The sequence below is a fragment of the Mustela lutreola genome, chromosome 9 (genome assembly GCF_030435805.1).
Source record: "Mustela lutreola isolate mMusLut2 chromosome 9, mMusLut2.pri, whole genome shotgun sequence".
NCBI lineage: Eukaryota > Metazoa > Chordata > Mammalia > Carnivora > Mustelidae > Mustela > Mustela lutreola.
Window position 1 is genome coordinate 23,127,689 of NC_081298.1, and position 127,840 is coordinate 23,255,528.

Sequence of the window (127,840 nt, forward strand, 5' to 3'; positions counted from 1 at the left end):
GGGAAACCGAGTATTGTGAATGTGGGCAATTGGGGGTGGGGGAGAGTAATGAATTCAGCTCTTTCTTTAAGCTGCCCCAAAGAATGTCTGATGGTGCTTTGGTCCTCTGAGATGGGGAGTTGGAGCTCTACAGGGTATGAGGGCCCAGGAGCACACAGAAAGCTTGAAATGGCCAAGTTATGCTGCTGTGCTCTGAAGGTCAGTGAGGATCCAGGAGCATCATTATGAAAAGGCTGGTCAAGCACCTGGACACTCTAGCCCTGTCTCAACCTTCATTCATCAAACACTCGCTGAGTTTCTACTCTGTGCCAGATCATGCTGAGAAACCAATCTGGTGACCTTAGAGTGAGAACAGATCCCCATTAAGCAGGCTCAAAGGATCTCAGATTAAGAGGGAAGCTTTCCTGATTACTCCTTCTACGCTGCTTCCTACAGTGTGACAAGTGTCATGGCGACAGGTACAAGAAGGGGTAGTTTGTCCTATCTGGGGATCAGGGAGGGCTTCCCAGAGGAGGTGGATTTTCAGCTGAAGCTCTCAGGATGAGGAGGACTTCCTCCAGTTGTGGGAGCTGATATTTTAGGTGAAGGGAACAGCTTCTCCCCAGGAGTCCTGCTGAAACTCTGACTTTTTCCAAAGCTACCTGAAAAACATCAAGGGGGATGTCATTTTTCCAGTGTCCTGCAGGGGCCGCTGCTGCCCTAGGCTGAGGCTGCAGCCTCTGGGCTCAGCCAGTCCTTCCCAACAGAACTCAGGCGTCTGTCTTGGCTGGGGTGGTAGTGAGGTACACCCCAGACCTGCCCCCATCGAAGGAATGGGCTCGGGGGTGGCAGTGCCCCCTGAAGCCTGAAGAAATCATCTGAACTCCATCAGTGGCACTCGAGGGGAGGGGTGCAGTGGGGACAGACATTTTTTTGTCTCTGGGTCACCACAAGTTTATTAAAATAAAAGCAACTGTGGGTAAATGCTGCCATCTGTGCTGCCCCCCCAACAACAAATCAGGCCCCAGACTAGACGCAGGGGTTGAAACTGCTTTAAAACACCCCAAGGACTTAACTGAAAACCCACACTCCCCATGCTTCTGGGGCTTAAGATCTTGAGCTCATTCCTTAGTATCTCTCCTCAGGAAGGTGGGGTGGGCTGCCCCTGGAGGTGGAGGTGAAGACCCCCTGAGTCTGCTCCATGGGCTGAGAGGCCCCCTAAGCCTAGAGCCCTGCCGCGGGGCTCTGTGCCAAGAGCCCCCCGTGAGCCATGGCCTCGAAAGGGCAGCGGTGGTTTTTTTCACATAAATATATCGCACTTAAATGAGTTTAGACAGCATGACATCAGAGAGTAATTAAATTGGTTTGGGTTGGAATTCCGTTTCCAATTCCTGAGTTCAGGTTTGTAAAAGATTTTTCTGAGCACCTGCAGGCATGTGTGTGTGTGTGTGTGTGTGTGTGTGTGCGTGTGTGTGTGTGTGTGTGAAGTATTTTCACTGGAAAGGATTCAAAACTTAAAAAAAAAAAAAAAAACTGGAGCACACAGGCAGCATTACGCCATTCTTCCTTCTTGGAAAAATCCCTCAGCCTTATACAAGCCTCCTTCAAGCCCTCAGTCAGTTGTGCAGGAGAAAGGGGGCGGTCGGCTTTCTCCTTTCAAGAACGAGTTATTTTCAGCTGCTGACTGGAGACGGTGCACGTCTGGATACGAGAGCATTTCCACTATGGGACTGGATACAAACACACGCCCGGCAGACTTAAAGAGTCTCAGACTGAGGAGAAAGCCTTTCCTTCTGCTGCTCCCGCTGCTGCCGCTGCTTTTGAGGGTCCACTCCGTTCATGGTTTTTCCTGCCAGACCAGAGTCACCTTCGCTGCTGCCGTCCTTCTCTCTGGTGTCATTCAGAGGCTGGCCAGAGGATGAGACTCCCCAAACTCCTCACTTTCTTGCTTTGGCAGCTGGCTTGGCTGGACCTGGAAATCATCTGCACTGTGTTGGGTGCCCCTGACTTGGGCCAGAGACCCCAGGGGGCCAGGCCAGGCTTGGCCAAAGCAGAAGCCAAGGAGAGGCCCCCTCTGGCCCGGAGCATCTTTAGGCCAGGGGGTCACAGCTATGGTGGGGGGGCCGCCGCCAATGCCAGGGCAAAGGGGGGCACCGGGCAGACAGGAGGCCTGACACAGCCCAAGAAGGATGAACCCAAAAAGCTGCCCCCAAGATCGGGCGGCCCTGAACCCAAGCCAGGACACCCTCCCCAGACAAGGCAGGCGGCAACGCGGACGGTGACCCCAAAAGGACAGCTTCCTGGGGGTAAGGCACCTCCAAAGGCAGGATCTGTCCCCAGCCCCTTCCTGCTGAAGAAGGCCAGGGAGACCAGGCCCCCTCAAGAGCCCGAGGAGCCGTTCCGCCCGCCCCCCATCACGCCCCACGAGTACATGCTCTCGCTGTACAGGACACTGTCTGATGCTGACAGAAAGGGAGGCAACAGCAGCGTGAAGTTGGAGGCTGGCCTGGCCAACACCATCACCAGCTTTATTGACAAAGGGCAAGGTGAGGGGGTGGGGTGGCAGGGGCTCGGCTGAGAGGGAGGGGCATCTGCATGTGTGGAGGGGCCTTTCAGAGCCCCGACTCTGCTGCACCGGTGGGAGAGACTGTGTGCATCGGCCTGGGGTGGTGTCTGGGACTTACCTCCCACATGCCCGGTCCCAGGCCGGGTCAGAGCCAATGCCTGCAAGGTGCAGAGGGGGTTATTGAAGCCCGGACAGGAGACAAGACCTGCCAGTTGGTGGCAGAGTTGGGGACCACACTTTAAGACTCCTACCAGGCCATGCTCTGTTCCGAGGTGGGTTGGCCAGACTTTCCAGGCTCCAGAGGTTTGTAGGTTTTCCCAGATGGCAGGGAGAGAAGTTACTCTCCAGTTACCCGTGGTTCTGCAAATTTGCCTTCAGGTTAGGGGACAGAGGAGGTGGGATGGGTGAAGGCAGTAAATGGGACATCTTGGAATCATGGAATGACATTTAAATATATGGTGTGGGGTGTGGCAGACTTAGGGTCTAACTTGCAATGTGACCTTGAGAGAGTTCTTTTTCCCTTTGAGGCCTCGGTTTCCCCATCTGCACAACTCGATGGTGGGGATGGACTGGGTGATTTCTGAGATTCCTTCAAAAATGAACACTTTATGTCCTGTCCTAAACACAGATCATTTTTATCGTCAACCCGGGAGGGTATCCATTCCCCTCACCTCACTCTATGTTCACCTAGCATTACTGTTTTGGCTTTTCCCTCTCCACTTGCTGTGTGATCTCAGCAAGACTCTTCCCTTCTCAGGGCCTCAGTTTCCCTGTAAGTGTGAAGAGGGAGATGGATTACTCATTGCCAGGGTTGCTCATAGCTCTTATGCTCTGGTTCTGGGAGGCTTAGGACTTCGGCTGGCAGGGTGGGGGAGGGGCCAGAGATGGGGAGAGGCTCCTCATTAGAGCTGGCCTGTGGGGGAATGACAGGGTGGGAGGAAGCGGGAGGCAGCAGGTCTGGCTGGGGTGGGGGAGGTAGCCTGGCTGCCTGCCCAGCAAGGGAAAGCTGTGACCCCTTGGGGGCTCATAAAATAAGTCCTTGTGCCCCCCAGCTCTAAGGGAGCTTGCAGAGGGGGAGATGGGGAGTTTAAAGGCCTAATTAGTCACCTTCTAGAGCAATGTATGAATGCTTCCCAATGGCAAATTGGTATTTAGGAAGGAGGGCATGCTGATTTGGACACACTACAGAGTTTTTCTCTCTCTCTCTCTCTCTCTCTCACACACACACACACACACACATACAGCCTTGTATTTATACATATATGCTGAATAACACACATGTACACATGTAAAACACACCTTCTTACATGTACATACAGCATCATCTTACACACACACACATATATATACATATCCTTCAAATATTCACACAAGCACAATCATACACACTCGTCACTCACTATACTTTACCTTTCATATTCACATTTAAGCCCAATTGTATGCTCACACACACACACACACACACACACACACACCCCAGCTGTCACACACACGCTCATACACCCAGCAGGGTAAGACATGCACACAACAAGATCATTAGACTAGGAAGCCGGGGAAATTGGATTGTCACTTGCCCTCCTGTGCCGCATCTGTAGAATGAGAACACCAAGATCTTCCTTAAGGTGTAGTGGGAGTAGCTCAGGGTTGGGTATAAAAAGTTCTAGACTATAGTTCCAATTCTGTTTTTTCCTAGCTGGGTGATCTGAGGCAAGTTACCTAACTCCTCTCAGACTTCGGTTCTTCTCTGGAAAAAATAGGGCTCATTATAATACCCATCTATCTCTCCTATGAGATATCATATAAGATAAAAAAGAGATGGGGAGGGAGATGAAGCAGCAGTTCTAAGGCTGAGGCATGTCTGATATGCATTGTCCTTGACACAAACACCCAGAACTGCTCAAATCACCACAGTCACATCTATGGAGCAACAACCCTACTTGCTCTGCCGTTTAGGAAGCTCCCTTATTTTGAAAAAGGCTCTCAGTGGTTTGGGTCTTGGCCTCTGTCAGAGTAGGGGAGAGGTTAAAGAAAGCTGTCTCCAGAGCAGAGAGAGCTGTGGCCCTCCCCTGAGGCCCCAAGGTGGCTGGCTTTCTTGGTGAGGTTGCAGGGAATGACTTCTGGGTGTTCTCTCTAGATGACCGAGGTCCTGTGGTCAGAAAGCAGAGGTACGTGTTTGACATTAGTGCCCTGGAGAAGGATGGGCTGCTAGGGGCCGAGCTGCGGATCTTGCGGAAGAAGCCCTCGGACACGGCCAAGCCAGTGGCCCCCGGCATCGGGCGGGCTGCCCAGCTGAAGCTGTCCAGCTGCCCCAGCGGCCGGCAGCCGGCAGCCTTGCTGGATGTGCGCTCCGTGCCAGGCCTGGACGGATCTGGCTGGGAGGTGTTCGACATCTGGAAGCTCTTCCGAAACTTTAAGAACTCGGCCCAGCTGTGCCTGGAGCTGGAGGCCTGGGAACGGGGCCGGGCCGTGGACCTCCGTGGCCTGGGCTTTGACCGGGCTGCCAGGCAGGTCCACGAGAAGGCCCTGTTCCTGGTATTTGGCCGCACCAAGAAACGGGACCTGTTCTTTAATGAGATTAAGGCCCGCTCGGGTCAAGATGATAAGACTGTGTATGAGTACCTGTTCAGCCAGCGGCGAAAAAGGCGGGCCCCGCTGGCCACGCGCCAGGGCAAACGGCCCAGCAAGAACCCCAAGGCCCGCTGCAGTCGGAAGGCGCTGCATGTCAACTTCAAGGACATGGGCTGGGATGACTGGATCATCGCACCGCTTGAGTACGAGGCCTTCCACTGCGAGGGGCTATGTGAGTTCCCCTTGCGCTCCCACCTGGAGCCCACGAACCATGCGGTCATCCAGACCCTGATGAACTCCATGGACCCCGAGTCTACACCGCCAACCTGCTGTGTGCCCACACGACTGAGTCCCATCAGCATCCTCTTCATTGACTCTGCCAACAACGTGGTCTATAAGCAGTATGAGGACATGGTCGTGGAGTCTTGTGGCTGCAGGTAGCAGCACTGGCCCGCTGTCTTCCTGGGTGGCATGTCCCAGAATGCTGGTCACAAAAGCCCGTCCCTGCACTCCTGGAATCAGAGAACCTGGGAAGCAGCAGCCAGAAGCTTCTACACCGTCTGCATGATAGGGGGTTCCCAACAGCCTTGCTCTTACTCTCTGAGTGGGACTGGGTTCAAGGTTCCCTTCTAGCTCCAAGTCCCCTTGTCTGAGGATTTCTGCCCTTCTGCTGCTCTGACTGGCAGGGACAGACCCAGGGAGACAGACTCTGAATGGGACTGAGACCCAGGAGACCTTGCTTTCCAATGAGACTCAGCCCTCAACCTCTCCTTACCTGGGCCTTTCTGGTTTCCAGACTTTCCAGGGAGGGCTCCTCCTGGGAGGGCCCACAGGTGCCGCCCTCTCTTTTGAATCACCATTGTGCCTGGTGACTTCCTGCCGCTGGGGCAAATGAGATGCTGATTGGGCAGGGGTGGGCAGGAGGGGGTAAGGGCTTGGGCCGGGGTGAGGAGTGTGAGGCTGTTAGACTGTTAGATGAAAATGTACATTGACGAGATAAAAAGCAAAACTGTTACTAAAACTGTGGCAAATTTCTTGCTTACTCCAGGGGACCCGGTGACCCCTCAAAGAATGACTGACCCAGGGAAGGGAGGTGCATTGCCTGAAGCAAAATGGGAGGGTACAGGCTGAGTAGGGCCAATGGCTACCTCTAACCCCATTCCGGTTTCTTCCAAAGACCCGTTGGTCTGGAGCTCTTGTCTGCTCCTCTGGGGCCTGGCAACAGATTTGACATTCCTTAGTCGAGCTTGTTGCCTACATGGATTCCTACATGGGAGGGAAATTGGGAAATTCATTTCCTCTAAAATCATCCCCACTTCATTCACCTATTTGCACCCCACTCCCCCACATATTCACCATTTAGAGAGCCCTCTACCTTTCAGTGGGGAACTTGGGCTGCCAGGGATCTCTTCCTCCCCGTTGGGGCATCTTCTTTTTGCCACTGACCACTTCCTTGAACCATCTTGTCTGTGGCCCTGCTACCCTCCAGTTTGACAGCTTTAACAGTCCTCCTGCTCATCGATCACCTCCTACCCATCACTCCACCTCTAGAAACAGCTGCAGTCCCTCCCTTTCACATTATATGTTATACATATACCTAATCATATATTACATAAGTAACCTCCCCACTAACCTTAGACAGACCAATGCCAGACACATCCTGACAATGTTTCCAGCTTGGCCCAGAGGAGATGCCCACTTCCCTTTAACCACTAGAATCCATAGGGGGCATGAGGCATGAACGCTTGGGAGGGGAACAGAGCCCTTTGGTTGGTTGGGAAATTTGGGCATGCAAATCTTTGTTCTAAGGGCTCTGGACCAGACTCTGCCTGGCTGAAGAGAGGGAGGACCAGGGGAAGGGAGTCTAGGCCTCTGCTTCCCACCCAGAGGGCCTCAACATTTTCCCCACCTCTCTCCAGCTGGGTCTTGGATTCCCAGGGCTCCTAGCCAAAGCTGTTTCAACAGTAGGGATTCCTGCCCAGCTATGGGCAGATCTTGTGTCCCTTCCCTCTAGGCCTGAAACCTGGGCTGTCAGGACCTGAAACAAGAGCCCAGCGCAGGGGGCAGCCTACCTTTGAGCTCCCTCCCTGGCTTGGAGGCCATTACCTGTCCCTGAGGGGCCAGTCTGCACCTGGAGCCTAGCCCTCCCTGGCCAGGCTTCGTTGTGTTTGGCTGATGGCAGGCCTGCGAGCTCCGGCAGTAAACAAAGGAGCTGCCACAGCAGACAGAGTTCTGGTGTGAGGGGAGAGCAGGTCTGGAGGCGATGCAGGGGAAGCCAACCAGGGGTCTGTGGACACAGGGAGAGCAGTGTAGAAGCAGGCGGGCTGGAAATTCAGGGGAGAGAAGGAGAGATGCAGGACGAGAAGGTTACAGGTGGGGCTGGCTCCTAGAGGCGCTGATTTTCTGGTCTGTGTGTCCTTGATTTCTTGGAAAGTCTGACAGCCTGGAGCGGCACCCTGCCTGAGCCCTGTCAGAGGGGGCTTCTTGTCGTCTCAGCCCCTGTGCTCGTCCTGTCCTGCCGCAGTCCCGAGCACTGCGTTGACTGTTGTGGTCTGGCATGGAGCTTCCTCTCCCACCTCAACCTGCCCTGGAACTTGCTTTCGCAAAAGAGCCACTCAGACTGTGTGCCCTCCCCTTTATCCTCCTCAGACTATGGGAATCCAATCAGACCAGTGTGGGAAACAGTCCTTCTATCCTAACTATCTGATCAGCTTCCTCCCTGGACAACGATATCTACCTGAGAATCCACCTCCAGTCCCCATCGAAACAAGCTACGGACTTGTAGGGAACACTTGTGGGCCAGAGGGCACCAAGCATGTATCATTCTTGGGGTTCACAAACAGGCTCTCTGCTGAGGTTCACAAACATGCTCATGGCTCTGAAGGGCTCAAAAGGCAGCCCAGTTTCAAATTTCGGATCTGTCACTTAGAGTTAAAGGCCTTGGGCAGGTAACTTAATTCCATGAACCTTGGTTTCCTCATTTGTCGGGGTTGGGGTGGGGGTGGAAGTCAGGAGTGGGTGGGCTACCTGTGTGGATATGAAAGACACTCAACACAATGACCAGCCCAGTGGTGGCACTCAATAAATATTAGCTGTTATCATTATTGTGTCTCCAACAGTCCTGTGAAGCAGGTAGGGAAAGGACTATTACTCTCCACTGCCCACCCCCATTTTTATAGATGAGGAAGCTAACATCCAGAGAGGTGACACAGGCCTCCTATGGGTCTTAGCATTCTTTGTACCATTACTACTCCTCTGGGCCCCCCATGCCACTGACTCCAGTCCTGGCATAGACCTTGCCTTCCTGTTCCTAAAAGTTTCTCCTTGGGGATACACAATATGTTAGCTTCTGGGGACAAATAGCTAAGCATGTAGGTTAGGACAGGGAATATGAGAGGCCCATAGGGGTGGAAAGAAGTAAGGCTCCTAGTGCTCTGATGTCATCTCTTAGCCCTTTCTACATCCCTATGTCCCAGGGCCATACATGGGAGGGGGACTCGGCTTTTCTAGGGTTTGGAAACACAACTCTGGAACACCTCTTGGACTTCACTCTGACTCCACAACTAGTTCTTTGGTTCTGTGTACACTTGTAAGGAAACAGAGTAAGGAAGGGTGAGTCCCATATGCTTGGGAGTCAGGCTGATCTGCGTTCCAGTTCTGGTTTCATCACTTTCCAGCTGAAACTCTCTAAGCCTCAGTTTCTCTGTCTGTAAAAGAGGGATAATAATATCAAATTTAATGGGACTGGGATTTGGAAGAGGGGATATTTATTCATTCCAACAAACTTTGATCCATTCATTCATTTGTTAATCAATAAGATTTTATTGAGGGCTTGCTATGGCTCAGACTCTGTGCTGAGGGTTGGGATAATAATAACAATCACAATTGTAAATGTTTATCTAGGGCCTATTATGTGCCAGAATACTGTGCTTAGCACTCTACCTGACTTCTCTTACCTGGCAATGACCAGGCCCTCAAGTTCCATGCATGAATGAAAGAGAAAATAAAGACCCTAAAGAATGCTAGGATGATGATATAAGAGGCTGAATCAAAAGAGATGAAATAAAGGAGAAATTTTGAATTGTCCATCAGAATGCACAAAACTGACCATACAAGTACAGCATGTAAAACAATGGGATTTCACAACTTCAGATGGGAAAGAGATTGTATTCTAGGCAACTGCGAACTGGATTGAATCAACGAATATAATGTGGGTGCCTAAGTGCAAATATTAAGTGTGGGCTTCATTCACAGACAGGTAGTGTATAAACCCAAGGAAGTTGTCATTTGCTGTTAGGCAGGACTTGAGGAGTGTTGAGATGGACAGAGTAAGGGAGAAGCAAAGTCAAGCGTGAATCCTGTGGGGTCTTTTCGCTTGGGCAACTGGGTGGAAGGTATGCCATTCAAGAACAACAATGAAAGAGAACACAAAAGGAGGAACACATTTTTGAGAGGAAGATGATGTGATCCGATTTGGACATGTCAAGTTTGGAGAACTCTTGTTTAAGATTTTATTTATTTATTTGACAGAGAGAGAGAGAGAGAGCGAGAGCGAGCACAAGCAGTGGGAGTGGTAGGCAGAGGCAGGAGATGCAGGCTTCTCGCTGAGCAAGGAGCTAGATGTGGGGCTCGATCCCAGGACCCTGGGATCATGACCTGAGCTGAAGGCAGACGTTTAACTGATTGAGCCACCTAGGCACCCTGAAGAACTCTTAAGAGATTGAATTTAAATAGGAAAAGCAGGGGCGCCTGGGTGGCTTAGTGGGTTAAAGCCTCTGCCTTCTGCTCAGGTCATGATCCCAGAATCCTAGAATCAAGCCCCTCATTGGACTCTCTGCTCATCGGGGAGCCTGCTTCCCTTCCTCTCTCTGCCTGCCTCTCTGCCTACTTGTGATCTCTGTCTGTCAAATAAACAAATAAAAAATCTTAAAAAAAATAGGAAAAGCAGCAATTCTTTAATGAAATGATAAGAAGAAGGGATACACTCATATGATAAAAGCAGGTTTGTTGGTTGTGAGGTGGGAAGTCAAGTTTCATTCTGATGGTTTCTAATTTCTATTTTCTCTGCGAAGTAGGAGTTGAGGCTGTCTGTTCAGAGACAGTAAGAAGGGGTCAGAATCAAGGTTTGAGGAATGTGGAAAAGGCTCCTGTTATGGGTTTAACTATGTCCTTCAAAAAAATATGTTTAAGCCCTAACCCTCATATCTGTGAATATGACTGTATTTAGCAAAAAGATCTTCGCAGATGTAATCAAGTTAAGATGAGGTCATTAGGCTGTGTCCTCATGCAATATGACTGGAGTCCTTAGAAAAGAAGAGATGCACAAACAGGCAGATAAGAAGAAGATCATGGGGGTGCCTGGGTGGCTCAGTGGGTTAAAGCCTCTGCCTTCAGCTCAGGTCATGACCCCAGGATCCTGGGATCAAGCCCCACATTGGACTTTCTGCTCAGCAGGGAGCCTGCCTCCCCCTTTCTCTCTGCCTGCCTCTCTGTCTATTTGTGATCTCCGTTTGTCAAATAAATAAATAAAATCTTATTTAAAAAAAAGATCATGAAATGACAGATGAAAAAGTTGGAATTATACAGTGGTAAACTAAGAAACACCAAGGATTGTTGGCACCTGCCAGAGCTAGGAAAAAACAAGAAAAGATCCTTCCCTTCAGAGAGAGCATGGTCCTGCCAACACCTTGATTTTGGACTTCTAGCCAAAACAATACGTTTTCATTGTTTTAAACCACCTGGTTTGTGTTTTACTGTTGTTGTTGTTGTTGTTATGGTAGCCCTATGAAATTAATGCCGTTATGAATCGCAATCCTAGAGAAAGCAAGCCAAGTTGAGCATAATAGAAGTGGATAACCATATTTGGTGGTACTTGTATGATTTTCTTGAATAATACTCAATAATCTGGATGCAGGCATGGAATGCATGAACAATTACAGCGTTGGAGTCTTTCTAGGTGGACAAGATAGATGTTTGAGTAAGAGAGTTAATATTGGTATGAGAACAATTGGAGTGATAGACCATATGATCTGAGCTCCATAGGAGTATAGCGAGGAGAGGGTTGACAGAGTATAAAGAGAAGAGATAAAAGGTCTGGAGGTCTCCATGGGGTAGAATGACAGGTGTACTAGAAGTAATAAACAAAAGCTGAAAGAATAGGATGGTTAAGAACACAGAATGGGGGCGCCTGGGTGGCTCAGTGGGTTAAGCCGCTGCCTTCGGCTCAGGTCATGATCTCAGGGTCCTGGGATTGAGTCCCGCATCGGGCTCTCTGCTCAGCAGGGAGCCTGCTTCCTCCTCTCTCTCTCTGCCTGCCTCTCTGCCTACTTGTAATCTCTCTCTGTCAAATAAATAAATAAAATCTTAAAAAAAAAAAAAGAACACAGAATGGCATAAATTGAAAATTTCAGAATTAAAACAATTCCAGTAATAAAGTCCAGGAATTGGCCATGGAAGGGGGTGACTGAACACTTCAGAGAAATTGAACCATAATCATACAATATGTAGCCTCTTGTGACTGACTTCTTTCACTTAGCCTGTTCTCCGGGGTCATCTGTATTGTAGCTCTTATCAGTAGTTCATTCCTGTTTATTGCTGAATAACAATCCATTTTCTCAAAAGACCACATTTTATTTATCCATTCATCAGTTGATGAACATTCGGGTTGTTTTCACCTTTTTATGCTATTTTGAATAATGCAGTGACTAACATTTATATACAAGTTTTTGTGTGGACATATGTTTTAACTTTGACCCAGGAATGGAGTTAGTGGGTCATATGGTAATTCTGTGTTTTCATTCTGAGGAACAGCCAGACTCTTTTCAGAACAGCTGTGCCATTTTACATTTCCATCACTAATGTATGAGGGATCAAGTTTTTCCACATCCTTGCTAGCACTTTGTATTGTACGTCTGCCTGCTTATAGCCATCTAGTGGTTGTGTGACATGGTATCTCATTGCGGGTGCATGTGTGTGTATGTGTATGTATGTGTGTTTGTAGTTCCCTAAGGACTATTGATGTTGATAATCTTTTTATTAGCTTATTGGCCATTTGTAGATCTTCTCTAGAGAAATTTCTATTCAAATCATTTGCCCATTTTTAATCGGGCATTTGTTTTTTTATTATTGAGTTGTAGAGTTCTTTGTATATTCTGGGTACAAGTCCCTTATCTGATACCTAATTTGCAAATATTTTCTTCCATTCTGTATCTTTTTACTTTCCTGATGGTATTTTTTGAAACACAAAAGTTTAAATTTTTATGTGTTCCAACTTATTTTTTCTTTTGTCATCTGTGCTTTAGGTGTTACATTTAAGGTTTTATCTAACACGAGGTCATAAAGGTTTACTCTTATGTTTTTTTTCCCTAAGAGTTTTATTGTTCAGTTTAGGTCTATGATCTATTTTGGGGTAATTATCCATATGGTGTGAGAGAGGAGTCCAACTTCATACTTCTGCATTTAAAAAAAAATTGTGAATATGTATTATACCTACCCACCCCACCACTCCTAACTGTAATATCCTTGAGGGCAAGGACCAAGTTCTAGTTCTTTGTATTTTCCATAAAACCAATGAGGAAAATTTTTTTTTTTTTAGGATAGGATTTGAAGAGTAACATGAATGTTTTTATTTCAATTTTATTTTATTTTTAAGATTTATTTATTGGGGTGCAAAAGCCTCTGGCTTTGGCTCCAGTCATGACCCCAGGGTCCTGGGATTGAGCCCCACATCAGGCTCTCTGCTCAGCAGGGAACCTGCTTCCCCCTCTTTCTCTGTCTGCCTCTCTCTCTCTGCCTACTTGTGATCTCTGTCTGTCAAATAAATAAATAAAATCTTTAAAAAAAAGATTTATTTATTTACTTTAAAAGAGAAAGAGTATGCGGGCAAGTGGGGGGAGGGGCAGAAGGAGAGAATCCTCAACTCCCAGCTGAGTGTGGAGCCCCAGTATGGAGTTCGATTTCACCACCCTCATGACCTGAGCCAATGTCAAGAGCTGGATGTTCAACCAACTGAGCCACCCAGGCGCCCTTCTTTTATTTATTTATTTGTTAAAGATGTATTTATCATTTTAGAGAAAGAGGGAGAGAGTGAGAGTGGGAGGAGGAGGGACAGAAAGAGAGAGAGGGAGAGAGAGAATATTTTCTTAAAAAATATTTTATTTATTTGTTTTTATGAGGGAGAGAGAGAGTAAGAGAGAGTGCAAACAAAGGGAGTGGCAGGCAGAGGGAGAGGGAGAAGCGGACTCGCTGTTGAGCAGGGAGCCCAAGTTAGGGCTTGAGCCCTCGTGACCTGAACCAAATCCAAGAGTCAGATGCTTAGCCAACTGAGCCACCTAAGCACCCCTATTTTATTTTATTATTAAACATTTTCGTTTTAAGTAATCTCTACACCCAGTATGGGACTCTAACTCACAACCCTGAGATCAAGAGTCATATGTTCCTCCCACTGAGCCAACCAGGTGCCCCTATTTCAGTTTTAAAGGTAGTTACATAGATATGGTCAAACTTCAAATAAGACAAAAGGATACAGAGTGAAAAATGTGTCTACTCTTCATACCTAACCTCCTAGTCCTCCAGTCTTCTTTCTCACAATCAACAACCATGATCAATTTCTTGTCTATCTTTTCAATGATTTTTTATACCTATACTAGCACACACTTGGAATAGAATCCAAAGTTTTTACCATGGCCTATAAAGTCCCCCAGGATCTGGCCTCTATTGCCACCTTATCAACCCCATCCCCTCCCAACTCCATATCCTACTTTTCCTTATTCATTTGGCTCAAGCCATAATAATCCTTTGGTTCTTCCTTGGAAACACCAAACATTCTTCCACATTGGGATCTTTGCACTTTTCCTCTCTGCCCAACATGCTCTTTTTTGAGATAGTTACATGGATCTCGCTCTCATTTCATTCACATTCCTGAACAAATTCAGTGAGGTCCTGCTTGACCATCCAAGCTAAAATAACTATCTGCTCTATTACTTTTTATTCTTGTTCTGCTTAGCACTTACCAATACTTGGCATTAGATTATATCTATTTATTTGCCCGTTTGTCTCCTTTCACTGGACTATAAACTCCATGAGAGTAGGAACATTTATTTTCTTTTTTTTTTTTTAAAGATTTTATTTATTTATTTGACAGAGAGAAATCACAAGTAGATGGAGAGGCAGGCAGAGAGAGAGAGAGGGAAGCAGGCTCCCCGCTGAGCAGAGAGCCCGATGCGGGACTCAATCCCAGGACCCTGAGATCATGACCTGAGCCGAAGGCAGCGGCTTAACCCACTGAGCCACCCAGGCGCCCAGGAACATTTATTTTCTATTGTATTGTCAGCATCTAGATCTGAACTTGCATCATGGTAAATGCTCAGCAAATATATTTCTTTAATGAATGACTGAATTTCAATGTGGAGCCTCTATGTGGAGGTGTGGGAATCCTGAGGGGTAGAGGCAGTGTGGAGAAAGATGAAACATAGAGAGAGGGAGCTTTGGGAGAACAATGGAGATTGCTGGGACACAAGTTGTTGACAAGCTCTGATGGTGGAGAGAAGTTGAGCAGCCTGGAGAGTTGAGACCAAGGAGCAGGGGGAGGAGCACCGTGAAGGGCATCATGGAACCTGCCATCTCCATGGGTTTCAAGAAAGATAAACTTGTTTATACTTTCAGCCTGTTCACAGAAATTTCCTTCTACTTTCTGTCTTAACTGAAACCTGGCCTTCCTCTTTGAATAGTATTTCTATTATTTCCCTGCAGCCTTTCTTCTCTGGGATGGTGCTTGTCATTATTCTACACCCTTCAAGTGTTAAGATGGGCAGTTAAGAAGTCTTCATCTGCTTGGTCTCCAGTAATTACCCCTCTTCCTGCTGCTCCTTCATGGCTCATGCTCTACGTTCATGTTGCTTCCAAACTCAGACACTCTCTTAGACTTTGGCATCAGAATATGCCTCTTCATTCCAAATCCAGCCACCATCTGAGATAACCTAAATGTCTATATAGATGACTCTCCTGAAACGTGGGCCCTCAATTCTTTGAAGACTTCTTCCCCAGGGATTTCTACCTCTCCTTTACTTAGGCCACTTTCTTAACAGCTTCTTCCTTTCTTTAAGTGTTTTACCATTCAGATTTCCTGGCCTACCCCTTGAACCTCTTTCTTAATAATATTATCACTTTCTTTTTGCTGAGGACATCCATTCCATGACCTGGAAAACCATAATCCTTTAATAAATGCAACTATCAGCTCTCTCCTCTGCTAATTCCAAGCTGGCAAATGATTTTGAAGAAAAAAAGAGGTAATTGGTGCTATTAAAAGTTTTGGTCTTAAATGCACAAGAATATTCATGGAAACACTGGTCATAGAAACAATGAGAACAAAAAGGAAACAAACGTCTGTCAACCATATTATATGATAGAACAGCTATTAGAAAGACCTGAACTGGATCTATAGAGAGCAACAAACACAGAATAAAAAAACTGTTGAGTGAAAAAAAGGAAGAAGCAAAATAAAACATAAGAATGTTGTCAATTAATTAAAAAAAAAAAGAAGGAAAGAAGAAAAAAAACCCCACACCAGCCAGAGTGATATATTTTCTGAAGGAATATGTATATATATGTGAAAACAATACAAAATATCTAGAAGGAAATTCGATTTTAGAGAGGGTGGAAAGAATTGGGATGCAAGGCACAGGTAAATGGAACTTTAGATTTATCTGTAACATGTTAAGTTTTATTTTTTATTTTTTTAAAGATTTTTAAAAAATTTATTTATTTGACAGAGAGAGAGATCACAGGGAGGCAGAGAAGCAGGCAGAGGAGGAAGCAGGCTCCCCACTGAGCAGAGAGCCTGATGCGGGGCTCGAACCCAGGACTCTGGTATCATGACCTGAGTTGAAGGCAGAGGCTTTAACCCACTGAGCCACCCAGGCACCCTAACATGCTAAGCTTTAGAAGAGAATGTGATCATGCATCACCTTTTAATTTAAAATTAATTAATAAATTAAAATTAATAAAATGAAGATTTACCAACTTCAACTAGATCCTCCATGTTTCAACTGGCCCCTTTTTCTTTTGTTCTCTATTGAACTTTAAACTCTCTCCACTTTTCCATAGTCTCCGTGCCATCTGCATTCCTCTGAGTGGGAAATCTCTCCCCCTTAGTTCACAGAGAAAATAGAAATCATCAGAAAGGAAATTAAGTATCAATCTTTTTTTTTCCTCTTGTGCCCAACATCTTAGGTAATCATTTTTTGTGTGAATTATTTATTGGTCTATTTGGAAAGCTTTTGTATTACATTTTTAAAAAGATTTTATTTATTTATTTGAGAGAAGGAGAGAATGAGGAATGGGGAGGGGTAGAAGGAGATGGAGAAACAGAGAAGCAGACCTCCTGCTGAGAAAGAAGCCTGATGCAGGGCTAGATCTGAGCACCCCAAGATCATGAGCTGAGCAAAAGGCAGATGCTCAGCCAACTGAGCCACCCAGGCACCTCTTTTTTTTTTTTTTTAAGTTTATTTATTTATTTTAGTAACTTCTACACCCAAAGTGGGGCTGAAACTCAACCCTGGGATCAAGAGTCATATATTCTTCTGATTGAGCCAACCAGGTGCCCCTAACATTTGCTTCTTGAATCTGATTAACAAGAATGTCTCTATTATCTCTCTCTTTTTTTTAAATTTATTTATTTGACAGACAGAGATCACAAGTAGGCAGAGAGGCAGGCAGAGAGAGAGGACAGGAAGCAGGCTCCCAGCTGAGCAGAGAGCCCGATGCGGGCCTTGATCCCAGGACCCTGGGATCGTGACCTGAGCTGAAGGCAGAGGATTAACCCACTGAGCCACCCAGGCGCCCTCTCTTATCTCTCTCTCTCTTTTTTTTAAAGATTTATTTATTTATTTATTTATTTGACACAGAGAGAGAGAGAGATCACAAGTAGGCAGAGAGGCAGGCAGAGAGAGAGGAAGGGAAGCAGGCTCCCCGCTGAGCAGAGAGCCCGATGCGGGACTCGATCCCAGGACCCTGAGATCATGACCTGAGCCGAAGGCAGCGGCTTAACCCACTGAGCCACCCAGGCGCCCCTCTTATCTCTTTTTTAAAAAAAGATTTTATTTATTTATTTGAGAGAGAGCATGTGCACACACTTGCAGAAGTGAGTGGGAGGAGGTATAGAGGGATAGGGAGAGAGAATCTCAAGCAGACTCCTCACTGACCATGGAGCCCAATGTGGGATTCAATCTCACAACCTTGAGATCATGATCTGAGCTGAAATCAAAAGTAGGTTGCTTATTCGACTGAACCACCCAGGTGTCCCTCTTGTCTCTTTTTAATATGTGATATCACATGTCCTAAGGTACATGTAGGAGCACTATACCATTGTTTTTCAATAATACATATATAAGCTACAGACTGGAAATCAGAAAGCATCTTCACTTTGGCTTATAAAATCCTTCATATGGAAGACTGATGAGGGAAATCTTTCTATTCTGTATAAAAACAAAACTAAATTCACGTACGAAAATCATTAGTGTTTGAATACTATTAGCCTACTAACTGGTCTTCCATTTTCATATTTAACTCTCTGATCCATCTATGTCAACATCAGCTTCTTTTTTTTTTTTTTAAAGATTTTATTTGACAGAGAGAGATCACAAGTAGGCAGAGAAGCAGGCAGAGAGAGAGGAAGGGAAGTAGGCTCCTTGTCAAACAGAGAGCCCGATGCGGGGCTGGATCCCAGGACCCTGAGACCATGAACTGAGCTGAAGGCAGAGGCCCAACCCACTGAGCCACACAGGCACCCCTTAACATCAGCTTCTTAAACATGGGCCAGTTAGTTGTCCCCTGCTTAATATCCTCTAATGGCTTCCAACTATACTTAGAATAAAATATAGACTTCATCTAGTAGTCCTTGCATATGTTAGCTTCTGCCCATCTTTTTTTTTTTTTTAAGATTTTATTTCACAGACAGAGATCACAAGTAGGCAGAGAGGCAGGCAGAGAGAGGAGGGGGAAGCAGGCTCCCTGCTAGATCCCAGGACTCTGGGATCATGACCTGAGCTGAAGGCAGAGGCTTTAACCCACTGAGCCACCCAGGCGCCCAAGCTTCTGCCTATCTTAATTATCTCTTTAAATTAATTCAAATTAATTTCAATGCCACACTGGTTTTCTTTTTCTTTTTTAAAGATTTTATTTATTTATTTGACAGAGATCACAAGTAGGCAGAGAGGCAGGCAGAGAGAGAGAGGAGGAAGCAGGCTCCCTGCAGAGCAGAGAGCCCGACATGGGGCTCGATCCCAGGACCCTGGGATCATGACCTGAGCCGAAGGCAGAGGCTTTAACCCACTGAGCCACCCAGGCGCCCCTTTCTTTAAAAAAAAAAAAAAAAAAAGACTTTGTTTATTTATTTGACAGAGATCACAAGTAGGCAGAGAGAGAAGAAGGGAAGCAGGCTCCACAGTGAACAGAGTGCCATATGCGGGGCTTGATCCCATGATCCTGAGATCACAACCTGCACTGAGCCACCCAGGGGTCCCGCCACACTGGTTTTCTTTGGGTTCTTTTTTTTTTTTTCCCAGTTTAAGTATAGTTGACACACACTGTTCTATTGGTTTCAGGTATACAGCATAGTGATTTGGCAACTCTATGCATTACTCAGAACTTACCATGATCAGTGTAGTTACCATCTGTCACCACACAAAGTTATTACAATAGTATTAAATCTCTATGCTGTACTTTTCATCTCTGTGAATTATTTAATAACTCGGAGTTTGTACCTGTTAATTCCCTTCACCTATTTTATCCATCTTCCCACCCCCTCCCCTCTGGCAACTACCAGTTTTCTGTATTTATGAGACTGTTTCTGCTTTTTTATTTATTTGTTTTGTTTTTAGATTCCACATATAAGTGAAATTATATGGTATTTGTTTTTCTCTGTCAGACTTTTTTCACTTTTCATGATACTTCCTAATTCTATCCATGTGGTCAAAAATGGCAAGATTTCATTCTTTTTTATGGCTGAGTAACATATTATTGTGTATATATATATATATATATATATATATACACACACACACCACATTTTCTTTATCCATTCACCTATGGATAGCCACTTAGGTGGCTTCCATATGCTGGCTACTGTAAATAATGTTGCAAGAAACTAAGGGGTGGATATGCCTTTTTGAATTAGTGTTTTTGTTTTTTGGGTATAAATACCCAATTCTTTGGATGCTTTAAATAAACTCTTATTCTTTCCCATTTCAGAACTCTCCTCGAATCTTCTTTACCTTTCTCATCCCCCAAGACTTGCTGAGAAAATAGCATATTCAAAGTGACTTGCCATGGCCAGCTTCTTTTCATCCTTTGGGTCTCAGCTTACATGCCATCTCCTCAGAGAGGCCTTACCTGGTCATACTAGCTAAAGTATAATTTCCCATGTTATTCTCAAGGTTAGTTTGGTTGTTTCCCTCAAAGCACTTACCATAATTGTTAAATAAGTCTTAATTACTTTATTTTTTCATTGGTTTACTAGACTTTTGCCTTGCCTCCCCAGCAGTCTAGGAGCTGCACAAAGCCATTATCCACACCTGTCTTGTAGCCAGCACATAGTGAACATTCATCTTTGCTAACTGAATGACAAGAAGGAAGTCCTTGGACATCCTGTCCCTCTGCTCTCAGTCAAACCCGGGGAGCTTCCACCCCCACCTTTCCTCCTCTACTGCTCTTGGATACAATGGAAGGGGTCCTCCAGCCAAGGCCATTCTCTCCCACCTCCTCAAGAAGCTCCTTGCATCCTTGATTTTTTCTTCTGTATCTTCACCTTTACAATAATTTCCTATCAATAGGTAAAAGATATTCTCATGAAACCACCCACCCGTCAGAAACCCCAAAAGTTCTCTTCAGGCCTCAGGTCAGCCCATGACCACCCTCTTGCCCTGACTTTCAGGATTCAGCTTAACACTCTTCTGTGTTCCTCTACAACTCTTTCTCAGGCTCTTTTTTTTTTTTTTCGGGAGCCCTTATAATGTTGGGATCTCCCAAAGTCTTTCCCCCCCTCACCCCCCAACTCCCCCACTGACAAGGGGAGGGATTCCCACGGGGGTAGAGTCTGGAAAAGTTCGGACAACGGGGCGCTGAGGAATGAGGCTGGGTGAAGCAGAGCAGACAAGGAGAGAGCTGAGAAAAGCCCTAGGCCACTGGTCAAGGAGGACAGGTGCTGCGGAGAGGACTTGAGCCTCTGTGACGTGTCTTTGGGGTGAAGACTGGAGAGACCGGGAGGCGCGCGCCCGGAGAGGCAGCCTCGCGCTCAGCTAAGAAAAGCGCGCGCTCGTGAGCGCGGCGGCCTCTGTACGCTTGCGCCGGCGTTGCCGGGCACCCGCCGGCAAAAGAACGACATTGGCAAGGGGTGGGGGCCGCGGGGACTCCGGAAGGCCACCCTTTACCCGGAAATGGTTGTACAGGAACATGGCGTTGCTGGTGCGAGTCCTTGTGAGTGAAGGAGTAATTTGCTGCGGTCGCCCGCTGGGCCCCAGGGTTGGAGTCGGAGAGGGCAGGGCGGGAGAAACTGGAGGAAAGTGCAGGAGGGGAGTTTGTGCGGCAGCGAGGCTACGCGGCCGCCTTCTCAGTGGGGAGACTGAGGCAGCGTCCTACTTCCCCCTACCCTCTGTTTGGCTGTGACGTCCCCCTCTTTGGAGGTGGAAGAGAATGACATAGGACCTAAATTTGGCGAAGTTGGCTTTTTTAGTCACCTCATGCGACCGCTTTCCCGCCGGGAGAGGCAGCACGTGGGGGCACTGATTGGAGTGTCTTGAGACCTGGGTTCTAGTTTCTGTTCTGTCACTGATGCCCAGTGTGACCTTGGGCGAGTCACTTTCGGGTCTCGGTGTCCCGATGGGAAAAATGAGGTCAGTCTGCAGTCCTTTTGGTTTTTGAGGTTCTCTGGGTTTTGTCTCCGAGATAGTAAGACGATTTATAACTGTACAGTTAAGTGGAATACTATTTTAGGTTGTTAGGTTGAGAGCTGCACGAAACTGGGCTCATATCTGTCGTTCTGACTGCCCAGCACAGTGCATGGCACATCATAGGTGTTCAAGAAATATTTGTTGAAGGAAGGAAGGATTACTAGGCTTTTTAGCAGTATTTTTTTTTTTTAAAGATTTTTATTTTATTTATTTGACCGAAAGAGAGACAGAGAGGGATTACAAGCCAGGGGAGTGGGAGAGGGAGAAGCGGACTTCCCTCAGAGCAGGGAGCCCGATAGGCGCTCGATCCCAGGACTCTGGGATCATGACCTGAGCCGAAGGCAGCCGCTTAACAATTGAGCCACCTAGGCGCCCCTAGACTTAGCACCCTTATGGGAAACTACTGCCCTGTGATTCAGTCCTTATTCTTCTAGCATACTCTGACATCTGGGAATTCAAGGAGAAAGAACGTGGTTGCAGGAAAAGGTTAGGAAGATACAGAGCTTAGTTACTAATCATTGAGGGATGGGAGGGTTTATAATTTTAGGGAATCTTCCAAAAATTGTTTTTTAGAGCAGACACTTTCTGCTCTAAGAAAAAAATCTGTTTTTTAGAGTAGACACTTTCCATTCCTGCCTCGGGCTGTCTTGTGAGTTGCTATTTACACCTAACTTTTAAATCTTATATATGGTTTGCAAGGACTGCAGTTATACCTCTTGTATTTCTTGTCAGCCTAGCAAAGTGCAGTACTCTCTATTGCTGATCAGTAAGTCTTTGAAGAATCATAGCTCATTTAACTTACAGAAAGATTCATTTGGTGAAGTAATTGTTGATGCAGGACAGAGATTGATTCAGATTTGAGAACTGTTGGAAATGGCAACTAGGATGTCCTTACTTAGTTTTCAAGGTGGATATGTCAGGAAAAAGATGAAAAGTTTATTGAGCTGTACATCTGAAATGAACACCTTGATTTGTCTTGGAAGTTATTGGCTGCCCCAGATATATTAAATATTCTTGTCCCTGAGTTTGTGGACTGTTGCAGGTTTATTCTTAGGTGGTAGCATCCATTGAAACTGCCTAACTGGCCTCTGTTAGTCATATTTTTTTCTATGTATTCCTTTCTGTTCATCTTTTTAGATAAAAAGTTTAGGTAAGGAAGGTCCTTTCACTTTTTTAGGGTTTAAAATCACTTTCACTTTATACTGTGATTGTTTATAAAGTCCTCTTATATGATACAATGTGCTGCATGACAAAGCCATGGACTAGTTGAAAGTGGCAGTAAACATGAAAGCAGCAGATATTTATTGATAACCTATTCCGAAGAAGCATCTTGGTTAGGTACTGAGGAATTCATAAATACAGGAAATCTACCTGTCCAGGAGTCTGAAGAGCCTCGGTCGAAAGCTTGGCTCCATTACTTACTATGAGTGTGACCTTGAGCAAGTCATCTAATTTCTCTGAGCCTCAGATTTTCTTAAAATTTTGATAGGATTGATCAGAAAATCAGTTGATACAGGTGACATTTAAGTGCTTTTCTTCCCTTCCTTTTACTTTAGCAACTGTTTTTAGAGTTTACTACATTTTAGGGACTATCCAAGGGACTGAGGATGAAAAACATAAACCTTTCTCTGAAGTGTATAATCTAATTAGGAGAGGCAAAAAAGAGAACAACTAATATAGTACTTGAAATGCTGTGAGAGAAGACTGTACCAGGTGCTACAGGAGCAGAGTAAGAGACACCTAACCCAGCTTGAGGATAAGCATCCGTTGGGGAGAGATGCCTGAACTAAATGAGAGTATTGGAGAATGGGAGAAAGAGCACAGAAAAGAAGCATTAGCTTATTCTACTAATGCCAGACAACCAAGAACTGTACATGAATCTTTGGCTTGACTAAGGGGTACTTATGGGGAAATGGCAGGAGAGGAGTCAGGGTCTTGTGTTTCAAGGTTAGGATTAGAGTTTTATCCTGAGGCAGAGGAGAACCTTTGAAATATTTTAAGGGAAAATTCATTTTTAATAGGGTTTTTTCCAAATATTATTTATTCATTTTTCAAATAGTTTTCAAGTTGAAAACATCCTGATCTTCATTCTCAAGTTGTTCTTAACACCTATAATATAATCCACTAAGGTACTTCTATAGGGTGAGACCCTGAGTCTTGCAAGTGGGCTAAGGAAGGAGATTTTTGGTGGGTAGGGGGTAGGTAAGCTGCACATGCGCACTGAGGGGTGTTTGAATGGTGTGCAACCTAATGTGAACTGATAGCAGGCCAGGGTGTGGGCCGATTTCCTGTGGTCCCCAGTTTGTGTTGGGCCCGGGTTGAGACTGGGTTCTAGGACAAGGTTACCCTCTCCCTGATCTTTTGTGACTTGTGCTGGAGATACACAGGTAGTCTGTGATAGTGATGTATATATATTACTTGGCATCATCTCTCATGCTTTGGATGGCATCTATGTCAACGCTTCTGTTTTTAGGGTGAAAATGTTTATTTTTAAAGGTTTTTTGATACATTTTTTTTTTTACTTAAATTTTTAAAGTTAATAATTGACATACAGTAAGTTGTACTTCTTTATTTATACAATTTGATAACTGTTAACATACATAGACACTTGAGAAGCTATCACCACAGTAAAAAAAATGAACATGTTTCTCCCTCCCCAAAATTTCTTTGTGCTCTTTTGCAGTCTTTTCTCCTGTTGTTCTCCCCCTGCAACCACAACTGATCAGGGGAACACTTGAGTTTCTTCTCTCATTTTCTGTTTTTATTTTTGAAATTTTTATTTATTTTTTTAAAGCTGTGGTCTTTTTAATTTTTTTTTTTTTTTTTTTTTAAAGTAAGCTCTAGACCCAATGTGGATCTTGAGCTCATGACCCTGAGATGAGGAGTTGAGTGCTCTACCAACTGAGCCAGCCAGGTGCCTCTCTTCTCTCATTTTTTAATTGAAATTTTAAAATTGTATCTTGAAAATATAAAAAAGTAAAAAAAAAACCCCTCATCTTAGTGAACTCTCACACCTGCTGTTAGATTTTTGCTTTAATAGATCCCTGTAGCAGTTGTGGATGGATCAAAGGGCTGAGGTTCAAGTCCTGAAGTCGGTCAGAAGCTACTCAAGTAATCCTGCAAGAAGTGAGGAAGGCCTATAGTAAGAGGGGAAGTGTGGTTAAAGAGGAAGGGATGATTTTAGCAGGTATTGAGGAAACTGTCTGCAGGGATGGGGAAAGGTTAGATATTGAGGGTGAGGAAATGGGATGTCTAACAGTGAGTCCCAGGTCTGCCTTGGATGACTGAGTTCATAGAGCAGTGTCCTTTACTGAACGTATCCAGCTGGAGAGGGTGGTGTTTTGCTGTTAGTGTTTGTTTGTAAGTAGCTGGAGAGTTGGTGTTCAGGAGAGCGTAAGCAAGCTGAGATAAAAGACTGTAGTTGAAATAAGATGTTGAGACTTCCATGGCAAGAATATGGATAGTTAACATTTTTAGGGCATTTATCAAGGTGCCCTGGGTAGCTTGGTGGGTGCTGTGCTGGACTCTTGATTTCAGCTCAGGTCATGATCTCAGGATCCTGAGATTGAGCCCCACGTAGGGCTCTGCACTCAGTGGGAAGTCTGCCTGAGATTGTCACTCTCCCTCTCCCTCTGCCCTCCTCGCAGCCCCGTGCATGTACGTATTCTCTCTCTCCCTCCCTCCCGCTCTAAAAACAAAAAAAGTTTGACATTTATAGGGCGTTTATCATGTGGTAAGCACTCTTAAATACTTTATATATGTGAATTTACTTAATCCTGAAAATAGCCCCCTGAAAAGGTAGACACTGTTGTTTTCTCCATTTTAAGATAAGAAATTTGAACCCCAGAGAAGTAGTATTCCTACAACTTTCTCATTCGTTTCTCCTTAGTTTTTCTCTTCTTTCTCTTCTGCAGCAGTGGGTTTAGGAAGTTCAAACACTGCAGTTGCTGAGTAGCTCTAGCAGAGGAACTGGACACTTGAGCAGTGCAGGGCAGTGGGACTCGTTTATGGTTTTATCTAATAGTTACCTTTATCACCACTGGGCATAGGTGATCATTTTTACTTTCTTTGACAGTAGTAGAAATTGCAGAAAGCCACTCTGTACTTAAAAAAAAAAAAAGATTTATTTATTTATTTGAGAGAAAGAGAGAGTGTGTGTGTGGGGCAGGGTGGGGAGCAGAGGGAGAGAGAAATTCAAACAGGCTCTGTGCTGAGCACAGACTTGGATTCAGGGCTTGATCTCACGATGCTGAGATCACAACTTGAGCCAAAACTAAGAGTTGGACACTTAAGTGACTGGGCTACCCAGGTGCCCAGTACTTATATTATATTTTGTACTTATATTTTTTAATTGTAGTAAAATATACATAAAATGTACCATTTTAATAATTTTTAATTTTACAGTTCAGTAGCATTAAATACATTCACATTGTTGTGCTGCCATCACAGCCATCAATCACAGAACCCTTTTTATCTTGCAGAACTGAAATTCTACCAATTAAATGATAAATTACCATGTCCCCCTCTCCTTACCCACTATTCTTTCTGTCTTTATGATTTTGAATATTCTAGGTACTTCATATTAGTGGAGTCATATGGTGGTTATTCTTTTGTTACTGGTGTATTTTACTTAGTATAATGTCTTCAGGGTTCTTCTATGTTGTAGCATATGTCAGAATTTTCTTCCTTTTTTTTTAAAGATTTTTTTTTATTAGAGAGAAAGAGAGGGAGAGCAAGCGAGCCTGAGAGAGGAGAAGGCTAGAGGGAGAAGCAGACTCCCCACGGAGTTGGGAGCCTGATGTGGGATTCAATCCCGGGACTCCGGGATCATGGCCTGAGCTGAAGGCAGTTGCCCAACCAACTGAGCCACCCAGGCATCCAGAATTGCCTTCTTTTTTTTTTTTTTAAGGCTGAATAGTATTCCATTGTATGTATAGACCACAGTCTGTTTATCCATTTGTCTGAGGACAGACACTTGGGTTGCTTCCATCTTTTGGCTATTCTGAAATAGTGCTGCCATGAATATGTATATCTCTTCAGGTCCCTTTTTTCACTTCTTTTGGGTATGTATTCAAAAGTAGATGGGGCGCCTGGGTGGCTCAGTGGTTGAAAGGCTCTATCTTTGGCTCAGATCGTGTTCCTGGATTCCTGGGATCGTGTTCCTGGATTCCTGGGATCGAGCCCCACATCGGGCTTTCTGCTCAGCGGGGAGTCTGCTTCCCCCACTCTCTTTCTGCCTGCCTCTCTGCCTACTTGTGATTTCTCTCTCTGTGAAAAAAAAAAAAAAAAAGATCTTCAAAAGTAGAATTATTGGATTTTATGGTAATTCTGTGTTTAATTTTTTGAGAATTTGCCATTTTATATTCTGCAGTAGCTGCAATGTTTACATTCCCGTCAGGAAAGCATAAGGCCTCTAGTTTCTCCACATCTTTGCTAGTGCTTATTTTTCCTTCTTTCCTTCCTTCCTTCCATAGCGACCATTTTTTTTTTTTTTTTTTAAGGAGTGCATAGGAGTGGGGTGGGTGAGGAGGGGCAGAGGAGGAGGTAGAGAGAGAATCTTGAGCAGTCTCCATGCCCAGTACAGAGCTTGATAATAGGGCTTGATCTCCCAACCCTGAGATCTTGACCTGAATAAAAATTGAGAGTTGGACACTTAACCGACTAAGCCACCCAAGCACCCCCTTAGTGGCAATCTTAATGGGTGTGAGGTGATGTCCCATTGTAGTTTTGGTTTACATTTCTCTAATGATGAGTGATGTGGAACATATTTTATATGCAAGCTGGTCATTTGTGTAAATGTCTGTGTGACTCCTTTGCCTGTTTTTTAATTGAGTTTTTCTTTTTTTTTTTTAAGATTTTATTTATTTATTTGTCAGAGAGAGAGAGAGAGAGAACCCAAGCAGGCGGAGCGGCAGGCAGAGGCTGAGAGAGAAGCAGGCTCCCCGCTGAGCAAGGAGCCCGATGTAGGCCTTGATCCCAGGACCCTGGGTTCATGACCTGAGCCGAAGGCAGTGGCTTAACCAACTGAGCCACCCAGGCATCCCTCTTTTTTCTTTTTCTTTGTTAAAATTTTATTTATTTATTTGTCAGAGAGAGGGAGAGCACAAGCAGGGGAGCAGAAGGCAGAGCAGCAGGCTCTCTGCTGAGCAAGGAGCATAATGTGGGAACTTGATCCCAGGACCATGGTCATGACTTGAGCTGAAGGCAGATGCTTAGCCAGCTGGGCCACCTAGGGATCCCAGTTTTTTTCTTTTTAATATATTCTGGATTCAGTCCCTTATCAGATACATGATTTGCAAATACTTTATCCCATACCATGGGTTGTCTTTTTACCTTACTGATAGTATTTTTTGATGCACAAAAGTTTCTAATTTTGATGAAGTCCAACTTAATTATTTTTTCTCTTATTGCCTGGGCTTTGGTGTCATATCCAAGAAATCCTTGTCAAATCCATTGTCATCATCTATATTTTCTTGAAGAGCTTCATAGTTCTAGGTCTTAAGTTTAGGTCTTTGATCAATTTTGAGTTAATTTTTGTATGTGTTAAGGTTTTACTGTGGTTTTTGTTATTTTCTTTGTGTTTGCCATGGGAATTACAATTAACATCTTGATTTATAACAATCTAGTTTGAATTAATATCAATTTGATTTCAATAATATATAAAAACTTTTATTCCATTTAGTGCCATTCCTTCCTGAGTCCCTCATGCCCTGTCATCAAATTATATATTTATACATCGTGTGCCCATCAGCATAGATTTACAATTACTCTTTAAGCAGTTCCCTTTTAAATTAAAAATAAAAATGGAAATAAAAATAATTATAAACAAAATATATTTATGATGTATTTTTTATTTTTCTAAATAGTTAATCTTTATCAATGTCCTTTATTTCTTCATGTGGATTTGAGTTTACTGTCATGTCAGAAGTCTCATTTCAGCCTGGTGTTTTCCCTTTAATATTTGCTATAGAGCAGGTCTGCTGTTGACAGATTTTCTTAGTTTTTTTTAAATCTAGAAAATCTTTATTTTTCATCCCACTGCCTCCTGACTTCCGTGGTTTCTGAGAAGAAATCAGCTGTTAATGTTATCAAGGCTTTCTTACACATGTTGAATGGCATTCCTACTTTCAGGATTCTGTGTTTTTGTCTTTCAGCAGCTTGATTATGATATGTCCATTTACAGATCTCTCTGAATTTATGCTACTTGAGTTAGTTGAGCTTCTTGGACTTCTAGATTGATGTTTTTCATCAAATCTTGGGATTTTTTGGCCAGTATTTCTTCAGATATTTTTCTCTTGTCCTTCCATTATACATATGTTGGTACATTTGATGGTATCCCATAGCTCTCTGAGGCTCTGTGAAATTTTTTCATTCTTTTTTCTTTCTGTTCCTTAGTCTGGATAATCTCAGTTGGCCTATTTTCATGGGCACTGATTTTCTCTTCTTCAAATCTTATGTTTAACCCCTTTAGTGAAATGTTCATTTTATTCTTTCAACACAAGAATTTATATTGTTTATTTAATTTATTTGACAGAGAGAGAGAGAGAGAGAAAATGCACAAGTAGGGGAAATTGCAGGCAGAGGGAGAGGGAAAAACAGGCTTCTTTCTGAGCAAAGAGCCTGACGGCTCAGTCACGGGATCCTGGGATCATGACCTGAGCTGAAGGCAGTTGCTTAACTGACTGAGCCTTCCAGGTGCACCAAGAATTTTTTTTTTTTTAAAGATTTTATTTATTTATTTGAGAGAGAGAGAGGGATGGGGGTCACAAGTAGGCAGAGAGAGAGAGAGAGGGAAGCAGGCTCCCCGTCGAGCAGAGAGCCTGATGCGGGGCTTGATCCTAGGACCCTGAGATCATGACCTGAGCTGAAAGCAGAGGCTTTAACCCACTGAGCCACCCAGGCGCCCCAAGAATTTCCATTTTTTAAAAAAATAATCTCTGTTGATATTCTCTATTTGGTGAGATAGCATTCTTATACTCTGCTGTAGTTCCTTAGACATGGTTTCTTTTAGATTTTAAACATTTAAAATAGCAGGCTCCAAGTCTTTGTCTAGATTGTCTAACATCTGAGCTTCCTCAGGGACAGTTTTCTTTTATTTTCTTCTTCAGGGACAGTTTCTTTTTTTTTTTTTTTTTTTCTTTTCCCAAAGATTTTATTTACTTATTTGACACAGAGAGAGATCACAAGTAGGCAGAGAGGCAGGCAGAGAGAGGGGGAAGCAGGCTCCCTGCCGAGCAGAGAGCCCGACGCGGGGCTTCATCTCAGGACCCTGAGATCATGATCTGAGCTGAAGGCCGAGGCTTAACCCACTGAGCCACCCAGGTGCCCTGCCCCAGGGACAGTTTTTACCATTTTTTCCCCCTTCTGTTTCTTTACATGTTTCATACTTTTTTTTTTTTTTTTGTATGTTTGTTTTTTGTTAAAACCTGGACATTTAAAATAATATAGTATGGCAGCTTTGGAAATCAGATCTGTCCTTTCTCAGAGTTTGTTTATTTTTTTTCTGTTTAGTGACCTTTCTGTATTAATTCTGAAACGTCTGTATTCTTTGTTGTGTGGTCTCTGCTTGGTTAGCTTAGTGGTCAGATAATGATTGGAGACTTCCTTAAATACTTGGAACCAGTACGTCTCCTGGTTTTTGCTGAGGGACTCTGTGCACATGTTGGGGCACGCTGTTCTGCCAGTCATTTAATATCTCTGTCTTAAACTTCACTTTCTTCTTGTGCGGAGCCTCAAGTTCAACCAGAGTTCTCAGGTCTTCACCTGTTCATGTATACAGCTCTGTGCATATGCATGGCCTTCAGATTCCCAGGAATATGTCAGACGTTTTCAAAGCCCTGATGAGCTCATTCTCTTGCTTTTCCTTTTAAGCTTTTTTATTAGCCTTTTGTTTTCCCCAAGTAGTATCCACTACCTCAGGCAGCCATGAAGTTAAACAGTTGCCTCTATTTGTTTTCAACCAATACTCCTGGGGAAACGTTTTCATATTGGAAGAGTTCCAGGGCACCCTTGCAAATGAAGTCTTACAAAGAACTACTAACAGATCAAATATCGCTAGTGCTTTGCAAATAAGGCTTTAAGCAGGGCACTTGGGTGGCTTAGTGGGTTAAGCCTCTGCCTTCAGCTCAGGTCGTGATCTCAGGGTTCTGAGATCGAGTTCTGCATTGGGTTCTTTGCTCAGCTGAGAGCCTGCTTCCCCCTCTCTATCTGCCTGCCTCTCTGCCTACTTGTAATTTCTCTCTCTCTGTGTCAAATAAATAAATAAAATCTTTAAAAAAAAAAAAAAGGCTTTAAGGAGCATCAGCCCCATTCAGAAGTCAACTTTTCTCCAGAGAAGATTAGTTCTTTTTAGTGAATATTGCTATTTAGAAGCCAAACCTGGATGCTAGATGTAGTCTGCTTCCAGGACCTATTAAGACAAGGTTAAGAAGTGTATGTAAGTACATACATATACATAAACACACATCTGTTTCTCTATTTATATATACATAACAAAAACCCATACTAATTACTCTAAAGCCATACTAGTACCATAGGGTTTATTGTACTCTTCGTCTTTTCATATTTGTTAACTCCTTTCTTTAATAGATAACCCTTAATATATATAATAATTAATATATGTTAATTATTTGCTCAATCTTAGTACATTTACTGATTTGCTCAAATCTTTCCTGGACTTAATCTTTTAAATCTAAGATTGGACACCCCCAACAAAGTGGGAGAAGCAGAGTATTCAGTAAGTATGGACATTCTCTGCTCCTTCTGTCTGAGTAAATACCCTTTTATAACATGCCACTTTGTAACTTGTAGGACAGTTTGCTCAGGTAGTGTTTATCTTTGAGATTATGGAATTGAATTAGTTTCCATGCTATTGGGAGTACAGGAGCCAGTGGACATTTGCAGAGTGGATTTGGTGACTGTGGTTGATCTTCATTATTCACAGATTCTATATTTTTGAATTCATCATGCTTGCTAAAATTTATTTGTGATCCCAAAATCAATACTCATGGTACTTTTGTGGTCATTTACGGATTTGTGCAGAGGAGTTAAAAATTTGAGCTGTCACATCCAAGTTCCTAGCTGAGACAGATACTCTAACTTCTTATTTTAGCTCTTTTTTTTTTTAAAAGATTTTATTTATTTATTTGACAGGGATCATAAGTAGGCAGAGAGGCAGGTAGAGAGAAAGAGGGGGAAACAGGCTCCCCGCCAAGCAGTGAGCCCAATGTGGGGCTCAGTCCCAGGACCCTGGGATCATGACCCGAGCCGAAGGCAGAGGCTTTAACCTGCTGAGCCACCCAGGCACCCCCTTATTTTAGCTCTTATAGTGTAAACAAGTACCCTCTTCCAGGTTACTTAATGGCATGTGTTTTTGCATTTTTGTGCTTTGTTGGTGATTTCCCTGTTGTTGTTGTTTAATATTTTCTTTATTTATTTGACAGAGACACAGCGACAAAGGGAACATAAACAAGGGGAGGGGGAGAGGGAGAAGCAGGCACCGGGCCAAGCAGGGAGCCCCATGCGGGGCTCAATCCCAGGACCTTGGGATCATGACCCAAGCTGAAGGCAGATGCCTTATGACTGAGCCACCCAGGCTCCCCTGTGATTTCCCTGTTCTTTTTTTTTAACTATAAATCTTTATTTTTATTTTTTTTTATATTTTACCTATTTATTTGATAGACAGAGATCACAAGTAGGCCGAGAGGCAGGCAGAGAGAGAGGAGGAAGCAGGCTCCCTGCCGAGCAGAGAGCCCGATGTGGGGCTCGATCCCGGGACCCCGAGATCATGACCTGAGCCGAAGGCAGCGGCCTAAACCACTGAGCCACCCAGGCACCCATGTGATTTCCCTGTTTAATATGGCTGCCAAATGTTAGTGCCATCTAGTGCTGTCTGGTATTGCTAAGTGCAAAAAGACCGTGATGTTCCTTACAGAGAAAATTTATGTGTTGGATATATTTTGTTCAGGAGTGAGTTACAGTGCTATTGGCTATGGGTTCAATTTAATGAATCAACTACATATACATATATATAAAATAAGCTGTCTCTAAGTAGAAGCACACAAGGTTATATATTGATTGGTTGATGGAAATGGGACCAGAGGCTTGTAGGAACCTAAGCCTGTATTTACCGAAGGAGTGATGGTTCAGTATTGACTAAGTGTTTGTGTGCACTTGACAAAACAAAACTATGGGGAATAGGAAAATGGATGCCATGTAAAGCCTTTTCTAGCTCATGAGTAAGCTGAGGAAAATACTGTGTATCTTAAATACCACATGGAGCAAGAGGCTGGTCAGCAACAGACTGATTATAGTTGAAAAATTAGTCTGTCCAAGTATTTTGAAATACAAATGTAAAATCACCTGCAATTTTCAATACTCACAGAAAATAAAAACGTGGAACCCGTCTAAAATTTTGGTTTTTGAAGCATTGATGAGGCAAAAGACAATAAAACTGGTTCCCATTTAGTTGTGGTGTATATATTATCCTAGGTTAAAGCAGTAATTTTAACCATTGGAAATGGCTACAAATGTTTTCCTAAACTTGGGAGTTGAGGTTTGCTAATTGTTATAAGCCTGATATCAGTATCTGTAAGTGGGAGAGAAGTACTTTCACAGTTTTATATTTATAAATGAAGAACTGGGAGAGGTATGGAGGAAAATGGACCGAGTAGAGTCAGTAGAACCAGTACTTGGAATCTGGGGATACTGCTTGAAGCTAATGAACTCATGGGTTGGGTAAGAGGGAAGAAGAGGAACTGACCAGAAGGGGATTAGGTTGTGTGGGGAGGAGCACTAATTCCCAAACCTGGGAATCTGAGTCAGGTTTTGGAGCTGCTGAATGGAGAATACAAGGCAGGGTATTTAAATATAAAGTTGAGTCTACAGGGGTCCAGTTGGTAAAGATCAGGTAATCAAGTTTGACTAAAAGGGCACTTGGAGGCACTGAGAGCTTTTGAGAAAGGGAATAGCAGATTCAGAACAGTATTTTAAGAAAATGGTTCTTGTTGCTGTGACAGTTTGCTATGGAAGGAGAAGCTTCTGCACATAATTCAGTAACAGTTGTTAAAATGATGCTTTTGTGTGTGTTTTAGAGTTCTTGAGGTGCTTTTACAAATGATCCTTGGAACACGCCTTTGGGGTAGCTTTTATTATTCCCACTTTACATTAGGGAAAATAGAGGTCCAGAATGTTGAGTAACTAGTTCAGGGTCACACAGCTATTTAATAACCATCTTGGAATTCATATACCCTTCCTGCTGTACCTCAGTTTCAATTAAGGGTTTGAACAAGAATTATTGTTGTAGGATTGGAAAAGGAAAGAACAGAGCTGATTGCGTCTTTCTTCTAATAAGAACTGATTTAAAGTGTTGGCATAAAACCAAGTAGAACCAAAATTAAAGAGAAAAGTTTTGTTGACGTGGGAAAAAATATGATGAAATTCTTCAGAAAATCTTTCAGAGTTTTTATTGTTCCTACATGTAACTTCCCTTTACTTTTCTTCCCCTGCTCTGGACTTAAATCTGCAGAAGTTTATCCCATATTTACATTTTTAGGAAAGGAAGATCTAACATTGAGTGATTCTGGCAAATGATTGTTAGTAAACAAAAAGCCAGTAACTGTGTCTTATTTAAATATTATCCCAGCAGATCAAATCTCAGCTGAAATAAAATATTAGAAGCTTTACTTTTCATTCAAAACATAAGGGGTTGTGAGTGGTCTATTAAAAATAGTTATACAGGGATGCCTGGGTGACTCAGTGGGTTAAGCCTCTGCCTTTGGCTTGGGTCATTATCTCAGGGTCCTAGGATCCAGCCCTGCATCGGGGCTTCCCCCTCTCTCTCTGCCTGCCTCTCTGCCTAATTGTGATCTCTGTCTGTCAAATAAATAAATAAAATCTTAAAAAAAGTTTTAAAACTATGAGACACTTTAGAAAGCATCTCTAGGTTTAAAATTCCTATACGTTTTTCTACATCTTACCCCTTCCTGCCTACTCGGGAGGAAATGGAGATTCACATTCAACTTACTGTTTATTTGGACATGCTGCAAGGTACATTTGTTGATTTTTCTGAAGTTCTGAGAAGTAGGGAGTCCAAGTACATGGCTCTTTCCACAGTACGATACTGTGTTTTATTGTTTCAAGACTAGATTATAGAGTGTTAGGGGAGACTTTGGAGATACTCCCTTTACCCTTTCATCCCATAAATGAGCTTGGATTCTGGAGTTGGGCTACCTGGGTTCAAATCTTAACCCTATCATTATAGTAACTGTTTATCTTTTAGAGAGAGGGCGTGTGCACGTGTGTGTGTGTGTGTGTGTGTGTGTGTGTATGAGTGGGGGCGGGAGACAGAGGGAGAGGGAGAGAATCTTAAGCAGGTTCCATGTTCAGCATGGAGCCTGAGGTGGGGCTCGATCTCATGAACCTGAGATCATGACCTGAGCCGAAGGCATGGTCATAGTGATCCCACACTGCTTACTGTAAAGGGATTCTGTGAAGATCAGACAAGTCAGTGTTTATGAAAAGGCATTGTAAACGCTTATTTAAATGATAATCTAATTGTGAAATGCCTGAAGTCTGCTTATTTTGTTACATTCCTGAGAGGGAACTCATGTATCCTGGCTTGAGTCAGCCATTACTAGAGTTGTTTTGGTTCATAGATCTGGAATAGGTAGGGGTATATCTTCCTTAGAGAGATAAGCATGCGGAGTTTTAGTCTTGTCTTATTTTGGAAGTTCTCTTTTCTTTTTTTTTTCTTTTTAGAGATTTGTATTTATTCATTAGAGAGAGAAAGAAGAGAAGGAGAGAGCGTGAATGGAGAGAGGGACAAAGGGAGAGGGAGAGGGAGACGCAGACTCCCTGCTGAGCAGGGAGGCCTGCATGGGGCTCTATTCCAGAACCCCGAGATCATGACCTGAGCTGAAGGCAGAGGCTTAACTGCTTGAGTCACCCAGGGACCCCGGAAGTTCACTTTTCATGTACCCTGTTCTGGGAGGATTTTTAAACTTCTATACATGGAGTGGGATAGAATTCTTGACATTTTTTTCTCTCTCTAGAAGAACCGGATTAACATTTCCCCATGGGTTCCAGTATGCAGCCGATTGGTACCTATGTTGTCTACACAGGGACAGTGGGGCAGGGCTCTGTCTGGTACTTTCCAGGTAAGGTTTGTTGTTTCTTTGCTTGGTATGAAAACCTTAGTGTTTATTTGCAAATGTCATATATTTATAGATTAGCCAAACAAATTGTGTGATGGAAAAACCTCATGAGACCACTTCTGGGTCTCTGTGGTGCCAGCTCAGGACTGATTCCTACAGTATGGTGTCTAGGGCGTTGCTTCTAAATACCCCAGCAGTGGAACTTAGCCTAGGATACCATGCTACAGTCTGATGATTTTTACTGTTGGGAATGTTTCCAGATATTCACCTCAGAGTTAACTTCAGTTTTCTCTTTGCAGCCACATTGTGCCACTTTTATTTGGGGTAACAAATGTTTCTTTTCTTTTCTCTTTTCTTTTCTTTTCATGAACACAAAATCCAAGGAACAATTATTTGAGGCCTTAGTTTACCATTGACCACATGATTCATTACCTTAGACCCTCTTTGAGAGGTTTTTCTCCTGATTTTTGTTAATTATACAAATAATTTAGTAATAAGGGAAATAAAAATCATCCATGACCTCAAACTTGAAAACATCTGGTTTTTTTCCAGTCCTTATGTGTGCGTGTGTGCTAATTTTTTCCTTAGATACCTTAACAAATAACCACAGAATTTTATTTTCTGGTGCCCTTTCACTTATTAGAGCAGACATTATTCATGTTAGGTAGATTGCATAATTAAATTTTTTAATGGCTACGTGTTATTCTACTTACTTAGGCCGTGTTTGATATTAAAATCACTTCCAATTTTTTTTCCATTATAGGCTTAATATAGTTACCATTTTCTTGATATATAGTTTTTAAAATTTTTAATTATTTATTAAATATAAGTTACTAGGAGGGTGTACCCTGGGTTGATGAGTATGAGCTGTTTCTTTCTCCATAAGGTTGTTTTAATTTATAGTGCCATCAGCAATGTATATATAGGTAGTCTTTCATTATTACCACCTCTGAATTGGGTGTTTTAAAAAAATTTAAACTAACTGGGTAGAAAATATTGTCTTGTTTTGTTTTGTATTTCTTTATTTATCTGTCGGGGCTAAACATTTTTCTGTGTTTACCAGTTGTAGTCTAGTTTTTAAAAATCATATGCTTGTATCATTTCTCCATTTATCTATGGGAATTTATTTTTCTTACTAGTCTATGTGAATTCCTTCTGTAGCCACTAACTTCTTCATATTTGATGTAATTAAAAATATTTTTGATAAAAAATTGTGTTATGTAATTTATTTATGTAAATATGCTAAAACAATTTAAAATAGTATAATTCCCTCTAACTAGTGTGTAAGCTTTTCCCTTCTGAGGACACATTTTGTTTGTGCCTGTACTTCCTGGGCTTCTTACTCACTTTGGCACAGAGTAGGCGCTAAATATATGTTGAATGAATAAAGAATATGTCTGTACAGAGGAGGCATTCTACTTTATGTAGTCATGGAGCTATTTCTTTTCAGAGTTGAGGTATGTTCTGTTACTCTTCGTGCATTGGAAAATTTTAATGAAATTTATCATGGAGTTCTAAGTCATTTGTTTTTGTGTGTATATGGGTGGGGGGAACTCATCATGTGAATCTCAGACTTATGTCTCATTCTTTGAATCAATAAACATTTCTTGAGTACCTAGTATGTACCAGGTACTGTATTAGGTTCCGAGACAGCATTATAGCAATCATCCATGAAATAACTTAGGGTGGTTTATCTCATGCTGACAAGAGGTAATTTCAGCCAGTATAAATAAACTGAACATTTTGTTGTGCCTCATTGGCACATTTTCCCACTTTGAGGACCCCTGGTTGGAAAAATCTGGTTTTCTTCAGGTACATGTCTGACAGGGAGACAGATTTAGCTCAGAATGGAGAAGAACTTTGTGTTAATTAGAATTGTGGGGTCATGGAATATGTGGGCTACATTTTGACATAGTAAGTTTCCCGTTACTGGAAATATTCAGGCAACGGTTAGAAGACTTATGTGTTAAGAGCATGACATAAAAGAATTCATTGGTTGAATGATAGTATCAAATGATCTCTAAGGTAATGTCCAATGCTGTAATCCTGTTAATATTTTCAAAAAGTTAGGGACATTATATTCTTATCTCTGTCATGCTTTGATGAGTCTACTTAAAAAACATTTTTTTAGGGGGGACTGGGTGTAGGTTAAGAGTCTGCCTTTGGTACAGGTTGTTATCCTGGGGTCCTAGGATTGAGCCCTGAGTTGGGCTCCCTCCTTCTCTTCTCTCTCTGCCTCTGCCCCCCACTCACGTTCTCACTCACTTTGCTCTCTCTCTCTCCCCAGTAAATAAATAAATCTTAACAAAAAAAAAAACCATAAAAAATCTTTTCTAAAATTTGAAATAAATTTACAGAACAGTTGCAAAGATAGTATGCTTATATTCCCTTCGCCTAGCTTTCTCTAATGTTAGTATCTCCTGTAACAATCGTGCACTTATTGAAATTAGGAAATTAACATTGATATTATACTATCAACTAATCTGTGTAACTTTTACCAGTCTTTTTTCCACTAATGTCCTTTCTTTGCTTCTTTAATTTCAGTTTGTCTAATATTTTCTTGTAATTAGGTCATACATTTTTGGCAAAAGTGATGTTCCCTTCTCAGTGCATGATTACAGGGGATATATGATGCCAATATGTCTTGTTACTGATGATGCTAACTTTGATCACTTGATTATTTAATTGGTGTCTGTCAGGTTTCCCTACTATGAAGTTACTATTTTCCCCTTCATAATTAATAAGTACCTTGTGAGAAGATATGAGGCTATGCAGATACCCTGTTTCTCAGCATACTTGTCTTCACTACTTTTAACATCTATCAGTGTTTCTTTTTGTAAGATATATAATATCAATTAATTAATTATTTTAAAAGTTGTGGTTCAAAAAACACATAGCATTAAATTTACTGTGTTAACCATTTTTAAGGATATACTTTAGTGTAGTGTAAAGTATATTCACATTGTTGTATGATGGATCTCTAGAACTTTTTCATCTTGCTAAACTGTAATTCTATACCCATTAAACACTAATTCATCCCACCCCACCCTTGGCAACCACATTTGTACTTTCTGTTTATGATTTAGACTATTTTGGATATATGTTTAAGTGGAATCATATAGTATTTGTCCTTTTGTGACTTAATGTTGCTTAGTATAATGTTCTTTTTAAGGTTTTACTTTATTTTTTTTTAATTTATTTGACAGAGAGAGATCACAAGGAGGCAGAGAGGCAGGCAGAGAGAGCAGGGGAAGCAGACTCCCCACTGAGCAGAGAGCCCAATGTGGGGCTCGATCCCAGGACCCTGGGATCATGACCCAAGCCGAAGGCAGAGGCTCAATCCACTGAGCCACCCAGGTGCCCCGCTTAGTATAATGTTCTTAAGGTTCATCCGTGTTGCAGCATGTGACAGGATTTCACTTTATAAAGGTTGCATAATTTTCCATTATGTGTATATACCACATTTGCTTTATCCATTTTGATGGGACATTTGGGTTGCTTCCACATCTTGGCTACTGTGACTAATGCTACACTGATGTAGTGTGCAAATATCTCTTCAGGGTCCTGCTTTGGATTCTTTGGGATGTATACTCAGAAGTGAGATTACTGCTTTATGTGACTGCTGTAATCGTTCCTGTGATGTTCGTGTAATGGTGATTTTCTGTTTCCATCATGATTACTATATTTATTGTTTGGAATTCTACTGTTTAAGGAAGAGCTGTTACTTCTCTATTTATTTATTCAGTTATTTATATCAGTATGATCTCATGGATGTTTATTTCCCTCTGAGTTGTAATTTGTCTCGCTTATTATTATTTTTGTTTATCAAATTGTCCAGGTTTGGCTCTTAGGGACTCCATCTTTTCTGTGAGCTTTCATCATTTTTGAACATTCTTTATTTCCTAGCACAAGATATTTCAAGTTCATGTTGTATTTTCTTTGCTTTAGCCCTGGATTCAGCAATTTCTTTAAGGAGCCCTGGTTCCTTTAACTGGAGAATAGTATTTGGAATGTTTGGAAACTCAGAGATTTGTGCTCAGTGCACAGAGCATGTGTCATTGACCTCTACTTAGGTTTTTTTTTTTTTTTTTTTTTAAAGATTTTATTTATTTATTTGCCAGAGAGAGAAATCACAAGTAGATGGAGAGGCAGGCAGAGAGAGAGAGAGGGAAGCAGGCTCCCTGCTGAGCAGAGAGCCCGATGTGGGACTCGATCCCAGGACCCTGAGATCATGACCTGAGCCGAAGGCAGCGGCTTAACCCACTGAGCCACCCAGGCGCCCTCTACTTAGGTTTTTGAAAGCAGCTTGATACAGGGGAAGGAAGATAGCTCTGAATATATGTCTAATCCTTTAATGAATTTTTCTTCTTTGGACCTTATTGTCCTCATTTCTAAAGTGGGAGAAAATTGTATCAACTTTGCAAAGTTGTGAGATAATTTGAGTAAAAAACATCAAGCATATAGGTGTGAGGCATATAGGAGATCTTCAGTAAATTGTAATTGCTGTTTTTGTTGCTATATGTATGTTGATGCTACTTGGGTAAATTTTATCCTCACTATATAAATTGAAACTTTAAAAAAAAATTGTCCTAAACTACCTCAAGTTGCAAGCTTTCCCTGGGTCTTAGTTTTCTCGTCTGTGAAATGAAAAGGTTGGACTTAGATCTTTGAGATTTCTTCCAGCTCAAGTGTTGTTATTCTGAGTTACTCCTTAGTTCTTCAGTTGCTTTTTCTCCAAGCTAAACAACCTCAATTCATTTTAACCTTTCCACTAGGACCTTTTATTCATCTCTTTGATCATTCCTGTGGTTCTTTTCTGGATCTTCTCCAGATTGTCCTTCTATTAAAAAAAACAAAACAAACAAAAAAAAAACACCTAAGTTTTATTGAGTGCCAACTCCATGCCCAGAATGATATTGAGCAATGGGACAGTATAAGAGGGACCGTTCGCTGGTAGAGCTTACAGTTTTGCTAAAGGGACCAGTTACGCATACCATGGTAGTCCAGAATTGCTGGAGTCCTTCCTTCCTTTCCTTTTTTTCCCCTCCTTTCTCTTCCGTCCCTCAGACCGTCCCTTCCTTCCTTCCTCCCTCTTTCAGGTCAGGAAGGTCTCTTTACTTTCAGAACCTTCCTGAAAGGGGGGAAAAAAAAAGGTAAAATCTTACATTTATTTTAATAAGGACTGCCTGTTTAAGAGTTTATCATTGGAGTTGTCTGGAACAGGTTCTGTTTCTTATGTAGTGAGTCTTTCTGTTCTCCATAAGACTATGAGCTGCTTGAGGATAGGGATTGTTTGTATCCTAAAACCTCACACAAAGACTAGCATATTGTGGGCATTTAATTAAGGTTGGGTGAATGAAGAATGTATACATAGCATAGATAAAGACAAGAAGGAAATAATAAATAACCATGTAAATGGTTGGGTTTGTTCATTCAACAAATATTTGAATGTTTCCCATATCCAACACCCTGTATTTCATTCTGGTAATATGTCTAGTTTCTACCCTCATGGATCTTTTCCGTAGTGGTGATAGGAAATAAGCAGGTTTTAGAGGTACATACTTGTACATTATAATGAGTACTGTGAATGAAATGAACAGGCTACTGCTAGAATAGAGAATGATGGGATTATAAGAAACTATTTTAGATAAAATGGTCAGAGAAGTCCTCTTTGAAAAAGTGACATTTGAGTATTTCAGGGTATTTTTTTTTTCTTTAACAAGAAGTTGTTTATTGGTATTTTTTCAGATTAAAGAAAGGAAAAATTGATGTCTTTAAAGGTCAAGGGAATCTTTTTTGGGGGGCAAGAACAACAAATTGTAAATGTGTGTATTTATAAATATGTGTAGGTATGCGGAAATTAGGTGTTGTTCTTGGTACTAATACTTAGGTACTTCAGTAGTTCAAGTAGTGTTAAATGTTAGCTCATGAATAATGGTTAGAACAGAAATAGAGCAGTTGGTGAGACAGTCACACAGGAATCCACTGCTTACTCCTAGAGCTATGGGAGAAGAGAAGGATCATGTAATCTAGTTAAAGAGAATTTGCCCCAAAGCCCAGCTAGTTGAAATTGTTGTCAGTTGTTTTTTTGTTTTGTTTTTTTTTTTTTAATATTTTATTTATTTATTTATTTGACAGAGAGAAATCACAAGTAGATGGAGAGGCAGACAGAGAGAGACAGAGGGAAGCAGGCTCCACGCTGAGCAGAGAGCCCGATGCGGGACTCGATCCCAGCACCCTGAGATCATGACCTGAGCCGAAGGCAGCGGCTTAAACCACTGAGCCACCCAGGCGCCCCATGTTGTCAGTTGTTTTTTGAACCTGTTTGAGTGCTTTGTGTTCTAGATAAACTATTATATTGGTGTATGTAATGTAATGGGAGGTGTTCTGTGATTGTTCTGTTTTATAAAGCCTGCTTAATACCTATGAATTAAAAGCACAAGTGTCCTTGGGACTGACTGGGAAAATCCTAATATTTTAATATCCTTATTTGAAAAGAAAAGTACATAATAACTCAATTAGAAATTCTGTTTTTCCCTCATTAGAATTAAAGAAAAAATCATTTCATTTCATGTTTTCCCTCTTTCCTTGGAATAAACCACTTCTGCTTCCTCACCCTTGTTTTGGTAAAGGTAATAAAACATTACTGAGAATTTGGAAACTGTTCCTAAATTCATCCATAATTCTATTAACTTAACAAAGTAACTCTTTAATTTCTATATGTTTCTTTCTAGAGATGCCCATATACATTCATGTGTCTACCTATAATCTTATACATATAAGTGTTTTCATGTTGCTAGCAATAATGAGCTTTAATGTAAACTCTGGACTTTGAGTGATAACGATGTGTCAGGGTAGGTTCATCTGTCATAAGAAATGTCCTGTGTTGCTGGGGGATGCTGGTAGTGGAGGATGTGAGTATACGAAGAAGGGGTTTATGGGAGTTCTCTGTACTTCTGCTCAGTGTTGCTGTGAACCTAAAAATGTTTTAGAACATAAAGTGTATTTAACAAATCTCAATGATTACCTGATTTTCTATTGAGTGACTTTACTGTAATTTAATTAACCATCTTATTGGACTCCCCCTCTTCCCCCACCAAGTTTTCACTCTTGTGAATAATGCTACACTGAGGCTCTCTTACATGAAGCTTTTTCCCCTTGGGAATTTATTTTCAAAACTGTATTTATTGGTCTTGATTTTATTTCCAACCTAATAGCGTTAATGGTGACTATTAAAGAAGCAATATATGTTAAGGCACTTAGCATTGTACCTGGCATATGATAATTGTAAATAGTGGCTATTTTATTGCCCAAGTGCATTTAAGTGCAATGAGAACATAAAAGGAAAGCAGTTCTGATCTGAACAACAATGATGTTGGTGATGATGGAAGCTTCTATTTATTGAGTATTTTGTGAAAGGTACTTTACATGTGTTATCTTCTTCAGTCCTCCCTACAACTGAGATTCAGTAAGTCGCTCATGGCCACCCAGCTTATACGTGGCAGAAGCAGGCTTTATTTATTTATTTTTTAAAAAGATTTTATTTATTTATTTGAAAGAGAGAGAATGAGAGAGAGAGAGATCATGAGAAGGGAAAGGGTCAGAGGGAGAAGCAGACTCCCCGCCTAGCAGGCAGCCTGATAAGGGACTCGATCCAGGGATTTCAGGATCATGACCTGAGCCGAAAGCAGTCGCTTAACCAACTGAGCCACCCAGGCGCCCCAGAAGCAGGCTTTAAACTTAAAATTGACTGTTAAGGGGCGCCTGGGTGGCTTGGTGGGTTGGGCCTCTGCCTTTGGCTCGGGTTATGATCTCAGGGTCCTGGAATTGAGTCCTGCGTCGGGGGGTGAGGGGGAGGTCTCTCCTCCACGGGGAGCCTGCTTCCTCTCTCTCTCTCCCTGCCTCTCTGCCTACTTGTGATCTGTCAAATAAATAAATTTTAAAAATCTGTTTAAAAAAAAATATTGACTGTTAAGAGTCTTTTCCCCCCCATCTACCACACTGCTGCCAATGTTTAGGTAGGTCTTTATTACAATTCTAGTTCCTAGAGTTGCCCCAGATTTATTTAGTTCCAGGTTTCCAGGGCCAAATCCTTTTATTTATTCAGGTATCCAACAGATGTTTATTGAGTACCTACTGCATACCAGACACAATCTTAGGTGCCCATCTCGGATTCTTTTCGTGATCAGATCACCAGGACCTAGGTTGGAAGGATTCTATGATCTTTACTTTGAAGCAACTCTTCTCAGAGTAACCATCCAAGTGAATGCTCTCTGTTGCTTACATCTATTTTTTTTTTTTTTTTTAAAATCTCCCAGTGGCCTCAAATGAGCCAGTCCCTGGAATGTGGTGGATCAGAACAGATTCCTGGGATAGATGTTCAGTGGAGTAGGAAGTATCACACCACAAATAAGGTGAGAATTATTAGTATTTTCTACATTTATAGACTGCTTTCACACAGGTATTCTTATTTGAACTTTAGCAGAATTTTTAGCTGGATGAGGCAAGGAATTTTATTGAATACAGAAGGTGAGTCACATGGAAATGAAGTGACCTGCCCAAGGTCACAAGGATAAGTGACAGACCAACTGAATATTTGAACCTAAGGCTTTTGATCCTGTATCCTGTATTTCTTCTGTTGTACTTTCTTGCTTGGAAAACACTGTAGAGAAAAAGTTGTTACAGATTTTTCATATGTTAAAAGTAAAAGTAAATATTTTTATATGTTAAAACATACGTTATCTGTTTAAAGTATTTAACTTGGAGAATTTCTTATAGCCTGCCTTCATGTAGAGAGCTTAGCATTAGAATAGGTTTTTCTGGGGTGCCTGGGTGGCTCAGCGGGTTAAAGACTCTGCCTTCAGCTCGGGTTATGATCCTGGGGCCCTGGGATAGAGCCCCACATCGAGCTCTCTGCTCAGCAGGGTGCCTGCTTCCCCCCCACCTCTCTGCCTACTTGTGATCTCTGTCTGTCAAATAAAAACATAAAATCTTAAAAAAAAAAAAAAAAGAATAGGTTTTTCTTGGAGTTTATTTGCAAACTACAAGACTCATAAAATATGGTATACTAAAAATACAAGTTTAGGAACATTTATTCACTGCTTGCTTTGGTTGGTTATGATTCTGAATGACTTTTGACTGCTTTCAGACAGTAATCTTCTTTCCTTTTCCTGTTATTTTAAAACAGAACATGCTTCTCAGATTTCTTCTCTGGGAGATAAAGGCCAAGATTTCCTTTAAAAAGTACTCTTTTCCATAGAAGTTTTATTCTCATAGCCCACATCTGTCATTTACTAGACATGGGTCCATAGGTGTATAGTCAGTGAGGTGGCTCTGAAATTTGAAGGACACCTATTAGAGTTCCAGATGTGTTTGTACTGAGTGATAAGATGCCCAGAAAAAGAAGAATTAAAAATTCTAGGTGGAAAAAAAAAATCTAAGCAATAAAAAATACCCTTATATCTAATAAGAAACAAAAGCATTATTTTTTGGATAATTATTTTGGGGGGCGCCTGTGTGGTACAGTCTGTTAAGTGTTTGACTCTTGGTTTTGGCTCAGGTTGTGATCCTCAGGGTGGTGAGATCGAGCCCCACATCAGTGCTCAGCAAGGAGTCTGCTTAAGACTTTCCCTTTGGGGGCACTTGGGTGGCTCAGTTTGTTAAGCATCTGTCTTTGGTTCAGGTCATGATTCTAGGGTTCTGGGATTGAGCCCTGCATGGGGCTCCTTGCTCAGTGGGGAGTCTGCTTCTCCCTCTTCCTCTGCTCTGCCCCTCCCCCTGCTCATGCTCTCGCTCTCAAAAACAAAACAAAGCAACAAAAAATACTTTTCTTCCTCTCCCCTCAAAATAGATAAATCTTAAATTTTTTTTTTTTTTTTGTAACTAATTTTGTCCCTTTCTTTTTGATGAAATAGCTTTCTACTACCAAGGATTCCCCACAGCCTGTTGAGGAGAAGGTCGGTGCCTTCACAAAGATAATAGAAGCTATGGGATTTACAGGACCTTTGAAATACAGTAAATGGGTAAATTCTTTTTAAATTCTTCTCATTTTCTTTTTGGGCTTTATGCCTTCTGCTCCTTATAGATTTTTTTTTTTTTAAAGCTTCTGCTTTGCTTTTGTGAAATTCATGCATTATTTTGAGAGCTTCAGAATGTGTTGTGTCCCCCCCCACCCCATTCCGAGTCAGATCTTTGTAATGTGTGGGTCTGGAGTATTCTCTCTGTTCCCTTAACCTGATTCCATAAAAGTATTTCAGTAAAAGCTAAGCCAATAAAACTGGGCTTTCCAGGTTCTTGCTATGTGATATGCCATACAAATGAGTTCTAATGAAGTGGATGGGCAAAATGTTCTGATGGATAGCATTCCTAAGGAAATACTACTCTCTGATGAATCCATATTCATAAGTGATTTTTTTCACTAGGTCATTGTAGTGACTTCTGTTAAAATTTTACTAATCATTTTTAAATTTATCAATTTTAAGATTTATTACAATTCTTACAATGGAGGGAGATTTGCTAGCTATGTCATTCCTAGTCAAGTCTTGGCCTAGCATGTTATTTGCTTTATAGTTGTTGCTATAAATGAATGAATGTCTTCTGTGCATCAGGTACGTATTGCCCCTGGGTTTTATAAGTGCCTCTAACCAATTAAAGTAATAAAATATTAGCCCAGTGTGTCTCCTGGTGCTAGCGTTTCTCTAACTTTATAGCAGAAGTGCCTTTTAATGTTTTTCAAGGTTGCTAGAATGTTGGATAAGACTAATCAGTCATACGTTATATAGCCATCAAAACAAGTCAACACAAAGCAGTAGGGAGGACTTTTCTAGAAAACTTCGTAGCTTTGCTGCAAATGATCAAATAATTCCAATTATGCCATTTTAACAGGATGGATTAAAATTAGAATTTCAGTTTTGTTGCAGACTTTACTTGTAGTTTCTCTTTGCAATGTCTGGTTCTCTTCCTAACAATTCTCACTGCAGTAAGTGTAGGCTTCTCTCTATAATCTCTTTTTTACATAAATTCTGAAAAGCTAATGGTGATTCCACAAACATTTTGTTTTTAAGGGGCTTTAGAAAGTATGGAAGATAACACATACACAGGTAATGATGTTCTTGAGACTAAGATTATAAAGTGCCTTCTTAATTGTCAGTGAAATATTAGTTATATTCATCAAAGTTATCTTTTTTACATCTTAATCTTTCGGCAAATGATAATCTGATATATTTGGTAATGTTTTTAACAAGAATCGTTTTTCTTATAGAAGAAGGTTTGTGATTATGGCATTTAAAACTTAAAATACGTGTTTGAAAGTTAGAAATTAAGAGAAAAGAGAAATGAGAGCAGAAAGAAAAAAAGGGAAAAATTTACTGTTTTATTCATTTCTTGAGGTTGAGTTCCACTTTGTTGCTACCATTGCTTTGTCTAGTCTGTTTTTTTATGATTCCAGAGGGAAAGTTGGCTACCATTTGGAGGATTACTAAATCATCAGGAAAATTTCTTCACTGTTGTAGTTTAAGTTAGCCTTTGATTTTTCTTGGTTCCTTTGCGACCTCAACTAAGTACTTAATATTTGCATTTTAAAAGGCTTTATGATGTGCAGTGTCTACTTTTGTAACCTTTATCTTTAAATTTCTGACATCAAAACATCAAACATGACATTCTAGTATAATTTCGGTGGGAAACATAGGTATAACTTTACTTCTGGAAAGACTACAAGCCCTGGGTGCCTGGGGGGCTCAGTTGGTTAAGTGTCTGCCTTCGGCTTGGGTCATGATCCAGGGGTCCTGGGATTGAGTCCCGCATTGGGCTCTCTGCTCAGTGGAGAGTTTCCTCTCCCTCTGCTGCCTGCTCTCTCTTCCTCTCTCTTTTAAATAAATAAATAGAAAGAAAGATCTATTGATTGCAAGCCCTTTTCGGTAAATTTGACTTAGATATCTCATCAGGCTCTTGGATTGTACTGGAAAGATCTTTAAGTTTTGCGTTTTTACATGTCTTTCCTTAGGGAGTAAAATATGTGCTTGACATCAGCAGTATCAACCATCTTTCCCCCATTTTTTTCTGTAACATTTTCATATGTAGTTTAATTTTTCTTTTAGATTCATATTTAGGAATTTAAATGTAGCTTTTCCTTACCTGTTTGTCTTGAAATAACCAGTCTTTTCCATTATCTTTATGTAGCAATATCAGGCAAGACAAGGACATTTCCCATGTTCAATTGCATGTCAAATAGGCAGTTTCCAGATTAGCATAAAGCCAAGAATTGATTTCTGTTCTGAAGGACACTGACAAACTGGAATGCATTCAGAGTGGGCAGTGGAGGGTGCCTGGGTTGCTTAGTGGGTTGGGGCCCCTCTGCCTTCGGCTCAGGTCATGATCCTGGGGTCCTGGGATTGAGCCCCGCATCCGGCTCTCTGCTCAGCGGGGAGCCTGCTTCCTCCTCTCTCTCTGCCTACTTGTGATTTCTGTCAAATAAATAGATAAAATCTTTAAAAAAGAAAAGAAAAGTGGGCAGTGAGCCTTGTGAAGGGTTTAGGAACCGTGTTGAATGAACAGTGGTTGAAGGAAATAGGGATGCCTACCCTGGGAAAGAGAAGACATGATGGTTCTTCTCAAGTATTTGTCAAAAAAAAAAAAGAAAAGAAAAGACTTAATCTAAGTAAGGTATTCCACTGGGCAGTGGAATTTTCATGAATGTTACATGAAGCATATTTACATTCAATGAAACAAAAGTCTTAACAAGAACTGTCCTTCAGGGGGATAGGTAACCTCTCGAGGTCATTGGACTTGTTTGAACAGTGGCCCACATGGTTGACTGTGAATCAAGAATGCTGTAGAAGGAATTCCAGTACAGAATAGAAGGTTCAGATGACTTCAAAGCCCCTTCAACTCTCACACAGCTGTTAGTGCAGACCTTTTACTACATTCATTTTTCATCTTGTAAGATGGCACAAGATGCAGCAGTCAGTGGGAGAGCTGATTTTCATTTCTTAAAGCTGCCTGAGGTGCTTGTGTTTTCATCAGAGACACTGATGAAGTCTTCCAGAGTTAGAATGAAATAAACATGAAGTCTTTTGAGAACCAGAACAATTTGTATTGACTGGGTGGAATTTAGTGCACCTACTTCTTTAACTTATATTAATACATGAATCCTTGAAGAAATTCTTTCCCCAAGTTGTTATTTCCAGTCCCTCTGTGATGGTCTTAGGGGACTTGCTTTAGACATTTGTCCAGGAAAATGGCTCACCCAAGTATAAAGGCTTGGCTTCACTGCAGGAAAAGTGAGGAACTATAAAATGCTCCTGATTGCCACATTATGAGCAGTGTATAAATACACTGGCTGGTCTGGTGAGGTCTTCATTATTTGTAATGGATGCTTTCTTCATGAACATGTGGGGGAAAGCCTTCTTCAGGGAAGATTTGGGTCTTGGTGGCAAATCTGCCTTTCTTAGGTAGAATAATTAATGAACCTATAGGACTCTCTCTATGTGAGGATCTGGAGGAAACTGTGGAGTTAGGAAAAAAAAAATCAAGAAACAGGCCATTAGGAATTTTACTTAAAGTTGTGAATGTGTTGACATTTATATACCAGTACCCACATTTGACAAGTACTAATTTTTGCCAAATTTGCTTTAATTTTATTTTTTCCAAGATAAACTTTTACAGAAAGTAAACTAGCCCATTTTTCCTTTCTTCTCTTTCTCCACCAAAATAATTACTGTTCTAAAGTTGGTTTTTGTCATCCCCTTGTACATTTTTTTATCTTTTACCACTCATATATTATCCATAAACAACATATATAATATATTGTATTAATGAAAACTATATAAGCAGTCTCTCACTTTTCAACCTGTTTTTATTAGTCAACATTATGTCTTTGAGTGGAGATATGATTTTTTTTTCATTTCAACTGCTGAATAGCTTCACACTGTATAATTAAACTACAGCTTAACTATTCCTCTACCAAATACAGTTGTTTTAACTCTTTCATAATGACAGTACCTTTTAAATTGTGCGGGAGTTTCTTGAGAGAGAGAGAGATGGAATTGCTGAGTACTAGTCTATGAGTATTTTTAACTGTATTAAATTATATTCATGACTTGTTTTATCAGTTTATATGTCCATCAGTTAGGGTTTAAAGGTCCAGAATCATTTCCAAAACTTGATACTGTCAGACTGTCTCACCAATTAGATGGTGTGATACAGTATTTTTTATTTAGTTTGCATTCCTCTGGTTACTAATAAAGTTGAGTGTCTTTTCCTATGTTTACAGGGGGAAAAAAATTGTCAATGTGTCTATAGTTGAGGGTAGGCTGTAAGCTTCATGAAAGCTGGAGTTTTTTACTTCATTGTTCGCTTCTTTCTTCCCGATGTCCAAATCCACATCAGGTACTGAGTTAGGTACTCAATATACTATTTGTTCACTGAAGTGAAGAGTTAAAAGATGTCCTTAACTCCCTGCCTGAGGATAGAAGTAGGGCCGTCAAAGCCAAGCATTAGGATAATGATACTAGGATGTCATTAGTTTGATCATGGTACGGACCAGTACTCCACAAAATGTGTTCTGTGTCAGATACTTCTAAGAACTGCAGATGTTAACGAAGTTAAACAGGCTTCTTTTTTAGCCTGCTGATACGGTGAATTACACTGATTGATTGGTGAATGTTGAATCTGCTTTGCATTTCAGGAATAAATCCCATTTGGTTGTGATTTATTGTCCTTTTAAAATATTGCTGAATTTCATTTGTTAGTATTTTGTTAAGGATTTTTGCATCTAAATTCTTGAAGGCTATGGTTCTATAGTTTTATTTTCTTCTAATGACTTTGGTTTTGATATCAGGATAATATTGGCCTTATAGAAAGAGCTAAGAAGTGTTCTTCCCTCTTGTTTTCTGGAAGAGTTTATGTAGATTTCATAACATTTCTTCAGATGTTTGGTAGAAACATTGAGTGATGTTTAGTGATGCCATTGAGCATGGAGTTTTCTTTGGAGAAGGCTTTTTTTGTTGTTGCAAATCCCATTTCTTTAATAGATAATAGGACTATTGATGTTATTTATTCTAGGGAGTTTTGGTAGTTTGTGGTTTTTTCCAAGAAATTTGTCCATTTTCTCTAATAATCATATCTGTTGTCCTAAAGGTGTTCATAATAGTCCCTTATTATTTTATGAATATCTCTAGGATATATTGTGATAACTTCTCTGATTCTGGTAATTTTTATATTCTCTGTTTTTTCTTTATTCCTTGATCAGTTCTGTTAACATTTTATCAATTTTACTGATACTACTAATAAACTGGCTTTTGGTTCTTAGATTTTCTGTGCTATTTTTCTGTTTCTAATTTTATTGATCTCTGTTCTTTATTATATCATTCTTTCTGCTTGCTTTTAGGTTTAATTTGCTCTTTTTAGTGTCTTACCATAGATTTTGTTTAAATTGGCTTCGAATGCTTATTTATTCCCATGTAGATACATGTTTTTCAGTTGTTACATGTTTATTCTGTTTTCCCCATATGAGCTTTACTCTGAAAGCCTTGAAAACATGACAGATCTCAAATTAGCAAAGAAAAAAATCTTAATTACAATTAGAGACATAATCCTTCTCTAATTTATTCTGGGTTCTTCTGCCCATTAGAGACACTGCTGTTCTGACCCTAGAGTGTTTTGAGAAATGAGCATGATACAGTGTTATAGTATTTTTTGGTGAATTTGAACCATAATAATATAGCTTTACTAAATTCTAGATTGTTTTTTCTTCAGTTGCTATTTCATTCTCAGTTTCTGCATTTTTTTAGTCTGCATATTTGAGTTTGTAATTATCATTTTAAGAAAAAATTAGCTGTTGTAAGACTTTTGTGGTTGGACTAATTTATTTAATTGTATCCTTTAGGAAATATTTTGAAAGTCCTTAGAAATACTTCCTTACTTTGGCACTGAGTTGGTCTTCAGACCTACAATTTAACTCTTAAAAGAATTTATTTTTCACTTTCAGATTTATTTTTATGGAGGCATAATGTACATATAGTAAAATATACAGATCTTAGGTATACAGTGAATAAATTAAAACCACCACTCAAATCAAGATTCTAAGAGAATTCTTAGTGCTTTGGGAAGTAGTAAAATTTTGATCCTTTTACTATATTTTGCATTCATTGAAAACCCTTAATGGTAAGCATAGCCTTCTCTTAATCAGCAAACTATAAAACTAGGGAAAATATAGAAAAAAATGACTCTTTCCCCAAGGTATAAAAAAGACTTATAGAATAGATAGTAGTGCTTCTGAAGTAAGGTTGAAGGATTGAGGGGGTTTTTGGTTTGTTAATTTGATTTTGGTCATAGAATGGGTAGTTTTTTAATATAAGGGGTTTCAGATTATAAAGAGTTAATGTGAGTGATGCTGAATAGTGATTTAGAGGCTCAAATGTGATGAAGTAAGTTTGAATTAAGGAGAGATTTCATATAAATAAATATTGGAAAAATCTTTTTGACATTTTGATGCTAACTCATAAAATGTGAAAATTGTGTGAAGTCTGTGAATGGTTAGCTTTAAGAAAGAAATAATCTGTGTTGGTTTAGCTATTAAATTTGCCTAGAGACAGGTTTGGACTCATCCTCCTGGTTGAACAAATATAAGATGTTGTGACTATATCTGCTAGCACTGGAACATACTTGGTCATATCTTGAGTTTGATTTTATTTTATTTTATTTGTTTGTCTAGAAGATTAAGATTGCAGCCCTGCGCATGTATACTAGCTGTGTGGAGAAAACTGACTTCGAGGAATTCTTTCTAAGTAAGTTTACTGTTTTTGATAGTTCTGAAAAGGAAAATCAATCTACTTTTCATGGGGTGCCTGGTTGGCTCAGTCGGTGGAGCACGTGACTTTTGATCTTGGGGTTGTAAATTCGAGTCCCATGTTGGGTGTAGAGATTACTTAAAAATAAAATCTTAAAAAAAAAACAACCTATTTTTCGTTTTTATGACTGGGTCAGTTTTGAGTCACTATTGAAACAATTTTTCCTGTACAAAAGTGTGTAATAAAAGCTACTTATTTTTCTCTTTTAATAGAATAAACAAGGGCAAAAAAACCTATAAATAAGACATTTTAATAAGTTAGAGAAAAGAAGAAACCAAAAATTTGTCTAGTACTTTGACATTTTCCACACATGCATCTTTTTACGTATGAGTACTCATAGTAAACAAATCCTGTTCACATTCTGGATGTTGTACTTAGCATTTTGGGTGAAGTGAACTTTTTGCCAATCATTCCTCTTTTATTTCTAGTTTTTAATTGTTTTGGTTGATGCCTAATGATTGTTTTCTTTCTGTTGAAGGATGATTGGGTCAAAGGTATATATATGTGTGTGTGTACACACACACACATATATATAATTTTATTATTTATAAATAAATAAATATTATTTATTATTTATATCCCATTGAAAGTAAATTGTTTTTCAGAGGGGTTTTGCTGGTTTAGATCATCACTGTCCATTGATTATAGTGGCATAGTATTCATTTTTTTTTTTTTTTTTTTAAGATTTTATTTATTTATTTGTCAGAGAGAGAGAGAGAGAGCAAGAGCGAGCACAGGCAGAGTGGCAGGCAGAGTCAGAGGGAGAAGCAGGCTCCCTGCGGAGCAAGGAGCCTGATGTGGGACTCGATCCCAGGACGCTGGGATCATGACCTGAGCCGAAGGCAGCTGCTTAACCAACTGAGCCACCCAGGCGTCCCCATAGTATTCATTTTGATGCTGTCAACTGTTTAGTTACAAATAAAGTTAGTTAAGCAGGTACTTTTAAAGTAATTGAGAAAGTTGAAGCTGTTTCTAGTTCTACAGATTTTGGAAAGAAATGTGTGCTGTGCACATCTGTGGTTATAGCCATTATCCTGAAAGCCATAAACACTTGACTATATATTTGATAGTTTTCATGGAGAGCAAATATTTGTATAGAATTATGTTAATAATAAGGAAGATAGCTAGATGCAGTTTGGATTATTTAATAACTCTTTTGGTTTTTAAAAACCAAATGCAAGTTCTTTTGGTGATTTTATAATTTCAGCAGATCAATATTATGTTAGAAACTTAAAATACATACCCTACTGAGTTGTAATCCTGATTTAGTGTCTACCTTCTGTTTCTTATTTACTCATAGGGACAAAAGTAAACTTTCTTGCTTCTTTTTAATCTCTAAAAAAATTCTCATTTAGGAGAAATTAGTCTAAAAGGAGAAAATATTCTCTATCTATTTGATGAAGAAACTATTAATATTTGAAGCTGGATTTTTCCTAAGTGATTTCTGGAATCCATCTCCCCAAGTATTTTTCATCAGATCTTTTTAAAAGTTCATCCTCAGATATCTGTTTAATATTTGATTTTATAAATAACTAATAAATTTATAATTATTTTGAAATGATGTTTACTAGTTATCTTTGTCTTAGCCAGTCCTCATTATTGAAGATCCTTGAGTTAATATTCTAAATTGAATACTGAGATTATTATTGTATGTTTAAGGTAACATATCATGTTTCAATTTATGATTTGTTGTTAACTACTAATAAAAATAAAAGTTTATACAAATTATTACCATTACATGCTAATCACATTTACATGGTGTGCTTTTACAATGGGCTCATTTAGGAGTTATAAAACCTTGTAGGATAGGAAGGACTTGTATTGTTTTCATTTTTATTTTCTTTTCAGAAGCAGTTGTAACTTAAAGGCGAAGTGATTTCCCAAAGTTGCTTAGCTTGATCCTATGTTGTCTGGCTTAAAGGCCAGAAATTTTTCCACTATAATATATGACCTGTGAAAGAATGTAATTGCAAATTAGAAATTGTAATTCATTTTAATATATTTATATGTTATTGTTTTTAAATAAGAACTATTCCTAGGAGATATTCTATTAGTATTATTAACTGCTGTTTACATATATTAGAGTATGTTCACCTCAATAAACTTTGTTCTAGCTTTGCCCTTTGAAGTTGTTACCTGGAGAGGCAGCACATTTTGGTGATACCACTCTTGCTTATGGTTTTTTAAGACCTAGTTTAAGAATTGCCTTTTAGGGGCACTTGGATGGCTCAGTGGGTTAAGCCTCTGCCTTTCGCTCAGGTCGTGATCTCAGGGACCTGGGATCCAGCCCCGCATTAGGCTCTCTGCTCAGCGGGGAGCCTGCTTCCCCCACCACCACCACCCTCGCCTGCCTCTCTGCCTATTTGTGTTCTCTCTCTCTCTGTCAAATAAATAAATAAAATCTTAAAAAAAAAAAAAAAAGTATTGGCTTTTAGACTTACAGCTTATTCATTTGTATTAATGCTCCAGTGTGGTCCATCTTTGTTGTGTTGTTGGGTAGATTAACTTTTAAAATGAAACCAAAGTGGTTCTGAACTGTGGCTAGGAATAAAAAATGGAGCCAATCTGAAAAATATGATTTGGAGGCAGATAAATATCTATGAAGCAATGAGACTTGCATCTTCTAAAGAAAGGTTCTAAAGAGTAGGCCAGGCAGGTTTGGGATAAAAGAAGAGAATATATATATATATATATATATATATATAGAGAGAGAGAGAGAGAGAGAGAGAGTAGGCCAGGCAGGTTTGGGGTAAAAGAAGAGAATATATATATATATATATATATATATATTTTTTTTTTTTTTTGGGGGGGGGGGTAAAAGAAGAGAAAGTTAGTTAGCCAAGTGTAATCTTGGGAAGTGAATACTTGGGAAGTGAATATATTCACTTTCCAAGATTACACTTTTAAAGTGGCTATTGCCCTTGGATTTTTGGTATTTTAGGGCTTGACTTTTAGAGTCCTGAGCATTCAGTAGTTTTTAAAAAGGATAGAGAGGCTTAGGTAGCTCAGCACTGTCATCCTTACTCTTCCAAAAAAGTGAGGCCAGTGTTAATTCCTGAAGATTGTGTAAGAATGAGTTGTGAGTAGCCCTATAGCCTCTTGGATTCGCCCATAAAATGTCCAAGTTATAGACTCTGTATCATCTCAGAGCCAACGTGTTCAAAGGTCTTGATCCAGTGACCTCAACCTTGGGGATTCTGACTGGTGAGACTAATGGCCCCCTGTTGTTTCCAAGATGTTCTGATGGTTATCCCATTTGTGGCATCAAGGAGTATAACCTCTGTGAGAATGCAGTGGTTTGCTAACTGGTCTTTTGGAGATCAGTTCTGTTATGAGGAGCACTTTGGAACAGACGGGGCCAATCAATAAAGTTTGTGTTGAATTCCATACTGAAATTCCATTCTGTATGAAAACTGCTTTGTCTTTAGCTCTTAAGAGACTTAATACCTTGGAGAGGAGTTTCCTTAATGAGTAAATTCTGAGTCAGTGAATGAGGTTCATTTTATTGACACAGTCTTAAATAGTGAGCTATTTAAGATATTTTAAACCCTACTGTGGAAATAATTCACCGAGAAATAATAGTAAATATTTATTGAGTACCTATTAAATATTAACCATTTTGCTAACATTTCATAGGCCTTATCTCATTTAATCCTCACAAATCCCTATAAGGTAGGTTCTCTTGTTCTCCCCATTTTTACAGAGAAGATGGCATAGGCACTGAGAAGGCTAAGTAACTTTACCCAGAGTCACATAGCAAGTTAAGAGGTACAGTCAGGGTTTTGAATCAGAAGGTCTGTCCTGGAGGCTGCATTAAACAAACAACTGTGTTAATACTGTCACTCCATAACAGTGATGAATTATTTAATTTTATCCAGCTTGATATTGAGGAAGAAAGTACCTAGCCTCAGGAAATAAATGGGCCAAGCGTGTACTGGTGTAAGAGTGTGATCTTGACAAAAGGCAGTAACATTTTAACTTTGACGTGTTTAAACACAGTTTTTTGAGCTGAAGATCATCTATGTTTTTGTGATGCTTATGGTCATTCAGTGGTCTTATTTCTCAGGGCTTTACCCTGTGGGTTTCTGTTCTGACTTTGCTGGGTACAGGGAGTCAGTATGCCAGCTCTTTTCCCATTGTTAGCCCTGAGCCGACCCCCAGGATGGAAAATGGTGACCCAAGTCCAGCTGCTGGCCTGTCTGTCTGTCTGTGCTTTCCAGCCCAAGAATTGATTCCCTCTCTGAGAGAATTGGAAAGGCTCCTGGAGGCTGCCGAGAAGCTTTGATGTAGAAGTAGCAATTGAACAGATTGTCCTTTAGAGGCAGCCAAATTTCATTTTCCAGATTGAAAGACAGACTTCCAAGAAAACTTTTCTTTTTAATGTTTTGTTCTAGCATCCAAAAAAGACCCAACTTCAGATCTGGGCTTGAGAGTTTCTCATGGCTATTCTTGTTCTAGGTGGAGGGTGGTTGGCCCACTCTCAGATGGCATGTGTCTTAATAGCTGTATGGTTGGCCAGGCCAGCTTCACCTCCCTCCTACTGGGTTCCAAGAGGAAGTCCACTTGACAACTGCTGGGCACCTCCCAGTAAGCTCACCAGAGTATTTTGGTGTCACTTTATGACAGATCTGGACTTAAACTCCAGCCCAATCACTAGCTTGTTATATTGTGGCTGCCCTCAAGTTACTTAGCCTTTTTGGTCCTGTTTCCTCATCTCTAAAAGGAGGATTATAATGCCTCCCTTCAGGGTTAAAGTGAGAATTAATTAAGATAATGTATTGCCATGACTAGCAGTGGACCTGGCAGGAAATACGGGCCCTTAGTGAATGTTAGTTTCTGATACTAGTATTAGAAAATCAGTTAGCAATTAAGACCACAGTGCCTGAAATCAAGCAGATCTGAATTTGATCCTAGATGCTTGATTTCGTAGCTGTGTGACTTGGGCAATTATGGTCTCCTAAGAGTCCATTTTCTCACCTGTCATTGAGGGTATTAGTAATATCTACCTCACAGGCCTGTTGGTAGGATTCATTGAGTCATGCATGTAGGCATCAATTACAATGTCTCACACAAAGTAAGCCCACAAGGAATGCAGCTCTTTAGTATTATTGGTAGTGTTAGTGTGCTTCACAGAGGTTCTGCTCTGTGTTTTCTCTCCTAGTGGCCCTAGTTTGTTATCATTTAGTACATTGTATTGTTTACAAGGCAGAAAATAACCCTTTTTTCTTGAGTCATTGCTCAAAGGGCAGATTCTACTCGAAGGGCCCAAACTGAGCACTGATACTATTCTTCATCCTTTTGCTTTACCTTTTCTCCCTGTCATGTAATTGGGAAGGTACATTCAGTGGGGGACCCCTCATCTAGGCCAGAGGCATTTCCTAGAGATCTGAGAATTGAGAGGCGTGGATGTCTAAGCAGTAACCTGAGTTTTAGTGTCTTAAAGTTTTGTCATTCCTAGGGGGTGATGAATGGCCTTTCGTTAGATGTAATCTGCTTTCCTTTTCAACTACAGCTCCCTAGAGCCTCACTTCTTTCTCCTGGTCATTTATTTTGGGCGAATCATTCAGCATACCCAGTATGTTTGTAGCATACCCAGTATGTTCGTAGCATACTGGGTCGCCTTAAGGAAGAAAGACAGGAAAAAGAAACTAGAAGAACTTAGACTTCTCAGCAGGGCAACAGTGAAAAACACTTATACTTAAGTGTGGTAGACAAAGAGTGTCGGCCTAGCTTTCCAGATGAACTTGAGACTAGGAAGGGAAAATAGCATATAAGTTGGAAGGAACCATACAGATCATCTAGGCCACATTATGCGAAGTGAGAAAACTGAGCATCTGAGAAGAAAAGCGATTTGCCCAAGGCCACACAGTAAAGTGGTACCAGGGCTGGAACTAGAAGGCTGGTTGTCTGACTGCATTCAATGCTCTTTCGACCCATCATCTTGCCCTGTGGTTCCACTGGCCCTCTCTGTGGTCGCATAATCAGAGAACACTGTAGCTGCCATATATTTGAGTTGAACAGATTCCTACCAATATTTAAAATATAGTCAATATTCCTTCTCTAACCCCTCACGTATTTATACTTTATTATTATTTTCTAGGGTGTCAGATGCCTGATACATTCAATTCATGGTTTCTTATAACTCTACTTCACGTCTGGTAAGTGAGCAATTTAAGTGAAGTCACCAAAAAAAAAATTTTTTTTTTTTTAAACACTGCTAACTTGCAAGGTATAGCCTTCAGCAGGGCTGATGATATGAAATGGCAGTTGTTCAGGCATTAAAAACTGTTCCTTTCATTTTAATAACTAGTGTCTTAAAGCACATTTTTATTAAAGGTCAAAGCATAGTCCCAGAAAGAAACTAATATTTGTAAGCTTTTCTCAAAGAACACCTAACCTGGTGAACAATGCTATCACTATCTTTAAGAGACTCTGTGAGCATGGATGGAAAGTTCTCTCCCTTGGCTGTTTTAGGAAAATTCACATTTACGTAAAAGTGGTTTGAATTGTGAGAATCCGTGGTCATTTTCATTGCTGGTCATCAGAAACCTATAACAAATTATAGCACTGACATTTACGCCTGTACCTCTAAAATGTGCATACAGGTTAAATTCATGCCAGGTTTGTTACATGTAAAAATATTTAACACCTTAAACAGTATATTTTTTCTTCAGCTGCAAATTAAGTAGCCAAAAAAAATCAATTTTTCATCTAATGTTACACAGTATTAAAGGTCAGAAGGATATAGGAGAGACGTTGAAGTGGGGGCTGGGGAATGCATTTATTGAACTGCCAGATCTTGGGAAAGTAAATTCTGGAGAACTAAGTTTACTACTTTGACCATAGTGAGTATCTGAGGAACGTGGGGAATGGTTGCCCTGTCAAAAGGACCCTTGTTTGAGACTCCCTTCAGCTGAGCTTTGCATCACAGGACTGACTACTATATAAAGACTTTTTGGTTTTGATCGCCTCTGAAATATTTCTCCTTCTGAACTTCCATAGTCACTGAGATTGGCTAAGGGGCACAAGGTAGCAATTTATTTTGTGTTATTTTTTCTAAGCGGGTACTTGATTGAGTGCATGCTCTGTCCTGGGAAGTTTGCTGGGAACTAGCAGTGGTTCTCAAGAAGCTCACAGTCTAATGAGGGAGATAAGACATTTAAAATAGCGATAAATTGGAATGGCTAGGTTTTATGATAAATCTGAGTAAGTAGTGCCTATGGGACCACAGAGGAAGCCACAATTATCAAAGCCTTTACTAGTTCTGCCTATTTTTTTTTTTTTAATATATAGTCTTTTAGTCAGGCAGCTAAGAAGGCAGACTACCCTCTGTCTGAACGGTGAAGGTTAAGGAAAGGTTTAGGGAGGGCAGCTGGATATACTGAGAGGAAAACCACTTTTTTAAGAGGAGAGCACTGCAGAGGTGGCACTGCAGAATTACTCACTGGAAAGGTGGGAGGGCTGAAAGGAGGCTAGGCTGTTCCCAGAGGAGCTCAAAGATAATATTCAGAGCTGGTATGAAAGACTCTTTATTGCCCATATAGCTAGAGGTATCAGAGAGTTAGAGGGAGTGGATGGCAAAATAAAATATATAATCCCTGTAACCACATCCCAAGGTCGATCCCTGACTAATAGTAGCCAGGAGAACCTTGAAACTACTTAAGAGTTCTTTCAAGATAGCCACCATTTCCAGACATGCCTGCTGCATCTTCCTTGCTGAGGTTGGTTCTAATTTCTCAGAGGAGTGGGGAGTACTGCTACCAGTTAAGTAGGGGAGGGCGGCTGTGTGCCTCAAATCCACACTTGGTCTCCCTCCACCCTTCCTTTTTAGTTCTTAGGATCTGCAGGCTCACAGATGGTGAAATGAAGTGGTAGCTTTTCAGTTTGAATCGGGAAACTCTTACTGAGAACTCACTGGGCGTTAAGGACTGGGGGCTTTGGAGAGAAGGGCATGCACCTTTGGAAACAATCCAGCAGGTGACAGGCAGAAAGTACACTTGCCCAAAATGGATGACATTGAAAGATGTGCTGTGCCCAGGGCACAAGCAGAATCTATGGAAGGACAGGGAGGTGTGACTAAAGCCAAATTTGGTGGTAGTGGTTGGGGAGAGTATTGGATAAAGAGTGGCTTTGTGGTAGGAGTGACATTGAGATGTACCATGAAGGGTGAGGAGAATTTCTGCCAGAGAAAAGGAGGGTATTTTAGGTTGAGGGAGTATCAGGGGCAAAACACAGAATGTATGTTCAAGGACATGGAGTATTTGAGGACAGCCACTTGTCTGAAGTGTCTAGAGCAGGTTTGTGCAGGAGTTTTAATGGGAAGCATTGCCGTAAATGTAGTTTGGGGTCCAATTGTGCTGTCACCCTCCAAGAAGAATTGGGGAACCTTTTTCTTCTAGGGCATAAGGGTATTAGGAGGAGGAATGGATCCACTCCAAGTCTGTGGAGAAGCTATGTTTTTCCAGCCCTGTTCTCTTAGCCCGGAGCTCTAGGAGGATAACTGAGGGATAGCCATGTCCGGTATTATAGGACTCAGTGGACTTGCCAGAGATGTGTAAGGTTGAAATACTTCCTGTAGGTGGTAGTATGAGGGAGAGCTAGGGAGGCTTAGAAAGCAGTTACAAAAGTAGAAAGAGTCCTTCCCATCCCCTAAGAAAAAAAAGTAAACCCTAATAAACAGAATACCCCGGCAGTGGACTTTCCAGAAAGCTTCCTTGGATTCCCGAGGATGATGACTCCCTGTTGGCTCTTAGAACAGACACAGGATTTCTCACATATTTCTAGTTCCCTAGAGGAGGTGTTGATGATTTCCTTATCCTGTGTGCTTTCTTTAGTTCCTAAGTTTTTCTGTGTATTTCCAGTTTCTAGAGGGCCCATATCAGTTGTGTATTCACTTGAGCGTGCAGCTGCAATGACGATGTGTCCTTTGTCTCTGCCGGACAAGATTAGTATTGACTGTGGCCGCTGAAAAATTGTTGAGAGAGGTTGCTCTCTGGCTTTCTTGCGTCCAACTGTAGACTTGATAAAGGCAGGCCTTCTCTCTTCCCTGTCCTGGGCAGTCACATTGCAATCCCTTAAGGTATCCATACCAGAAACCAGGGAGAGCTCCTTGACTTTCCTATCCCTTCATCTGGTCTCAAACTTTTTTGACCATGAACCACAGTAACAAATGAATTTTACCCTACAACCCAGAACGCATACATCTCTGATACTATAGTTTTAAAACTTGCCCTTACAATGCCAGATGGTCTCTGATATTTTCTATTCTGTTTGAATTCATTATAAAAAAAAAAATTTAAGATGTCACCCATTAAATTGATTTTACTGGGTTATAGGCAACAGTACCTGGAAACTGGTCTTTCGCCTCCAGTTTCCATCTTCACATGCCATTGGTCTTCTCAATCTCAATACAAATTGGATCAGTACACACACACACTCCTTAATATCCTCCATTATTCTTGGGACAAAGTATGTTTCTTGGCACGGTATTCATATCCCACCAAATACGCCACCTCTGCTAGTGCTATTCTAGGTGCCACTATCACCACCACTCCCTCCTTTACAAGATAAAATAGTATTACATAATAGAAGTATCAAATCTTCTCTACAAAGCTTTCTTCTGTTCAGAAAGCCCTTCTCCCTGCTCTCCCCTGACAAACTCCTGTTTTTCATTCAATATCCAGCTCAGATATCATTTCTCTTTGAAGCCTTTGCTACCCTTCAAAGGCAATAATTAGTTCCTCTTCTGCGTTTTCTTAGTATTTTAGACACTTCTATCACAACACTCATCATGTAATACTATTATATTTTACCATATGCTCTTTTTTTTTTTTTAAGATTTTATTTATTTATTTGTGAGAGACAGAGAGAGCGAGCGAGCGCGAGCACAGGCAGACAGAGTAGTAGGCAGAGGCAGAGGGAAAAGCAGGCTCTCTGCCGAGCAAGGAGCCCGATGTGGGACTCAATCCCAGGGCGCTGGGATCATGACCTGAGCCGAAGACAGCTGCTTAAACGAATGAACCACCCAGGCTCCCTACCATATCATCTTTATAGATGGTGAATTTATTGAGCGCAACAATTTTTTTTATTATCTTTTTGGAAAGGTATGAAAATGAGATATTTCTTCCCTCAACTGCATGTCTTACTCTTAGTTTGTATCAGTAAATGTTCAATAAGTAATTGATGGCCCCAGATCTGGCTTGGCTCCTACAACATTTGGAAGGGTCCTGGCACTGTCTTTTGGTTGGGTGAGAGTGGCAAAGCTCCACTCCTACTTGTTTCTCTGGTGGTTACATGTATGTAGCTGGAATTTATGTTGGCGTTAGTAGATTTGTTGGAGGTTCCCCTTCTAGTTGTGGAACAGTAATACCTTCTAGATGCAGAGGTTAATTTTAGGAAATGGAATGGAATAAATAAAATTAGAATATACTTATGATGGAGATGGGATGCAGGGAATAAATTGCAGTTGTTTTTTTTTTTTAATTTTATTTTTAAGTAATCTCTACACCCAATATGGGGCTTGAACTTACACCCTGAGATCAAGAGTCACATGCTTCACTGACTAAACCAGCCAGGTGCCTCTGCAGTTTGTATGTTTTAAAAATTATTTTAAAGTCAGGTATATCATAAATGTAATAATTACTAAGCCTTTTACTAATAATATCTTTTGTTTATTTTACATGTCCCTTCTCCCTCTGCCCCTCCCTGCCTGCTCTCTCTCAAATAAATAAATCTTAAAAAAAAAAAAATAAAACCACAGATCTGTTTGATTTTACAAATAGGGAAATGATTTTGGCAAGTTTAAGGAATTTGTCACAGGCCTCTTGATCTGTAGTGGAGGACCTGAGACTCAAATCCAAAGGTAACTGCTCCTTCTGCAATCCCTTTTATCCCCTTTTGATGGTCATGGGCATGGGGGCTTCTTCCCATGAATAGGAACAGCATAACACTGACCATCATCTGTACGAAACTGTTTCTTGGTGCTCGCTATCTGGGTTCTGGGGGAGGCAAGAAGTAGATCTGAAAACAGTACAGGGTGATAAGTGCTCTGTGTAGGTCTTATGGGAGCACAGAGGAAGGGGGCACTGCCTGGGGATGGTCAAAGGAAGCAGTTGCATTGGCCTTCTGGGGTCTAGAACCAGAGCACATGGGGTCTTGAGGAGTTATTAGGAGGGTAGGAAGTAACTGTAAGCTACTTTTTAAGACATTCCAAGTGATTAAGAAAGATGTTCACTAGAAGGAGAAACAGGACAGAGAGGAAGCATTTTGATACTTGCTTTCTATTTTTTATTTTAAGAGGGGGAAACACTGGAACATTTTTATGAGTCTGGGGGAAGAAGCCTCTGGGAAAGAAGAGAAGGAAGTAAACTGTGCTGGTAGGAAGGGGTTGGAAAACAGACTGGTCCCAGTCTCCAGCCAGAGAACTGCCCTAGCAGATGCTCCCGGCCTTTGCAAGGGGGCTCTTTAAAATGGCTACAGCAGCTTTGATGTTACTGTAGTCCTGTAGGCTCACGCTGGAACATCCAGCGGCTCCAGACCTGCTAGATATGCTGAGGCCTGGCCATGTGTACATCCTCACTCTCCATGCCCCAGCCAGTCACTCTGTTCAAACACTCACGAATGTGGCTTTTTACCCAAACTAAAGGCCGATGCAGCATCATTTTATCAACATTGCATAACCTAAAAGCACTGGTACCTGCTACCCAGGAGCTTGTCCTCTGTAGTGGATCTGACAGGCAGGCCCCAGGCCAGGTGTAGTTTTTGGAGGAGGCTCGCTGTCAGGTGAGATGGCTTCAGGAAGTGCCTCACCCCACTTGTCTGTTTGCCCACAGACTGTCCTGTGGCCCCCACACTCCCCACACTCTCCACATAAAGGTTAGGCTTCATGGGGAGGGAGTTTAGGAAACCAGATGGAGATAGCCATGTACACAGCCCCGGGGAAGGGTAAGCATGCCAGCTCACAAATAAATAAACTCATTCATTAGCACACTGCTGAGGCTTGAGTGTGGGCATGTAGACTCTGCTTCCTTGGCCTCGGCTGGTGGCAGAGGAAGGGAAACAAGCTATGTGAAAGTCCCTTTGGGATTCCTTCATAGCAGCCAGAGTGACAGACCTGCCTTGAATGCCCACTAGTCTTCATTGAAGTCAAAATCTGATCCACTCTGAGCAGCTTATAAAGCACCATAAGGGAGAAACAAGGCCAAAACACAACTGGCATTGTCAGAAGGCCCAAACAGAGCAAGTCGTACAGGGTACTGAGAGCTGCCAATACATGGCAGGAGGTCAGCCTCAGGAATAACAAGAATTCTTCCCTCCCAGGTTTAGGAAGAGAGGAGCAGAGCGTGGCTAGGACTCTTGTTCCTTTGAACTTTTGCAGAGAGTGTTGCTGTCTTTCTCTTCTTCCTTGTCTGATCCAGCAGGAAGAGGCTCTTGGAGCTGTGCTGTCACAGAATGAGGGAGAGAGCCCATATTGACACTGCCCTGGGAGACACTGGCTTGGGGGAAAGTAGGGGTGTTCAGGCTTCATTCCAGCTCTGTTCTTTTCCTTTGGGCAACCTTAGGTTACTCAAGTAATTATGAACTACATTTTAAGGTTTTCCAAATGATCAAGAAGGTGGGATGGAGGGGAAACATTTTTTTATTTCTTATTTGAAGATGGGGAGACACTGAAATATTTTTATAAACCTAGAGAAAGAAACCTCTTTACTTCCTTCTCTTCTTTCCTCAGATTGTCAGTTTTGTTTTTGTTTTTGTGAAATGGGAGCAGTTAAAATTGATTGAAAGAGGGGCGCCTGGGTGGCTCAGTGGATAAGCGTCTGCCTTCCAGTCAGGTCATGGTCTCTGGGTCCTGGGATCGAGCCCTCATCAGGCTTTCTGCTCAACAGGGAGCCTGCTTCCCCCTCTCCCTGTGTCTGTCTCTCTGCCTATTTGTGATCTTTCTCTGTCAAATAAATAAATAAAATCTTTTAAAAAATTAATTGAAAGAGTATGAATGAAAGTGCATTTTCTTTCTTTTTTTTTTTATAAGTTTTTGTTTATTTATTTAAGAGAGAGAATGAGAGAGAGAGAGGATGAGAAGGGGGAGAATCAGGGAGAAGCAGACTCCCCGATAAGCAGGGAGCCCAATGTGGGACTCGATCCCAGTACCCCAGGATCATGACCTGAGCCGAAGGCAGTCGCTTAACCAACTGAGCCACCAGGCGCCCCAAAAATGCATGTTCAAGTGACAAGTCTGATATTAGAGGATGTCACAAATGGGAGTAATCACTATTATTATTTGCCACAACATCTTAGCCCTTTGTTTTTTGAGACACCTAGTGAAGTGAGTCTTTTTCCCCTTTTCTCTGCCTCTGTGCTTGCCTTTTAGCGATGGTTGGGAGCCAGGACTAAGACTTAACTACTCCTTTTTTTTTTTTTTCTTTCCTTTGCTAGCTGGGCTATTTGCTTTCCTTATATGTAAAGGAGATCAGTATTATTTATGAGCCACTGGAATCACTGAGATACAAGGATGGTACTGTGAAGCTTAAAACCTCAATAATAAATTGTGGGTTTAAGAACATCATCAAACTTGGGAGGGGTAATTGGAATTGCTCCTAAACAGAGCGTAGTTTATATACAGACTAAGTCTATAGTTAGTGTAGGTGCTTAGTAAATACTTATTAAATGAATGATTAAGTTCATTATTTAATATAAGAATATTTTATTGATAAGTTCTTTCTTTGTAAAAAGATTTTTAAAAGTAGTCTCTTTTTAGGGCAGTTTTAGGTTTGAGCAGAAGATTATCTCTTTTTTTAAAGGTTACATTGCATTCTTTTTAAAAAAAATTTTAAATATTTCATTTATTTATTTGATAGAGATCACAAGTAGGCAGAGAGGCAGACAGAGAGGGGGTTGTGGGGGCTCAATGTGGGGCTCAGTGCGGGACTCGATCCCAGGACCCTGGGATCATGACCTGAATTGAAGACAGAGGCTTTAACCCATGGAGCCACCCAGGAACCCCTACTTTGCATTCTTAAGGGCAGTTTTTATTATGTTTTAGCAGGGAAGTGTCGCCCCTTTCCCCTCCTCTATCCCCCACAACAGAGCTGAAATTACGAAGTTGAATCAATAGCAAAATGTAATTTGTTTTCTCAACACTTAAATATTTATTATGAGGAATGCACCTATAATGTAAATTGAGGTAGAGCTATCCTGTTCTGCTCTTTAAACCTAGTATTCTCAATTGTGGAATATAGTTTACTTAGGGGCTCAAACATTATTGTTGTGCAGTGAGAGCCTGTGTGTGACAAGATCGTTTTGTTTTTGTGTACCATTTTGGACTTATTGCACTCCTTTTCATCTCTCAATGTACTTTAACCTTTTCTGGGTGATTCAGGAAGTCCTGATAACTGTTTTTATTTCTTCAAGATTTTATTTATCTGCCAGAGAGCACAAGCAGGGGGAGCAGCAGGCAGAGGGAGAAGCAGACACCCTGCTGAGGAGTCTGATGTGGGGCTCGATCCCAGGACTTTGGGATTAAGACCAGAGCCAAAGGCAGTTGCTTCATTGACTGAGCCACTCGGGCGTATCCTGGTCCTGAAAAGTCTTAGCTGTACTTTGCCAGGCTATCTTTTTTGAGTTGTGCTGGGTATGTTACCATCCCTGTTGAACCTCATTTGCTGTGCTATTTTTTGTATGTTTGTTTCCAATATATTTTTAGTTTCTTTCTTTCCTGTTAGGGTGCCAGCAGTTACTTTTGGTTGTTGTAGGTACGTTTGCCTCAAGTTAGCCAGCCTTTCCCCTTCTAATACGCTATTTCTAATGTGATGCTAGTTTTTTTTTTTTTTTTTTTAAAGATCTTATTTATTTATTTGACAGAGAGAGAGAGATCACAAGTAGGCAGAGAGGCAGGCAGAGAGAGAGGGGGGAAGCAGGCTCCCCGATGAGAAGGGAGCCCGATGTAGGGCTCGATCCCAGGACCCTGGGATCATGACCTGAGCCGAAGGCAGAGGCTTAACCCACTGAGCCACCCAGGCACCCCTTGATGCTAGTTTTGATACTTATTACCCTTGTGAGGATTAAATGGAAAATAGAGTAAATGGATTCCATAAGATTTGTACTAGTCAATAAAGGAGGAAGCTAAATAGTACTGCCTGGGATCAAATTATCAGGGGTCAGATGGCACCTTTGACTAGGTTTGTAGCTCTGGGCAAGTTATTCTTCTGAGATTCAATTTCTTCAACTATAAAGTGTTGACAGTGGGAACACCTGGACTATACCAAAAGAAAAAGCTTTTGCACAGTGAAGGAAACAGCAAAATGAAAAGGCAACCTACTAAATGAGAGAAGATAATCACAAATGATATATCTGATAAGGGGTTAATGTCTAAAATATATAAAGAACTTATATGATTCAACACTCCCCCAAAATAAGTAATCCAATTAAAAAATGGGCAGAGGACTTGAACAGACCTTTTTCCAAAGAAGACACAGATGGCCAACAGGCACATGGAGAAATGCTCAACAGCAGTAATCATTAGGGCAACATAAATCAAAACTACAGTGAGACTTCACTTTGTATCTGTGAGAATGGTTAGAACAAAAAAGACAAGAAATTGGGGCGCCTGGGTGGCTCAGTAGGTTAAAGCCTCTGCCTTCAGCTCAGATCATGATCTTGGGGTCCTAGGATCGAGCCCCACATTGGGCTCTCCCTTGCTTAGCAGGGAGCCTGCTTCCCCGCCCCCCACCTCTGCCTGCCTCCCTGCCTACTTGTAATTTCTCTCTGTCAAATAAATAAATAAAATCTTAAAAAAAAAAAAAAAAAGAAATAACAAGTGTTGGTGAGGATGTGGGGAAAAAAAGGAACTCTCATGCACTGTTGGTGGGAATATAAATTGGTACAACCACTGTGGAAAACAGTATGGAGGTTCCTTAAAAAATTAAAAATAGAGGGTGCCTGGGTGGCTCAGTTGTTTAAGTGGCTGCCTTCGGTTCAGATCATGATCCTAGAGTCCCGGGATTGAGTCCCGCATCAGGCTCCCCGCTTGGCAGGGAGTCTGCTTCTCGCTCTGACCCTCCCCCTTCTCATGATCTTTCTCTCTCAAATAAATAAATAAAATCTTTAAAAAAAATTAAAAATAGGAATACCGTATGGTCCACTAATTCCACTACTGGGTATTTACCCCCAAAATGAAAATATGAATTTGAAAAGATACATGCACCTCTGTGTTTATTGCAGTATTATCTACAGTAGTCAAGATTTAGAAGCAACTGAAGTATCCATTAATAGATGAATGGATAAAGAAGATTCTCCCTCTCTCTCCTCCCCCTTCTGGAATATTACTCAGCCATTAAAAAGCATGAGATTTTTTTTTAACTGTTTTTGACAATAAGGATGGACCTAGAGGGTATGATGCTAAATTAATGAAGTCAGAGACAAATACCATATAAGCTCACTTATGTATGAAGTCTAAAAAACCCATGAATAAACAAAAATCAGAAATAGACTTATACAGAGCAAACTGATATTTCCCAGAGGGGAGAGAGTGAGGAATGGATAAAATTGATGAAGCAGAGTGGGAAGATACAGGCTTCCAGTTCATGGAATGAGTAAGTAATGGAGATAAAAGGTACATCATAGGGAATATAGCCAATGGTATAATAGATTGTATGGTAACAGATGGTAGGTACACTTGAGGTGAACATAGCATAATGTATACTTTATGGTCTGAGAAAATCTGTGCCTTTTAAACCTCAGAAGGCAGGTGTATTAACAAACTACAGAATTTCAAATAAATGAAGTATTCCATTACCTCACTTTTGCTGTTGATGAAGTGGCCTCTGACGACATGTAAGCATCAAAATTCACGGTGTCTTTTCAGGTGAGAGGCTGACATGAGCGACTTGATTAAGAAAAATCTTATGAAAAAGGACTGTTGAACTTTCTCTGTCTAGTTTGTTTCTGCTTTGCAGTATATCCTATGTCATATGAAATAGTCAAATCTTTTTCCATGACGTGTTTTATTGTTACAAAGTGTTACTTCTTAGGCACCAACTGGGTTCAGAGGTTACAAATTTAAAATCATAGCATCCCCAAATCTCATGGTTGGAAAGGATATTAAAGACCACGTAGTCAGCCTCTTAGCTGAGTTCTCACAATGTGTTTACCCTTCAGAAGTAGGCAAATTCTTTACATCTTGGGCTTATTCGTTCCATTATTCAAATCTTCAGAAACTCTCCTGTTAGAAAGTTACTTCTTTCAGTGTTCAGTGTTGAGGACTTCTTTCTCCCTCTGTGGTTTACCCATTGGTTCTGATTCTAACTCTTGGACAAATAGTCCAATCACTTGTCTACGATATTTAAGGCAACTCTCTTGTTTTTCTCCAGGCTACATGTCTTCTGATCATTCCTCTCATCCTCTTGTTTCGTAAAATATAACGCTTAAAACTGTGGACAGCGGGGCGCCTGGGTGGCTCAGTGGTTTGGGCTGCTGCCTTCGGCTCGGGTCATGATCTCAGGGTCCTGGGATCGAGCCCCGCATCGGGCTCCCTGCTCTGCAGGAAGCCTGCTTCCCTCTCTCTCTCTCTCTCTCTGCCTGCCTCTCTGCCTACTTGTGATCTCTGTCTGTCAAATAAATAAATAAAATCTTTAAAAAAAAAAACAACTGTGGACAGCATTCTAAGCTTTCTAAGAGTCTGATCTGTGTTGAATGGAACAAAAATTTCACTTTGAAGATATTATGTTTCCAATACTATATCTAAAATCACGTTAATATAGGGGGCAGCCTCATCATCACCTTGACTTCCTTTGAAGTTAATTGTCAGCTTAAGCCTATACGGCTTTTTCACACATAGATGGGCATGACTGACCTATCCTGTACCAGTACCAGTTCTTTAAGACTCAAGTACAAGACCTTAGGTTTACCTCTGTTCAAATTAATTCTGTTATATTCAGCCCATTGAAACAGTCTGTTGAAGTATTTTTGGCTTATGGTTGGGTCATCCAGCATATTTGTCTTCTTGCCCAGCTTCTTGTCATCTGCAGATTTGATAAGTATGTTTTCTTTTCTCCATCTTAGTCGTTAACAGAGATGTTGAGGCAGGCCAGGCTGAAATCATTCCATTGTACCATACTATTGCTAGTAGAGTTTAATGGGCTGGATTAGATCCAATATGCCATAATTATAGCAGGAAATGTCTTTTGGTGAGTAGTCCTATTAAAGCCACCTAAAAACTATTAAATGAGGGGCACCTGAGTGGCTCAGTGGGTTAGGCCGCTGCCTTCGGCTCAGGTCATGATCTCAGAGTCCTGGGATCGAGTCCCACATCGGGCTCTCTGCTCAGCAGAGAGCCTGCTTCCCCCTCTCTCTCTGCCTGCCTCTCCATCTACTTGTGATTTCTCTCTGTCAAATAAATAAATAAAATCTTTTAAAAAAAAAAAAACTATTAAATGAAAGATAATAGAAATAAGGATGTTTATTAAGAGTGAGATAAGGAACTAGTTTGAAAAGTTAATGTCCCTGTTTGTATTTTTACACATAGTTAAGTATAATATATGTTTACTAATTAATAAAATATAATACAATTCTTACATTCTTATGGAAGATTTAAGCAGAGACCCTTATGGACTGATTAGAGGCAATGTGGTATAGGAGAAGAAGCCCAAACGAAACCTGAGATGTTTTATTCACTTATTTATTTAGCAAATAAGTATTAAATGCCTACTATTCTTAAGCCCTGGATATACAATGGTTATTGAAAAAAAAAAAAAAGAAACCCAAAACAGCCCAGGGGTGCCTGGGTGGCTCAGTGGGTTAAAGCCTCTCTGCCTGTGGTTTGGGTCATGATCCCAGGATCCTGGGATCGAGCCCTACATCAGGCTCTCTGCTCAGTGGAAAGCCTGCTTCCCTTCCTCTCTCTGCCTGCCTCTCTGCCTGCTTGTGATCTCTGTCTGTCAAATAAATAAATAAATAAAATCTTTAAAAAACCCAAAACAGCCCATACTTGATCTTTGCCTTCAGTGGAACTTATATGCTAATGGGGGATACGTTTTGATAATTACGTAGGTGAAATCATAGTACTTTCTGTGATTGGTGTTCTTTTTTTTTTTTTTTTTTTTTTTTAAAGATTTATTTATTTATTTGTGTTCTAAATAGGTTCTGTCAAACAAACAGTGCAACTCATATATTGAATTTAAAAGTTTCTAGTAGCTCCATTAAAAAAAGTAAAAAAATAATGAAATTTATTTTTAATAATTGGTTTTATTTAACTCAGTATATCTGAAATAATATTTCAGCATGTAAGCAGTATAAAAAATTTGAGGTATTTGTATTCTTTTTGTTGAACTAAATCTTTGAAATCTTAAACTTATGCTACATTTCAGTTGGAACTAGTTACATTTTAAGTGCCCAATAGCCACATGTAGCTAGTAGCTTCTGCGTTGGACAGCATAGCGCTCTGTCCATCTTTACAGACTACTCAGTGGTGTTGGGCAAATTACTTTCTTTGTGTAGCCTCTGTTTTTATTCAGTAAAATGAAAGATTTGACTTGCTTATCTTCTAACAACTAAATGTGGGTCACTTGCATGTATGAGAGTGAGGTGCTCCGAATAATCTCATTCTCTTGATCTGGGTGCTTCTTATATGTATATAATATATAATATATAATATATAATTTCTCAGGCTATACACTAAAGATTTGTGTACTTTATAATATTTATGTTATACCTCAATGAATGTTTTTTTAAATAAGATCACTTACAGTTTTTTAATTCTGTTTCCTGAAATACTCAGATGAACTGACCTTCAGTATAAATGTATGATACAAAGAATGCAAACAGCCAGTTACTCTTTATATCTTCTTCCCACCCAGGATGTGTCTAGTCCGAATGAAGCAGGAAGGCCGGAGTGGGAAATACATGTGTCGGATCATAGTTCATTTTATGTGGGAGGATGTTGAGCAGCGTGGCAGAGTCATGGGGGTAAGTGAAATGCTGTCAGATTCTGGTCCTGGAGAACTCCAGTGAGGGATTGCCTGACTTGAGTTGACGTTGTATATGTTCTAGAATGGCTTTGCTTTTAGATTTCTGTGTATTGCTGCCTAATGTCAGGTTGTAATTCAGCTAGAGTTGCTTCTGCCTCTGTGGAGACTGACATGCCATGGAGACTTTGTGTTTGCACACATTATTATGGTTTGTCAGTGTGAGGACATCCTGTGTGTGTGTATGGGTATGGATTTATTAAGCCCAAATAATGGTGGTAAGAGGGATGGATTTGTTGAATGGAGGAAATCAAATAATTGAGCTTTAGGACGCTATGCCTTTGACACCAATTCAGTCTTTGAACCAGTCCTCCTCTAAATTTGTTCTGATGGAAATACCCTGGCATCAGGCCTGCACTGTCCTCAGGAACTGAAAAACAAGCGCCTTGATCACTAACAACCTAGAATAATTTGGCAGGGTATCTGCTGAAGATGTACATTAGTACATTTAACAGTTAACTGAGAAAGGGGGATTGTGTGTGACTCTGTGTGTGTGTGTGTGTGTGTGTGTGTGTGTAAAGCATAGAGTGTAGGAAATGGAATCATAACATTAGAATAAGATTGTTTATATAAATAGTAATCTTTTCCTTTGGGTATATTGTATATTTTTGTGTTTAGACCATATTTTACTAGATTGTAATCCTTGTTTTTTCCCATTTCATTGCCTCCCAGTTTAGGATTGTCTAAAGCAGATGGGATCACAAAATGGGTTTATTTGTTTTTTTTTTCCATTAAGATGGTCTCCCTACGGACTGAGGAGTAAACAGAGTTTATATATGTATTATAAAAGTACACATTCATAGAGTAAAAATCAAACAGTAAAAAGTATTTAATGTAAAGACAAGTGTCCTTTCCCCATCCCAACCCCCCAAAGGTAACCATTGTTAAGAGTTGATGTGTATCCTTCTAGTTGTTTCTTAGATAAATGCAAATTATAAATAACACAAATGGGCTTAACCATACACAGTTTTGCATCTTGGCTTTTTATCTTGATACGTATTAGATATGGGTTTTGTTTTAAGACTTTTTTTTTTTAATGTAATCTCTGTACCTAATGTGGGGCTCAAACTTGACCCTGCAATCAAGAGTTGCTCCAATGATTGAGCCAGCCAGGTGTTCCTATATTAGATATGTTTTTACTTTACAATTGTTTTTATTTTCATTTTTTTTTGAAGGCAATGAAGTTTTTTTTTTTAAATTAACATTAGTGTATTATTTGCCCCAGGGGTGCAGGTCTGTGAATCATCAGACTTACACATTTCAACGGCACTCACCTAACATGTACCCTTCCCAAAGTTCATATACCAGCCACCCTATCCCTACTCCCCTCACCACCACCCCCAGGAGCCCTCAGTTTGTTTTGTGAGATTAAGAGTCTCTTTCATAGTTTGTCTCCCTCCCCAGTCCCATCTTATTCCATTTTTTTCCTCCCTAACTCCACAGCCCCCTGCCCTGCCTCTCAAATTCCTCATATCAGAGAGATCATATCTTTCTCTGGTTGACTTACTTCGCTCAGCATAATACCCTCTAGTTCTATCCACGTCATTGCAAATGGCAAGATTTTGGGGGTTTTGATGGCTGCATAGTATTCCATTATAGGTATATGTGTGTGTGTGTGTGTGTGTATACACATATGTGTATATACACCACATCTTCTTTATCCATTCATCTGTTGACGGACATCTAGGTTCTTTCCATAGTTTGGCTATTGTGGACATTGCTGCTATAAACATTCAGGTGCACGTGCCCCTTCAGATCACTACATTTGTATCTTTAGGGTAAATACCCAATAGTGTGATTGATGGGTTGTAAGGTAGATCTGTTTTCAACTTTTTGAGGAACCTCCATATTTAAAATTGTTTTTTAAAATTCAAATTGTTTCTACTTGGTGTATATTTTTTAAGGCTTTCTTCTATGTTATCTACAGAAAAAATATAATACTGTTTTTGTGTCTGTCTATTGGATTATACCTGATCATCTTCTGTGTACTAATATACAGTTAATATGTACTTAATTTTATTTTCACTCAACAATATGTCTTGGAGAATTTTTCCCGTGCTGCTTAAGAGTTAAGTGGGAGGTCGTCCCCTATGTTGTATTTATTGTAATTATTTTCACATACTCTTACATCATTGTCTAATGGTATCATAGGCTTATGTGCTCTGTTTGTAAAATTGTGGTCTTTGAGGCTGAATCAGGGAGATGATGGTTTCTTACTGAGAGGATATTTCCAAATCCTCATGTCTTTGGAGGAACTGCATGTATAGGAAGCACAGTGGACATCCGTTTGTTTTAAGACGTTTCCAGTGACATTTACATGTCTTTCTCTGGGACAGTAGACCATTGGCGTTTCTGTTCATTCCAAGAAGAGGATAGCGTTTGTCAGAGTTTTAGCTGCTATCAGCATCATCATTATTTGTTTCAGAGTCAGTGAGTACTGTCTTTGGAAGTGTGTTTGTTCTTTAGTTTGTTGTTCATTTTTTTTCACTATCAGGCCTTTCTGCTGTCTTTGCTACCCAGAGTGGGTCAGCAGTCTTGAAGCTATTCCTGTAGCTAAGTGTTCCACATGCGCTCAGGTACTTACTGTCCATCTCTGTGGCAGCACCCAGTGGACATAGGGTGGTGCTGCTGGTACCAAATCACTTAATGATAACCAGTGACACCCCCTGGCCAGCCAAAGCCTTGGCTGAATGCCATGCAGTGACACAGTAGCTCTTCTAATTATTTAGCCTGTTTTTTCTTGTCACTATTGACTAAACGTGCCTGGATGTTAGACTGCTAGAGCCGTGTGGGCCACATGGCTTAGTGAGCCATAGGTTACTGATTCTCGAGCTACAGGAGCATTTTAGTTATTACCCCTCCTCCACCATCAATTTCCTTTGGACCTCCATAAATATCCCCATCACAATCTCCAGCACTTTGAATCTTCTGTGTTACTTTATAATGTTACTTCCTCTTGACTGTATGCTTTATAAAGGCAGGAGACCAGTCTTAATCACACGTTTTTGCTTACATAGGAAACATTGGATGAATAAATACTTGTTGAATGAATAAATTAATTTCAGCCTCTGAAATTTTATTTTAAAGCCCACTTATCAGATGGATGATGCTTGATTTATTTGTTTGTAGTCCATGTGTACATCAGTACAGCCTTGTGGGAATTAGTTTTTCCTTTTCTTTTTTTTTTCCCCCCTCCATTTTATCCGACTATTTTTCTTTCTAAATTTTGTTAGATATGATGTCCTCTTGAGAAGTGTGTTAGGTAGGTGTTTCTCAAACTTTATTGTGCCTGTGGTCCACCTGGAGAATCTTGTTAAAATGCAAATTCTGATTCAGTAGGTTGGGGTGGAGCCCAACCTAAATTTTTAGAAAGTTTCAGCTGATGCCAGCACCATAGGTGGAGCAGGGTGAGGATGGGGCAGCCACACTTTGAATAACAAGGTTTTAGACGATCCATAATACTCCCCAAGTACAGACTTGTAAATTCACCTGCATGAAGAGAAATGCCAAGCCCAGTGTAGTTACAAAGACTATAAATAAAAGATGGTGATTTAAAAATAACACGTTTGAAAGAGTTGGGGAGTTACCAGTACTGCTTTTCTATTATAATTGACTTGGTTCCCCTGCACCCCCTTTTCAAACTCATGGTAGACACCCTTTACACAGGCAAGAAAATTATATTTTAATCACTTTTGTTATGTGATTGTGTGTGTAGAGTGTGATTGTGTGTGTAGAGGGGTTCTCAGCCTTTTGTGTGTACAGCCTAAAGAAATGGGAAAGTTAGAGACGTGCGGCTGGGGAAAGTAGAAGGGAGACAGTCTGGCCTGGTTCTGACTCTGGCGGCCACGTCTCTCCTCCTCTGTGCTTCAGTTTCTTTTAAAAAAAAAAAAAAAAAGTGAGTTATTGGGGTGCCTCAGAAAATCTGACTAGAAGGTGGTAATTTGTAAATCTGTCTCCGTATAATTTGGCATCCCAGGTGTACATCTTTAAGAAAACCCATATAAAAAGTAGTAGAATTTATAAGACTGATCAATGTAGTGGTGATCTTTTTCATGCCAAAGAATTCTTAGAGGCAATTACTTTGAGTGGAACCACTTGTGAATTAATGACGAATCAGAAATTTGATTCAAGAGCTCCTTTGAAATTAGAACTGCAGTCTTATTTGGTGGGGAAATTTTTATTAAAAATGTTTTGCTTTTTATCAGCTTTTTAGGAGCCCAACTATTGTGAAAAACAAGGCAGACTCATATATCATTAGTGAAGCTGGTATAAAATGCGAGTGTTAAATTTGAGGTTACAAAAATCACATCAATAATTTAGAGTGTTCTAACTTTTAAAAAAACATTATTTGGGATTTAAACATATAAATTAGCTGTGGAAATAAAGTTCATTATATCACCTCATCTGGTCTTGTTTTATTTCATTAACTGGTTCTTAAAAACCTTTGTGAGCTGAGTTGCAGCTGAAGAGGCTGGAGACCATTTTTCCTTGGGCCCTTGCCTCACTCCTGAGTGTTGCTAAGAGTAGAGAACTAAGACTTGACACAGCTGTAAAAACAGACAGCGCCTTTGGCCTCAGTGCTTTCTCTTGGTGCAGGCACATTTCAGATGTAAATTTCACTTTCTGCCTCTCCTACTAATGAAGTAAGTTTCTTTTGCTGGGTTTGCAGCCAGGTGTGTCCAGTCTTGTGGCTAACCCGGGTGCTTTAGTTAATTTTTCCATTTGTGACATTTCAACCAAACTTAAAAAACAAACATAAAAATTAGCTCAAGGCAGTGGCTCAAAGTGTTAATGGTAACCTTAGGCTGGCTAAACGACTTCCTCTTAGTTCTGCTCTGCCAGACATCTCCACCTTGTGGCTTACAATGAGCAGGTTTAAGCTTTCCAATAGTTGGAGACTAGGTGGGAAGGAGCATTAAGAAATTCCAAGTTTATCCTTATCAGTGGTCCCTGGAATGCAAGTTGTCTCATTAGGACTTCAGATGATTTCTTGCCAGCACCATTCCAGAATAAGGATGAGCCTCCTGTCATCTCAAGGTCTCCTGTCCTCGCTAGCAGAGCTGCCTCATGGGTGCAGCAGACCTAGAAAGAGGTGGAGGAGCTGTGGGCTGAACTGGACTCCTTTGTAAAATTCTCCTTTTCTTCTTAGAACCAGCATTTTGCTTTGCAAGGTCCTCTGTGATCACACTCCAGACTACCTTTCCAAACTCATTTCCTCTAGCTCTTCTTGAACTGTAAATATGTAAAACCTTCTAGCACATGTGCCTGGCACATAGTAAGCACTCAGTGAACATCACATTCCAGCCTTGCTTCACACACTCTTCCCTCCAGCTGAGCTGAATGCCTTGCTCTTCCGGTCTTGCGTCTTTCCCCACGCGATACAAAACACAGGTTGCCTAAACACCTCAGCCTCAATTCCTTTACATCCCTCCACCCCATACTGGAAGCCAATTCCAGTTGTCCCTAGCTGGAAGTACCTTAGTAATTTATCTATACCCTTCTTCTGGGTCTTATCAGTTCTCTTTTGTATCATTGTTATTCGTGAGTATTGATTACTTTCCAGGTAACTTCCCTGGGGACTGGGTCCCGGGCCTCTCCCCGCCCCCCGCCTTTGTATTCTCCAAAGTACTTGTCTTTGCCCCTTGGCTGAATGCTTGTCCAGTAAAGAACTGACAACAAAGGACTGTTCTGGAAGCCCACTATATGTATTAGAAAAAGTGTGGTGGAGAGGCATCCCTTTTCATTCTGCGCATATTTGTTTGCTCTGTTAGTCTTAAATATTGTTAGAAAAAGAAATGAGAAATTGTTTCCTTGACCCTCAAGTATTTCTTTTTCTGTGCTTTCACATCTTCTAATGGATTTGACTAAAAAAACCAACAACTTATATATGAGGCCGTTTATGTTTCTAAACTAACAAAGACTTTAAATCTATAAAGGGTGGTAAAAATAAGAATTATACATACTCCAGTTTTTCTGGAAATTTTCTTTCAGGCCTCTGTAATACCATTCCCTTCTTCTCCCTACCTCCCCACAGAAATCTTGAAACTCCTCTCTTTTACCATGAAGTAAAAATTTTGCTATAGTTTGCACCTCTAAGTCAGAATTAACACTCACTGCCATCCATAGGTATTGTTTTAAAAGGCAAGGACCACTTTCAGGGCATAGTTTTGTGGCCAGCAATAAGAACGGTGGGGTGTAAATTCTGAGCAATTCCTTGGGCTTGAGGCCTTTAAAATAAAACACACAATAGGAGAAAGACAGCTATCATATGATCTCCCTGATATGAGGAAGTAGAGATGCAACATGAGGGGTTATGGGTTTAGAAGAAGAAAAAAGGAAACAAGATGGGATTGGGAGGGAGACAAACCGTAAGTGGCTCTTTTTTTTTCTTTTTTTTTTTTTTTTTAAAGATTTTATTTATTTATTTGTCAGAGAGAGAGCGAGCGAGAGCGAGCACAGGCAGACAGAGTGTAAGGCAGAGTCAGAGGGAGAAACAGGCTCCCTGCGGAGCAAGGAGCCCGATGTGGGACTCGATCCCAGGACGCTGGGATCATGACCTGAGCCGAAGGCAGCGGCTTAACCAACTGAGCCACCCAGGCGTCCCCCGTAAGTGGCTCTTAAGCTCACAAAACAAACTGAGGGTTGCTGGGGGGAGGAGGTTTGGGAGAGGGGTGTGAGGTTATGGACATTGGGGAGGGTATGTGCTATGGTGAGTGCTGTGAAGTGTGTAAACCTGGCGATTCACAGACCTGTACCCCTGGGGATAAAAATACATTATATGTTTATAAAAAATAAAATAAAATAAAATAAAATAAAATAAAATAAAATAAGATAAGACATGTTTGTTGCCAGATATCAGATGTCTTTATTGAAAGTTTTTGAATGTCCTAGGCTGTTGGAATGGATATTTGTTTATTAGCTGAAAGAAGGCTAAATTCTTAGACGGCAGAGCAATTTCATTTTGGGATTGGCTCATGAACTTCAGCAGGGTCCTGCTGAGATGCATCTTTGGTAGATGCATTTCTTTCTTTGCACAAGTTTCGTGACCCCAGGTCTCAAGAGGTGGCAAGGCTGCATGGAATGTGTGCTTTAGGCAGTTTTGGGACTGATCAGCTGCCTGGGCGCATACAGCCAGAATGCCCATGTGATAGCTTAGTTTCCGTGTCCTTCTGGGCAGCATGCTGGACTCACTTCATTTCAGGGATTGTCCCTGCAAGAGAAGTTATAAACCTTTCTGAAATTGAAATTAAATAGAGCATAAAGCTCCTCTCTATGCACATGATGGCTTCTCTCTCTCATGGCTGCTTTTACCTTCAGTTACAGGTTGTGAGTTTCCTGAGGTCTAATTTATATTTGTCTTTTAATTCCTCTGGTATCTGAAATGGTGCGCTGCTCTCTTTGATGTCTTTTGTACCAAAGTTCTAGTACTGCTTAGAACTGTGTGCATTGGCCTCAGCCAGAGCCATTTGCCACACCTCCCGTGCAGGTGTTGGTAATGGTTCTCCTAAATAAATCTCACTCGGGAGATGGGATAAATAGCTCCATGAACCTGTTCTTCCTGTTTCCTGGTTCACTTCAGACATTGTCACCATCAGTCTAGCCTCTCCAAGCTGGAATTCTTAAGAGTTCTCAACTCTTGCCTCATTCTCTGCACCCAAATTGTCCTGTCATTTTTTTTTTAAAGATTTTATTTATTTATTTGACAGAGAGAAATCACAAGTAGATGGAGAGGCAGGCAGAGAGAGAGAGGGAAGCAGGCTCCCTGCTGAGCAGAGAGCCCGATGCGGGACTCGATCCCAGGACCCTGAGATCATGACCTGAGCCGAAGGCAGCAGCTTAACCCACTGAGCCACCCAGGCACCCCTGTCCTGTCATTTTTCTGACCAAAATATCTTTGGATTTTTTTTTTTTTCCTGTCTTCTGTTCCATTACTTCATATCAACCCTCGTCATCTCTCCTTCATTGCACATGGCCTCCTAACTGGTTCTGGACTTGCCTCACTCTAGTGAACCCTGTCACCATATAAATCACCAGAGGTTTTTCCAAATTCCATGTCTGATGATATCCCTCTGTCTAGAAATCTGAGGGATGAAATTGAGATATCTTAGCAATGGTATATAGAATGGTTCGTAGTCATATAAGAGGATGTTCTTAGAAGATACAGTGTTCAGTATTTAGAAATGAAATGATTTGATATTTTATTTTTTAAAAATTTTATTTATTTGTCAGAGAAAGCACAAGTAGGCAGAGAGAGGCAGGCAGAGGAAGAAGGAAAAGCAGGCTCCCTACTGAGCAGAGAGCCCAAAGCAGGGCTTGATCCCTGGGCCCTGGGGAACATGACCTGAGCCAAAGGCAGGCGCTTAACCTACTGAGCCACCCAGGCACTCCCAAAATAATTTTATATTTTCAGGTGGTTTAGCAAAAGATAAAAGGGCATGTGTATGTATATATAGAGAGAGCTGAAGCAAATGTTAAAAATATTAACAGTTGTGAATCTAAGTTATACAGATTTTTATTGTAATGCTCTTAGATTTTTTTAAGTAAGTTTGAAACTTTTCAGAGTGAAAACTGGTGGCGGCAGGGGGAAGGGGAGGAAAGATATCTTTACATTCCAGCCCCAGCTCATCTTTCTAGTCTGATTGCTAAGAGACCTCTTTAATACACAGATATCCATGCGTGCATGTGTACACACACACATACACACACACTCTCAAACACAGGTTTCACTCATGCCAGGTTTTCACTGATGCTATAGTACACCATGTTCCTTTATGCTTTGGGGCTTTTGTTTATGCAGTTCCCTTTGTCTGAAGTGGCCTTCACACCTGTCTTGCCTTTTCATGGCACTGTAAGACACAGCTGGATAGTACCTCTTCCAGGAAGCTTTTCCCAGCAACACCCCCTGCCCCGGCTGCCCCCCCCCCCCGCCCCTCGCCCACCGCTTGTAATATTGGTATATTTGGCCACTCCCTTCTCTGTATTGCTGTAGCGCTGTCCTATAATTGTGGGTTTGTATAGGTCACGCCCAGTAGACGGGATGAGGATCCTAGAATTCCTGGTGTCTTACCTAGAATGCCTGACATGGTCGCCCTTCAGGCACTTGGGTGGACACAGGTCCTTGCTTCCATTATTAGTGATTGGGCAGCACTATCTCCCAAATACTGACTTAATAAATGATCTCTTATCACACCTGGATTCCTTTTCTTTGACCCACACTTCCCTGAGAAAGTTTTGTTTTTTTCTCCCTGCCCTGCCTCTGGGGTTCCTTGGCTCTTTCATCATTTATATTTCTCATTCACTTTATAGAATAGACAAACCTTAGAATATTAGATTGAGGGGCACCTGGATGGATCAGTGGGTTAAAGCCTCTGCCTTCGGCTTAGGTCATGATCCCAGGGTCCTGGGATTGAGCCCCACATCGGGCTCTCTTCTCAGCAGGGAGCCTGCTTCTCCCTGCCTCTCTGCCTACTTGTGATCTCTGTCAAATAAATAAATAAAATCTTAAAAAAAAAAAAAAAAGTTAGATTGAATACCTCAGAGATTCTCTCGTTCCATGGTTCTCAATATGGAGGGGCTCAGATATATGTATTTTGAAAAGTCACCCCAGAGGATTTCTGATGTGCCTCTTAAAATAAGGACTATAGATCCAGTCCCACTGGCTCATTTTCTGTGGTGAGAAAATGGAGTCCCAGAAAAGTTCATTGATTTGCCCAAGGTCAAGCAGCTACAAAACAGCAGAATGAGGACCCAAACTAGGGTATGCTGATTCCCAGCCCATTGTCCCCTTTATTATACCCTGATCCCTCCCAGGGTGCGGGAAGGAGATTAGTCAACTTCAGGTCCAGATACTTCTCCTTGGTCTTCTTACCAAGGACTTCCATAGGCCAAGAGGACAGCTTTCCTTGAGTCTCGAGACATTCCATTTCTTCAGTGCAGTCCCCAGCCTGAGGCCCCTTTTATTCAGAGTTTCTAATCCAATCCGGCAGAGGCTTCCTACTCAACAGGACTAATAGAGATTAAGGGGAAAAAAAGGACAGGTGAGAATGCTAACAATGTTCTGAATTTGTTTCTTTTTCCAGCATTTAGAGTCTGAATGTCTCCACATCGTCTGAATTTGCCTTAGTGGATTTTACAATTATTTTTCAGAGATTCCTTGGTTGTGTTTTTTTAAGAGTAGAGGAACACTGAGACTGAACACGGTTGCTTGGAGAGGCCGGCCCGGAGACTAACAAAGGCGGTATTATACTGCGCCCAGCACAGCCAGTGAATGAATCCAGGAGACACCTACATGTGTTTCTGGAGGAGGGCGTGAGGGGGAGGGGTCTGGTGAAAAGGCAGAAAGGTGGGATTAAGATAAATTAAAATGGGGCCAGCATGTTGGATAAGGGGACAACCCCTTCCTGTTCCCACTATTGCTTAAGATTTTTCATTCTGCCTAGTTCAAAAGTTAAAACTAGTCCTTAACCATGGACTTCATATTTTCCCATCCCTCACTTTTTTACATAGGAAAAGAACTTCGTTGTGAAGCTATTTCAGCCTGATACAGCAGTGTTTATTATTTGAATGCTGGCATCTATGGGGTGTCTTAAACTATTAAAACTGGAAAGGAACTTTGAAATACTCTAGACCAGAGATTTTCAAAAGTGGGGTCTCCAGATCTGTAACCTCAACCTCACTTAGGAACTTGCTAAAAAATGCAAGTTTCGGGGCGCCTGGGTGGCTCAGTGCGTTAAAGCCTCTGTCTTCGGCTCAGGTCATGATCCCAGAGTCCTGGGATCACCCCGCATTGGGCTCTCTGCTCAGCCACCCACGCATCCCTTCCTCTCTGCCTACTTGTGATCTCTGTCTGTCTGTCAAATAAATAAATAAATAAATAAAAATCTTTTTTTTTTAAAAAAAAAAAAAGCAAGTTTCGGGCCTCACCTGCAGTCTGCCACATCAGAAACTCTGGCTGTAGGCTGTATAGTCTGTGTTTTAATAGACCCTCCGGTTAGAGGTCCACTGCTCTCCTGAGGTCTGGTCATTTAACTAACAGAGAGACTGGCTTGAGGAGAGGACTAAATCTGTTAGAAACCAACTGAAGAGCAGAACTTGGGTCTCCTAACTGCCGGCTCTCCCTGCTCTCCCTGCTGAGGGGAGTAGGGTGTGGGCGTGGGCAGGTGCCCCGTGAAAGTTGGGGATTTCAGCACAATGCAGAAACAGTTCACCCCCAGGAGTAGCTAACACTTACCGAGAACTCTCTCTTTGCTGGGCACATAAGCACCGTATGAATTTTACATTTTACACACAATTTTACCTGTGACTTAGTATTTCTGTCCTCGTTTTGTAGATGAAGGCAGCTAGGATCAGAGAGGTTAGTGGATTCGTTTCCTGTAGCTGCTGTAGCAACTTAGCACAAATTTGGTGGCTTAAAACAATAGAAATTCATTCTGTCATAGTTCTGTCTACCAGAAATCAGCTTCATGAGGCCAAAATTGAGATTTACCAGGGTTGTACTCCTTCTGGAGGCTATAGGGGAGAACCTGTTCTTTGCCCTTTCCAGCTTCTGATGGCCGCTGGCATTCTTTGGCTTGTGGCCACATCATTCCAATTCCAGCCTCCCTCTTTAAGTGTACATGTGATTACATTTAGGGCCCGCCTGGATAATCCAGACTAACTTCCCCATCTGAAGACTCCTGATCTAATCATGGCTGCAGAGTCCTTTTTTCCCCATATAAGGTACATTCCCAGGTTCCAGGAATTAGGCTGTAGATAACCTTTTGGGAGACCATTATTCCAACCTACCAGAAAGATAATTTAATCAGTCTTAACACAGTAAATATTAGAGCCTGGATTGGAACCCAAACTTGCCAGACTTTAGAGACCATGCTCTTTTTTAAAAAAAATTATTTTATCTTATTTTTTTATTAACATATAATGTATTATTTGCCCCAGGGGTACAGGTCTGCGAATCGTCAGGCTTACACACTTCACAACCTAGAGACCACGCTCTTAATCACTGGTCTGTGCTACCCGAAAAGGTCATCACTCAGAACCATGGCTCTAACGTAAGCATTAAGATTTTTTTTAAAAAAAAGATTTCATTTATTATTTATTTGACAGACAGAGATCACAAGCAAGCAGAGAGGCAGGCAGAGAGAGAGGAGGGGAAGCAGGCTCCCTGTCGAGCAGATAGCCTGATGAGGGGCCTGATTCCAGAACCCTGGGATCATGACCCGAGCTGAAGGCAGAGGCCTTAACCCACTGAGCCACCCACGCATCCCAAGCATTAAGATTTTTAATTTAAGTGTTGTTTCTTTCTTCCTCTAACTTGCACATTATTGACCCTCTGAGTCCTTAATAAGCATGTCTGTATGTTGGTCCTGACTCCTTCAGTTAAATTGTTAGCTCCTAAAGGACAGAGATTATATCTTTTTTCTTTTATTAAAAAAAAATGGAGTTATATTTAATCTACCATAAAAGTCATGATTTTAAGTTTTGGGTTTTTTTAAGTACATTCACAGTGTTATGCAACCATCGCCACTATCTAATTCCAGAACATTTTCATCACCTCAGAAAGAAACCCTGTGCCCATTAGCAGTCACTCCAGCCATTCCTTTCTCCCCCCAGCCCCTGGCAGCCACTACTTTACTTTCTGTTTCCATAGATTTTCCTATCCTGGGCATTTCATGTAAGTGGAGTTATAATATGTGGCCTTTTCTGTCTGGCTCCTTTCACTTAGCATCATGTTTTCATGGTTCATCCATGCTGTAGCGTGTGTCAATACTTCATTCCTTGGTATGGATATGCCACATTTTATTAACCATTTATCAATTGATGGGCATTTGGTTTGTTTCCTTTTTTTTTTTTTTTTTTTTACTTTTATTAATAATGTTCCTGTGAACATTCATGTACATTTTTTTTTTTTAAGATTTTACTTATTTATTTGACAGAGAGAGGTCACAAGTAGGCAGAGGAAGGCAGAGAGAGGAGGAAGCAGGCTCTCCACTGGGCAAAGAGCCCGATGCAGGGCTCCATCCTAGGACCCTGAGACCATGACCTGAGCCGAAGGCAGAGGCTTACCCCACTGAGCCACCCAGGTGCCCCTCATGTACATATTTTTGTTTGAACATAGGCTTTCAGTTCTCTTGGGCATATTATCTAGGAATGGAATTGCTGGGTCATACGGTTAAGTTATGTTTCACTTTTTTGAAACAGTGCATTGTATCAAGTTGTTGGAATTTTAGCATGACACCCATTGTTATTTATTTATAATGAAATAACATTCTGTAATATGTAGTCTTATCATGTTCTGTAATATGTAGTCTTATCATGTTTCTCAACTGCCAAATAAATATTTACACCTATAATTTTCTATAGTAAAGAGAATGGATGGGTGGTATGGCATAATGGAGGGAGTTCTGGCCAGCCTGGCCCACTCTGGGTGAGCTCGAGTAAGTCAAATCAGCTCACTTCTCTGGGGAGGAGAGTTAGATGATTTCTAAATTCTCTTCCAGACTTAACATTCCGCAATTCTGTGAGAGTCTGAAAAGCTAGCCTTGTGTTAAATCCCAGAGCTTGTGTTCTGTTTTTTTAGCAGTTCATCATTCTCTGTCGGATTTCTGTTCCCAGACACAAACAAGGTTTTACCCATCTATCCCTCCATTTTATTGTGGCCTGCTAGCTTCAGGTACTCTGCTAGGCACTGGAGATACACAGATGATGAAGATATTGTCCCCAACTCCCCAGTCTTATAGGAGAAGACAAACATATAAGCTGGTGATTACAGTATTAAAAGACTATGATATTTAAAAATTGTTGAGAAGGCCCAGAGGAGAGAAGCTTGGGGTAGGTGACATTTGGGTTGTATCTTTTCAGATAAGTGTTTAACAGACAAGAGAAGCCTTCTGGGCAGAGGAACAGTATAGGTAGAGGCAGAATGGTGTGAGAGCATGTTTGCCTTCGTATGGTGACTTTTTTCCTTTTCCTACAGTGCTGAAAGCAGACTCTTTATCCAGATGAGCTCCCATTTTGAGATTGTGTGTCTAATATTCAGAGATTCATTGACTCAAAGGTCTGCAAAAAAACCTAAGTCCTGGCCACCTGTAGATCTTCTTCCCAGTTTTTAAGGGTACTTCAGACTCAGTTCAGAGTGATGAGGTTCCCTGAATGGCCAAGAAGCCTTGATCAAGATTTGGGTTTTCTCTTAGCATCAGCTTAGTTTGGGCTCCTTGCAAATGTCCTCTGGTCCCCCCTGAAGATTTTAGTTACATAAAAATATTAGGAACGTAAAATTTTACAATATGATCAGCACAGCACAAACTAAATTTCTAACCTTTGACTAGAAAACATATACGGAAGGCTTTGTGTTTTAAACTGCCCCCTTCCCAGCCTCCTCGCCTTCATGAGAGGTCATTGTACAGCTCTTTCCATGGTCACTGTTCTCTTCCCTTTTACTGGAGGGCAAAACTAGGGCAGAGAAATAATTTTTATTCACTTCTGAAAGGTTACAGTAATAAAGAAACTCTTGTTAACATCAGAGAATGTTGCAGCCAAGAGTTTTCACAGTCTGGCATTGTTTATTTTACATGTAATTTGGAACCTTCTGCACTCTTAAAATATTGGCACAAAAATGTTTTAACTGTTGAAGTACTTCCCTGCATGCAGCAGCAGTGTGCTGTCAGGGGGCAGCAGGGCTCTGGAGAGCCGTTGGCCCTGTTCCTGTGGAGAGAAAAATGGTGTGGGCGCGTGTGTGTGTATGTGTGCACATCTACATCCACTCGACTGGAGATGTGCCTCTGTGCATTTAGAATTTAAGAACTTTCTCTGTCCTGATGAACTTATGTTTCCCTTTATTTAACGATGCGATTGGTATAACAACCCTGCTTCCCTGTTGCCATGGCTGCCAGAAATTACAGAGCTTCTCTTACTTGGGTATTTGATACAGTTTTTCATTACCTTTTTTCTTCTTTCACACCTACACTTTATTAACCCTTTTCTTCTACCTTTTTGGGTTTTTTTCCCCCTTTTTGGTTGAGAGGTCTAACTGTGGGCCCAATTCTGGCAGACATTTCACAGATCTCATCTCAATCACAAATTGCCTGGTTAGAGAGGTGAGTCTACCCATTATGCAGCTGAGGAAAACTGAGGAGCAGAAACTTTAAAGAACTTGGCTGTGGCCACCATAGTAGTCACAAGTTCAGATCTGATTGATTTTCAAACTTTTGCTCTTTTGGCCATACCACATGGCCTTTTTTTATAAGCCGACCTGAACCTTTTTCGGAAGTAGTTAGAATACAAGAACATGAACTAATGACTAACCTATGCATTGATAGGATCAAAGTCATTTGTGTTGATGAAGATAATAATACACAGAAGTATTGGGTTCCATCAAGGTTTTTTTTTTTTGTTTGTTTGTTTTTAAATTTATTTGAGAGAAAGAAAGAGAGAGAGAGTAATCACAAGCGGAGTGGAAGGAGGTGGAAGGAGGTAGGCGCAAACAGACTTCCTGCTGAGCATGGAAGCCAACGAGACCCATCCCAGGACCTTGAGACCACGATTGAGCAGAAGTCAGACGCTCAACCAACTGAGCCACCCAGGTGCCCGCATTAGAGGGTTTTTATTATTGTTTTGTTAGGTTGAAATTAAGATTTGAAAACAATTACGGAAGGATCCCATTATGGGAAGAAGGCTGGAGTGGTGACTAGGCTTCCAAATTCCGGGCTCAACTTTGCTTCTAGAATTTGGAGGACCTTCTCTTTCCCCCATCTGCTTCTTGTCCTGTGGGCTTAAAATAGAGCTATTTATATTAACCTTGCTAAGACTCAGGGATTCCCCAAAGCTGATCATCCTCTCTCTAACCTATCTGGCCTGCAGACAGTGGCCTGCTGCTTCACACGCTCTTCTTCCTACAAATCTTTCTTCCTTGGCCTCCAAAGTGGAGTTTTGACTAAAGAGGCAGGGGTTACCCCCACCAGCTAGGCTCTGCAGAGCTGTCACCAAGCCGGAACCTTCTCTGGGGATCTCCAGCAGGGGCCTCCTTCCTATACAGGAGTTCTCCTCTGGGTCTGAGAAAAGGGCATTCTGCTGTCATGTATTTGTGTGTGTAACTTCCCAAGCACTTATCTCCCGTCAAATGGGCTTTGGAGCCAGACAGATCTCGGTTTTGTTCATACTGTGCCATAATGTGGCCTTAAGACCCTGGGCAAGTCTTTTTTACGTTTCATTGTCTCCATTCCTTTCTCTGTAAGATAAGTCACACATAGTGTGTGATTTCAACAATGTGATGCTAGTAAAGACCTAGCACAGTGTGTGGCACATTTTAGTCACTTGATAAAATGGGCACTGTTTGGACCCTTTCTATAACACTTACCATCGGCTGCCTTACTTCAGAATGATTTATGTCCATATCTGTCATGCCTCACTGGCTTCTGACTTTTTGGAGGATAGAGATTCTATCTTTCATCTTTGTATCGCCTGTTCTGCATGGCATGGGTCATGGACGTTGCAGGCCCTCAGGCCCTAGTGGATGTTGGCTGAATCTGTTAGGATGACTTGGACAGGGCAGGGCGGCCATGAATATTTTGGTTTCTCCATCCGAACCTGGGGAAATAGTAACCCCTTATTTTGGAGCCTTTGAGGACAATTTAAAACGATATGTGTGAAGTGTTTGGAGCCCTTTGAAAGGAGGGTACTGGGGAAATTAATGGTGTTTTTGCTGTTCTTGGGAAAGCCCTTTGTGGTTCCCAGCGAATAAATTACTTGGAGTGAGTTTTCTAACACCTCCTACTCCACTCTTCACTAAGGCTTTTTTTTTTTTTTAATAACTGTCTGCTGTAATGCTTCTTTTGCTCTGACTTATAAAGATATATATTTTTGGTTTTGGACTTTTGACCCCTTTCTGCTCCCAGGAGAGAAATTTCTATCAGAATAATAAAAGGTGTAAACTGTGTGTGTTGCCCCTTTTGTGGGCCCTGGGCAGTTCAGCTGCTGGGGTTAAGAATCAGCAGGCTTGTGGTTTATTCCTGGTTATGGGGAAGTAGGAGACCATTCCCATTAAGCACTCAGTGGCATGCTCAATGTCCCCCATACTACTCCTTTCATCCTTGTCCTGTGCCCTTTTGCTAAGATTCTTTGGATTTCAGATGAATTCTAGTGTCTTTGGAATTTTGAGTACAGATAATTTATGGCTCTACCTCTTCTCTTTCAAAGACAAAAAGTGTTTATCATCAGCTGTGCTTTACGTCCCAACTTGCCTTGCCAAAGAAGCTCCTCCTTTTAGAGGAAGGAGGATGGGAGAGTTGAAAAACCACTCACTAGTTTTGGAGTCAAAAGGGTAAGGAATTAAACCTGGTTTTTACCATTTAATCAGCAGGTCAGGTGAAGAGCCTGAACCAGATTATTTCTTTCTCTCTTTCTCTATTTTTTAAAGATTTTATTTATTTATTTGACAGAGATCACAAGTAGGCAGAGAGGCAGGCAGAGACAGAGAGAGGAGGAAGCAGGCTCCCTGCTGAGCAGAGAGCCCGATGTGGGGCTTGATCCCAGGACCCTGGGTTCATGACCTGAGCCAAAGGCAGAGGCTTTAACCCACTGAGCCACCCAGGTGCCCCTCTCTCTCTTTATTTATTTTGAGAGATAGAGAGAGAGAGAACTCACATGAGAGTGCTAGGTGGGGGTTGGGGGGCAAAGGGAGAGGGGGAGAGAGAGAATCCCATGTGGACTTCCTGCTTAGTGCTGAGCCTGAGATCATGACCTGAGTTGAAACCAAGAGTTGGACGCCTAATGGACTGAGCCACCCAAGCACCCCTAGACCATATTATTATTTTTATCATTTTTTAAAAATTTATTTATTTATTTATTTATTTGATTGAGAGACAGAGAGGGAATACAAGCAGGGGCAGTGGGAGAGGAAGACGCAGGCTTCCCACTGAGTAGGGAGCTTGCGATGTGGGGCTCGATCCCAGGACCCTGACATCATGACCCGAGTGGAAGGCCGATGTTCAATGACCAAGCTACCCAGGCACCCTAGACCATATTATTTTTAAGAGCCCTTCCAGCTTGAAAAAAAAATCCATTAAGATAATAGGTTTCTAACCCAGGGTGGAATTCACAAGAGGGAATAGCAGTTTGTCAGACTTTGAACTTAATCTCCAAGTTCTGTAACCCTGGAAGAACTGGCCCTTTCCCTATTATCCTCAGCTCAAAGGCCCAGGAAAGACTAACGTGGTTTGGGGACCAGTGTGGAATTTAAAACATGCTGGAGTTGTCTGGTTTGAAGCCATGGATAGACATGGATGGCGGAAGAATCCCACTTGGTGACGCCCCCCAGGGATTGCGTTAAGGAAGTCCAGACTGCTCCAGCTGATGGCAGGAAGCCCTATTCAGGGCTGGACCGCACTGGTCAGAACTGCAAAGCAGTCAAGGTTGGTATTTTGTGCCACTTCAGTGGTTGGCAATCTCCTAGAAGTTTGACAGGGACAAAGATGATCCTGATTTAATCTTTTCCAGTGGAGAACACTTAGTCCTGGCAAGAAAAAAATGACTTGTTTGGGGTCACAGTAGCAGAGCAGAGATTAAAACTCACTGCTGATTCATTTGTTCTTTTCATTACATCATACTATCACCTTTGCCATTCTCTAGAGCTGCCATACATTCCCTCCGTTTGTCTTTCTATGTCACAGATCTTTTTTGATTCTTTTCTCATAAAGTCAGTGTTCTAGTGTCTAGCACAGTGCTTAGTACGTACTAATAAGCCTTTATCAGATATGTTAGTAGATGAGTGAACTCACAGAGTCTGTTCCTAACTCATTATCCGAATGAGAATCAGTTCTCTACTGCTACCTTACCTCATAAACTGATTCATGCTAAATTGTTAATGGATGCTAATAGGGTAATGTTTTAATGGTCCCAGATAACAACTGCATTTTCACTGGGACTTTTTGTAAATTGTGTCTTCAGCAGAAGGAATGTTTGCAGTAGCCCTGTGGGGGGCTCTTAGGGTATGGCAAGATTGTTAGGGCCCCTCATTCTTTGTCCTACCAGAAGTAGGCACCTGTCTGCTCTTTTCTCCTGTGGGTTTAACCCTGCACTGGGCACTACCAGAGGGCAATGGCTCTGCTCAGGACAGGAGGACTACGTGAAAAAGTTCTGGAAGCTAAGGCGTCACACCAGGGTCCAGTAGGGATAGACATGGGTTGTAGCTGTCTTGGATGTGCTGTGAGTATTTCTGGATTGGCGAGGCAGTTGTAACAGCCCTCTTCCCCATTTCCCTAAAATGCTGGGTGAATAATCCTGTGGTCATAGTTAGATCTGAAGGGGCGTAGCTGGAAAGTAGCAACTTCTTTCTCCACATCGATGCATCTATGTAGCTGCTCTTTTCTGAGTGGCAGTGATAGGCACCATACATGTGACATGTCTGGTCCTCAGAGGAGCAGGAGGAACCACAGCCACTCTGTGGACTTGAGCTGCCTTACTTGACAGAGCCAGTCCTGACCTCCTATCTCAACTCACTTTTGGGTGCTTCACAGATCCCCTGCCCGTCATCTCTCTTCATCTCAGATGCATCTTGCAAATCATTCAACGGCCTGGCTCATCTTCTTAAACACTGCTTATGTCAAATACTCCTCACACGGAAACCCACAGTGGCTCCCCAGGGCCTGCTGGCTATACACCATCCCCTTACCCTGTCTTCAGGGTTCCTTGTAATTCACCATCATTTGATTATCTTTTCTGCCTGCAGAACTTTTCCTTCAGTCTCTTCCCATCCACAGGAAACTCTCCTGAACCACTCTGCTTGATGTGTCTTACTCTGCCAGTGTGATAGTAAATTTCTCCAGTGCAAGGATCATGGGGCATCCTCGAGTAGCCTCCTCAGGGCCCAGCACAGAGCAAGGCGCATTTTAAGTACACAGGAAATGGTGCTTGATTTCATCGAACAAGTGGTTTTGTTGCATTGCAAGAAGCTCCAGGGGAAGAGCAAAATGAAGTAAAGACAGTCCTTTCAAAAATTAATAGGTATTGATCCCGGGTTTTGGCACCAAAAAACCAAAAAAGCAAACAAAAGTCCTGACAGGTATCGAAACATCTATGCTAAATATATGGGTAAGCATATTCTGAAAAATATTTTCTTGATTAATTGTCCTCAACTATCCCCTTGACTCTTTCCTACTTGACACAGTGGTGCAGAGCAGAGCTATACATAGGAAGGCAGGGGGCCTCCCACTCTCCCTTCCTCACCATCCCCCGATGCTGTGCCCTTGCATAAAGTGTCATTCAGTGCTTGCCATGTGCTGAGGATACAGGTGTTACCGTGTGACCTTGTCCTCCAGGAAGATACATTAAAGCTTCCATCAAACATCCTTGCTTCAGTCTTAGAGCAATTTCTCCTTCCTTTACATCAGTGCGTGCCAGCTTTTAGCAATAGCAGACTCTTATCTTAGCCCCATATCAGAACACCATACATACAGCACTGGGCAGTTCTCATTTTAGGAGCCTTGAGTGATAGGATTTGGACAATAGCACTAAAATGACTGTCTTGGGGCGCCTGGGTGGCTCAGTCGTTGATCGTCTGCCTTCGGCTCAGGTCATGATCCCAGAGTCCTGGGGATGGAGCCCTGCATCGGCCTCACTGGGGAGCCTGCTTCTCCCTCTCCCTCTCCTCCTCTCCCTTGTTCCCCTTTTCATAAATAAATAAAATCTTTTAAAAAATAAAATAAAATTACTATCTAACATTCTATATATTTTATTTTGTCTTTCCCCTTCCTAAAATGTAAGCTCTAGGAATTCAAGTATTATCTCTCTCTCCTCCTTTTTTTTTTTTTTTTTTAAGATTTTATTTATTTATTTACAGACAGAGGTCACAAGTAGGCAGAGGGGCGGGCAGAGAGAGGGGGAAGCAGGCTCCCCGCAAGCAGAGAGCCCGATGCGGGGCTCGATCCCAGGACCCTGAGATCATGACCCGAGCCTAAGGCAGAGGCCTTAACCTACTGAGCCACCCAGGTGCCCCTCTCCTCCTTTTTTAAAGGATTTTGTTTTTAAGTAATCTCTGTATCCAATGTGAGGCTCAGACTCTGAGATCAAGAGTCACATGCTCAATCTACTGAGCCAGCCGGGGGCCCCTATATTGTCTCTTGATTATTGCTGTAGCCTCGACTCTTAGAACGTGTGTGGTGGGTGGTTAATACTGAATATACATTTGTCGATGATGAAGGCACTATTGAATTTTTTTCTCCTTCAGGTTCAAGCAGCATTATTAATTGTATGGCTCTGTTTAAGGGTTGTTTTACTCACTTATTTATTTAGGGCACATTTTTGCTAATGTTCGCATGCTAATCCCCAAATGCCTTTGATAGAGAGTGTACCAGAGAGAAATGATCTTACAGGGCTTATATGCCAAAAAGAGAAATGAGGTGGAATCTTTTCTAGGTTAGGTTCTGAACTAAATAGATGAACAAGTAAGATTGGAATTCAACTGTTTTTTGTTTTGTTATCTTTTTGCTGCAGACTTTCTAGAGAAGCTAGCTGGCCGAGCACAGGGCTGAGTGTGATGACAGGATGGTGCTAGAAACTAGGCAGCCCCCAGGCGCTGAAGGGAGGGATGGAGACTGGCAGCCCTCTGCACAGGTGGAGGAATGGGTTGGGTTTGTAACCAGATTTCTAAGGCAGAATCACAGTGGTTGAGAGCCCTTAGACACCAAAGTCAGACGAGGCTCAGATCCCATGCCAGCCGTGTGACCTTGAGCAAGAACCTTAGTCTCTGTGCCTCCATTTTATTCTCTGTAAAATAGGGATAACTCTAGTACCTACCTCACCTTACTTAAAGTATTGTGAAGGGTTAAATGAGTTACCATGTGTGAGACTGTTTAAAGAGTGCCTGGGGGGCTAGATAAAGGTTTGCAGCTCTTCATTTTATTACTTATTAAGTATTTGTATCAGATGTGATGATGTAAATAGAAAAAAGAAAGGCAGTTTTGCATAGTTAATGGAAAAACTGTCTCAAAGAGATATGTCTTGCACAGTCACAAGGTGGGAAATGGAGCTGTGTGGGCCCAGAGTTTGCGTAGATTTCCAGGCATTTCTAAGTTCTGAGTGGGACTTGAATACAGATCGTTAGAGAGAGCAGCTCTTTACCAGATACAGCATTCCAACCGAGGTTTTCTTTTTCCTTTAGATAAAATGTTTACTGTTTTAGCAATATTTTACTGAAAAAAGAGGACAAAAAGAATTAACCTGTAGAGATGAGGGCCACTCTCAGAGCTCATAAAGCCAAGTGTCTATTCCATTTTCTGGGATTCTGAACGTTCCTGCTTGTCTCACCACTGCCCTTCTCATTACTAGAGCAGGAGAGCTTCTTCCGGAATCCAGACCCAGCCCTTCCCAGGATACTTCTACAGGATTCTGTCAGCAGAATAGCACTTCTGTTTGAGCCTTAAGACAAAAGAATGTTGGACTAAGAATCAGATGACATTGTGTTTCTGTGAACATCTCCACCATCTCTGAGCAGACTGACACTTGTCAACTCATCTTTCTGAACCTTTGTTTCCTAATCTCCACAGCAGGGACCAGCCTGTTTCTGAGGTTACCACAGGGGCGGTATTTGGGAAGTTGTGTGGTTCAGAGCAGTAAGCAGTAAGGAGACAGCAGTGAACGACAAGCATTGTGTATGACCCATGGAGAATAAGGGAAGTGTCCACTTCACCTTTTGGGGTTATAGACTTTGGTCTGACCTCCTCTGCCCAGCTGGAGTCACCAGTTAACCTGTGTGATTCTGTGATTTAGGGTGGTACCTCTCTTTTGCTCTCCATTACTGCAGAGAAGGAGAAGACAGGACTGTTTGGTAAAAGAGCTAGGAACCTCAAGATTGGGAAGAGGTAGATTTTGGATCCTCTGAGAATGTTTTCTGGGTAGCATGATGCCTGTCTTGGACTTGCTGAGTGGGAAAGGACAGTGCTACCTCCAGTCTTCTGGGATGTTTAGATCCTCAGCACCCAGGACAAATGACAGTGCCCAGGCTCCATTAGTGTTCAGGCTCTTACTAGCTTATTAATTGTCCATTTTCATCTGTTCTGCTTATATGTCTATGCACTTGAGATGGCCAGTGCTGATGGGGAACAAGCATCCTATGGTTTCCCACTGTCCCCAGTCTGCCTAAATTTAATAAAAAATCACTTAGAAAGCAGCATTGTGCCTGCAGCTTTCCTGTGCTCATATGGGCAGTCATGAGGTCCATGGTGCATTTGGGAGCCTACAAGTGTCTCCGGAAACCTAAGGTGTGTCAGCATCTTGCTGACAGCAATCAGACCTCGTGACTGCAGGTAGAACCCAGAGGAATGATATCCACTGATTCATTTCCACTGAAAGGGGATCAGGCTCCTCGGCCCTAGTGTTTACTCCTGCTCCACCGCGGATGCCTGCCGAGCTCAAGCTAAGTACACATCTTGCTCATATTACATTTTGTTCAAGTAGGATTTTCCATTACCACAGCACAGGAGACATTGAGGGCACTGTGATTGCTAAAACCCTATAAGACTTGTTGTCTGTCCTGAGTGTGACCAGGGTCAGAAAGTCATCAGCTTATGATTACAAATAGCTGTTGCATTCTTTTTGCAGTTGGTATCCAGGGAGGTCTAATTATGTGCAAGGCATGCCCTCCTCACCTTTCTCCTCTGCATCCACCTGATAATCAAATCATGTTGATCCTTATGTACAAATCCTGATCCTGCATTTCTCTGGAAGGCCTGCCTTCCTCTTTATGCCTGTTGTCACTTATGTTAATTCAGTTCCTTACCAACTCTCACCTGGGCCATCGCTGCAGCCTTCTCCAGTATTCCTAGCTCTGGCCTTTCCCCTGACTTCGTGGTCTGTACTTTATACTTCTAGGGCTAATTTTCAGAAATAAATCTGTTCATGTAACTCCCCTGTGCCTAGACCTCTTCTTGTGGCCTTCAGGGTCATTTCCAGTCAAACAGATACTGCCTTTCCAGTTCTGCCTCCCTTTCCCTGCTGCTTTCCATTCGTGGCCTTTTTCTTACAAATTTTCTTCTGCAAATGCAGTATTTGTTTACCTCTCTGTGGCTTTGCACATACCATTCTTGCAGTTTGAAAAGTAGTAATCCCTGTTCACCCTTTAATACCCAATATAATAAATGTTGCATCATCTCTGAAGCCTTTCAGCCCCCAGACTCACCGTTGCCATTTTTTACAGTGTGCGAGGTGTTTCATTTGTGCGTGTTTTGTCTTCCACATGAGATCACAGACTTCCTCGGGATAGCTACTGTGTTTCGTTCATCCTTTATGTCCACTGCATACCATAATGTCTTAAATATAGTAGACACTCCATATATGCTTAGCAAATGTGTATAAGGCAGTGTAGAATTCTGCACCTGGACTAGCAAGGAACGTAAGTTACTTCCTAATACTACTGCTTAGAAGGGGGTAACTGTTTTTGTTTTTGTTTTGTTTTTTAATTTTTATTTATTTATTTATTTTTATTTTTTTATTTTATTAATTTTTTATTTTTTATAAACATATATTTTTATCCCCAGGGGTACAGGTCTGTGAATCTGGGGGTAACTGTTTTAAGAGAGGCTTCAATATATACACATGGTTAAGTCACAGATTGAAATTCTTGTGTGAGAAGAATCATTTGTAATTGGAACTGTCTTTTTTTTTAATTGTGGTAAAATATACATAATATTTATCATTTTAACCCTTCACAAGAGTACCATTTGGTGGCATTGAATGAAATGCATTCAGAATATTACATACCCGTCACCACTATTTATATCAATTTTTTCATCATCCACAACAAAAACTCCCTCATTTCTCCTCTCTCCAACTCCTCACAGCCTCTCTGCCTATCCTAGATACCTCACAGAAGGGGAGATCATGCAATATTTGCCCTTCTCTGTCTGACTTGTTTAAGTCTAATGTTTTCAAGGTATATCCATGTTATAGCATGTATTACTTTGATTTCTTTTAATGGCTGAATATTATCCCATTGCCTGTTAGATACCATATTTTGTTTATCTATTCATCTGTTGATGGATGCTTAGGTTTTTTCCGCCTTGTAGCTATTGTGAATAATGCTGTTGTGAACATTGGTGTACAAGTATCAGTTCCAGTCTCAGCTTTCGATTCTTTTGGGTATTTACTTAGGAATGGAATTAGTAGGTCATAGGGTAGTTCTGTATTTAGCTTTGTGAGAAATCACCAAACTATTTTTCACAATGCTGTGCTATTTTACATTCCCACCAGCAATGCTTTAGAGTTCCAGTTTTTCTATATCCTTGCTACCACTTGATATTTTCCTTTTCCTCTTTTTTTTTTAAATTATAGCCCCCCTAGTAGGTGTGAATGGAATTATCTTTTGCTTATTATACTTCAGTAATTGCCTTGCTGATTGGTTCTACCTTGATTATTGGCCATTAATGACCACTAATAAATGAAACTGTTTTCACTTTCCAAATCTTGTATTTAACAGCAGAAAACCAAAGCCTGATCAAAACTTTTGTGCACTGGCACTTGTTAGCAGGGCATGAGCCCTTTGTTAAACTTGGAAATGTAAGCAAAAGGGCATTTCTTAGGAAAGTTTCCTAGTTATTCTTCCATAGCACTCGGTATAGAACAGGCAGGGATCAAAGGTCTGTTAATGTTTAACCTGTTCACTTCAGAGAGTTAGCTGGCTTTTTTTTTTTTTTTTAGATTTTATTTATTTATTTGACAGAGAGAGAGATCACAAGTAGGCAGAGAGGCAGGCGGGGGCGGCGGGGGGTGGGGGGAGCAGGCTCCCTGCTGAGCAGAGAGCCCAATGCGGGGCTCCATCCCAGGACCTTGAGATCATGACCTGAGCCAAAGGCAGAGGCTTTAACCCACTGAGCCACCCAGGCGCCCCGAGTTAGCTGGCTCTTAATCTCATTGGAATGATCAGTGAGAGAGGAAAAACCCAGTTGCCCACTTCATGTTTTCTTACCCTGACACTTGTGAAGTTCTTTCTCTGTTCAGTCAGAGGTTCTCCTTCTGTATGAAGTATTTTGACTTAAGTCTAGAACACTGGAACCTGATAGTCGTGGAACTAGAGGTGGTCTTGAAATATTTCAGTGGAAGAGACTGCTTTGAGAGAGGTGTGGGGTTTCAGAGACCAGGTGAGGACCAGTGTTTGGAAACCATGAAAACAGCAGCAGCGTGTACACAGGCCCGCTCAACCCCTCCCAAATCCATGTACTCAATCCTTGTACTCAAGGGAGCTTTCCTGAAATTTGTAAAGGTGGGTGGACATCACTAATAGAAGAGGTAATTATGACAGGGAATACTGTATTGAGTCATTCTGCTGCCATGTGTTGAGCAATGCACCGTCTTTGCCCTCAAGGAGCTCACAGTCTAATGCAGTCCGGGAATGACAGGGACAGACTATGAACAGACTATTAAAATAGCACAGTATGACTTCCTGGTGGAAATATTAAAAAACCATGTGAAGGAAAAAAGCAACAAGTGTTAGGGAACTTGAAAGACTTCACAGAAAATAAGATGATGCCTCTTCTGTAAAATGAGAACAATGACACCCCCCTTTTAGGATTATTGTGAAGATTAAAGAGATAAAACATGAAGTTTTTAATACAGTTGCTGACACATAGTCGATATTCTACAAATGTTAACTAATGTTGTTATTACATTATTATGGAGAGGTTTTATTGAATTGATGAATGACAATATATCCATTGATTACACTCAAGACTGACTTCAGCTAATTTAAACAAACAAAAACATTTATTGGGGGCTAACTAGTGCTCACGGAATGGAAAAGAGAGTTTGACAACAGGCCCCAGGAAGCTCAGGGATTGCAGTTTAGTAATAGGAATTTAGTACGTTTCTTTGGGATGACCCAGCTTTAGCTGCCTTTTATCTTTGGGTGTCTCTGTTCAGAAGCAAAACTCTGATTAGCTGGGATTCTCTGCCCGTCTCTGTGATGAGGGGACAGGTTTCCAAGACCAGCAGCCCACCAACTCATATGGAGTTGGGAAGGAGTAGGTCCAGGCCCTAAGGAAGGGATGCAGGGAATGAGTGATACTCACCTCAAGCAGTATTCAGAGTATTCCCCAAATCTGCTGATCCATTGATACCGATGCTGGAAGCAACCAGGCCAACTCATGAAACACTCTCTGGGTGTTTCTTTTGTCCACAGAATCTTGAATGCTCTAGCTTATGACCAGTGGCAACCCAGCGTGACCATACCTATCTGACATTCTTCATGGAAATTTCTCTGGTTTCCCCATGTTTGTTATGATGGCTAAAACAAAGACTTTTGACTATTACAATAGTAGAAGAAAGAAAACTTTCTGACCTTTGTATATGGAGTTTCTTTTCATATGTTCACCTTAATCATTTCTCATTTGTCAGCTCATGATCAGAGAATTGCTCTGGGATTTTATTATGACTATGTGTGTAGTCAAACCCTCCCTTTGTCCGGTTACTTATTTTAGCCTATACATGCTGCTGTGTATTTGACCTTGTTGAATCTCATCTTGTTTCTAGAATAACTTTTCAAGAATTCAGAGTCATTTTCATTTTACTCTAGTTTTTCAAAGTACTAAAATTAACAATTTTAAATTTTTTGCTTCTGTGATTCTCCATTTTGAGAAATTTTGACTCATCAAAAGCAGAAAGATGTGACATATCAGCGCAGACACTAGATTTAGGGACCAGCTGTCCAAGATAAAAGTTAAAGCACTGTCACAAGAAGAATGTGACTTCGGAGCAAGCCGTTTAACATTTTTGAACTTCTGTTTTCCCGTTTATAGAGTCAGGACAATAGTAGCAGTTAGTCTGTGAGCTCCTAGAAGGACAAGGTTATTGTCATGAACACAAATAAGATTGTATATGTGAATACATTATCAAATCAAATATGATGTATGCTTGTTGTTACTATCACCACTATCATAATTATTATCATTTCCGATTTTCAGTGGAGGCTCCCAGAATTGTTTCCTTTAGAACTTTGTGCTGTCAGTGTTACTGTTGAAACAGTGACTCTTTCAAGTCAATATTAACTCTTCTAACTGGAATATGCATAAGACTGCCATCTGGGATGCAATAAAAAACTTCAAAAACAAGAGTATAACTGTTATCTTCCTTTTATCTGTACGTCCTGACAAAGAAGAAAATTAAATTGGCGTGATAGTTTGATCTTCCCAGGATCATAATGTTCCTCATCAGCTCTTTTCAGGGTGTTTTCAGACTTAACTGATGTTTTGGAATGTCTTGTCAAGTGGGTAAATTACTGTAATTTTCAAGGACATCTGTCTCTTGCTTTGCTCTTTTCCAAGCCTGAGGAAAAGATTCCTGTGCTTTGTAACCATTCAGAAATTAAAGCCAGCGGTTCGGCGGGTATACCTGCCAAACCACTTACCTTGTTTTTCAAGACATGATCTGGCTGTGCAAATTTTGAATATGCAGATTCCAAGCTGCAAGACTGTTTTTTTTTTTTTTTTAAAGATTTTATTTATTTATTTGACAGAGAGAGATCACAGTAGACAGAGAGGCAGGCAGAGAGAGAGGGAAGCTGGCTCCCTGCTGAGCAGAGAGCCTGATGCGGGACTCGGTCCCAGGACCCTGAGATCATGACCTGAGCAGAAGGCAGCAGCTTATCCCACTGAGCCACCCAGGTGCCCCAAGACTGGGATTTTTAAAATAAATAAGTAAGTAAGTAAATAATGTAAAAAGGCATTTCAATGTAGCCAGCTTCCCTGTGCATTAAAAGTTCAAAATGATTTACTAAAATAAGATGTAAGAATTATCTCATGTTTTGTTTAGGTTGGCTTTTCATCACAGCTGAAATAGGCCTTACCACATGATTTTCTAAAGAGGGAAGAAGAAATCGAAACAGACCATCTTTTCAAGTTTTACTATTTTTCCTTTTCTTCTTTGGTGTTAATGTAGTTTTCTCTGGATCTGCCTCTCTCTCTCTCTCTCTCTCTCTCTCTCACACACACACACACAGAAAGAGAGAATTTTATTTTGTTATATTTTGTGATCATTGCTATAAGGCCCTCAGTAGATCTGTTAGCCATCACGCAAGTTAGCACATTAAATGCAGGCATGTGTGTTTGGTCTCTCCACGTCCTCCTCCTCTCTGTCTCTTCTCACTTGTTTCTGTGTGTTTTGCATAATATTGTACAGTGAGCTCATTTCTAACATTAAATTTAATAGACTGGCTGATGTTCAGTGCACATTAGCCTATTGCCGTGCAGTCGCTGTAGCCCATGGTGGTGATCCTGCAAAGCATTGCTGATGGCATTTCTGCCTGCTGGAAAGACCTGACCTGTGATCCTTTGCACTGTTGTACCCTTAGGATGAATTTTGTGTATTCCTTATGCTTTAGTCAGCAACTCTAGCCACCCTTTATTAGTCATTCATTCCAATAATTATTTTTCTTTTTTTTTAATTTAAGATTGTACTTTTTAAGTGATCTCTACACCTAATGTGAGGCTCATAGTCACAACCCCAAGATCAAGAGTCACATGCAGCACTGACTGAGCCAGCCGGGCTCCCCCATTCCAACAAATTCTTATTAGGCTGCTACTGTTAGTAGCTTTGCCTCAAGCCAGTAGCTGTAAAACTTACTCTTACCTTCACGGGCATCCGTTCTTGTGTTGTCACCACCAGCCTTCGTCCATTCTGTCCTCCCATGCCCCAATCACACCCTTTTGCCCACTAGTTTTCCCAGGAATGGGGCTTTTCTATACTAGCGATATCTAATGTCTGTTAGTAATTGGCCAGTAAATGACCCATCTGGTGACCTGTCTCTAGCCACCATTGCAATTGGGAGTCTCTGAGTTGTGTTTACCCAAGACCTTATTAGTTGTTCTTAGCCGTACTTCTACAGAGAATCTGAGTTGTAGATACAGGAAGTGGTAGCCACATAGTTTTTTGTGTTCGTTCTAACATAGATAAGCACTGGAGTCAGACTGCTCTGTATTCTCATCTTCACCCACTATTTCCTAGCTTCCCAAATGTCCGTTTCCTCTTCTCTAAAGTGGGGATAGTAACAGTACCTGTCTCAGTCACTGGGAAGGATTAAGTGAGCTCACATGCATGAAGTTCTTAGCATAGGTCTTGGCACTTGGTAAACAGTGAGTTATGGGACCTCTTTCTGGACTTAAATCACTTTTGTGGGGCACTGTAGACTGGGGAGAGGGTAGGCTTTGCAGAAGATATAGTTGATAAGCTATGTCTTAGAGGATAAGAAGGAGTTAGCGTCCCAGTGGGTGAAGAAGGGGAAGGAATCCCGGCAGTAGTATGCTTAAGAGCTATAAGAAAGCAAGCTTATTTGTGAAAATTGCGTATCGTTTACTGTGAATGTAGGATGAGCTAAAAGTGGGGAGGTGGGAGGAGGTGAGGCAGGAAAGATGACCAAGAACAGATCAGAGAGAACCATGTAGAGCTCATAGAGGAGTTTAAACTCAATCCTCCATCACTCTCTCCATCCACATAATCTGGTTCCTCTGTTATTAAACAGTCACAGAAACATCTTGAAGAGTAGCAACAGCAAAAAGGGGGAAGAGGGCAGTGACTTGGCCTCAAATGAACTGGCTTCTCTTTAAAAGCTAATATTCCTCCTTGAGAATACCATATTAATTAAACATGTGCCTTGCGAGATTCATTATTGTTTTACTTGTGTTCCCTGTTGGTTGTCTCATTCATTAATCTGCTGATTAGTAACCCTGAACTCTTGTATCTCCCCACCCCCTTTTTGGCATTCCCTTTTTAATATACTATGCTGTTCCCCCGGGACGTCAACTCCAGGACCCGTCCCTGGCCTGCTCGTGTTTGTTTTCTTTGCCCCTTGTGCCTGCCTCTGCTATAACATTTGTAGTATGTGTTAAGTAATCCTTAAGGTAACATTTTTATTATGTCATAAAAAGTGCATGGCAAATATATTATAACTCATGGACTTTGTTTAAAAATGAACGGATAATTTATTGAGTGTGTTACATGAGCCTTGCTCCCCTCCCCATTTCAGCTGAGACTCGCTGCTCATTTAGCCTAGCCTCCTATTGAGTGCTCCCGCCCTGTGACATGCTGGGAAAGCAGACCCATGGTTGGCTAGAAATGACATCATAGTTTATGTACTCAATAAAAATTTAATTAAGTCATTACAGGAATTGCAGTCATCATTTAACCCTCTGATTTCTTCTGTTTAGTTTATTATTAAACATTCAGTAATACCAGTCACCAAATCCTGATGGCTTATAAAATATCTGCATGAATTTTAATAGCTTAAATAAATGGGAAAATATGAGTAACTGATATAAAAGGAACCTTTTCCTTGTGGTGGTGCTGTATGTATGGGTTTTTATGAAAAGCAAAGCATTATGGAAAGGATAAGAGTTTACTGAGAGAACAGCCCAACACTATCTGGGAGGAGTTTCTCATTCGGTTTGTCCATCCGTGGATTCATCACAAGCAGGGTGCTCCGTCCGGAATCATCTGGCAGTGGGGACACAGAACCTGCAGGTCAACAAACAAAAGCTTAAGTGCGGGAATATCCAGCTCCCCTTGGCCGCTGGGCTAGCTAGGAGGGCCCAGTGGGGTGAGTCCCGTAGTTCAGGAAGCTGTTCTCACTCACCCTCACCTGTTGCCTGCAGATCATGTGTCTGCACTGATCGAGCTTCCACCCTGTTCCAGGAAGGGCCTTTTTCATGATCTAATCCAGCCTGGGTGATGATATCTGAAAGCCATTCCTGGCTGTGGCGGCTTGCCATCTCTCAGCTAGAGGGGAGAGGGAGAGGCAGCTTATAGGTCACTGGAGTTAGACTATAGGACCAGAGGTGGTAGAGCCTTGCTCAGAGGGAGTTCTCCCCTTGCTTTCCATTCTTCTGGGGTCATAGCCAGCCAGAATGCAGGTGCATCCCAAGAGGAGAAAGTGTGTTTGTATGTTACTGGACCTTGCTGGAAACTGAGGTTTGCAGATTAATGTGTTGCTGGTCTCTAGAAATGTCCTACAGATGGTGAAGCAGGTAAAGCACTTTCTAGAATCAGGTTCCGATCCTGGCCCTCCAGTATCTTTCTGTGTGACCTCTGGCAAGTTCCTGACCCCTTTTTGGGTCTTAGTTCACCATTTCTTCGGAGGGATTGAACTAGTTGATCTCTGAAGACCCTTCCAGCTCTAAAGCTTACTAGGTAGATGCAACACATAAACTAAGTGTGCTAAGCAGGTTCGGTGCCTGGTTGCCTCTGAGAGATGCTCTTGCCTTTCTGTGATGTCTCTGACATCTGTTTGTGGCTCTGATTCTTCTTGCAGGATGAGAAGAATATCTGTACGGGAGTAGGGAGAGCCCCAGAATGGCTCTCAGCAGGTCTGGTTTGTAGTCCCATCATCGTGCTTCAGAAGGAATGAACTCTGTCTCTGGCTTGTTTCTTGACTCTGCATTTCACCCCGGCCCATTCTGGAAGATGGTGCAGTAACTAGTTAGGCAATACTTGTCGTTGAAATTTCAGAAATGTGCAAGGTATTCGAGCAGCAAAAAAGGGGAAACAAACAAAAGGGTGTCATCGGATAGAACACGTTATGCGTGGCACTCAGGCCCTTGTAAGGATTCAGTCATCAGCATGCCAGTCTCAAGTCCTGTTCTGGGCCAGGCCCTGGACCAGGTGTCTGTTGGGGGTGCTAAGGTTAATCAGAGTTCCTTATGACCTTTGAGTAGCTTACAGACTAGTGGGAGAGACAGGTACATACATGGCTCTAAACCGAGTTGTGCATCCAGGAGGAAGAGTGTGGACAGAGCTCTAGGAACATAAAGACTGGAGGTCTGATTTGGCCTGGGTTGAAGGTAGGGGGGAAAGGTCATGGATTGTACCACCAGCTGCATCCAATCTCACATTTTCCAGTCTTGAGCTGGGCTGTTCTCTCTTCCTTTTTGAAAATTATCCCTGACTATTGGAACTGGTTTTGGTTTTCTGTAAACAAACCAGAAGGTGTTACTCATAATTCATTGCATTTGCAGAGCACGTTACAGCTTAGGGAGGCTTTCAGCATACACTGTTGAATTAATGAATGAATGCATGTTAATTCGATTGCTGTGTAAACCAGCACTGTGTGTAGTGCATTTGAAAAGCAAGGAAGTAGATTATTTGACTTGCCCAATATCACATCCTCTGTATACAGCACAGTTAGAACTTGAACCAGGTTGTCTGACCGAACCCAGGTCCTTTCACTACTCCTTTCTGCTCTTCTTCAGAGACCAGTTATGAACCACAGGATTAAATCATTCAGTCTTTGATATATGATATAAGTAGAATCATCCTTCTGGAGGCAGGAACCTGATGGAACAGAAGGCACGTGGCCTTTGGACTCAGACTGAGCTGGATGTTGGTCTCCGCTCTCTTACTAATTTGCTGTGGGACCTGGGGCCAGTTACTTCACCTGCCTGCGGCTGTTGTCTGTGTCCATAAAAATGTGAGCGAAGCACACCTACCCTCTGAGTTCCAGTGAGCTAGAGGCGAGGATAGCCATAAAGCACATGGGCCATACTGGGTCCTCAGTCAACAGAGGGGATGACAGTGGCATGGTTATGGTCAGGGTTGTTAAAGGACAAATCTTATCCTCCACGTTAACGTTCCTAATAACTTGGTTGTTTCTAAAACCTGTCAGTTTAAATATCCAGTGAGTCCTTCCTTATGTCCTGTACATTACACCAGACTTTCTTCTGGGATCCCAGAGAGGAATGAAACATGGCCTGGGCTTTTAAGCATCGTCCTAAAGGTGTGGAGGTCAGAGTTTTACCCTACTGAAGGTGTTGACTGAACTCTATAGTCCAGACTCTGAAGGCCCACCTGGCTGTTCTCTGAGAGTAGTTCTACCTTGGAGTCCATGGTCTCCCTGGAATTATATTTCAAAACAATCTATTAAGATTAACAGTCTTACTGGGGACCTGGGTGGCTCAGTGGGTTAAAGCCTCTGCCTTCGGCTCAGGTCATGATCCCTGGGATCGAGCCCCACATCGGGCTCTCTGCTCAACAGGGAGTCTGCTTTCTTCTCTCTCTTTGCCTGTCTCTCTGTGATCTCTGTCTGTCAAATAAATAAATAAAATCTTAAAAAAAAAAAAAAAAAGATTAACAGTCTTACTACTTTAGCCCGGCTTATTCTCTCCTCTTCTTCATAGCCTCGGGGGCTCTCCATTCTCCTCAGCATCTCACTTAGGGTCCTGCTTCTCTGCCTCCTCTTCACATATCCTAACAACTTCCTTCTGTCTTTCACCACCACAAGCTTCTTTGAGTAACCCTTAGATGTTTCCTAACCTGGTCCCAGCATACCTTTCCAGTGTTCCTGCCCATTCACCTTCCCTGGCACTCCCCAAACATGTCCTTTCCTGCCTCTGTACCTTGGCACACCTTGCTCTCTTGGTCTAGAATGTCCTCTCTCCTCCAAGGTCCACCTAAGTGTTACTTCCTGGAGAACTCTTCTCCTGCTCCCAGAGCAGAGATCATTTGTACTAAATTCATTTATTGCTCACCACTTTTGGGATAGAATCTGAGGCAACATATTACAGTTTAATTATTTTTTACATGTTTTTTTCCATACTAGACTGTGTGCTCCTTCAGCTAAGAAACCATGTCTTACACTTTGTGTTCTATAGGGTCTAGCACAAAGCCTGACATGTACTTGGGGCTCAGCTCATTAGACTGAGTTACTGCTTTGTGTAATCTGGGATCAAAACCTGAACGAAGCTGTCAAATTGGGGAGAGTCCTGGCAGATCAGGGAAATGGAACTAGCAGTTTGACCTGTTAAGGGCCTTCTCTCTTTGTTTTTTTACTAAGAGTCTGTGGTATTTAGAGGCAAAAATAAGTTTTGTTTTTCTCCCCCTTTTTTCATACTTTTGTTTTTGTCATTTTGTTTCTGTAGGTTAATTCTTATATCCTGAAGAAGAACATGATCCTTATGACAAATAATTTCTATGCAGCAATCTTGGGATATGATGAGGTAAGAGCATTTGCCAAGCCTTAAGCAGAACATTGGCTTTCCCCAACAAAGACCTTTTTTTTTTTTTTTTTTTTTTTTAAATTTAAATTTTCATTAGTGAACACCCAGTGTAGTATTGGTTTCTGGAGTAGAATTCAGGGATTCATCACTTACATAGAAAGACTTTTGATGAGAAACTCTGAGGGAACCTTCAGAGGACATTGTCACTACCCTACCATTATGGCTTAGAATTTATTTCCTCATCTTCATTGACTTGGCAATAGGAATGACTATGCCCAGCAGTTTGCCTAGTGCTTGGGAAAGAGGGCACAATAGAATATGGTCAGATCATTCAACTACTAGTATTTATTGAGTCCTTGTGCGGTGCTAGATGTAGGAACAAAGGCAAATCAGTCACTGTTTCAGCCTCTAGAGATAGGAAGACAGCATGGGCTGCCAGACAAATCATATACTTTTGTGGTTTTCATTATAAAAGCAGTACATACGCATTTCAAAAACTCATAAAACTGCACATAAGTGGTTGAAGTAAATAGAAGGCCCCTTTCCTGTCCTGCCCAATTCCCTGTCCCAGAGGAAAACTTCGTTAATAGTTTATTGGGTGTCCTTCCAGACGTTATGTTTGCAGACACAGGCACCTACGCATTTTCTTTCCACAATGGAAGTTACACTGCATACATTATTTTTTCACTGAACAATATATCTTAGGCCTCCTTACACATCAGAACATTTAGATCTCATTTTTTTTCATTGTACAATATACATAACATCAAATTCCACCTTTTTTTTTTTAAGACTTTATTTATTCATTTGACAGAGAGATCACAAGTAGGCAGAGAGGCAGGCAGAGAGAAAGGGGGATGCAGGCTTCCTGCTGAGCAGAGCCTGATGTGGGGCTCGATCCCAGGACCCTGGGATCATGACCTGAGCCGAAAGCAGAGACTTGAACCCACTGAGCCACCCTGGCGCCCCTCAAATACCACTTTTAAGTGCATATTTTAGTGGTCTTTAGTCCATTCACATTGTCGAGCGACTGTCCCCACCACCCACCTCCAGAACTTCTTCCATCTTCCCAAACTGAAGCTCTGGTACCCATTAAACCCTTACTCTTCCCTCAGCCTCTTCCTAGTCCCTGGTAACCAGCACCTTCTCCTTTCTGCCTCTGTGAATTTGAATACTCTGAGTATCCCTTGTAAGTAGAATCATATGGGTTTTATTCTTTTGTGACTGGCTTACTTCACTTAGCATAATGTCCTCAGGGTTCACCCATGTGGTAGTATCCAGTCTCATCTTTCTCCCCCACTATTATTATGGAAATTTCAAACACATCAAAAAGATAAAAGCATGGTGTAATGAACACCGGTATGCACACTACCAGGGTTCCTCATACTTCATCTTTTTAATAAAACGTGTGCTTTTCTGCTCATTTCGTGGTGACCTCCAGATTTAATGCAAGCACCACCCCTTCTGCAAAGCAGGCCTAGAACTTTCCCAGACTCAGCTCCTTCCACCTGCTCCAGACTCCACCGTACTCACTACGCTCGTGTTAACTGTCACCCTGGCTGGGTGGGGACTCCTTCTGGGTGGTGGCACTGTCTACTGTGTCAGCATTTCTCTTGCCTGGCCGGTGGTGAGTGAGGAATGAGGAAGGGAGGAACGGCATAAAGGATGAAAGTAGGGAGCTGCAGTTCAGGCTGGAAGAAGTGTTACTAGTGTGAAGATCATAATAATTAAAGCCAGGAGATAAGCTTACAAAAATAGGACTAGTTAAAATTGAGGTTTCCTGATTCTCGACCCACCACATATTTGTAGAAAACAGCAAGATTTATGGGAGAGCAGTTTAGCAATTGCGTACACACACGTCATCGATTTAATATGAGCTTGGCGGGCATGGGACAGGAGTTGAGAAACACTGCTTCCATCTACACATTAATTGTTAAATTAGATACATTCTGACTTCAGAAACCTTATAGTGTATAGAAAAATGAGGCTTAAGGGGCACCTGGGCGGCTCAGTGGGTTGAACCTCTGCCTTCAGCTCAGGTCATGATCTCAGGGTCCTGGGATCAAGCCCCGAGTTGGGCTCTCTGCTCTGTGGGGAGCCTGCTTCCCTCTCTCTCTGCCTGCCTCTCTGCCTACTTGTGACCTCTCTCTCTGTCAAATAAATAAAATCTAAAAAAAAAAGGGGAGGGCGCTTAGAATTGAAGAAATAGAATTCTCTATTAGCTGGCATTTGGTTGAGGACTTCACTACAGCTGGCTCAGCTGACTGCTTTCCCTAGTCTTAATAATGTTCTGAATTGTGTGTCTTTTCTGTCCCTCCCATCCCAGTCCAACCTGGTGGGGCCATCTTATAAACACGCCTGATGGCAAGAGTCACGTGGGGAGCTGTTCGAATCTGATTCTTGAGCACCTCTCTGAAGATTCCAGGTCAATAGGAGTGGGGCCTGGTGTTTAGCAAGCACCTTTCTTGACTCTTTAGAGTGGGAAGGTTTGGAAAATACACTAATTACCTGGGACAGTTTTTTAGAAATACCACTTGTTTGGGCCCTGTCTCCCCAAAGTTCTGTGTTAACTGCTGTAGGTGGGCATCTGTTGTAAAAGTTCCTCAGGTAATTCTAATGCACGTGCAGATCACGTAGGTAAAATTCAGATCCTGACTCAGCAAGTCTGGGGTGAGGCCTGAGATTCTGCATGGCGAACAAGCTGCAGGTGACTCGGTGCCTCCATTCTGCAGGCTGCACTGGGAGTCATGAGTTCTAGAGCTGTGCTGTCCAAGACTAGCCACAGGTGGCTCTTTTCTGTTGTTGTCAGCACGGGGCTTGAATTCACGATCCTGAGATCAAGACCTGAGCTGAGATCAAGAGTGAGAAGCTTGGGTCGCCCGGGTGGCTCAGTGGGTTAAAGCCTCTGCCTTCAGCTCAGGTCATGATCCCAAGGTCCTGGGTTTGAGCCCCACATTGGGCTCTCTGCTCAGCAGGGAGCCTGCTTCCCTTCCTCTCTCTCTCCCTTCCTCTCTTTCTGTCTGCCTCTCTGCCTACTTGGGATCTCTGTCTGTCAAATAAATAAATAAATAAATAAATAAATAAAGTGAGACGCTTAACTGACTGAGCCACCCAGATGCGCCCCACATGTGGCTATTTTGGTTTCAAGTCCTTATATAAAATTGAAAACTGGTTACATTTCGGGTGCTCAATAGCTTTATGTGGCTGGTGGCTGCTGTGCTGGACTGTGTGGCTGTCGAGCATTTCTGTCATCCCAGAAAGTTCACTTGGACAGTGCCATTCTGCAGCCCCCTTTTCCTAGAATGCTGTTTGGGTTTTGCCCTTACCGTGGCCACTTTGGGAACCTTCCTATGTTCTACTACATTAAGTCCCAAATTCCTCCATGGAATTTCCAGGCCTCCTTTCAAATGTCCCCATTGTGATATGTCCTATCCACTGTTATCTCCCCTTGCTTTTGAGTGTGTAACCTTCTTTTCCAAGTGAGGCCATTTGCCCCACTGCCCCACAGATGTGCTGTGCCTGCTGGAAGCCCTCCTGGGCAAGGAGGTTTGGAGCGCAGCAGCCAAGTCCATCAGCTTTGGGCCTGGCACCTTGTAGGCACTCTCTTTGTAAATGTTCAGTGAACCAGTGTAGTCTCTCTTGCTTAAAATGTAGCTCTCCAGATATTCTCCACTTTTAAAGGCCCCTTTCTCCTAGTGCCTTCCCTAACCTCTAGATCTGTGTTTGTTTACTCTGAATTTCAGCCTCATCCACCCATCCACCCATCCATCCATTGAACAGGTATAAAGTGCCTACCATAGGGGATGCGCTGGGAATATATTGGTGAATAAGACAAACATGGTGTGGTTCTTCTCCACTGGAGCTTACCTTCTAATGGGGAGATAGACAGTAAACAGGTAAACAAGCAAACATCTAGTTAGAGATACAATGTCGTAGCAGCTAAGACAGAAGAATGAGGAGCGAACTGTGTCTAGTCTACCTTGGGAGTCTCCCTCTAGCGATGGTCAGTTGTTCACTCTCTAGGACTTGATCCTGTGCTGGTGGGCACTAGCTTGTTTCTTCAACTAGCTGCCCGTGACCTGAGACCGTTTTGCTGTGATTCTATGTTCTCAGCGTCATGCTAAGCACGTAATGGTGTCACAAATCAGTCTCCTCTGAACCAAACCTGAACCATACTGGGACCCTCAAGGCACAGGCTTCCTCCCAATTACTTTAGACATAGGTGTCTTAATCTCTGGAGGGATGGGGTTTTTTGTGTGTCGTGAGGGAAAATAGGCAGACCCCCTAGTAGATTACGGAAACATTGCTATGCAAACTAATATTTGGCCTCTAAGCACCCTTTTTCCTTTCCTGATTTCTCTCTCACAGACCAGTCTCCCATTTGTTTTCACTGACTTACTAGCAGTTTGGTGGAAAGAAGGCTGAAGTTGGGCTCGCTGATATATTCAGCCACTTTTTATTGCACCCACCACTGCAAGCCGGGTACTGTGTCCTAAATAGAGCTGGTCAGGCACCGTCTCTTGACCTCACCTGTGCATTCTGGTCCTGAGTCTACTGCCAATTAGCTAGATAACCTCTAAGCCTCTGTGTACTTATCTTCCAAATGGGGATAATAATAATCTATTCTTCTGGCAAATGTAGTCATTAGGGGCCAGGTGTGTGAAGAAACTGACAGCCTGGAATAGTCAGGTCTTATCACTATTCATCTGAGCCCTGAGTCATCCTTTTCTTTCCGACTGATGGTGGACTTGCCCCTTCCCAGCCATCTCCCCCCTTGCCCGGGGTGCCTGCTTGCAGCAGGCCGTGGCTCCCAAGGCTTTCGCTGTCCTGCGCTCTGTGTTCATTCTCTAGGTCCTCGTGACACCCGCTCCCACTGCTGGTCCTTCCCGTGCAGCACACGTGGGTCACTGCCAGCAGCTCCACTTGTGCCCAGGGCACTTCAGACACAGGCAGGCTGTTGTGTTAGCAAATAGCTTGGAGAACGGTGATGTGCCTGAGCTTGTTCGTGGGCCCTGTCCCCATCTGCCAGAAGAAGCTGGTTTTCCTGACTCAGCCATTGTGCCAGCACAGCCTCTTAAGCCGGGAAATCAGAAGGATGTTTAGCAGGGGGCATTTGGACCAGGTTGGCTGTTTTTCCACCAAACTGTCAGCACCCCACCCTGGACTTGGCCCTTCGTGGCAGCAGGCCTGGAGTCAGACCTCATATGCCACCGTGTCCCAGAAGCCAGTGAACAACATCACACTGAAGGCGTGATCTGGGGTCTTCAGAGCCTGTGACGGCTGTGATTCTGAATTCGCACAACAGCGCTGTGGGCTGGGTCTTACTGTGCTTGTTTGGCTCATGAGGAACTGAGGCTCAGGAAGGGCTGGTGGCTTTCCAAGGGCCACACAGCTGTCAAGTGACAGAGCTGCCGTCTGAACCTAGGTGGTCTGATCCCTAGATCTCACTGTTGGTTCAGCTGTAGCCACAGCGGCCTGCCAAAGCAAGCTCCTGATTCTTGTATCTGACATGCTACACGTAACAGAATGCCTGTACATGATCTCACTTTTATAATGCAAAGATGCTGTATGTAGAGCAAGCACTTCGGTCTCTGTTTCATAGATGATTAGTGAATTGTCCGCCACCCCTGAGCATGGTAGTGGCCGAGCCAGGACTTGACCAGCCTTCTGATTTATAAGTCGGGGCTTTGTCTGGTTCCACATTAGCATGGCACCCGGACAGAGCAGCTTCTTGGGGCCTTTCCCTTCAGTCATCCTCCCAAACCCTCCCCTTCCCTTAGAGGTCCAAACTAGAAAATGGCCCTAGTCCATGGCCCAGGTGCTGATTAGTCTCTGTGATACTTGATATCTGTTCCTTCTTAGCAGAGTCCTCCTCTGTGCTGCAAAGGACAATATCAGACATACACACATGCTCACGGGCTCTGAGCATTCCCTCTGGTCTGTGGCAGTCCTGCTAAACAGCCTGTTCCTCCACTTGAGGCAAGGCCTCAATCCAGAGATGGGTGACAGTGAGGCCAAGGTGCCTGGTTTGCTCTGCCTGAGAGCCAGCTGCCTTGCAGATATGTGCCTTTGGACTAGGAAAAAGGTGCAGTTTATGCCCACCTCCTTTTCTGGGGGAAAAAATATCCACCCACAATACTCTGTGCCCATTCCTTACAGATAGCAGTAGGAACACTGTATCACCATTTCTCTTCTTGGCCTCACAGGTATTGCTGGGTCATGTACGGTGTGGGAGAGTGTTGGGAGCTGTGGCCTGGGAGGGCGGCCAGACATGAACCCCATCTCTGCGTTAATCTTAGCCAGACACTCGGCCCCTCTGGCTTCCATGTCCTTCCTCTGCATAAAATGAATGAGTTGGACCAGATGCTGAAGACCCTTCCAGCTCTACCACGTAGCTGCCCTGTTTTCTCTCTTGTAGTGTCTGTAGGGTCTTTGCAGTCCGATTCTGTGGTTGCTGGTGTGCTCATACTATCCCCACCTTTTGTAGGTCTGGCTCTGCCAGACTCCCTGGAAGACAAGTTATACTCTCTTTTCCAGGGGATTCTTTCAGATGACCATGGGCTGGCTGCTGCACTCTGGAGGACCTTCTTCAACCAGAAATGTGAAGACCCCCGGCAGCTTGAATTGTTGGTGGAGTATGTGAGGAAACAGGTGAGCAGGCCTACCCCTCCCCTCCAGAGGCTCACAGAAAGCAGGTCTTTCTGAGGTCTGGAGATGCTAGACTTTCAGAGGATTGTGAGAAGTCGAGTTCCCAGAGGCCAGCCTGAGGGAATTCTGACCACATCCTGTCAGCAGCAGTGCTCGTGAAGAACACCTTCTGTGTGTCTGTCCAGCCGTGAGCTAGGCTGGGAGAGGGAATGGGGTAGAAGCAGCAGCTCTGAGGAGTCTGCTCTCACAAACTTGGGCATTCATTCACTACCTGTTTTTTGATTTGCCTGTTACGTGCCCAGTGCTGTGCAAGACCCCGGACACACACAGTCTCGTAGGATATGGGAATGGGGTACAGTGTAGTTGCCTACTGTAGCCCCCTCCCTCCCCACTTTGAAGCTCCAAGGTTCATGTTTCCTGCTCCTGATCTCTAGCAGGACTGGGCTCCAGGCGGCATTCCACGGGCGTCCTTCGAGACTGTCCCCGCCAAGTGCTAGCCACAATCAAGTAGGGTCCTCCTGCTTCATTCGCCAGCCCCTCGTCCGCCAGGGCTTCCTGACACCAGAGCTTCTAAGAGAACTCCAGAGTGGGGACTGCTTAACTACATCATTTTCCTTGAAACCATGGCTACTTCCCTCCTTGATCTCTCTGTCCCCCTGATCCTGTACTGATGGGAAACTCATACTTGATAGATGAGTGAGCTGAGTGGCAGAGAAGAGGAACATAGAGGCTCTTCCAGGGTCTCCCAGTGAGTCAGCCCGCACAGCTGGCCTACAACCCCAAGCCGGTGATTCATGTAGCCACTAGAGGCCTTAGCTGCTCCAGACGGCTCATCAGCTCAGGCTGTCCCATGAGTCACACCTTTGCTTCATGGGCCTGGCCCTGGAGCTGAAGGGGCCTCACCCCACAGTTATTCTCTTACTCACCTGTGTCCACGGCCTTTAAGCTTTCAACAGCCAGGAAATGGAAGGCCAGGCCCTAGCTCTCAGGGAGAAGACAGGGCCAGCAGGAACAGCTTGCTGATTGCTGGAAAAACCACACAGTAGGGCTCCTCAAACCCAGAGAATAGAGAACCCCAGAAGCCAGGACTTTTGTTTGATCATTCTTCAGATCTGCCAGAGCTGGGAGAAAGCACTGTGGCCAGAGGACTCCACCCACGGAGAGCTCTTAAGACTCACACTGTTGACTGGCCTCACCGTCAGACACAAGTAGCAGTTGGCAAAGCAAATGCAAAAGCAAAGCAAATGGTTTTTTAAGAGACTGGCTTAACTTTTCCATCTGCCATGGTGGGCTTGTGCCAGGGGCCACAGCAAGAGCACAGCTGGGACTTCTCCGAGAGCCCCAAAAGAAGGGACTGTACACCAATCCCTTAGGAGTCCCCATATTGTCCAGTGAGAGGCAGGCAATAGGGAAACAGTGATGGGGCTCTCTGAGGAAAGCAGGGAGCTTTGATGGGGACCTGGTCCTGTCAGCAGAACTTAGGAATATGTGCTGTACCGGGGACTCTGTTGAGAAAGCAGAGATACATAGGACCCAGACCTGCCCTCGAGCCAGCTCATGGTTTGGTGAGGAGAACAGTCAGGCACAAGGCTAATAACCCTGGCATCAGTCAGTCTGTGAGGTGATACAGGTAGGAACAAAATATTGTGAAAGGCCAAAGAAAGGCAAGACTATGAGTGAGGGGATCAGGAAAGATCAGGAAGCTGGGCCCTCGGCAGACTAGTCCTGTACCGCCATGATCCTGGTTGGTCTGGTGGGTAGCCCAAGGGCCAGTCAGAGGTTACGTCGGGATTTTCAACACAGAAGATGGGCAGAGAGGTGGCGTGAGGCACAGAAATGGAGTTGTCGGAAAGAGAATGTATTTTAGGCAAGGTCTTGGGTCCGTTGCTCTCCTTGTACTGGAAGACGGCAGGACGTGTGGAAACCTCGACCTGAGGTGTATGTGAGAGACGGGTTGAGTTCAAGGGTCAGCAGCCTGAAGGTGACAGAACAGGAATGAAGGAATTCTTGAAAGAGGGAGAAGATCCAAGGAACTAGGATGAGGCCTCCGACTCCTGCCGCTTTCCTCCCAAACGCCTTCGCACCCCACAGTGGAGCTTCATCTTTGTGAATCCAGTGCCTATTCCTGATGTGACCCAGCCCTCCCCTTGATTTGGCCTGTCCACTAGAAAGCCTTTCTCATTCTGCTGTTCTTACTAGCAGCAGCCCGGGGAATCCTCCCCGAGACTTGGCCACTCATTAGATCACCTGCCTCTTGCTGAACCGCCCAGCCGCACCTTCCCTGCAGCTGCTCTCCGTTCCCCATTGCAGGAAGCCGCCCCCCCCCCCCAGCCAGCCTAGTGGGTGAAGCTGGACCCACTGGTCTGCATGGAAGCCCGCTAATTGTGGGGTCAGAGCTCACTAGAGGACAGTAGAGGCATACATATTTAAAATAAAAAGTTCCAGTGACTACAGTGAACATGTACTGTATCGTTTAATCTCTTCATGAGTCCTGTGGGGTTACTGTCCCCTCTCTCAGGGAAACTTAAAGCTCAGAGAAGGGAATTAGCTCACCGTAACACCACCACCCTGAATGGACAGATAAAACTCACATACACATCCCAAGAACATGTCTCCCCGGCTATAGCCACCCTAGAAAGTTCTTGCAGTCCACAGAGTTGGGGCTCTTGTGTCTCTCTGTTCAGGGGCATGACAGGGAGTTCCCTAAAGCATTCCCCGTGAGCTGCTCCAGTAACTCATTTCTTCCAACCCACTGTAATGAGATAGCCTGGATGATCAGAGACCTGCTGTCCTGGGAGCTGGGATGGTTGGACCCAATCCCCCAGAGCCCCTCCCCGTCCTCACCATTCGAAAGCTGTTTCCTTAATGCCGTCTTACGTCTCTCCTGCCCTTGTCCCTGTCCTCTGTTTCCCGCTCCCTCTGTTGCAGATGCAGTACTTGGACTCCATGAATGGGGAGGATCTGCTGCTGACAGGGGAGGTGAGCTGGCGCCCTCTTGTGGAGAAGAATCCTCAGAGCATCCTGAGGCCTCATTCCCCGAGTTATAACGACGAGGGTCTCTGATGGGCTGATGTCTCTGCACAGCTGGCCAGCTGGCTTTGAGGAACTGCCAGGAGAGAGGTGCTTGTTTGGCTCAGAACCCTGCAGAAAGTGGCCTGAACTGACCTGTGAACAGCATCTGTCAAATACCTGGCCCCATTTGCATTGATTTTCCTCTTAGTATGCCCAGGAGTCTGACCTGGTGGGGTACAATGCCGGGAAAACCCTTAGCTCTTCTGAGGTATCCTCCCCCTCAGGAGAAGCCTGGAGCGAGAGCTCCCCAGCACACTCTCCTCTGGTCCCCTCCAGTAACGATGTGATTGACAGCTTTCCCCAAAGGCCGCAGAGGGATGGGGATAGGTTAGCAAGGGGACACTTCCACCAAGAGCCCACCGTGGCCAAGAGGCAGTTTGGCGTGCTGCTGAGTCAAGACGGATAACCATGCTCTGTCCTCCGGCTTTGAGCCATGGGGTTGAGTTGGCCATTAAAAGAAAGACTTATCTCTGCCATGGCTCTTCTTTATTCCCGGGTTTTTAGAGACTTACCTGAGATGGCAGTTGCCATAAGCTGAGGACCGCCCCCCAGCTCAGTTAGAGACAGGCGGGCGACAGGGTCTGCTGCTGCTTTTGTCTCCAGTTCATGGAGATGTCCCTGTTCTGGCCAAGCCATAGCCTTGCCAGGCTCCATCGTCTGGGACCCAGAAGCCCTGGGGCTTGTCACATCCTGCGCTATTTGGAAAGAAGCCCCAAGAACACTTCCCCACTGAATGAGGGGGAGGAACATGCTTGTCTTTCCTCTCTTGACTCCCTTTATGTGAGATACCGAGGAGAAGAAGAGATGCTTTCTGGCTTCTTCGACCCAACCCAGGGCCCAGCCCCATGCCCAGCTTTCTAGCCCCATCCCAGCTTCTGGAGCGTGTGCTGCAGAGCCAGCTTAGTCTGTGCACCTGGGGGTCAGTCCCCTCCTTCCCAAGCGTGGGTCAGCTCTTGGGGGACTTAATCTTTGAATTAAAGACAGGGGGCGGGGAACCATAATGCCCCTCCTTCCCCCATCAAACTTCCTTCATTTAACTTGCTATAAAATGAGTCATATAAAGAAATTCTATATGGGTGAGGTATATCCCACTTCTGTGAAAACATTACAAATCAGACCGCCTTCTCTGAGTTTATTTAAGATGCTTTTGTTGCGAGCGGAGTTCTAGAGTGAAGCCCCCTCTGTGTGTGTGAGATAGTAACACCTTGTAACTCATTACAGCTGGGCACTATTTACATAAACCAGAGTTGAGCCAGGCAGGAATTTGCTGATTAATTTATTTTTAATGGAGTGAAGTATACCATGCACCAAAATAAACTTTACTGTGTGTACCTAACTGCTCCTGGAATGGATGGAAAAATTAATGGAACAGATTTTGGCTCCCAGCTCCACACATTAATTCATATATAAAAGTTATTTGAGCCTTAACCCATTTGCTGCCCAGGGCAGCTCCCCAGCCACAGATCCCAGCCCATAGCACAGTTCAGCTACTGGGCTTGCTGGAGAATCACGGAACTGCAGATTGAGAAGAAGCTTTAGAGGTCACGGAGTCCAGCCCGGGTCCAGAACTTGACTCTCCTTCTCAACATCCCAGTTGGCCTCTGTCCACAAAGGCCGTTTATGAATATGTCTGCCTGCAGAGCCGGGTCGTGTCTCTGTAAGCCAAGTACTCGTCAGACAGCACAGCTTGTAACACGGACCTGTGTTTGAAAGAACCGAATTGGAGCTCTCAGGTCGGGGATGTCCCAAAGCCCTCACTTCCAGACTGTTGGCGTCTTTCACCCACTACACACCTCCTTTCCCCTTCAAGATACAATCCAGGCTCCTGGAGGCTGCCAGGCTCATCTTAATTTGACCTGTTCTTGTGTTCTGAGTCTCGAATTCTTTTCTTCTCTAACCAAACTGGACCACTTGGGGTTACCTGAAGTGATCACCCTGTCTGTTTCCTCTACCTGGAGTCCTTGCTTGCCCATCTGACTAGAGAAACCCCCTGTGTGCGCTCAGGCCTACCTCCCCCACCCAGCCTGGTCCGCCCCAGAGGCGAACTGTGGCTGACCTCCCCACCCTCCTTCCTGCGCTGTGAGCTCCTTCAGAGCGGGCACTGTGTTTGGGTCAGTCACCTTTGTGCCCCAGGAGCGCCTGGCTCACAATGGGCATCAGTATAGGCTTGGACAAATGAAAGAAGGAATGCATGATTAGATCATCCGTCAATTATCAGTACAAGCCCCACGAAAAAGTCCCTTTCTGGATCATTCTCTGACCTGCAGTTCAGCTTATTTTAACAATTCAGTACAAAGTACCTCCACTGGCCTTTGCATAGGCACGAAAGCTAAATGTTCATTCTGTAGCTACGTTTTTCTTTCTCTCCCTCTTTTAAGTAATCTCCACACCAATGTGGGGCTCAAACTCGAAACCTGCAGACCAAAAGTCTCATGCTCCACTGACAGGGCCAGCAAGGCGTCCCTGTAGCTATACATGTTTCTGCTGAAAATTGTTATTACACAAAACAAGTGAAGGACATTTTTTGCCCTCAGGGAGATTGCTCTTTAGAAATAAATTTGTCATTTATTTTTACTTTCAGAAAGGATCACAGCAAATCAAAAGACACAGTTATAGTAAAACTACAACATGATTAGGACAAAGTTTAAAAGATAAGATGCAAGTATTGAGAGGTGGGAAAGGGAAATAATCATGTCAGAAAACCTGTACCGCTAAATAACCAATTTTCATGGGATTTTTTGGGTAATTTATAAAGTAGTTTCAAGATATTATCTCAGTGGTCCTGTAAAATAGGTATCCTCATCATTCTTAACCCCTGTGAGGGGACCAAGGCTCAGGTTATCCAGCTTCAGGAAGAAGGGGCCCAGTGTGCCCCAGTCCCCATCTTCCAACCGCAGGGCCCTTGCTCTCTCCCCATCCCACACTGCCCCCCACAGGTCAGCAAGGAAATCTGCAACCGAGTATAATCAAAGGCAGAAATGGGAGAAAGTTCTAAGCGTTCTCATTGTCACATAAAGGAAAGTATGCTTATTCACCAGAAGAAATGTTTCAGAGAAGAATGTATTATAGGGATGTTAAATGAGAAACACCAAACACTGCAGTGAATAATATCTCTAAGATTTCAGTTTTGCCTGTAAGTTTGAGAACCATAAACGATTACTGTTTCTTACATCAAGCTGAGATTAAAGCCAAGGCCCCAGTTCAGCCAGTATTTTTTGCATTTCTGTTCTGTGTCAGACACTGCTTGGTATTTTTACTTGTTTTCTGTTTTAATCTTCAGTGACAAATCTGTGTGGTGTTACTAAGCTCCTCCTTCATTGAGGGAAATTACATGAAGCTGGGGCGGTGGGGGGGGGGGGGGGTGTGCAGAACTCCCAAGTCCAGTGCGCTTAGTTTCAGAGAAGGAGTGCTGGATGGAGAAAAGGACCATGTGCTACACAGTTAAAAAGTGAAAGGACGCCTTCAGTGATACTCCAGCTACATGGGCTTGTGTGGACACGTTCTTGTACTAACAGGAAAAATCAGAACAAGGGGGTTAGACCTCAGAAGAGTCTCGAAGGGAGTCGGGACAGAGAGGATGGGCAAGGTTTAGGTGGGTGGAAAGAAAAACAGGAAATGGGGAGCTGCCTGGGGGACGGCACAGAATAGGAAGCTTCTTCAGACTCAAGTGGACCAGCTGAGTGGTTTGTTAAGGGCAGAAAAGGTTGCAGGAGAGCTGGGTGGGGCCACGAGTAGGGGGAAAGCTGGGTAACTCTGCAGCTGGCAGGCATTCTGGGTAAGGACAGAGACCTGCTGGGGGTGAAGATGTACAGCCGTGTGCAAGGTAGATCGGCTCAGTCAGGAACCAGCCATCTAGGCTTGAGGGGCTGGGGGGTGATTGTAGGAACTCAGAGGGAAGTTCAACCCCAGAGACATTGCAGAGAAGTCCTGAGGACTTTGATACCTCCCTGCACATACAGCCTGTAGAAAGCCATCTGGAGCTCTCCTGGGAACCAGGAGATGGCAATGTCAGGCAGAAGACAGAAGCTCAAAAAAAAAAAAAAAAAAAAAGCCCTGTACTGTGTGTTTTTTCCAAGTGCCACATTATGCTATGGGACAGACAGGGCGGGGATTATTGCACCCATCATGCAATAGGGGAACAGGTCCACTAAGAAGAAGCCCCAAACTGGTACAAAGTGGCCCTGTAGCAAAGCTGACCAGTCTCCTGTCTTGAACCCTACTGCATTGCTTTTGGTGTGTGTTGGTTGTATCTGTATGGGAGCCAGTCTGGCGGAAGGTGCCCCAGGGAGGGCAAGAGAGGAGCTGGATGTCGGGGTGATTAGGGTGGAGGGGCTAAGGATTTTGGCTTTGTTTTTCATGTAGAAGGGGCACTTGAAGTCACGAAAATGGATGAGCTCCCAGAGGTGAAATGGCCAGGGACTAGGATGGGTGTGGGAGAAAGCATCCCAGGGTAGGTGGTGTGGGGACAGGAGGGTAGGGTGGGTGGGGAGAAGCAGGAAGAGCAGGAACCAGCACAGGAAATAGAGGCTGGAGTAGAAGTCAAGGGAGAGGAAGCTTCCAGAAGGAGGACGTTCTTAATGCTGCATGCTGCAGAGTCGGGGCCAGGAAGTAAGTAACTGAGGCTCGGGCTTTAGAACAAGACTTTTTGAGAGAATGCAGAGATTGCAAAGGGTTGAGAAGGCACAGTATGGCAGTGGCTGTGATATCTTGGTAGGTGCCTAGCTGAAAAGAAATGGAGAAAAGTTGGGCAGGAGTTAGGAGAGTAGGGTAAGAACTACACCTCTTTTGCAGCATGGAAGAAGGCTGAAGATGTGCATGGGGGTGAGGAGGAGCCTGACCAAATGTAAAGCACTCAGTGGAGTAGGAGACCCCCGTAAATGTTAGGAATCATTAGATCCCTTTGGAAGTGGAAGCCTGGCCTTGAGAACAAGGGCCTGGCTTTGGAGGGAGGGAGGGAACTTTTTCCTATGACCAGAGATTGGGGCCAGATGGTGACAAGGGATTTCTGAGGTGAGGGCTGGGGGGGAAAGACCAGTCCATGCTGGTCTCAATGCCCAGGGAACCTAGAATTATCAGCCATTGAGGTGAAGGGGAAAGGAAGGCGGGGTGGGGGGAGCTGGCAGGTCTGTGGGCAGAGAACAAGACAGTCCCAAAACGTTTGAACTCTTCCCTTGGGAGCAGTCCTCCCCTACTTACTCTGGCTCTGCCCTCTTACAGCCATCCCACAGCAACCCACTATGCCTTGCCCACCCCCACCACTGGGTTTGGGCTTAGGGAGGAGTAAGCCAAGCCCCTGGCCATGATCCTGTGCCCATTCACCCCTGCCCCTGTGTTAACCAGCCATCACAAATCATCTGTGGCTTCCAGAAGACTTCCCTTGAGCCATGCCGGTGAACCTATTCACTACTAAGGGGAGAGAAGTTCCTAGAGATCCTGACTGGAGAATTCCCAGGGAGAGAGTCTTCAAGTACTGACCTGTAATATCAAAAAGTGATGGGCAGGGGGGGAAAGGTGATAGAGTATATGAGTGCTAGAAGAGACTTAGAGACCTCCAGCCCAGCCTTCTTAACATCACACATGGGAGGCTGTGATCCTGAGAGGCTCACTCAAGGTTTCACAGTTGTAAACTAGAGTCACAGGCCTGTGTTGGCTTGTTTCTTCCCTAAATTTATCTCTCCCTGTTGACAGAAATGGCTCCTTCACCTCCCAGTCACCATCTGAGAAAAAGCCTGCCGCAGGGCTGTACCCTCGTTGGGGATGGGGAGGTGGAGACATGGTTCCTCTAAGGTTCTAGAATGGGTCATGAGCTATAAACCTCAAAGCACTTGGTTTATACCTTGGCTTAACCCTGTGGCTTATAATTATTTATGAGTCTTCCTTCCCCACTAAACTGTGAGTTCCTCCAGGGCAGAGACCAAGTCTTACTCATCTTTGGGACCACAGTGCTGGCCTAAAAGAGGCATTAAATACATGTTGGATGAACTGGATGGACAGAGGGAGAGGAGGGGTTGGGGTAGGATGGGGAGGGTGAGGAAGCTGGACCAGTAATGTTGGGGGCTTAAGAGATCATTAGATAATATCTCCTCCCAAGTTCAAAATGAACTGAGAAATAAGACAGAAGAGACAGACAGACATGAAAATTGGTTTTTTACCAATATTTCTGACAAATCTGATTAAAGAATGTAGTCTTTACTCTGGTCAAATGTGGTTGTTAATAACCTAAAACTTGGGGTGCCTGGGTGGCTCAGTTAGCTGATTGTCCAGCTCTTGATTTCAGCTTAGGTCATGACCTCGGGTTTGTGGGATTGAGCCCCAGCGTCAGGCTCTACACTCAGCCAGGAGTCTGCTTCTCTCCTCCTTTCTCTCCTTCTGCCCCTCCCCTGGCTCTTGTGCACGGGCACTCTCTGTCTAAAATGAGTAAATAAATCTTTATTAAAAAAAAAAAAAGATTTTATTTATCTGACAGAGCACAAGCAGGGGGAACGGCAGGCAGAGGGAGAGGGAGAAGCAGCCTCTACGATGAGCAGAGAGCCCGATGTGGGGCTCGATCCCAGGACCCTGGGATCATGACCTGAGCAGAAGGCAGAGGGTTAACTGACTGAGCTACCCAGGCGCCCCTAAATCTTTAAAAAAAACAAAAACAAAAACAAAAACAAAAACCCAAAACCTCTTAAAACTAACCATGCTCACCTCCATACCCCCCAAGGAACAGACCTCTCCCTCCTCGTTACAGGGACAGAACTTCCTCTAAAAGTTTACCCTGTAGATCAATGAAGAATATGCTGTCTTTGCCTAACAACAGAACAAAAAAAAAAAAGAGAAGGGGTTGGGGGTGGAGCAGAAGGATTCAGCCACCTTCCATGCCACCAGACAAGCCTCCTCCCTTGGACTGGGAGGCTGAGTGAAGAGAAAAGGGAGGGGGGCAGTCCTCTCACACCGCCCCCCTCCAGGAAAGTGGAGTGGGAATTCCCTCCCTGTATGGAAACACTAGTGGCGACAAGTCTCCCCCCATCCATGGGATAGGTGAATGAATGGCTAGAGGGGGGTTAAGGGAAGGAAGACGCCGTCATCCCAAGGTTTGCAGGCTAGAACCCAGACATAGCTACCTGTCCAAGATAGAACGCCCAAATCCTCATTCCCGTGATCTGCCTGCCAGAATGCTCATCTGTGTAGGAGAGTGAGGAGAGGACCTTGCCTCCTCTGAACCGGAATAAGAGACCAAATCTCAGAGCCACACTCCACGGACACAGCCAGAGGGCCATGTTCACATTCAGAGCCGGCCTTCGGTCTAGAAAGGGCAGCAACTGACGAGGGGAGCGCCTCTGGTTGCTGCTTCATGTGTCTTCAGCCTCCACCAAGCACCTACCCTTTCATGGCCTGAGAAAGCTCTCGAATCCAGCACGTACTGAACTACTCCTCTCAGGCACTTCCCATAGAAGAGCCCATTTATTCCTCGCAAAGACCTGGTGAAAGAGGTGATGTTGGTCCCATTTTACAGATAGCGAAGGTGATTCAAGAGTTGTGATTGTTCAAGGTACCCATTATGTTCCAGAGCCGGGGGTGGGCGTGGGGGCTCCTGAAGGCCTGTGCGGTGCTCAAGAACAGAGGACCACACCCATCTGGGTTGTTAGTGGGAGTCTAGTGCTTGGGGCCACTCTCCTCCTCGGGGGCTGCTTGGTAAATAATCCTAAAACACAGCTCTAGGAATCTTGCCAGCCTTGCACATGGTCTGTACAATGAGAGCCAACAACTTACCTGGGCCCTCTGCGGAGTGTGGCTCCAGACGGCCTTTCCCACCGCCCCCATCTTCCTTCACAGCCGTACCCTCGCCCCTCTAGTCCTCCTCCTGGGAATGTCCTGCTTGTCATTTTGCACAACCTCCAGTCTTTCTCATCCTTTGCTATCTAGCTCGGGGACCCCTCACCACATGTTCCTGGGTCTTTAACTCCCACATCACTTCACCTTGATTCAAGGGATTTGGGCGCACCATGGCTCTCCTATCCCTGGCGGCTCGACCAGGGAATGTTGTCTCCAGTGACCCAGAAGTGCCACATGAAATGTATGTGGCAGTGTTGGCATAGGAGCAGCCTGCAACTGACCATCTACAGCCCATCCCCTGCTCCTACCATCCCTAATGGGACAATCACCTGTCCAGGCGCCTCTTGCCTTATAGGAGACGACAGACAGGGTGTCTGGGTGGTTCAGTCATTAAGCGTCTGCCTTTGGCTCAGGTCATGATCTCAGGATCCTGGGATAGAGCCCCGCATCGGGCTTCTGGCTGCATGGGAAACCTGCTTCTCCCCCTCCCTCTCCGTCTTGTGTTCCCTTTCTTTCGCTGTGTGTCGCTCTCAAATAAATAAATAAAATCTTAACAAAAAAAAAAAAAAAAAAAAAGACAACAGACAGGGCTAAATGGCCCCCAGGATGGCAGAATGATGCCAGGCAGGCGCCTGACACATCTCCTGAACGTGACAGTATTTTTCGTCCTTTTAATAACAGTTATTAAGGGGCCCGTGCCAGCACACTGCAGCCAGGGGCTGGGCTTTGCTATCTTTCGCGTTGGGTCTCCGCCTGAGGCCCAGCCCGGAGGCCAGGATACACCCCTCTCCCCTCCCATGGCCCTTTACCCAGTCAGCCAGGAGGAAGGGTGGCCAGTCTTGCCACCTGGGGAGTTTGATTTGATTTGCAGGCTTTCAGGATCAGGATGTCAGGGATACCTTGGGGCTCTTGTCACTTCAGTCTGTGCATCCCTGCCTTTCTCCGGTGAGCTCCCTCTACCAGATTCCAGGGTTGGGGTCCGAGACCTCCACTACTGCCCAGACACTCATGCACACAGATAGCTCTGCACCCAGACGTGCACACAAGTGCACAGACACTGACACGTGCACAGGTAAACACACACTGACAAATGATTACTTAAAAACAGCCAAGCAGACATGCAAACATCAGAGACAGTGCATACGCTTACAGACGTGCACAGGTACATAAGGTTATGCATGGGCATATGTGCATACGTTGAGTTGGGCCATATGAAATCACCAATATTCAGTGTTTGTTTCCTTCCTTCCTTCCTTCCTTCCTCCCTTCCTCTCTCTCTCTCTTTCTTTTCTTACCAAAATAGAATCTTAGGGGTGTGTCGCTGGCTCAGTCTGTAGAGCATGTAACTCCTGATCTCCGGGTTGTGAGTTCAAGTCCCACACTGGGCATAGAGCTTATTTAAAAAAAAAAAAAAAAAAGATTAGGGGGTACCCAGGTGGCTCATTTTGGTTAAGCGTCTGCCTTCAGCTCAGGTTGTGATCTCGGGGTCCTGGGATCAAGCCCCCATATCCCACATTAGACTCCCTGCTCAATGGGGAGTCTGCTTGTCCCTTTTTCTGTGTCCCTTCCCTTCACTTGTGCTCTCTCTCAAGTAAGATCTTAAAAAAGAGAGGGTTTTTTAAAAGATCTTATTTGAGAGAGCACAAGTAGGTAGAGCAGCAGGCAGAGGGAGAGGGAGAAGCAGGCTCTCTGCTGAGAGGGGAGCTCAATGCAAGACTCAGTCCCAGGACCCTGGGATCATGACCTGCCTCTTAACCCACTGAGCCACCCAGGCAGCCAAGAGAGAGAGAATCAAATACAAACATGGCCATGAAAGGAAATAAACAAAAATCTAGAGCCAAATTTGTACACCCACACTTAAGCAGCAGCATTCACAATAATCAGAAGGTGGAAACAACCCAAGCATGATGAATGGATACGCAGTGTGGTCTACTACACACAATGGGATATTATTCAGTCTTAAAGAGGAAGAAAGTTCTGACTTCAGCTCCAACATGGATGAACCCAGAGGACATTATGCTAAGTGAAATATGCCCGTCACACACACACACACACACACACACACACACACACACACACACACACAAAATTCCACTTAGATGAGATGCTTAGCGTGGTCATATCTATACAGTCAGAAAGTAGAGTGGTGGTTGCCAGAGGCTGGGGGAGAGGAGGGAATGGGGAGTTGGTGTTTAATTAAGGGTACAGAGTTTCGACTGGGGAAGATGAAAAAGTTCTGGCCATGGATGGTGGTGATGGTTGGGTAACTATGAATGTACTGCGTGCTACTGAACTGTAGGCTTGAAAATGGTTAAGATGGTAAACTTTATGTTGTATTTTGCCACAATTAAAAATAATTTTTAAAAAGCCCAAAATATGTCTCATCAGATAGATGTGTAAACACCGAGGGATACACACGGGAGCGCGCTGCCTCCCCTCCCAGGAGCGCTTCTCCAACCCAGATAAGGCCCCGGTTCTCCCCCTCAACAAATCTGGAGATAAGGCCCTAATGAAGGCCTGCCTCCTTGGATACCCCCCCCCCACAGCTCATTACCCTCCTACGGTCTGGCTTTGCTTACTCAACCGCCCACCCTTCACGTGGCCTCCCCCCCCCCCCCAGGGAGGGGCCTCCTTAGAGCCCCTGGTGCTCCAATTTCTGCCCCTGCCCCTGGAATGTGGTGGAATGGCCCAGCATTTCACCTCCTGGCCTTACACTGACCCCAGGGCTCCTCCCTTCTAAGGTTCCTCAAAGACAAAGCTCCAGCCCCATTCATCTTTGGTCCCAGGGCTCAGCTCGACACAGGAACCCCTAAATCTCTCTGCCCCCTGCTATGAATGTGAGGGGCCCTATGTGAGGCTCAGTAGACATAAGGACCTGCGTCTGGTCTGAACATGATCACAGGCCAGATAAAGCAAGGGCAATCAGTATTATACAAGGTTGTGAGACCTTATACAAGGTGTTTACACCTTATACACCTTATACAGGTGTTTGCTCTTCTGCCCTCCAGGCCGTCCTCATCAGAGCTCGTTCTTCCTCAGAAGGGGGATACCTCGAGCTGACACTGTGCACTGTTGTGGCCACGTCTGCCTGGCCTGCATCCTAAACTAACCGCCATCTGCTGACTCCTCTTCTCTAGAACAAAGCCTCTTAGGCTACTGAGGACTCTGGTCTTTTTTCAGGGGCAGAGAAAAGAAACCTGCCTGCTCTGTTTGCCTCCCGACCTTGAAGTTGCCCCCATCCTCTGAAACCTTTCTTACTAACATTTATTTTA

The 127,840-nt window shown here is 42.8% G+C and overlaps 2 protein-coding genes and 1 long non-coding RNA gene across 5 annotated transcripts; 2 read left to right on the forward strand and 1 right to left on the reverse strand.

Annotated features, from left to right (window-relative positions):
• The first annotated feature begins 1,558 nt into the window (after window positions 1–1,558).
• On the forward strand, window positions 1,559–6,119 carry GDF5 (growth differentiation factor 5). Its single transcript, XM_059133968.1, has 2 exons — window positions 1,559–2,525; window positions 4,680–6,119. The coding sequence occupies exons 1-2, from the start codon at window positions 1,898–1,900 to the stop codon at window positions 5,552–5,554; spliced, it is 1,503 nt and encodes a 500-aa protein (XP_058989951.1). The 5' UTR covers window positions 1,559–1,897; the 3' UTR covers window positions 5,555–6,119.
• Window positions 6,120–20,434: 14,315 nt separating this feature from the next.
• Window positions 20,435–118,086, forward strand: LOC131807761 (ubiquinol-cytochrome-c reductase complex assembly factor 1). 3 transcript variants are annotated; one of them, XM_059133412.1, is made up of 10 exons: window positions 20,435–20,584; window positions 35,109–35,213; window positions 43,529–43,624; window positions 45,125–45,232; window positions 51,922–51,994; window positions 58,158–58,215; window positions 71,905–72,013; window positions 106,953–107,030; window positions 113,568–113,681; window positions 116,607–118,086. In XM_059133412.1, exons 1-10 carry the CDS (start codon window positions 20,561–20,563, stop codon window positions 116,739–116,741), a joined length of 900 nt encoding a protein of 299 aa, XP_058989395.1. In that variant the 5' UTR covers window positions 20,435–20,560; the 3' UTR covers window positions 116,742–118,086. The 3 variants fall into 3 exon arrangements, with proteins under 3 accessions (XP_058989395.1, XP_058989396.1, XP_058989398.1); XM_059133415.1 differs by lacking the exon at window positions 20,435–20,584 and adding an exon at window positions 41,349–41,513 and having other exon boundaries at window positions 35,108–35,213; XM_059133413.1 differs by lacking the exon at window positions 106,953–107,030.
• LOC131807762 (uncharacterized) lies at window positions 103,151–114,789 on the reverse strand. Its single transcript, XR_009344597.1, has 3 exons — window positions 114,605–114,789; window positions 103,676–103,818; window positions 103,151–103,557 (listed from the first exon to the last, which is right to left on the reverse strand). It is a non-coding gene; the product is annotated as an uncharacterized LOC131807762 (long non-coding RNA).
• Window positions 118,087–127,840: the final 9,754 nt, after the last annotated feature.

What these genes read in the sequence shown, in the direction of transcription:
- GDF5 (XM_059133968.1), top strand. Translation starts at nt 1,898, where the DNA reads ATGAGACTCCCCAAACTCCTCACTTTCTTGCTTTGGCAGCTGGCTTGG. An exon ending in CTTTATTGACAAAGGGCAAG is followed by an intron (nt 2,526 to 4,679) that starts GTGAGGGGGTGG and finishes TGTTCTCTCTAG; the next exon opens with ATGACCGAGGTCCTGTGGTC.
- LOC131807761 (XM_059133412.1), top strand. Translation starts at nt 20,561, where the DNA reads ATGGCGTTGCTGGTGCGAGTCCTT. An exon ending in AGCGTGGCAGAGTCATGGGG is followed by an intron (nt 72,014 to 106,952) that starts GTAAGTGAAATG and finishes TTGTTTCTGTAG; the next exon opens with GTTAATTCTTATATCCTGAA. An exon ending in TGGAGTATGTGAGGAAACAG is followed by an intron (nt 113,682 to 116,606) that starts GTGAGCAGGCCT and finishes CCTCTGTTGCAG; the next exon opens with ATGCAGTACTTGGACTCCAT.